This window comes from Lycorma delicatula, chromosome 2 (genome assembly GCF_047948215.1).
Source record: "Lycorma delicatula isolate Av1 chromosome 2, ASM4794821v1, whole genome shotgun sequence".
NCBI classification, from domain to species: Eukaryota; Metazoa; Arthropoda; class Insecta; order Hemiptera; family Fulgoridae; genus Lycorma; species Lycorma delicatula.
In genome coordinates this window covers 119,590,270-119,734,448 of record NC_134456.1, presented here as the reverse complement: position 1 = coordinate 119,734,448, position 144,179 = coordinate 119,590,270, and the positions used below count along the sequence as shown (strand labels likewise).

At 31.1% G+C, this 144,179-nt stretch overlaps 1 protein-coding gene across 2 annotated transcripts; it reads left to right on the top strand.

Annotated features, from left to right (window-relative positions):
* Nucleotides 1–23,633: 23,633 nt before the first annotated feature.
* On the top strand, nucleotides 23,634–114,834 carry PolD1 (DNA polymerase delta 1, catalytic subunit). Of its 2 annotated transcripts, XM_075356163.1 has the most exons (22): nucleotides 23,634–23,782; nucleotides 29,184–29,304; nucleotides 32,829–32,885; nucleotides 40,763–40,874; nucleotides 41,854–42,026; nucleotides 44,388–44,647; nucleotides 50,432–50,673; nucleotides 52,865–53,031; nucleotides 54,830–54,975; nucleotides 59,360–59,459; nucleotides 62,094–62,230; nucleotides 63,132–63,297; nucleotides 63,658–63,866; nucleotides 83,985–84,246; nucleotides 88,768–88,863; nucleotides 91,687–91,824; nucleotides 97,722–97,894; nucleotides 105,393–105,642; nucleotides 108,109–108,238; nucleotides 110,131–110,314; nucleotides 112,611–112,700; nucleotides 114,637–114,834. In XM_075356163.1, exons 1-22 carry the CDS (start codon nucleotides 23,721–23,723, stop codon nucleotides 114,731–114,733), a joined length of 3,372 nt encoding a protein of 1,123 aa, XP_075212278.1. In that variant the 5' UTR covers nucleotides 23,634–23,720; the 3' UTR covers nucleotides 114,734–114,834. The 2 variants fall into 2 exon arrangements, with proteins under 2 accessions (XP_075212278.1, XP_075212279.1); XM_075356164.1 differs by lacking the exon at nucleotides 32,829–32,885.
* Nucleotides 114,835–144,179: the final 29,345 nt, after the last annotated feature.

The following is a 144,179-nucleotide window of genomic DNA, read 5'->3' as shown; positions in this document are numbered from 1 at the left end:
AAAATTTTTTTTACAAGATTTATATATCTCTTATTGTGTATCTTAGTCACTTATAATTAATAAAAGCAGCTAGAAGCATAGTGTAAGAAATACACGGGTAAAATATTGATTTTTTTTCAGATAAAATAAAAATGTCAGTATTAAAATTATTTTTAATATTTAATTCATTATGAAGTTAATGATTTTATATTTTAATCGGTTTGTAAATAAGGCTTGTTAAAATGGGGTATTCAATTACTGATTCATATTTTTGTATTATATAGTATATACTTAGTTCTAAAAAATAAAAAAGCATTTTTATCATTGTGTTGCAATAAATCATTTCATTTACCATTATTGTATCAATATAACAGTTTCTAAATAATGTAAAAAATGTTTTAGCCTGCAAATTCGGGTAGGAATTATGGGAGGTGATTAAGCATTCATGAATCCATGGAGCATTTATGAAAACTTCTCTAAGTAGGATACCAAGCACAAAACCTGAATGGACATCTTGATTTTCTGAGAAAATGGGTAGAACTAAATAATTTTAAATTCTGGTGAAGTTTTATTTCCTTGAAACTGCTGAGAAATCTTTGTATTACTGGTTTACTTTAGTCAATGGAATTAATTAACAACTCTGTTTTGGAATTGGTTGGTTGGCATGAAACTGTAAAAAGGCTCTACTGCTGAAGAGTAATTTTATTAGAAGCAAAATATACCTATGAGAACAAAGGATTGAAATAGAAATAACTGACCTCAATGGCAGAGTGCTAGCATATCAGTCTTTTGTGTTAAAGATCCCAGTCAGGAATGTCATTTTAATTTGCTATACATTTTCTTGTATATAGTTTTTTATGGAAAATAACCAAACATAAAATTAGTTTCCCAAAGATTGATTTGAATAAACAAAAAAAAATTGATCTTAAAGGAAATGGTTCAATTAAACTTTTGTGCACACCAGTAAAATCATAACATTGGGATTTATAAATTTAAATATTGTTAGAAAAGGATATAATATGATTACATAATTATAATATGAAGTAGGGAAAAAGTAGTTTGCCAAAAACTAAGAATAAAAAAATGTACAAACTTTAAGGTGATAGATAATAAATCTATATATTTCAAAGGAGCAATAAATTGCTGGCTTTAAACTGAGGAACAAGAGAACTTGTTCCTCACTTTGGACAAAGTCATTCTCAAATACAATGTCAATAATTTGTTTCTTCGAAAACAGTTCACATAAATTCTCAGAAAAGTATTTTAATTGCCACAGCATACAATCAATTTTTCTCAGTTTGTTGATATATCTACCTGTAATTCTCAGAAAAAAAGTTACAAAGTGAAAATTGCCTTCAGCTATCTTTACTCTAAATCCACCAATTGATTATTTTACTTAAAAATATTTTTGGCCATAAACCTAAGAATAAAGAAGAGAACTGATAGTAGTTAGCAGCAATTTTGTGTTTTCACCCAAAATTATATGAATATAAAAATAATCTGAATCCTAGCACTCTGTGGTGAAGTGAATGTCTAGGCTTTTCATGAGGGGTTCTGGGTTCAAATAGCAGTTAATTATGGCATTTTTCATACTCTACAATATTCCATTTCTATATTACCATGTACAAGCTTCAAAGCTTATGTGATGAATTAAGTCATCAAGCAAAAAATGTCTCCCTACTTTAAACAGTAACTCTTCAGAATAGCCCCCTACAAAAGAATAATTAGCGAGTAAATAAATTAAGAATAGTTGTGACTTAATTTTTTTTTTTTTTGTGAAATGTTAATTTCTTTTAAAATATTTCTCTCAATACAGGAGGAATAGAAACAAGAAGAGAGGACTTAATTGAGAATGTTAAGGAAAAAATAATTCGAGTAAATTAAAAAAAAAAAAATTGTAACTTCATTTAAGTTAGAATATATGTTTTTTGTTGCTAGCATAAATAGTAATAAACTCTTCAAAGAAGAGAGCTTTAACATTTAAAAACAATCGTTAAAAAGTTATGAATTTAAATTTGATATATGTATCTTACTGTTATGTTATACGACAAATTAATGCAAGTATTAAAAGTATATTATCACAAATATCAAAAATCTTTTCAAATGTCATCTGATAAACAGCAACTGCTATAGTGACCCTTAAAAACAATTCCCTAAAAACAAGACAAGTATTCATTAACTCTATAGAACTCGACACATTTTTTACATTTAATAATTTTAAATGTAAGTCGACATTAAATGAATATTAAAATACTGAACAACAAAATGGGTAAGGATTGCATTTTCAACATTCATCCATTATTTCACTCAAAAATCAAATTAGCTCTCGATAATCACAGAGGACTGTAGAAACGCGTCGATGTCATAATCAGAAAAGGTCGTCGCCCAACGATTTCCAACCTGGCCCCTTTTTTACTGTTTACAAGAGCATGTTAATGGCCATTTACTTTTAGAAAGGTTTGTGCAGACTGGGTGACGTGCGTCTTGACCCTCCGCGTTGATCTAGTGGTGAACGCGTCTTCGCAAATCAGCTGATTTCGAAGTCGAGAGTTCCAGCGTTCTAGTCTGTAAAGGCAGTTATTTATACGGACTTGAATACTAATCGTGATATCTGTGTTCTTTGGTGGTTACGTTTCTATTAACCACACATCTCAGTAATGGTCGACCTAAGACTACAGTTCACTTACATTCATACATATCATCCTCTGAAGAATACCTGACTGTAAACGTGGAACGCCTATAGATGCAGAAGCCTACTACGAAACTACTTAAGTTAAGGCGCGCCATTCAAAATCGGAGACATCGACGGCGTCCAACGATAATGCGGGTCCAACACGTGGTTTTTTTCTAAAAACGGCCTTTACTTTAGAGATAACTAATCGTAGTAATTTTTTTTTGTTAACAGAGTAAAAGGAATTATAAATAATTAATATTACCAAGTGTTAAAAAGATAAGCCTAATAATTATTGTCAACCAAACCATTTAAGAAAAATGGTAAAATATGTGAAAAAAATAAATTGTTCTCAGTAGTAAGGCTTTAACATTAATTATGAGTTGGTATTGATTAAACAATTTAAAAGATAAGGAAAATGACAGATGGAGTATTGTCATATGGATTACAAAAATTATAAAATAAAAAACAAATGGCCATTAAAACTTTGAATTTACAAATAAGTTATTGTGTAATTTTTATATTCACATATTATCTATCTTTTTCTCTGTCTTTCAATGTGTTATGCACCTCTGGCTTGGATGAATAATTGTATGAATAGACTGAACAGTTGAGAAGATTCACTATCTATAAGATGTAGGGATGTGATTGCTTCCTAAGTAAAAAATATGAGTGATTGATTATTCAAACCTTGAGATGGGTTTTTTGGTAGTACAGATTCCAGTAATATGAAAGTAAGTGGTAAGAAGTTGAAGTATACTGAAATTAAGAAAGACAGTACTGTACAACTATGACCTATGGAAACTACCCTCTTAAATTATTACTGGCACAAGAAGTATAATCCAATTATTTGATATAAAGTACACGGTTTTTGCTCCGTGTGTTAAAATGAGTAAGTTTTTACTTCCTCAGATTAAGTGCACTTAGGAGAAGACTACATTTCTGAATAAACATGAATGAAGAGTATTTGCAGCAGTTCTCCTTGGAGAAGGAATACTACTTCTTGGGGGAAGTGAAGTGTGGTTCTTTAAGAATGGTCCAGTATAAAAAGTGATATATTAGAAAGTTTGAGGATCAGGCTGAAAACCGTGCTTGACAGGAGCAGAAAGAGGAAAAATATGCTGCAAAAATAAAAATAGAAATAAAGTTGGATTTGGACAAACCAAAACAACCTAAGAAGGATGAAGTAAAGAAATACTTGAATAGCTTATAAGTTTGAATAGAAGTCAAATTTAACTTAGACAATGTTTGTAACTGATATTGAACAATACACTTACAAAACCCCTTATTTATTATGCAGTATAACATAGATATTAGAAAATAATAAATTAATATGTTAAGGCTTGACCAGCAGTAACTTCAAAACTGTTAATGCAAGATTTAGACTATGACATGTTGGTCTAGTCTGGATCAGATCCTGCTTATTGTGTTACAGTTTCTGTAACAAACCCTGCTCTATAAACTGGGATAATGCAAAATGATGACCATTTTAACATAACCAGTGTTACGTAACACAGTCATACCTATTGGGTATGAATGCTTACTTAGCTCTCTACTAATGTTGCAGTGATGCACTGCACCATAGAATGAAATAATAGTGGTTGATTAACCAGAATTTTTATGTTAAAGAAATTGATTAACCTATAATTGTAGATCTGTTAGATTACAATAAGGGAGTGATATTAGAAAAAAAAAAACAATACAGATGTATTATTCAGGGATTTTAGTGCATCAGTGTAGATGAAATAAAATATCTAGATTGAGATGTTCCTTAAGTGCCAATAGGTTTTTGCATTCAGAATAGTGGCAGAAACAGGAATTGTTTTTTAGGTATTGAACTTAGGCCAAGGAAAGGGTGGGATGAACTTAACAGTTGTTATTTCCCATGTAGCTACAGTTAACATACTTGAGCAAACAAACATACAGATATGTGTGCATAAAGTGGTGTTACTCACTTAAATGTACACAATACAGGTAAAATTTTTAAAATATACTCACCCTCACCCCATCTCTTTTCTCTCACTTTTTATGAAATTATAAACAAAAACAGCATAGAAAAAAAATAAATCATCCCTGTGGTTAGAACATTACTTGAAATTGACAGTGTAGTGAAAAGAAACCAAAGTAATTCACAAACTGTTTAAGTATCATTTAGTTATTTTTTATTTTATTTTATTTTTTTTTAATTTTATTCATGTAGTGTTAAACTATCTTAAATATGAGAATATTTTTTTTTTTTATAAAAAGAATGTAGGTTGCTAAGTTTCTGAAATATATTTTGGTACACCAGAAGAGAAAAGAACTTCAGATGATGTAACTATGACTAGTAAAAATTTATTTTGTTTAATGAATAAAATGTAGTGGGATAAGTGTTTGATAAATAATTAAATAAAACAGTTGATGAGCTTATTAACCCTGACAAGATTGTGATCTTAAATTTAATATTAAGGTTCTAACAATCAATAAAGTATTTATTATAGTGTCATAATTGACATTTTTTCATAAAGTCTTTATATAATATTTTGATTGGCAAAAAGTAACATGTTACAGCACACACATTATTATTGAGAATTAAGAAGTATCTTTCTTTTGAGTTAAGCTTGCTCATTAGGAAAAAACTTTGCATAGGTTAGGCAACCTTTACTTTCTTTATCAAATCAACCGTTTTTTCTTTTTGTAAACAATTTTTTTTCTGGATAAATTAATTCAATACAGAAGCTTTTGAAGTTTGTACTTGGGAATATTCCATATGGAATATATTTGTACTTGAAATAGAAATTTATAGCATTTGAAATATGCCATTCCTGACCAGAGTTTTTATCTGGGACCTACTAGATTAAAGGTTGAAATGCTACTATTCCCCCATGGAAATCTCCATTTTGTAGAGCTTTTGTTAGCAAATAGAAAAATCACATTGATTAATATTATAAAACAGTAATAATATAAGTGTAGAAATATAAAGCTGAGGTTTCACTCATTTTCAAGATAAGTTTCTTACCTTTGGTTTTCTTTATCGTATTGAATAAAATTCTTCAGTCTTTATCACATTGAATCAAAATATGTGTTATACAGTAATTACGTAGAATTTATTATTAACTGTGCCAGTATATAAAAATTTTAAAATAGTTTTGGTAGTAGCTGTGAAATTTTGCTTTTTATTTATGAGTAAGACCTGTATGAGATGTGGATGTTGAGTATATAAGTTACAAGTTTGTTTACAATAAGAAGATTACCTTATGCCAAGATGTCATAAATTGAATTTTAATAACGCACAATCACCCAGAAAATAACTACTAGTATTACTGTTAGTTACCAAAGTATAAATGATACAGAACAACTAAGGCTCCATCCATTGTGTCATGCTGGCACTTTTCTAATTGACTGTTTCCTGTCTGGGTATTACATAAGAAGCTTATGTATTGGGCCTGGACCTCCTACTCTTGCTCAAATGAATGAATGTTTGAATTGGGGAGTAGTCAAATGATTAAATAGCTGAGTTTTTCATTTCTAAATTTTCAAATTTTGAATTAAGAGATTGAACATTTTAAAAATTCGGATTCAATTTTGAGACAAGAAGAGAATTTACTCACTATGATATTTAAAAAAAAAAAAAAAAAAAAAAAAAAAAATCGCATTTTATACTGTTATTTATTTGAATAATTTCTACCTCTGAAAATATACTACCATACAAGTAAGCAGAATATAACAATTTTATTAGTAGGATAGAAAAAAATGTATCAAGTTTTCTAATATTAATTTAATACTATGATAAAAATTAGGCATCTAAATGCAAAAGTGGACATTTTCATTCTAGTTGATTTTAATTTTTTTAACCTTTTTGTGTGTACTTTAAAGGCTTCATTCAACATTATGGTAATTTATATTTAATTTAAAAATGAAATTTGAGTTCATTTCAGGCCAAGTAGACTAATCCATCAGAGTTGCATGGAAATATGCACTATTTAAATTGGCCTGTTACAGGCTTTCTGAATACTATAGTATTTACAGAATCCTTAAGTAGTAATATTTACTACCCTTGACTGTCAAAAAACATACCTATTTCATAGGTGGTTCTGGACCAGGCATGCTACTATCCCAGACACCACTCATCTATAGTATACAGCACTCAGTAAATGTATAATTTTACAATAGTGCAAGGTGTTCCAAAGATAAACTTTTATCTTTGTTCCAAAGAAAAATGTTTTTATCTATATGTGGTCTAAGTTTAAAATGAAGGATTTGACAATATAATACTCAATTGTTTGATTTTATCAACTTAAGTTTTGTTCATGACAAACCAAGGCTGCTACAATATTTTGATGTGCCACAAGCCACTGCTGAATCCTCTCAGTAATGACAAATTTATTTTAACATTTATGACCTGTGATGAGACATAGCTGTATTCCAGGAAAAATGACTTATACCAGATTGTGTTTTTGGCAAATAAGAAAAACCGAAAGAAATTTGTCATCTTAAAACTTAAATATGAAATTTTCTCTGATCTCTCAACTATGGTTAAAGCATCAAATTTTGATGTAATTTTTAACTCTTCCACAGATTAAGAATGGTTATTTAAAATCATTTAATTTTTTTAAAATAACTGCTTGGTGAAACATTTTTTTAAAAACTGACATAAAAGATCTCCTCACACCTCAGTCTTCTTGAGTCAGAAAATGTATATCAGTTTAAAAAAAAAAGTTTTACCCAGCAGTTATTTAAAAAAATTAAATGATGTATATGTTATTGTTAAATGATGAAAATTGATGGTGATGATTATGTTTATTAGAAAAGGATTTTGAATTGTAGTGGCAAAAGAAGCAAAATTAAAAATTTTATGTTGATGTTTCAATCAAAGAAATGATAATTTATGGCTGATTTCTGAAGGATTGTTTGATGAACATAAAGAAATATTGATCTCTATATCTAAAGTTAATTATTTTTCTATTTTAAATCTAGTTTTATTAATATTCAATTATAAAAATGTATTAAAAAAAAATTAATTTTGTATTAGTAGAATATTATTTCAACAGGTATTTTTAAATGTATGCAATTGTTTTCATGCATATAATGGGATGTGTTGTGTAGATTATTCTTTCATTGTAATATTGATCATCAGTGAACTATTATTAATTTTAAAATAACATTTTCAGTAGAGGTTTCATTTTTGTGTAAATACAGGCTTTTTCAATTTTTGTAGCAAAATTGAACATTTTCAAAACATTTTGAAAATGGCTGATGTCCACTTTAGCATCTAGACCTCTCAAATATTATTCTTAAATTTTGTTTATACAGAAGAAATTTGGTTCATTTAAAATATGTTGTTAAAATAAAACAAAATAATAATTAAATGTAATATGCTATTTAATAATTCTAGAATTTTTTGACATGTATTTAGTGTTAAAATCTGATAATTTCTTCAAAGTATAATTTTATTCATATCTTAACAATTTTGATGCACTTACAGTAGTATTACATCGATGGAAATAAACTATGTTTTTTGATCACTTCTCCGTCTCAAACGTTTAAAACAATTAAATATAGACAAACAGCTTTCACCATCATTTGCACCTGAATCCATTGATTCATCTTCTGATTTATGTAATCCTTTATCGCTTAATATTTTGTTGCTTTCTTGATGTTTATCACCAACAAATTCTGGCAGAGGTACCGTAACTAAGGCGCTGGAAATCACTGATATCTTTGAATTCTGTGAACCATTAGTTGATGATTTTTCAGAATAAATAGTGCTCTCTGATGAAATTTTTCGAATTAAATCAGTTGAATCATTCAAATCAAAACAATTATTGCAACAACTGTCCTCTACTATTGGTTCCAGTTCATTTTCAGAGTTATTGTTTTGATTTTCTTTATTTTCATTTTTTATTGGTTCCATTGATTCATCAGTTTCACATTTTAATGGTAGTAGAGCATTTTCACTTGGTATTCTTTGCATCTCTCCATCCCCTTCAACTACAGTCACTAAATTAACTAATGATGAATTCTCAGATATGTGATTTCCATCTCCATACATAGCAAATTCACTCTTCAGTTGGTTCCCATCTTCAGGTAAAAGTATTTCATTTTTAATTTGCTGCAATTCTTCGATGTTCAGTGGATTAGAATTGCACCATTTCACATCTTTAGAATCTAAAAGAGGATCATTCATTCTTATTTTTTTTTATAACATTTTAAAAGATTTTTGCTGTACTCTTACTTCCCCACAATACATGTTTGTTGTTATTTTTAGTGTCAAGTTGTCATGGAAACCAGGATGTAAATGGTGTAATACAGGAATAAAAGATTAAGGTTAGTTTAAGCTTTACATCTGTAAATGTTGTGTCATATTAAGTAATATTACCTAAACTTTGGTTCACTACCATTATTTCAGAAATGTAATTAATTCATTATTTTTGAGGAAAGTGTGGTGGGACTGTGCAAAGAAAATTTTGTTTTGTTTACAGCAATGAAGTTGTTTATGAATATTTACCACCTATAATTTAATTCCTCTTATCTTCCTTGTTATAATGCATGTAAAATAAATAAATAAATAAAACCCATGTGTTAAGTCATAATAATAAATTCACATGAATATTTAATTACTTAAATTTAGTTACTTATATAATTTAAATTGTTAATTATTTTTTTTTTATTATCTCTTTTGTTTTATATCCACATTTAGTACTTTGGAGATGTCTGCTTGATCAGAACATTTTTTTTTTTATAAAATTTAATTGGAAACAGTTTTATTTACAAAGTATTAAAACTATAGAGATATTTATGTTTACCGTCTCAATCAATGATGTAAAAGTTAACTATTCTGACTTAAAATCTGTTTTGGATAATGAAACTATTGTTTTTGGTACCATAATTTGAATATGTATATATTTTTAAATATAAATTTGGATAGTTTAAATTAAATTTATTATTTCTCTAATTCAATCATGTTAAAATTACTTATTTAAATACTCATGTTAAATACTTATTTAGAAGGAATTAAATATTGTTTTGTAGCAGCTTAAAAAATGATTCACTGGATGGATTTTCATCTAACTTAAAATACTGCTGAAACCATTGCATTGTGCTTTTCAGGTAGACATAATCATTAATGATAACAATAATCTTAAAAATGTGAAATTTCAGGATTTTATAAGATAACAAGTTATTTTGGAGTGAGAACATCTTATTTTTGCTTCTTGAAGAACATCCATTCGTAATGTGAAAATAATCTTTTCATATTACAAGGTTCACCAAATGGATAATTAGGTTAATAAATAATGCCTGTAATATAAAAATTGAAAACTTCATAATTATTTTTGTTATTGTAATTTATGAAAGTAATGACAGTGAAAAAAAATATTTTTGTTGTTAATTTATGCCTGACATAAGCTTTAGCTTGTGCACAGGTGAAGTATTTGCTAAAAATATTGTATACTAGAAAATAACTAGAGAATGGGTATATTTAACATCAGTCACTAAGAATCATGTAACGAACTAAGAACAGCTGAAGGGAAATGTTAAACATTTCATATGATTTCATAAATCAAGAGTTTAAGCAAAAGACATATGCTGATAATTCATTTATAATTCTTAGTAGTATGAAAGTGTTTACTGAAATTATTTTTTTTTCATATGTATGAAATATGCATTCACAATTTCAAATTAAAAAGTAAAACAGTAAAATGGACATAATAAAGTGGTAATAACATGAGAAATCATTTGCTGTGTCAAAATCATTTGGCAGGAAAACTTTTTATGTTACTTATCTCAAACATTTAAAACTACCAAAAGTTTCAAAATAAAAATAAATTACCCATATAAACACAATGTACACATTTTTTAAGAAACTATAGTTCACACCCTTGGTGACATTAAAAAAATTATTTTAATTTGTATTCTACCCCACTCGACTGGTCTAGTGGTTAACTCGTTAACAAAAATCAGTTTAAAAGCTGATTTTCAAAGTTGAAGGTTAAAATCCTAATAAAAGCTAGTTGCTTTTATATGGATTTGAATACTAAACAGTGGAAATAGGTGTACTTTGGTGGTTAGGGTTAAATTAACCCACATGTGTACATATGCAATCTCATTGCCTGCACGGGAGGGTTTACTTATTGTTCATTATACTGCATTCAGTTAGCTTGTAGAGTAAAGAATAAACAAATATTGCATCTGTGTGAGGTAAGTTCATCATGATTCTGCTGAGTCACATCCCGTGTATCAGTTCTGATTCACAACATGGCCATATCTATATGCAACACTATAATCATTACTCATATATTTGTCCCTGTATAATTAATTTGTCATATAGTAGTCAGTGTAATCAAACGTTTATATAAATGTTATGTCTTTTCAGTTCTATTAAAACCCTTGATTTTTTCATTTGATAACTCTTTTGTTCTTGTGTTCAATTTTTGTGTTTCTGTTATTTATTTACTATGTTATATAAAGTTAATATAATGCAATTTTTAAGTTTACTGGAGTATCAGTGTAGTATATTCCTAGATTTGTGTATGTATGACTGAAGTTATACCATTATTTTGAAAAAGATAACTGATACCAATTCAGCTATAATAGTGCACGATTATTGATATCCCCTCTGAAAAAAAAAGGCGCAAAAAAAGCCCTAAGTTGTGCAGAATAACACATTTTATATGCCCACAAAAGTGAATTACACAGTAATCCAACAGCGTTGATTTCGGATGTCGTTAATAAACTGCTTACATAAGTAGAAGAAGTTGTGCTCCTTCAGTGCACAATGTAATTTGTGAGTATGAATCAACTAATAAATTATGGTTTCTAAAAAAACAAAATCCTACAGGTCAACTGAAGAAAAAGTTGGCGATTTCTGTTAAAATTCTATTCATAAAAAAGTACACGAATTTTATTTTATTTATTGAGAAATGGTTTAGCGATGTGTTACCTCCTCTGGAAGATAATTCAGTTATTGTTTTAGACAATGCTCTTTATTATTAATGTTAAAAAGAAAAAATTTCAGCTGTGCTTGAAAAAAGAATGAGATCAAAATGTGGCTAGGTTCAAATGAATGCTTTTGACGATTATGGAACTAAAGGTACAATTATTGCAAAGGGTTTCGCGTATTAATAGTAATTTTATTGTGTACAAAATTGATGAGTTAGCAAGATCCAGGAACAAAACCGTGTTTCGATTACCTACCTCCCCCTATCATGATGTACTCAACCCAGTTAAGTTGATTAGAGGATAAATCAAAAGAAAATAGAGGACAAATTGTGTGGCGTCAGAAAATACTGCTTTTAAAATATCTGTTTCTAACAATTTATGCTTAAAAGCCATTGATAAATCAGGCCATCTCAATTCCCCCTCCCCGAGGGAGAAGAACACCTGCCTCGCAATGTGTCTGGTCGCTACACCACCCCCTCCATTCCTAGCCATGAGTGGCTTAATCGGAGGATGTCTTCTTGCCCTCAAACAGATCACATTCCACAGTCATCAGTCTAGCCTTTTGAGATGCCACCAATGCAGATGCCTCAGGAGATATCCACATCGGTAAATTCTGCCCTAGTCAAGTTTGCCTTGAAAGAAGACATCAGACAAACTCTACCATATAGCCCTCAAGAACTAAGCTAACAGCCTACACACAGAAGATCAAAGATCCCTCGCCTAACCCCACAATTCTACCTCACCATCTAAACCGAATGTACCCACTTTACAAATGATTGCAATAAACTTTACACGATAGCATATCAGAATTCAACCATTTCATTTGCCAAGACGGCATATCGTTATTAAATTAGTGATTGGAGTGCTACTAGCGAGAATAAATGTCCCAGAGGATCTCAGGTCTGGTCCATTCGGGAACTGAGTATAACCTCTAGTCTCCCACTTCAGCTCAAACTTTGAGGACCGCTTGAATTTTACAGCTAGGTTGATCACAAACAACATTTACTTATTTGCCTCTTAATAGGTGTGCATTCCAATTCAACAAGACGCCATGCTAAGTCAGTAAATCACACCCTGGAGAATGAAAATCACACTTCCAGGCATGACCCCTCATTGAAACTTGAACTACTCTAACCAAGGCACAGTGCCAAGCATGCCTATCTCTGGCCAATCAAACTGCCCAAGCTGAACCTTAGCCACCCAGGATACTAACACTAACACAATGCCCTCAGACACCAGTGCAGGTTTTGAGGAGAAGTAAGCTAGTCAAAAATTTGTAGTGAAATCACAGCGGTAGAAACCGCAAGGAGATCAAAAATTCTACCAGGTCTCACAACTATTAAACTACAGCACTTAGTCAAAGACTAAGTGCTGACACAACTACAAGCAAAGATCTATTCGCGTCCGATGCAAAGGCGACCCTTCAGTCAGGGTCAACAGCCCATAATGCCCACAGTTATCACCTGACTGTTGCCAAAGAAGAGACTTGGCATCGCATAAAAACCTAATCAAAAGCCCTCCTCATCGAAAAACGAATGGATCACAATATAATACAGACAACTTAGAACCCGCATGACCTGGTAGATCACCCAGCTATGTGATGGGCGTTTTGAAAAGCAACCCTGAGACTCACAACACCAATTCACCTAACATTTTTTACAAATATTAAGCTTCAAAGAAGGATACTAACTATCCAAGGAATTGAAATACAATTCTACGGCACGTAAGTAACAGCCACAGTCCTTACTGTTGACCGAATGTTTGCACTCTTTGCGCAGCCTTTTACAGTTGATGCAAGATGGAGCATCAGCTTTCTGCGGACAATCGTCGCGCTTGTGACCTTCCTCGCCACAATGCGCACAGACCGATGCATACTTACAGAATTCTGCTCTGTAGCCAAAACGACAGCACTTGAAGCACCTTTGTACATCCACGCACTCCTTAACCCTAGAGGACGTTAAATAGACATACAACCTACCCTCAGACACTATCTTCTTAAAGAGAACAGCGCAAAGTTCAAAAACATTGTGATACCACTGGGCATCATGCTTACCAGTTTGAAGAGTAGCCTACAGTCTTTCCTGAATTCATCTCATACATTTCGGTGTTCTGCTCCCGAACGTGAGCCAGAAATTCCTCATCGGATAGCCGCCGGTCAATGTTGTAGACAATGACACGGAGCCTACGCTATCGCTTCGGGACGATCTTTACATCAGGAGACTCCGAGATAACTTGGACTGTCTGCTTATCGTTTGCAACCACTACCAGATCCTTGCTGGTGTCTTATATTTCCCTGATCTTTAAGTTTCTCCGGTTGCCGCGAAGAGCAACCTGAAAATCCTCATTGAGTTGCCTACTAGTCTTGTAGACCCGTCAGTCTAATTTATGAAAAGTACCTCAAGCTGCTTCGAGGTTTGACTAACCTCGCGCTAGTCAGCTTCTGAATCGGTTATAAGAATACAACCACGGATTATTGCCTTCGTTCTGAAAAGAACACAAGTAGGACTAGGGAGTATCCCCTTACTTGTAATGGGGGCTTACACCAGAAGTCGTTGCCACCTCTTCGCAGAAACCTGCGCCTTATACACTGCAAAAGTGGAGCAAATGTTGAGTGCTACATAGCAGCCGCAGAATGCAATCAGCTCGCCTTGAAATTATCGGAAAGTACACACATGATCGAAAGCCAAAACACCAAAAGCAATCAATTAAGCCACAGAAATCTCCGGACGCATCAGAGGGGCCAGAGATTTATATAAATCAGGCCGGCCATCCAAATCCGCGTAGGGGAAGACACCTACCTTGTAACGCTTCCGATCGCCACACCCTTCCGTTCCTAGCCATGATGGGCTTTAACTGAAATAAAAATAAGGCCATCCCAACACCTTAGGAGAAGACACCCGCCTAGTGATGTTCCGGTCGCCACACCACCACCACCCGTTCCTAGCCCTGTTAAACTTTAACGGGAGTCGTTTATCGCCCTCTGACTTTTTACATCTCATTGTAATAAGCCTGGCCTCGTTGGGATGCCACCGATATAAATGGCTCAGTAGACATTTGCATCGGTGATTTATTAACAGATTTTGCCTTCGCTGTAGGCCTCGTCCGAACATCTTTAATGTCCTACATCGTATCCCTCTGAACTAGTTAACCGAGCTCATGGAAGCGCGAACCCCGCGTCTAGTTCTACTTATTATGAGCCAATTTCGTAATTCGAGGCAAGATAAACACAACATACCACCAAACATGTTGATCGCAACAACGAAATTTAGTCCTAGTTCCCTTAGTGAACAAAACTTTAAATCAAACTCCTTTAAATCAAAAATTATGAACTACGGTCTGGTCCACTAGGGACAGGTGGACAGACTTCCTACTCCCACTCGGCTCCATCGCAGAGTGCAGCGTGACATCCACCTCATAAACCATCGTCGAGATGCCGCTACACCTCACGGCTGGATGATATCCCATGCCCTCGGCAGTACAGTCGCCATCCCGCCGACAGTGTCGTTTTCTGATTCTAATCTGCCCACGTCAAAACGCCACTACACCTCACGGCTGCATGGTATCCCATGCCAATCGACAGTGCAGTCGCCGTTCTGCCGACAGCTTTTACAATTATAATCACCTCTTATCTAACTAACCGTGGCTCACTGCCAAAGCGTCTACCTTCGACCAGCTAAACTGACCAGGCCGACACTAGCCACCCGGGTTCCTGCTCTACTACATCCTCTATGCCGTCCTGCACAGGGCGAGGAATCGAAGGAAACCAGCAACAATCGCCCAATCTTTGCGAGTCCTCCAGTTGACTCGCAGATCAAAGAAGGTGTTTACTCTTGCAAGCTCCCTAACAACTCTGGTACGCTCAGCTTCGTACCGGGGACAGACATACAGGACATGGTCCACCGTGTCGTCTACCCTACAGTCCGGACACAAGCCGGAGTCAACCAACCTAAACAGAGCCAAACTACCCCTAAAAGCACCATGTCCCGAAAGAAATTGAGTAATATGCCGATTGGGGGAAACTCAGGTTATCGCTCGCAACTCCCTAACATTTGGAAAAATACCATGCGTGTATCAACCAGTAGAAGAATCATTCCACCAAGAGTTAAAACCTTGGTCTTCAATTTCCCGCATACACCCTGACGTTAGAAGGCCTCTCTCTTAGAAATATACTGCTGGCTACGTTCCGTAGCTGAGATGTCAAGGTGTTTTATGCCGGCGATCACAGTGACTGCCTCTCGCGAGACAGTTCTGTAGCCACCGACAACAGCTAACAGTAGAAGAGGCTGGGCTCGCAAAAAAATATCCCTATAATATTGGAATTGTCAACGACGAACCCATACGGGCGCAGCGTACAACATTATGGCCTCACAAGCACCTTTGTAAGATATACGCATGGTAAGATAGTTCATTCCCCAGTCGGGATGAATGACTCTACGGATACCGAAGAAAGCATTGATGGCCTTCATCGCTACAAACTGGAGTTACTCCTTGATGAGAAGCCTTGATAACACCCAGATACTTCTGAACGGTAACATACCTAATCGGAAGGCCGTCCATCACAACCCGCGAATGAAGGGTTGCAGCTAGATGACCCTTCAAGAACATCATAGGGGTTTTCTCCGCACTGAAAACCATCTTATGCTGAAGACTCCACAACCTTAATACCTTACATGCCTGTGTCACTCTGAGCTCTATCTCGGCACACGAATTGCCCTCGACCAGCAGCAGCCATCGTCCGCATAAGTCACGATGCGACAGCCACTGGACATCTGCAATCGCATGAGAGAATCGAACTCAACGACCCAGACGAGTGGACCTAGAACACTGCCCTGAGGACAACCTTTAGACAGGGTCTTTCCTACCTCCGAACTGCCGTCACGAAGGACGACAGTTCTGTCGCGTGAAGTAACTGGAGAGAGTACTGATCTCATTTAGCGTGCAACCACGCTGCTGCTGTTGAAACAAGGCAGAGGGCCACTACAAGTTGTTGAACGCCCCGGAATATGTCCAAAAAGACACCGAGTACATACTTGCACTCGCTGGTTGAAGCCAAATCCATGACTTTAAGAAGCGCGTCCTCTGTGCCCTTGCCGGGGCGGAACCATACTGGTTGTCCATCAGCATATGGTTAGAAGTTAACCTATTGTTAATGCGGAGGTACAAGACCTTCTCAAAAACCTTGCCTACTACAGGCAAGAGCGTCAGTGGACGGTAAGAGGAACTTTCAGTGGAATCCTTGTCACCACCTTTGAAGAGCAATTTCAACGCACCACCCTATCCAGTACGCTGGGAAGTGTCCAGCAAAAAGCAACCTATTGAAAATCCTAAGTCAGAGGACCAACAATCACAGGCAATGTGCGAACAAGGAGCTCCATCGTGATACCACCATATCCGTTGGCTTTATTCCTAACTAGGTTGCAAATTACTTGACGGACTTCCGCCTCAGTAATTTCTGAAGACATAATCTCAGAGCGAAAACCTACAACTCTCCTTCGGACACGTCGATAATACGAGGTCTCACCAATCTCGGTATCATCCGGAAGTAGATCGTCCATCAGATGAAAGAGAACACTATCTTTATCTATAAAACACCATCCTGGGTCGAGAGAGCCGAAAGAAGAATGTCTTTTTGCCGCTTATGACCAAGTACTCGATAAACAACACCTCACGGGTCTTTATTCCCTGCCCTTGCACAAAAGAGCGCCAGGAACACGTTTAGAAAACCTTTCTTTCTTTTTTCCTGTTTAGCCTCCTGTAATTACCGTTCAGATAATACTTCAGAGGATGAATGAGGATGATATGTATGAGTTTAAATGAAGTATAAGTCTTGTACATTCTCAGTTCGATCATTCCTGAGATGTGTGGTTAATTGAAACCCAACCACCAAAGGACACCGGTATCCACGATCTAGTATTCAAATCCGTGTAAAAATATCTGGCTTTACTAGGACTTGAACGCTGGAACTCTCGACTTCCAAATCAGTTGATATGGGAAGACGCGTTCAACACTTGACCAATCGGGTGGTACGTTTAGAAGACCTCTTTTACTGGTTTTTTATATGAATGCAAATTAGCTTGACAGACGGGACTCTGCCCATTTGACACCTGGTAGTATTGGACTCCTACGTTTAGAAGACCTAACCTTATGAAAATACACGGTTCCTTTCCGATGATAATTCGCAATCAAAACTGCACGCCGATCAGGATCATCCGCACGCTGTGCGGCTCTCCTGAGCCGGCCCACAGTCCGCTTCATCGCAGTCAATTCCCGAGTCCACCATCCAGCTACTCTTTCTCGATCTGTACTTCTTGGAATAGAGTGTTCAGCGGCTTCAACTACGACAGAAGAAAAATTCTCTGCCAGGTCGTCTAATGGGACTTCTTCCAGACTTCGAGTAAAAACTCGAAGTTTGGAGAACTTCGAGTTTTTACTGAGCCTGATCGCAAGAATGTTAGAAAACTTAGGCCAATCCGCTCGCCTGTGCAGGAAGCGCTCCTGATGAACAGGAACGTCAGCCCTAAAGACATCGCGCAACCCACCTACCCAATTAAAAACTATTAGCTGGTGATTGCTTTCGCAATCATCGACTACCGATCAATTCAGAATCCTACCGGGAATATCCTTACCAATGGTTCACCAATGTTGGTACCATGGAAGGCCCTCCGCAAATTAACTGCCCGGGCGAAGGTAGTCAACTCACCGGCTACATTGAAAACATCAAACTGATGCTGCGCGATGAAACCTTCGATTAATTCGCCGCCATCGTCCGTGATCCCACTATGCCAAAGAAGCGATTTGGCATTCGCATCAACTCCTATAAGAATAGGACGACCCGCTACCAACCTAACAATCCTATCCCATCTTTCCAACTGCTGTTCAGTGGGATCCCTCTACTGAAAGTACGAACTAACAACAACCAGGTCCAAATCATTCACGGCAAGCTTAATAACGACGTGATGCGTGTCAGAGGCCTTCCGTATGAAGACACTACCTATCGACTTCCTGCACAGTACGGCGGATTTGCTATCACCAATGAAAAACTTATTCCAGCCTGAAAAACCTGACAGATCACCCTTGACCACATACGGGTGCTGTAGAAGAAGAACATCGAGGCTCCGTTTCTCAACAACCTCACCTAACTCAACTTGGACTGCATAGGCTCCCTGGGAATTTAGTTGACCAAACCTAACCATCGAGAGAGTTGAAGTACATCCCAACTGCTCTCAAGTAGCAACCACACTCCTTACTACTGACTGAGGATCTATGACTTTTGTGTAACCTTTTGCAATTAACGCAAGACGGAGCCTCTTTCTTTTGCGGACAGTCGTCACGCTTATGGCCCCCCTCGCCACAGTACGTGCTTACCGACGCATACTTACAGAATTTGGCTCTGTGGCCAAACCTACAACACTTAAAGCATCGCTGCACATTAAGATCTTCCTTGACGAACGAAGATTCGTGACGAACAAGATGCCTTGTCAACGAAGATTCGTTCCTCCGACACCGAACTTCTGATGGAGACCAGCCCCTAACTCGAACACACCGTGATATCCATGAGACAGGTAAGCGTGGGGCATCACGCTTACCAGTCTTAAAAATGAGCCTACACTGATCCTTAAACGTAGCCTCGTCCAAGTCACTGTTCTGTTCTGTGGATAAGACAGAATCTCGTCATCGGAGAGGCTCCATTCTATGTCATACACAATGACACGGAGCCTTCTTAACCGCTTGGGATCTACCTTGACCTCAAGCTTCTGGACTGCCGGAGACTCCTTGATGACTCGGACTGTCTCCTTGTTTTCAGCGATAACTACCAGCTCTTTGCTGGTCTCCTTTATGTCCCTGATCCTGAGCTGATTCCGGTCACCACGAAGGGCTGCCCGGAAATCACGCTTCAGTTCTTGAGTCATGATCTTTGAGCCCTCTACTTTGTTGATGAAACCTTGCTGGCCTCGCGCTTGGTCTTAAGCACGTCAGCGTAGTCCTGGGCTACACTGGGGCTTGGACTACCTTTGGAACTACTTTCACGTCCTTGGGCTTCGAGGCCAAAACTTTGAAACCCTCACAAACCGCCGTAAAGGCTTCTCTGACCTTGGCTAGACGGGGAATAATTGTCTTCCTCGTCCTCACACTATCGCCGCTGGGACGCGCCAAGAAATCTAACAAGTAGTCCAGCTCCTTCTGGACTACAAGCGCTCTTCTGTCACAAGCGCGACGACTGTCCGCAGAAAGCCGAGGCTCCGTCGTACGTCAACTGTAAAAGGTTGCGCAAAGAGTGCAAGCATTCGGTCAACAGTAAGGACTGTGGCTGTTACTTACGTGCGGTAGAATTGTATTTAAATTCCTTGGATAGTTAGTATCCTTCGTTGAAGCTCGGTGCGTGTACGCAGAGTTAGGAAATTTGTTCTTGTGAGTCTCGGGGTTGTTTTCAACAACGCCCATCGTAAGCTGGGTGATCTGCCTGGTCATTTTGTTCTGTGTAAACATGATACATCTCCTTTCTGATGTGGAAGGTAAGTGAAAGTAGTTGAAAGTAGTGAAAGTAGTTCCAAAGGTAGTCCAAGCCCCAGTGTAGCCCAGGGCTACGCTGACGTGCTTAAGACCAAGCGCGAGGCCAGCAAGGCGTTCATCAACAAAGTAGAGGGCTCAAAGATCAGAACTGAAGCGTGATTTCCGGGCAGCCCTTCGTGGTGACCGGAATCAGCTCAGGATCAGGGACATAAAGGAGACCAGCAAAGAGCTGGTAGTTATCGCTGAAAACAAGGAGACAGTCCGAGTCATCAAGGAGTCTCCGGCAGTCCAGAAGCTTGAGGTCAAGGTAGATCCCAAGGTATTATTTTTGCGACGCCAAATCGCTTCTTTGGCAATTTAAAGTTTTGACCGCGGGCTTCTAGTGGTAAGACTCTGCTGGCAGAGTCGCTTCCGCATCGGACACGAGTGGATCCGACCTTTATGTTCGTTAGTCCCAATCTTAAACTGGGTTGCAGCATTTTTTTGATGAATTTTTCTTGATGGTGTTGACCTGGTAGAAATTAGGTTTCCTTGTGGTTTCTGCCGCTGTACTTACACTTGACTAGTAAATGCTTCTCTAACTTGTGTTGGCGTTTGTGGGTACCTTGTCCTGTTCAGGATCTCGGGTGGCTAGAGCTCCGCCCAGGCAGTTCAACTGGCCAGAGATAGGCGTGCTTGGCACCGGCATCTGTTAGATTTTTAGTTTCAATGGAGGTTGTGTCTGGGGAGTTTACTTCCCGGGTAGATTTTACTAACTTTAACATGGCGATTGGTCGAATTGGAGTGTACACTTATTAAGAGGCTAAGAAGTTTAAATGGTTGCGATCAACCTAGAGCTATTCCAAGCGGTCCTCAAAAGTGGAGCTGTAGTGGGAGACTAAAGGTTATAATCAACTCCTGACGGAACTGAGGTCCTCTGGGACTTAGTTTATGCTGTATGCACTCCAATCGCTTAAATTAATGATATTTCGTTGCGGTTAGACTGAATTTTGCTGATTGATATGCTATCGTGGCATACTTGTTGCAAATATACGTACTGGGTATAGTTTAGGGCTTTAAAGTGGTGATAGGCGCGGGGTCTTCGATCTTCCGCGTGTAGGCTTCTAGCTTAGTTCCTGAGGGCTGTGTGGTAGTATAAGGTGTCAGTTGTCTTCTTCGGAAGGCAAAGTTTTACTGGGGCGAAATTACTGATGTAGCTGTCCCTCGGGGCATCTCATGATGCCGGTCTGAGCATTGTGGAATGTGATCAGTTTGAGAGTAAGAAGATGTCCTCCGTTAAAAGCCATAGCTAGCAAGGAACGGAGGGGGGTTGTAGCGACCTCACACACTACGAGGCGGGATCTTCTCCCCTCGGGGGGGAATTGAGATGGACTACTTTAGCTATCGGGGCAGGACTGTCAGGTCTGCCCTTCGCATGTCGAAATGCCTCTACAGCCCGTGCCGCCTTGACGCGGGTGGGTGCTCCCATGTCCATCACGCTGAGCTCGTCCTCAGAGGAGCTTGATGGCACAGGCTCCGGCTTCCGCTTCTGCCTGGACTTGCGGACTTCCTAGAATTCGGACATGGCCGAAGATTCCCTAACCCTACCAGACTAAACGAGATTCTCGCTGTCTTTCTCCTAGCCACTAAGTTGGGTAAGCCCACAAATGTGACAACAACCAGCGAGCACGGGCAGCTGGAGACCTTGAATATTCTCCTGTCACACTATGGACCACTTCTCCGCTACTGGATCGATTAAGTGCAATACGTACAATATGTATGGCAAGAAACCACGGATTACTGCCTTTGTTCTTAAAAGAACGCGAGTAGGACTAACGGCGCTACCCTTTTCTCGTTACGGGAACTTACGACCAGGAGTCGTTGCCACCTTATCGCCACGCTGAGGTGGGTGCCCGAACAAATATTCGCCTTGCATTGCGTGCACAAGTGATGATTGACAAGTCTCAAGATTAAATGATGCTACCGTTGCTAAAGCACTGAAAATCGGATTCGCAGAGAACTGTGGAAGGTGCACACACGACGAACTGCTCAAAACACAACAGAAAGAGAGACTCGACGCAACGTAACTTTGTCGACATGAAAGGGCCAAAGTATATAAATAAGGCCAGCATGAATGGAAAAAGTATATAAATAACACGTATCGGATACTATTGAACTCAATTTTGTTTCTAATATAGTAGAAAACAAAGTTGAGCCTCCCGTTGTATCTCTTCATATTCACAGCACTACGGATTCCTCACAATCAGACAACGAAAACAGAATTGAATTTATTGTTTGTTTATTGTCATAGAAATTTAATTTAAGTAAACTTTTTACTGTTAGGTAAACTTTTACTGTTCGTGACAATTGACTATTTCATAACGTTTAAAAAAACTCAAATGAATATCTTAATTTATTTAAATTTAAAATAAATGTAATTTAAAACAAAATATAATAGGGCGTGGTTGCTAAATATTAATGTCGTGTAGTTTCTTTTATATGCATCATTATTTATAGAAGATGCTTATGAGCCCACCGGGCTGGTCTAGTGATTAACTCGTCATCACAAAACAGCTGATTTCGAAGTCTAGATTTCTAAGGTTCAAATCCTAGAAAGGCAACTGCCTTTAATTCCATTTTTTTTTTGTAGGGACCCATTTTAACGTACATACTTTTATACGGATTTGATTGTGGATATCGGTGTACTTTGGTCGTTGGGTTTCAATTAACCACACATCTCAGGAATGGTCGACCCTAAGTCTGTACAAGACTACTCTTCATTTACATTCATGCACAACATCCTCTGGAACCACAGTTGCAGAGGCTAAAAAGAAAAAAGAGAGAGGAGATGCTTATTAATCGGCCGCCCAAACATTCGTACGCGCGATCAGCTTACCTGAACTCCATAAGCTAACTGAATAAGATATAGTTAAACAGATTGCAACGTACGTATACAGCAGGAAAAAAATTGTATCCTATTTTGATTAGTCAAAATCACCACAGAAATCATGTTAGTTCATTTTAGGATTGAAGATAATAATTCAAATTAATGAACGGCACTTATAAGTTATTATTTTCGTAAAATGAATTTATATTTTTAATTAATTTTTTTTTGTTTAACCTCCGGGACCACCGTTATGTATTGCTTCAGAGGAATTTGTAGCGTGTGTGAAAATGCAATGCCTGATCGGGATTCTAATCCGGGACCTCCGGATAAAAGGCCGAGACGCTACCACTCGCGACACGGAGGCCGGCTATTTATTATTATTATTTTTAATTAATTGGTAAAATATTGGCAATCATATCATGAAAATACGACATATGCCGGAGATTAATATTATACTTGATGGAACTAATCAGTTTTTTATTTACCAGAAAATATTATATTAAACGGTTAATGGCAAACAACAGATATTATTAAATAATATCTGTAGCGGTGAAAAAGTAGGATTCCTGTCAATCTGGCATTTTTTGTACGGTAAAACAATATGTAAAGTGTTATACATCATGTTTTACTTTATTTCGAATTTTTTTGAAAGTTGGTATAATTTGGCAGCACTGGTCGAAAATTAATAATTGCGCGCCGTTTTATGTGTTTATCTTGTGTGTACTGTGGTTAATTGTTTTGTGTTATTTTAAATTGTTTTATTAATATCTTACGATGGATAAAAAGAGAAAGCAGTTTGGAAAAATGAATACATCTGGAGGAAATAAGAAATTTCGGTTGGTTCTTCTAAAATTATCATTCTTAGTTGTTAACCTAAAATGTGTACTCGACCAATTACTTATTTAATAGTAATTTTTTTACCCTTTTCCACCACCCATAGTTTTAAAGTTATTTAACCCTTATAATTAACATATATTTTAGTAGTATAAAAAATTTAGCCCTACAGTTTGTGTTTCTCTAGTTTTTATACAACAACGTATTTATATTTTATTACTGATCTTTGAAAGCTGTTTTTGTTAAGAACTTGGTTTTATATTTGTACTTTCAGATATTTATTAGATTTTTGATCTGTCGATTGAAATGTAATTTTTTATGAATTAATAAAAAAAAACAGCTTACTGATTCTTGTTGCATAGTTTACAAATTAATTCATCTTTACACAATATATTACATCATCATATCCATTTGAATTGGTGGGTTCCTTTTTTCTGGTTTCCAGTTTTGATAATTCTTAGCAATTACATGATCAACTTAAATTTTTTTCTTACTTTAATATACTGTAATAGATATGCTTAGAATCTGGAAAACACAAGACCTAAATGTTGGAAAGAGGTTTGGACAGCGCCCATGCAAGGTCAAAATCTGAACAATGTTTCAGTGCTCTAGTCAATTAGCAATAAGTTTTGTGAGTTATGGTGACCTGTTCAGATGCTAATCTTTTCTGTAGAGAGAGATTAAGGTTAGAGTTTTGTGTAAAGAGCAATATCCCTTAATAATTGTCATCAGACTAGAAATCAGCTGTTGAGGATAACTGATGGCGCTCTTTGTAAGTTGAATATATTGTGTACATAATGAAAGGTGTATGTTAGTCACTCTCTCTCTCTCTCTCTCTCTCTCTCTCTAGTAACTATATTTCCATTTAAACATAAGTTTCGCCAAGTGTCCTACGAGGTTGTGTTAAGTGTTGCCATACCTGTGCAATATATCTTTAACTTCTCTCCACAAAAGTCTAACCTTAACCTCTCTTCGTAGAATGGATTAGCATCTGAACAGCTTTTGATAACACAAGAAATTGATGGCTAATTGACTAGAGTATTGATAATGCTGTGGCATGGACTTTGAACTCACACAGGTCACCTGCTGTCAAAACCTAAGTACCGACCCTTGTGGCAGGCTGTTCTTGAGTTTCCTTGATTGGTGAGCTTATATCGGATCCCATGATAACTTGGAACATTCTGTCGTTCAACATGTTATTAAGGAGGTGAACTGTTAGTTTGCATGGGATTACACGGAGGACCGTACAAATCATGCTTTCTCTCCAGACAGTGTTTTAAGCGGCCGATAAATCAACGAATGCAGCAGAGGTTTTAAAATTTCTTTGGAACCCCGCTTCGATGTACGTTGTGAGTGAGAGAAGTTGGTCGGTGCAACTTCGTTTTTGGCCTAAAGCCTGCTTGTTCAATTGGTATAACACCAAATATCCTCTGACAGATTCTGTTGTAGATAAGCCTTTCTAGTAATTTATATGTCACTGATAGCAATGCTATAGGTCTGTAGCTATGAGTTCGCTGGTTTCCTTGGTTTTAAAATGGCTACTACCTTCGATTGCTTGAACCCTCTGGGTACGCTACCGGTCTGCATTATGTCAGTGAAGAATCTGGCCAGCCAAAGTTTTGCGTATTTTCTGCAGTTTAATAAAAATTCCGGATTGATACCATTGAATCCTGGAGCGACATCTTTGAGCGCCGACTTAATCTCTTCAGGTGTAAAAGGAAAGGGTGAGCATACTCAGTCTCTCCTGCCTCCCTCCTCAAGTTTCTTAGTTCGCATTTTATCTCAATTGTGTGCTCCCTGTCTCTTGGTGCTCTGGATGTTGCCACTATGTGGGATGCTACGGTGTTTGGGGAGACACTTGCTTTTTGTCTCTGAATAGGAGATCCGCTTCCTAAATTTCTTAGCAGAGTCCATGCATGACGACTCGAAGTCTGAAAGTTTAGGCTTCCCACCGTTTCTGACCATTTTTGTTGTCTTGCAGCATCGAAGCTATGGAGAAGCTCATCTGCCACCTCTTGATCGCCCGTCTCAAAGAAGCTTCGGTAGAGAACTTCACTATTTTGGGACCACCCTGGGATATATTCTCTGTGAAACCCTCTAGGAATGCATTTCTTAGTGGTACTTGTTACTGCATCAATAAATCTGCTATAGTTTTTGTTGATTGGTGGTATCCAGCCTTGGAATTTATCCAGATCCCTAGAAAAATTTTCCTAATTAGCCTTTTTGAAGTTCCATCTAGAGCAGAGCACAGAGGTCATGAGTGAAATTTGGATACCTGCCTCTATAATAACTGGATGGTGCTGGCTGTGGGGAAAGTCGCAGAGAACTTTTCAGGTGACTAGCAGCGGCCGACTTTTGCTGTCAGTTGAGGTGAAACATAGATCCAGGTGATACTCCCGCCTCCAAGTAGCTGATTTAAAAGTAAATCGGTATATAGCATCAAAGACAAGACTAAGATTCTCATCCTCAGCCCATCTCACGAGAGCCTCATTGTTCGCATCCACGAACTGTAGCTATTTCTGAACAATGGAATTTTTCGAACAGTGGAATGAATATTTCCACGAGCAATGGAAATATAAGGATTGTGAAGCGTAAACACGTTCCTGCCTAAACATATTTATATATGAAAGAAATATTTATGAATGAAAGTTTAACTTGGTAGAATGTGTTTGATCTAATTTTTACTTCCTTGTACGAAGTAAAGGAAATATTGTGATTGTGATAAACTTCGGTTTTCAAATTTCAATGGAAATATCCATTTTGACCATCCTTGAATTCATTTTGACTAGTTTCGGTGTGACATTTGTGCGTATTTATTGTGATGTATGTCCATATCTCGCATAACTCAAAAATGATTAGCCATAGGATGTTGAAATTTTGGGTTTAGGACTGTTGTAACATCTAGTTGTGCACTTCTCCTTTTGATTGCAATCGACTGAACTAAAAGTGTCCAAAAAAGCCCAAAATCTTCAATAATGTGGATTTTGGACTTTTTCTTAATTGCAGTAAAAAGCTCTCATTGAGAGCTTTTCAATGATATATCATAAGTGGGTCTTATTTTCATTGGTTGTAGAGTTATATCCAAATAAAAGTTTATTTAATGAAATGTTTGGATCTTACAAAGGAAGGAACATCGGTTCGAACTTCATCTCCTTTTTTTAATTTAAATATATTGATTTATTAATAATTAATTATTAACTGGTGATTGTAAAAATTTACAATAAATAATTAAATAACAATAAAAAAAATGAAAAAATCAGAAGTTATTAGTGAAATCAAATTTTATGTACTTTTAAAAATGTGTATATGTTATTTAATAGGTATATTACACATGTGCATATGTAATAGATTTGGTGAAACATCTAATTATTTAATATTAATTGAAAATTATAATTTAGAATCATATTATTTTTAGATTTTCTAGTTTAATTTTATTTAATTCTGGAATTTCTGTTTAATTTTATCAACATTCAAGTTAACTACAGAATGACTGAAGAATAGACCCTCACAAGAACAACATATACACTGATGCATACAAGCCCGGTCTTTAATAAATTGCAAAGAATTCTTATCTTTTAGTTCATTACTCCTCTGATACTGTCAGACAATATTCTCCCTAAGTCGGAGTTGATCATTTTATTTATTTGTTTTTTGATGCCAGTCATTTAATTGCTCATTGGTTTCATATAATTCTGATCATAATTTGTATATACATTCTCTAGTTTTTCAAATTTTCTCTCTTTATATTCATCATTCTCTTTAATCTTTTTATTCTTTATGTTAAATGTTTTGTTTATGTTAAATGGTCTTAATGTTTTCTTCCTCTATATTTATTATCTTCTCTTAATCTTTTTATTCTTTGTTTGGCTTTATCATTTTCTTCCTCTATCTTTATCATCTTTTAATTTTTTTTGCTCTTCCCTTGTTCTTAATATTTTCTTCTTTTTTTTCATATTCATCTTCTTGTTTTTTTTTTTTGAGATACTTTTCTTCTTATTATCTTTCTTTTTTCTTGATGATTATTTCTTTTTCATTTTTGATTATTCACCAAATAATCCAATAATAAAAACTGAATATTTTACATCGTAAGGTTGAAATTAACATTGTAACCAGTGTACAGGAGTTCACCAAACTGAATAGTTTAATTATTATTAAATTTTATTTATATGACACACCAGAAATCTGAAACTTTTGTTAATCAGCAACTCACAAAGGTATGAATAGTACTGATCTAGTAATACTTGTAATAAAGGGATTTTTACTCCACTGTAATATTTCATGTAAGACTGTTGAATTAATAATTGTATAAAAATTTCATGTTAAAAATCTAATATTTCAGCAATTGTGTAACTGTCCACTTTTTAAAAGAATTGGAGGATTGTATCTCATTTTCAATTGAAATAATTTTAAATGAAGTGTAGCAAAAAATGTGTATATGTAAAATTAGGTGTGCAAGGAAGTCATGTGATGTCCACATAAGAGTTTTTGCATAGAGTTGATGATAGAAGCGCCCATAGAGTTTCATGTAGGATTAATAAAATGTCTTATATTGAAATGAAAAAGAAACTGTATGTAGCAGGCAAATTATTGAATGAAAGTTTAATCCACAAAGATTGTGGACCATAAAGTCATACATGCTCATAAATAATTTTTTTTGTAAGAAAAGAATCGCTTATTTTGAAAATAAATTTGGAGACAGATTTCTGTTTTGAAATAGCGTGGCTGTATGCATGAACAGTATTCAATATAAATATTAAATAATTATGAAAAATACTTGACGGGATATGTATAAAATTTTGAGGCACTACAAAAAATGTTTGTAGTTTCCAAAATACTACAATTTCATTGAAATTTAGATATGCATGTTAAAATCTGGTCAAGTTGTTTTAAGTTATTCTTGATCGATCAGGATCAGCTGATTTCGATTGGATCACTTTTTAAGTCTGAATATTTTTAGAGTAGTTATTGTGGACTTGATGCACTCCAATAAAAAAAAAGAATGCTAATCGAATAATTATATTGCGCATAAGATTACATTTTTATTCAAGATTCTTAAACCCAGTTTATGTATTCAAAATCATTCGTATTTATTTTGAAGGTAAGAAAGGTATCAAAAAACCCTGTTTTACAAATTATAGCAGTAGCATTGCTGCCTCTCTGTCATGTTGTTGTACTTGCCAGAGGGGCTGTTAGCGATGCACCTCAATTGCCTAGAATTATTTGTTGAAAAATATTCTAAACTTTTTTAAGCAGAAAAAAAATAAAATAAATTTATCTTTAAAACTAGTGCTCATCTGACAGCACTGGAACCATGGTTGAAGTAAATTTTGTACCTATTAAACAAGGAATAATATTATTTTGTTTTGTTTCAATTTATAAATAGATCTACTTGGTTGTGTGTAGATCAAATTTTGAAGATGATGATGAATTGCCAAGTTCTTTTGAGGCAGAACTGGCCATCATGGAGCAAATGGAAGTGGATAGTTCTGAAGTTGATTCTCCTGATTTTGAATTTAAAGGACAGGTAAGGAAAATTTATTTATTGAATAAGAAAAGATTTATCTTAATTATGTTGGCATTAGATTGCTTTCTATTGACTAAATTTTACATACCAAAGTATCTATATTTCATCACTGGCAGTTGTGTACTGTAGACGTTTATAAGAAGATAATATTAAATAATTCAGTACATATATATTGTATATTTAACATTGAGTATTGAGTACATAAAGATGTATATACTGGAAAGACAAGGCTAGACTTCAAATACCAAGTATTATAGAAAATGGAATAGATGGAGTATATCAATGTTAGAAAAGTATGTTAATGTAGAAAAAAGTAGCTTTTGTGTTATTTTAAACCAGTCGACTCATATTGTAATGACCTAATTGTCAGGTTTTTGAAAGTGGTTGTGAATCGCCTGAAAGGAAATTGAGTTATCGGTACAACTGTACAGATTTTATTACAAGAAGATCATTTTTTAGTGAATTTTTTGTATGAAATTAAATTACAGTATTTTTATTGAACAATTGGATTTTGTAGGTCTTCTTTACAAATTTAACTACATTCATTAATAAACGAAGCTAATCTCTAAAAAATTAATAATTGAAAACAATAACCATTTTATTATTGGTTTTTTATTTTTATTTTAACACTTTTAGTAGGAAATGCAGAAGCATAATTTTGGTTCTACCTTCCAAAATGTAATTTAACATTATTGTAAATGTAATTAAATATTATCATGCGTAACATTTTTCATATACTAAAATTTCTGAACTTATAAATTTAAGTCACATAAAATTTGGTAAATTATGATAAATAATTATATGGATGTTTAATTTTGTACTACATGGTTTACATTTTACTTACAACTCTTCTTTTTTAATTTTTTACTTTTGAAGGCTGAAGTTCATGGTCAACTTCTGCTTGAGGCATAATGCATTTTCGATTTTTAGGTAGTATGAAAAATATTTCAATTATTTTCAATTCTTTTTTTGAAGGAAACCTGTTAGAATTATGTTTAATTATGCCTTGCCCTGAATGTTTTATACAAAGTATCCTGATTTTTTTTTTTAGTACTATTTCCTTTATAGCTTAACACTAATAACAGGTAATGTGCTGAACAAAGGGGCTTTTGAAGAAAAGAACTACAATTAAAAATTGGCAGGAATCTGCCAATCTTCACTAATTGCCTTAGTGAAGATGGAGATGCTTCATGTAAGTGTGGAATTCAGTCCGCACATTGAACTTGTTTACACCCATTTTGTTGTGGAGGACTGTGAAGTAACTATTATTTTCTAATAGATAGCCAAATTTGCCATTATTTTAATGGTAATTCTTTCTCTCTCAATTTTTTTTCCATCCTATTAACTGAAATTATGACACCATTTGTACCATACTAATGTTAAAACATACGGTCGCTGACATTGTTAAATATGTTTTATGTTTGAAATTTGAAACCCTTTTCATCTGATACTGTACAAACTGGTAGTATCAAAAAAAATTCTTAGAGCTATGAATAGGAAATTATAATGTCAGATTTTTATTTCCAAATTTCAGTTGGTTCTATTGCTCTAAGTTCTATATATATTACCAGTTAATTGAATAGCTCAAGGTCGCAATTTTTATAATTCATGAAAATGAAAATAAGATTTTAAAAAAATTTCACTTTGTCATTTCAAATGTAAATTGTGATTTGAGAGATCCCATTGTTTTTATTTTAAATAAAATTAAGTTGTAATAGTCCTGACAACTGAAATTGAATGTATGTTTCAAAATCACCTGTTCCCATGTGCTACCCATTATACTAGATACATTAACATATATATTGTCACATTATATTGACATTCATTTACAAGTTCTCTAGGTAAAGTTGTATTATTGTTAAGTACTTAAAAGTGAATAATTTTAGCCTAAGTTTTTTTATTTTTTATTTATTAACAGTTTAGTGAAATCTGTTTTTGTCTATTTTATTAGTGATACATTTTTTATATAATTTATTTATTTAATACTATAAACACTATCAGTGTTTGAAAAGTAACAAAATGGAGAAACTTCTGTTATGTTTTGGAAGTATTGTTAGGAGTGCATATTTCTATTGTATGTATGCTGTTTGTTATGTGAGAGGATCTAAATTATTAAATGAAGTTTCTGAAAATTTATTGCATTTTCAAGTAACGAGTGAATTTTTCTGAAAAATAACAGTAATTGTGAAAAGTAAACTTTTTGAGCTGATTTAATTCAGTATTCATCTTTCAGGAAACAAGCTGCTGTTAATTCATAAAATTGTAAAACTTTGTTTTATGTTAGAAGTTATATCATAAGTTACATGATAAAATTTAATTCAGCTCTTGTATTTTTTTTTTTTATTTGAATATTTTAATAATGGTATTTTTAATTATTTTTTTTTAACATTAAATTTTTGTGAATTTTTAGAAATTAAAAATAGTTGTTTGTGGAAATAATTTAAATAAAAAGAATTCTGAGGTTAGGTTACATTAAAATAGAATATTCAAGCAATTCAAAATTTCATGATTTCTGAATTATGTATATTTTTTTAGACTTAAGGAATAGAAAATCATAGGTATTGACATACATCAGAAATGCATTAACATACATCATACTAAAAAACGCAGTTCTTTATCATTTAAATTGAAACAAATTTACATCCATATTTAATATATTATCTGCTTTAACACATTATTGTATTATTATACATTATTCAATTTTTTTTTATGGTGAGTTTAATTTTTTATAACAAGCGATTAATCTTTAATGAGAAACAGAACCAAATTAATTTCTAATTGAGTTTGTTTTGAGTTTTTCAAAATGTGTAGTATTTTATGTACATAAACTAAATGAAAATAATTTATATTACATTTTTGAAATAATAATTAATTACTGTTGATGAATACATAGGTGCAAATATTTTTATAAGTGAAGAAAACAGTTTAAATTTGGTTTGGCTTTTCATTACAAACTAATCATTTTATTTTAATTTCCACTGCTGACGTTGCTGATTACCTGTAAAAATGAAACAGAATTAAATGAAAGTGCAGTTACTATATGCTCATGGGATGTATAATAGTTTTGCTGTGGCTTATTTACTTTATCTTTATTTTAAAATGATATATCATATAATGTTTTGTTTTCCACGAATGAAACTACCATATTTACTTGTGACAGTTATAACTTAAGATTAAGTTTATAACTTAACTGATAATCTTTTAATGAGTATCACAAATTAATTATATATGTATGTTAAATATGAAATATATATATATATATATACATATATGTGTGTGTATATGTGTATATAATGTAAATCATAATATAACATTTGTATTACAATTTATGAAGTATGTAATTATCTAAATTACCTGTATGAATGCCACATCTAGGTTCATTTTAGATGTGTTTTGTATTAGATATGTTAGGAATTTTGTATTTTTGCACTTGAATGCAAATGTGCATTGTTATGAATGCAAATTAAGAATATGTTTATTTCATATATGTATTTTTTTTTTTTAATTTGCTGACGATTTTTAAGGACGATGAAAGTACCAGCCACATTTGTGCATCAAAACAGACTGGAAACAATCCAGTGGTCAGTTATAATAAAAAATAAAGATCTTTATTACTGTGGTCGAGGCCTATGTTTTTGCTTGTTAATATTGCCATCAGTCAGCTTCATGCATTAACTTGCTACATTAACTAGTAATATAATGTTAATTACTTATTAATTGTTACTACTTTTTAAAACATGTACAGTAAAGATTTTACTTTTATCTACCTAAAGTAATTTTTCAATGATATAAAGTTAACGTTTTCCTTTACATATATATATATATATATATATGTTTGTGTGTGTGTTTCATGTTACACAATTTCACCAATATTTATTTATGTTGATCATTTGCTTTTTTTAATTTTTTTTTTACAAATAAAATTCATATTTTTAACATTTTTATTATGGTAATAATGTTATGATAAATGAATGTATTTTTTTGTTGAGAATTTATGTTCCAACTGCCCCATTAGTAATAATTTTGTTAAGAGAAAAAGTAACCTGCATAGTTAATATGAAAAATAAATTTGAATTGATGAAGTTAATGATTTTTTATGTGTAATTAGATTTATTAAGAATAGTTGTTTACAGATAAACTGAAAACTTATTCAGATTACATTGTACCATCATCACTTGTCATCTTAAAGCTCTTATAAGTATTTAGTATGACAGTAATACTATTGTATTTCTTCACTGAGTTTCTAATCAAAGATATTTAACACCTGTAGCACTTGTAGCATGATCAAAAGTTTAGCACCCAATAAGCGCATCAGAGCATGACTAAAAATTTATTGAACTATTGACAGATTTTATCATTGACTATTAAGAAGATTATTATGTTGTTTTATCTGCGAGAAGATAGTATTAAGCTTTAAGACAAAAGAAAATTACTGGATATATTTTGTTTATTTATACAGATTCTCCATAAATAATTTTGTACTATTTATAGTTTAAATCCATTGATTCTCATATTGCTGATTGAAGTTATGCTTTACTAATCAGAATATTAGTATCAAAATTTTGTTTTTATTAGATTTTTTTCCTAAAGGCTTTTTGACAGTGTTCAAAATATATTCACAGAAGTATATCTGCACAAAAAGTAATGGTTATTGTAAGCATTGTGCTATGAATAATCTGTCTTTTCAAGGTTTTTGTTAGTTTAGATCTTTCAAGGAGTTTTTTACCCTCTCTACAGTCAAACGTGCACATTTTGTTCCAAATTCTTAAAAGTTTTATTCAGTAGGGATTTGTTGTCTGTAAATTTGTGAATTAATTTTAATCATAATTTTTATTATAATTTTTTCCTTTATGTTTTCCCAGACTGGATCTGATCTGTCATTATTTGCCCCTTGATTTTTTTCCTTTATGTTTCCCCGGACTGGATCTAGATCTGTCAGTCATTGTTTGCCCTTTTCTAATAAAATATAATGAGAAATGTTGAAATTAGAACTTTAGTTGTAGATGTGATGAAGAAGCTAAGAGCTTAAAGTAGAAATGGGGATGATCATGTTTGTAAAAGGGAAGCTGGTCGCTGAAATAATATTTGAAGAATGATTAGTGGAGGAAGTAGAGATAAAAAGAAAAGTTAGAAAAAACAGGTCATGTAGATTGATGGAATTCATTGGCAAGCATCAGTGAATTTTTGAAAGAAGTGAAGACATAATTGCTAGGCAAGCAATGGGTCATATGACTAAACTGCAACAACTGCAATTTTCTATTTTGAGAAATATATTGAAAACTGATTTAATGATTTATTCATTTCTTTCATTAACTCGTTCTGTTCTCAAATATAATTATTATATAATTATAGTTCGCTATGTATATAGTTCCCAGATTAATATATAAATTATAATGTAGCATGCCATCGTATTAATCCTAATATTGCTTCATTTCCCCCTTTTGCATTTTATTGTGTAAATGTTATTTAAGTAAGTAGGAGGATTTAGTAACTGCTTGACCTTTGATGAACGTATTTAAAAATACCCATTTACTTTTTAAATCTTTATATGACATACCGTAATTCATTCAGAAATCTGATGTGAGAAAATGTTATCAAAGATTATTGTAAAATTTGTGCTTACTGTGAAAGTCTGTTTGTATGAATGTATATCTAACTTCGTTGTTATTCAATCATGAACTTTTAATTCGCATGCGTCAGCGCTACACATCTTTTGTCTTTAATGGTATTTGGTTTTCATTTGTTTTTTTTCCACAAATAATTCAGTTTAAAATGTTGACCATTTACTGGGACAGTACAAAGTACATACGTTTACTAATCTGTGGGAAAATTGCTAGGACTGCTTTAAAAAGAAAAATATTTATTAAAGCTTGTTTTACTTGATGTAACGGGTAAATTTTGTACTCTGTTATGAATATTTTTAATTATTTTTGCCTGCTACAAAATTTTTTTTACTAATGTTCTGGTACTAGATCCAGAGAGTAATTTTTAGTATATGAATCTCCTATTATTTTAGGTAGATTAGACTGATTCAAAATCATTAATCAGCCAGAATTTTTTTAATGTTTTCACCGTAAAGTAGTAAGTTATGATATGATTTTGTGTGTTATTGTTATGGTAAAAAATAACAAAAATTATAAACATTAGTTTTTTAAGTAGTTTTTTTCCATTCGGTGGTAAAATTTAGTCAAATTTAAGTTACAACAAAGTGAAAAAAATCATGGTAATTTTGAAAAAATTTAATCATTTTTGAATTTCAGAGGATTACAATAAGTGGTTAAACAAACTACTTAATAAAATTATTATTATTTTACATCAAAGTAATTCGTTTTTATTTTGATGCCATTGTATTTTTTTTTTAAATCTGTTATAAAATAATCTGTAATAAAAATAATAATTTTAATAATAAAAAAAACAATAATAATATGAAGATGTATGATAAGTTTTATGCTAGGGAAGTAGATAATTTTGATGCTTATTTTCATATGTGTGAGACATCTCACGCGTATGTGCTGGAGTATATCATTAGTCTTATTATTGCATAAAAAATCTTGCTGATTTATTTTTACAGAAGCATAGATCTTGAGATATGCTGTTCCAAGAATGAAAAATAAAAATTCATCACCATACTCAAGAAGGAAAGTCAAAAAATGTCAAAATTAGTCAAAAAATGGGGTTTGGGTTTTTGCATTTATTGATATTACATGATCCAGGGAACCCAAAAAACAAAAAAAAGTGGGGTACTCATATGTATGTGTGTTGGCATGTTTGAAGCTTATTAACTTTTGAGTGGATAAACCGATTTTGATGAAATTTTGTACAAAAACTTGTGTATAAGGGGCAAACCTGTGTGGGTAAACTTTTGTGGTTAATATCTCCAGAGGGTGGAGCACAGTTTTTTGGGTTCAATTTTATCAAAATTTTGCCAACATAACTTCACTTTATATTATGGTTTATATTATATTAAGCAGTACATGCGTGTATGCTTATCTTACCATTTTTAAAAATAAAATTACCCCAAAATCCTCCCTTCCCCTAAAATCAAAAGAGCTATCTTTTTTTATTGCATATTTTTTATGTCTTCCTTAGGCATAGTTATAGTGCAAGCAACTCCAAAAAATTCTTAAGGATCTGTATTTGAAGGCGGGGAACTGATCAGAGTTCAAAAATATTGATTTTTTTAAAACTTTTAATAATAACATTACAATAAAATTTCATCATAATTCATCCCACACCCCCAATAAAGAAGTCTTCGGTAACTCTGTTCGTTACACTTATTTCAGTTGAATTTTTTTTTTTTAGTTTCTTTCATTTAAAATCGTATATGTAGAAAAATTAAAAAAAATTCTTTCAAGGTAATTTTGGAAGTAGGAGCAAAAAAAATTTAAAAATTCTAATTTTGGTGTTAGTTTTACCAAAAAATTTTTGGTTTATTTAAACATATAATCTTATATGTTTAAAGACCCCATACATTTAGGTAACTTTTTTCATGAATCATTATTTTTTCATTATATAAGAATAAACAACCAATGCCAATAAAATATTACAACTTTGTTGTCAGCTGTATAAGTTTCAACATAGCAGAATAATTATTATGAACTTGGTCTCATATTTTATATTATTTTGGACCACTAGCTCCTTAGAAGAGTAGGAAGAGAAGTTGTATTTTATTTACCCAAATTATACATCGTATTAATTCTCTTGATGAAACAAAAATATTTAATTGCTTGGGTAGTTCTAATCAGTAATAAACCTTTAAACAATAGCATTGATAAATGTATCTGTGGAGTTAATTACACTGTAATAACCTAAACTTATTAAATACATCAGTAGTTTCAAAATAAAAATAGCCAAATGTGAAGTGGATAACTTGAAAATTGTAAGATTTCTTTAAGCTATTACCTCCTTTTTAAATGTAAAATATATGTACTTTAAGATCAGAATTATCCTTTGTTGAAGATTTAAAAAATCTTTGATCATAACTGAATAAATCCATTTAACAACTGAACAAGTTAAGTTGTTGGGTTTCAGTTGGTTTTAAAACTGATAGATTTAGTAATTATAAAACGACTTGTTCAGATGACCATCATTTCTATCAACTATTAGAAAGCATTGCAATGCACTTAATTGCAATAATTTCTGTATTAATTGTAAGAAGTCCTATGTTTGTAATAGGATTCATGATGCTTACTCTCAACGGAACTAGTTCAATTGATCATGACAGCTCTCAGTATTTACATGTAACAGTGGTAATACCTTCCATGATATAGTAGTTTATATAACTGGTGAAAAATCCATGAATTCAAAAAGCATTTTAAATTAATTGGTAAGTTTATATAAATATTTTTGTGCATGTATGTGCACAGTACACAAAATGTGGTTACAAAACACCTTACATTATGTAAGGAGTGCACTTGCAGAATGCTTTGATTGCTTTTTAAAATTTTTTTATTGAAATACAACATCTTTATTGTTTATTGTTGATTTTTTTTTTAATCGGTGTATATAATTATTAGCATATAATTAGTAGCTAAAATATCTGTCAAAAGTGAAATTTTCTTTTATTACTACGCAAAGGTTGGAAATGATTGCTTTGAAACAGGTAAGCTAAAATTAAAACAGTTCTGCGATCATGATTAATAAATATATCATTCTCAGGCTCAACCTGTTTAAATTAATTAATATTATTTTTTAGAGTGTTTGTTATTACCAGTATAACTTGCAGCACAATATACACTATTGTGTCTGCATGTGTGTTAAGTGCCATAACAATAACAGTTGTAAACATTTGTGGTTGACATGAGCCAAAATTTGCCCAAGAAAATAACAGCCATTCACAAGAACAACAAAAACCATGCCAGACTTGCTAAGGAAAATTAAGGAGTGAAGTGGTTTCATGTTGTTTTTTCACAGAGCCAAATGTCTGATTACATATGAACATGACCATTGAAATGCGGATGATATTCACCTAAAAATTGTGAGATATGTTAAAATTTTAAGCATATATTATTCTCAAACTTTTTTGATTTTGGTGCCTTTGCTTAATCCAGATTTTTCCAAGGCACTCTGTCTAATTCTAACGGTACACTTTGCAAACCAGTAAATAAATAGTTAGGTAAAAATAAATAAAACATTTTAGATCATAAAACAGTGTAGTTGAACAAACTCAACTAATTATAAAAATTTATGTACAAGCATGTTATTCATCATACATTAACTAAAATCATGGAATTTGAAGTGGACACAGCACTCTCATTTCCTTCTCCTCATTGATTTTCACATGATACGTTGATTTTATCACAGCAACTGCTGAAAACCCAGCTTCACACAAATACGAAGTTACAAATAGAATTAAAATTGTCTGTGATTTACCACTTTGAAGTGGATATTCATTTTTCAATGACATCGAAAATTCAGTTACTTCTATGCTGCTAACTTTGTATTACCTACCACTAGACAATGTAACCAGTTATTCTTCCTATATTAGAAAATTCACATGGAACATTTACATTAAATGAATCTTGAATCCATGCAATTTTGTCAAATTTATTTTGAAAATGTTTCTCAAAGCAGGGGGTAAGTTTCTTCAAAAATGGAACTTATCTTCAGAGAAATTAACTCTAAAAAAATTTGCAACCTGGGGATAAACATTCCTTGCTTCTGTCTTAATTCATTTTTCTTTTCCATAGCTTTAGTGTTTTTTATAAAAGTTATAATTTTCTCAAACGAATTGAAAAGATGCATGTTGTTTCCCTACAGGCAGGCATTCAGAGCCCTGAGTTTTTCAAAAAATGTTACATAAATAGAGGCGAGTTTTACTTAAAAATCTTTATTCTAAAAATTAGTTTAATTGTGTTCCATCTCTTTAAAAAAAATACAAATGTCTTGTCACTGTTCAAATGTATGAGACAATACATTACTGTGAGAAAGCGATAACCAAGTTCTGTAGTAGTATAACAAAGATAGGTGTTGGATCCTATGATGAGAGTGCTTCCCTGCGAATAATGCTGTGAGCCCACATTGCTTCAGGGCTTTTCTTAGAATAAAAGGCTGCCAATTATCCATAACGTGGACAAGAATGAACACCATTAGACAAATTACCCACAACATCTAATCCATCATCATTTAATAATGAGGATTTACAAATTATCCATCACAGTAAATCCTCATGAAATGGGGAAGGCGATTTTCAACAATCATCAATATACGATGCGATCTGTTCATCTTACCTGACTATTTAAATGTTGAGGTCTACTTGCACTTTCTTCAAGAAGAATTTCCGCAGTTGCTTGAAGATGTTCCTGTAGCACTGTGATGCAAAGTATATTTCCAGCACAATAGTGCACTTCCCCACTTCTCTTGTGCCATTTCCATTCACCAAAATCATAATTTTCCTGAGAAATGCACCGGTCATGGAGGTCTACATTCCTGGCCACCAAGATTGTGATCTAACATCTTTAGATTTTTGCATCTGGGATGGATGGAAAATATTTTATACAAAACAAAAATATATTCTTGTGAAGAAATAATTGTCCGCATTACGGATGCGGCTGAACAGCTTAAGTACAGTCCTGTAGAATTAAAAAGAGCAAAAAAATCAGTACAGAGCATCAAGAAATGTGTTGAAAATGGCAGGCTCATTTTTTCACACTTATTAAAACTGTTATGTATACTGCACTTTGGTCTAGTGTTTTTATAAATAAAATCAAATTTTTATAACATTTCTTTGTTTTAATCAACTTATCTTAGATGTTTTTGTTCAGAATTAAATATCTTTAATTATATCTAAACAAGTTTTTTTTAAAAAGTTTTTGTGTTTTTAACCCATTTAACAAAGTTATTGTTCGTCAAACTTATAATAAAATAGAATTTTTTACTTCAATTTATTGGTTTTCACACTAGATTTCTCAATAACTGCTCTAGATATGGTTCTGGGACCTATTTTATTTGATTTTTCAGGTGAAAAACCATAAGAAATCACTAATTCTGTTTCTTAATAATGTCCTAAAAATTTCTGTATGACCTCATTTTACTGGGGTAGCTGAAATTCAAGTAAAATCGTTCACTAGTCGTAACTTGCAAATGAAGCATTTTAGGATATAATTTTATATGAACTTTTCCCATTATTTTCACGAGTAGAATAGGTTATGAAACTAGTGAGAGAACTCTATGATACATTCTGTATTTGTATTCATGTTTGGTATATTATTATTATATTTTTTGTATCCTTTTAATGCATACGTAATGTATTATGATGGTAAATCGGTGTTATTCATAAATATTTGTTTTAAGTGTGTGTAGAGTACAGAAATTTTAGTTGTCTAATATTGTTCACAATTTTATTAATATTAATTGTTAAATCTATTTGATATAATAATTATTAATATGTTTGTTTTAATTTTAATGTTAAATAGTTTTTTTTTGGTACAATTTTCAACATTTTCATTTTTTTAATCAGGGTCCAGATACAGTTCAGACGAGTGAGAAATGGAGTCGCCGTCCACCTCCTAAAATTAATCCAACTGTAGATAAACTGGAGTTTCAACAGATTGACATTGATCATTACTCAGGTAAAGTATTTGTTTTGTAAATTATTAAAATTTCATTTATTTTACATTTAATTCAGAATTAGGATAGATATTTGTATGAGATATATTATGACATCTTTTGGAATGTATCCATGTAAATTAACAGCAAATAAAAAAAAACAACAACATTATAATAAACTAAAGTTTAATTCTTTTGCCTATAGAGATTAGAAACTTGTTTTTCATGAATAAATTTGTATAAAATAAAGACTGTCCAAAATTTCTACTATACTTAGCATATAATCTTCTTATAAATATTGTTTATCAGTATCCAGGTAAGATAACTTACCTATACAGGTTTTTTGTAATATGATAAATGATGCAGAAAATATATTGTTAAAAATTCAGATGGATTTCATCTTTACTAAGGTAGTGGTTGATATAAGTATATATTTATAATTTTGTTTACAGGTGTCTTGCAAAGAAACTGAAATAATTTAATGATATGTTCTGGCAAAAATAACGGAAAGGGTTTATTAAATATGGCCCAGAAACGCTTTGTTTTTTAGTAGTGGGTATGACCTGTAAGTTTTTAATCATAAATATATTCAATGCATGAAACCGTTGGGCTATTATATTATAGCTAATAAGATTTAAACAGGCAAAGCCTAATTTAAATTGTTAGAAGTTTTATATTTATACAATAGTAAGTACTTGTCTTTATGAGTATTTATTTGTGTACTTTGATCTTCAGTTACATCTGTTCTCTTTTTTGTTGTGACAAGAAATGATTTTTAGTATATAAAAAATGCTAAGCCTGATTGATCTGAACCTGGAACCTTTTAAGAGAAGACCAGGATACTGCTGCCATGCCATAGAAGTCAGCACATATGGTTTGGAATAATCAGATCTGTTATATAAGTCACTGACTTCTCTCAAAGAGTTTTTTATTTGATACTTATTTAAAGTTTTATTTTATTAATCTGTTAATTCTTTGGTATATCTTCACAATTTGTTTCAGGTTCACCATTGGCCAATATGCCAGGATCTCAGATTGGACCTGTTCCTATAATGAGAATGTATGGTGTTACAATGGAAGGTCACTCTGTTTGTTGTCATGTTCATGGGTTTTCGCCATATTTCTTTGTTGTTGCTCCTAGAGGTTTTAACAATTCACAATGTAAACCATTTAAGGTAAGAGTATTAATTTACATTTTTTCTACTACTGTCCACATTAATTTAAAATTCACTATAAAATTGTATATTTTTCCAAAACTTAGACATAAAATACGTCAGCTTTCCCATTTTTATTTCTGAGATAATTAGATTTTTGCCAGTAAATACAGAATCCCCTAATTCCATTATAAGTGCAACAAGTTTAATTTTGGTAGAGGCACTGCTGTATTACAGTCAAGCTTGTTGAAAGATATTAATTTGAAGTGTTGTTAAGCGTTTCTATCGGATCAACCTCTCTGCTAACAGTTCAAGAAGGAGTGGGGGGGGGCAGTCTATGGCCAGTCGCGTTCCAGTTGCCGACTCGGACAGTCCAGCGCTGTTACTAAATGTAAATTTAAACGTATTTCTTAAATCTAAATGTAAACTTAAACGACATGCTGTTTCTTATACTGTATATATGTTATATAATTTCAATAAACACAAGTTATAATTTAATGCGTGAATAACTATTTCACCTTGCTTTATTCTCAAACAAGCGTCTTTCTTAGAATTATCCACTCCACAATGGGAACTATTCCTTCCTGTTTTTTGGACTGTTCGCCATTAAATGTTGACAATTCTCACATATTATAATTTTCAAATGATTTGTGATTGGGTGCTACCATCTAGAAATAGGTGTATCTGTTTCTAAATGAGGTTGAAAGTCCTTCTGTTTTAAATTTTTCCCCTTACTGTAAAATATTTTGAATATGTGTAATTTCCCTATATATTTTGAATTTATGATGATTTGTTATTTTGTACCCTTTATTTCAGGAATAAAGAAGTGTTCAAAAGCTGCTTAAAGTTATCAAGGCAATGGTTATGTGTATGCTTTAATAGTATGGCTGTATGGGATGGGCGGGAAGTCTTTTTACACTAATAAATTGGGCTCTATTGCTGCCAATTCTCACTGCTGATATTGCTCACTGCTGCTGGAAAAGGTAGGGAGGATAAGCAGTGCTGGGAATTGTCTGTGTGTTCCTTCATAGTGGGATGATCTTAGTTGTTGTCGAGTGTGGAATGATGGCGCATATAAGTGCATTTGCTGTCGAAGAGAAATTGTTAGTTTGTATGTGGGTCAATGAACATTCACACACTAGTAAAACATTGGAGAACATTATGAATTATTTATTGGTGTGTTTTGGGAAATTATCATCATCACAGCAAGCATGCATTACTGACATGAAAGAAGAAGGTTTTTGCGACAGGAAGTGTTTTTGATCGACTATGCAGTGGCAGGCCGAGCACTCAAGCAGAGGCGTGTGTTGCTGTGGTGGCATTGATTCACTGATGAAATCAATTTGCAAATGTTTTGCAGAGTTAGGCATTCCAAGATCAACAGTCTGAGACCATATGCAGGACTTAAAAGTTAGATGTTTTTGATCAGCCACAGTTAATAAGTTAAGTGACTTTGGCTTTGATTGACATGTTTCAGATGAGTATGTGATTTATTAAAGCTCTTGTAACCAAAATGTTTTTTTCTGGGCGAAAGACAATTATCACATTTTTGACGAAATTAAACACCATCTGCCTTATGTTATGATTTAGGCTGGGTTGACAACTAAACATCTCTTTGGTTTGTATTTTTTGATGTCGCAGTTAGTCAATACAGTTATCTGAAAATATGATCGATGGGTGGTTTCTTCCATAATTAATGGCAAAAGGGACTGCTGGACATCATGTTTTGCAAGATGATGCTCCAGGGCATTTTGCTTTGAATGTCCGCAGATGCCAGAATGACATTTTTCCATATCTCTGAATTGGACATGGATCAGAAAAGTTACCAGCTCCATTGCCTTGGCTTGCAAGAAGCCCTACCTCACCACACCTGACAATGCATTCTGGGGTTTTGTGAAAGAAGAGATCCAAAAATGCAGATACATCAACAATGAGCAGTTACAACTCATTGTGCAGTCAGAATGATCATCCCTAATATGCTGTTGCGGATGAACAACCGATCATGGAGGTGCATACAGCTGTGCTTTGTGGTGGAACCCATACAGACGTTTTAGATCGATAGAAGATAAACTACACCTATCCTAATAATTTTATAACTAGCGTAGCGGGACTTCCTGCTCACCCGTACTAGAATCTTTGTTCAAACTATTTGGAAGTATTATAGGAGCCAGTCATAATATTCTTATTTTCTTCTTATGCACTTTTGTAAAGAATGGTTATTAAAATTTTTATACAGTTCTCATAAAATTCTATAACTGAATCTGCCAGAAAGTTGTAGTTCATGCAGTTTATAGGCTAGTGTTTTAATTATATTTCATTTTCTTAAACCCAAATTTAATAATACCAAAACTGGATGTATAATTTATTTCTTGATTATAACAGGATGCGCTGAACAGGGCAGTCTTAGCAGATATGAGAAGTAATAAAGAAAGTGTACAGGTAGCTGTTTTGATGGTTGAGACTATGTATCGTCAAAATCTATTTGGTTATCATGCTGATAAAACACTCTTCATTAAAATTACAGTTGCATTACCTCGTCTTATAGCTGCATGTAAGAGACTACTTGATCGTGACAACATTTTCCCTGCATTTCAAGGTCATAGTTATCAGGCATTTGAATCAAATATTGATTTTGATATAAGGTAAATGTTTATTCTAATGTGTTTTATAGAAACTTCTTTTCTTTGAAACATTAAGTTTCTGAAATTAAACTTGCAGTTAAAGAAAAATATGTAATTAGCTTTTTGTTCGTAGTTTTTAGTAGACATAAAGTAAGTGCTTAAAAGAATTGGAATTGTGTCCATCTTGCTGTTTAGTTAATTCCTGAAGTGGGTCATTTAATGGTTGTAAACATTTTTTTTTTTCTCATTAACATTGTACATTTCTGAGATATGCTGAGTGACAAAAATTTACTGGTTTAGCAGAAAGTACCTGAGTACATAAATATCCTTGTGATTACATCTTTTCTCTTCCCTCTGCAGATGTCGTAATGACTGATTGGTTGTGTATTGCACTCTAGTTTTGGTTCAAGATCATTTTCTAGTCCATCTTTATTTTAATGCTAAAATATGATGTTTTTTTTTTTGTAAATAATATAAGAATTTTTAATTAGTAAACAAATTTTCTTTTACTTCAGAGCATTCAATTTTTAGTTCCTAAAGGAATGGTCTCCACTTTCATTTTTTTAAGTACACAATACTTAATTTAAATTTTCTTGTTCCCAGATTTGAGCAAATATTTATTACATATTTGAACAAGAGGTTAAACAATTAATAACTGATTAGTAGTGGAAGCAAAAGATTAGTATGGTGGTTTCTAAATCAATTGTTCTTATATCTCTTTATTTGTGAGGTTTGTTATTTTCCCCATTATATGTGTTGCTCTTTTATTGTTATTGTAATCTTTTTATAGCTAAAGTAAAGTATAGGATTATGTTAAGAGTGTGTGAGATTGTTTAAACAGTTCATTATTTTCAGATATTTTGGTATATTTACATTTATTTTCTCTTATGTAAGAGACTTATACTAGAAACTTGTTTACTTTTGTAGCTCAAATTCGTCATTCAAGTACTAATTTTAAATAAAAATATATTTTAATGTGCTTTTATATATTGTGTTTGTAATGTTACTAGTTGTTAAGTTTCTTTTTAAATATGATTTATTATTAAATTAATTGCTATATTAATATAAATTTATGCTATATATATATATATTTATATATATAAGAAAACTCTTACCTTAATTTTTATTTTCTTTATAATTTTTACGGTGGTACTTTCTCGAGATCCTGCATCATCAATCATATATAAAATTTGTATACAATTACATATTTAACACAAAATATTAAGAGTTTAAAAGACTAAAATTACATATACATATGCAAAGGCATATGAAGTCTTAAAATAAAACAAAAATATATACACAGCAGGTCTGAAAAGTTCTCAAACTAAATTTCTGTAGTCGATTTAGTCAAGTAACAACTCTTGGACAACCAACGAACTGTGTTCCTTGGAGTGTACGTTTCGTTACTTCGGTCTCGAAGTTATATTTGGTCGCATATATTGTGTTCATGTGACCTTGTGCAAGCTTGAGACATGGCACTTTGTTTGCAGCATGGAATAGAGAAGCGTGATAAAATTTTGTGTTCGACTTCAAAAATCTTTTGTTGAAACTTATTTTATGATACTGTAAGCATTCGATGATAAAGCTGCATCTTGTACTATAACATACATGTGGTGGAAGCATTTCAACGATGGTAGAGTTGTTGGATTATGGCAAACAAAACGGGAGGTCGTCAACAGCTGCTCACGATGAAAACATTGCAAAAGTGCATGCACTCCTGCACGAACAACCTCATCTTACCCTTCAAGCCGTAGCAGAAGAGCTAAACATCGGTAAAGATGTGGTAATAGAAAAAATGAACCGTTGAAAGGTGTGTTCTCATTTTGTTCCACACTTCCTGATCAAAGAACAAAAACAGGTGTGTCTCTTGCGCTCAAGACTCCGTTGAAACTGCCGATATAGCGACCTGAATTTTTTACAAACAATTGTAACGGGATGAAAGCTAGTGCTTCATGTATAATTCACAGATGGGTCGATCCGCTGCTTGGTTGAGTCCTGGAGCACAAAGACCGGCGAAAGTCAGGCAGCAAAAATCAAGAGTGAAAACGATGTTGATTGCATTCTTTGATTAAAAGGACCTAATCCATCATGAATTGGTCTCACCTGGTCAAACTGTGAATTCTAAATTCTATTTGGAAGTAATAAAACACCTGATGTGTTGCATTTGTCAGACCGGCCCTAGTATTGGGATCCGGGCAGTTGGATTCTTGTACAACAATGCCCTGGCATACATGGTAACAGGTTTAAAACATTACACTGCAAATTGAATCACCGTCTTATCCCACCCACCCTATTCACCCGACTTGGCATCAGCAGACTATTTTCTGTTCCTGAAACTCAAGTTGAAGATGAAAGGCTGCTTTTTCTGGTCATCCAAAGGGCTTGCACTGAGCAGTTGAAGATGATCCTGCAAAGTGATTTCTCCAGAGCATTTGAAGGGCTCTACCAGCACTGCAATGAATGTATAACTAGAGAAGGGTTCTATGTAGAGGGCTGATGTGAGTAAATTCATTTACCTTTAAATCTGTATTTTTATTTAATTTAGTCAGGCACTTTTCAGTCATACTGTGTAAGACATAAGGTAAGAGTTTTCTTATTTCTGTACATGGGTGGATTAAATTGATTTATATATTTATATACATACACACACATTTGTATGAGTTTCTTATTTACAAGATAAGTAAATTATTTGTCACAAATATTTATTTTGTTTTACTACAAAGTTCACAATAACTAATGAAAATTAATACAGAATTTAGAAATAATTACAGCAGTGAAATTACAATTACAAAATCAACTGTAAACTGTGGATTATTTACTTCTACTATTTACTTTAGGAATCTAGGTTATACTTTTAAAAATAATATTCTGGTCTCCTATTCACAATGAGCTCACAAAAAAGCTTCTTGTAACTAAGCACAGACCAAAACGCTAACAAACTTTTATTTTTAAATTAAGTATATACTTGTGAATAACTCTCCACTAATACACTCTGACCGTTATACTTCTCTTTTATTATTCTCTGACCCTTGCCAATATTTGTTTATTTGGGTCTAAGGGTTGTCCTGACATAACAGCAGTTAATCTATCCCATTGTTCATCCAAGTGTAATGTTTTTGAAACAATATCTATTGTCTAAACTATAATTTTATTTTGCCAAATTCTCTTGATTTCAAACTTTCTATTCTATTTTAAAAATTCTTTCCATTCTGTTTTTTTTTAGTTTTTCTCTTTTTAATTTATTTGTTTACATTCTTACATTCTCTCTCTCTCTTTCTCTCTCTCTCTCTCTCTCCCCAATCACTCTCCCCCTCACTCTCCCACCCCCATCTGGTTTTTGCATTTTCCATTTCTAGAAGCTTATGTACTCATTACAGTATCGGTAAGTTATGCATAATTATTATATAATGTAATAACAATCATTATTCACATTTTCTAAGGAATTACATTACAAATTAGCTATGTATTGCTGCTCTGTTAATATTTTTTCGTAAAAATAAGATAAAATTTGCTTAACTAAATCAAGCAAAAACGATTAGTTACCACATTAGAATTATTTGTAATTTGTAATAAGTAAAAGTATATATGTTTTATCAAATTAAATTTGAATTTTATTGTGTAGGCAGTAGGTATATTTAGGATGATGTGTTAGATGATAAATTCTCATTCTCAATAGGAACAATGCAGTAGAATATTAAAACTCGTTTCTAAACTGAAGCAATCCATGACAATAAATGCAATAGGAAAACTGCTTAACTTTCACATTCGCTGTTCTGTTTAACAGCATTATATATGCAGTAAACATTATGTATTCTTAATGGTTTGTATTTACTTAATAACATTCAGATCTGTGAAAACTTTTTTTTTTATTATAGTGTCACTTCTCATAATATTTAAACCAAACTTACAAGTTTCTAGACCAGTATTGGACTAATTTTAACTAAAAATTTCAAAATTATGCTTGTAGCGATTTGTTTTTTATTTAATCCTTTAATTTAAATATTCAAAATTATTTAAACCAATTATTACATTTTCAAATCAATAAATCTATAATTTATTTAAAATTATAAAGAATTTGTGTTACTCAAATTATGATTATTCAAAAGTGTTACTTTTATGAATCTTATTCAGAAATACATGATTATTTAAATTATTAACTCTTTTAATTTTGAAAGTTATCAAAATTTTGATATTGTTATACTTTAAAATCTTTTGTAGTTATTCTTAAATTTAAATAAACATTTTGTGGTATAATTTCATCAAAAAAAGCATTTTAACATTTTTGTAATTCCAGTTAAAAAATTTTGTGAATATTTTTTTTTTTAAGTGACCTTACTAGGTATATATTGTAGTTTTTTGCTTCATTATACACTTATTATTTTTAAGAATATTTTGTGAGTTTTCATCTATAAGAAAAATTAACATCACTAGCATCTACCTTTTTTAATACCTACCTTTTTTAATATTTTTTTTGTCTTCAGTCATTTGACTGGTTTGATGCAGCTCTCCAAGATTCCCTATCTAGTGCTAGTCGTTTCATTTCAGTATACCCTCTACATCCTACATCCCTAACAATTTGTTTTACATATTCCAAACGTGGCCTGCGTACACAATTTTTCCCTTCTACCTGTCCTTCCAATATTAAAATGACTATTCCAGGATGCCTTAGTATGTGGCCTATAAGTCTGTCTCTTCTTTTAACTATATTTTTCCAAATGCTTCTTTCTTTCTTCATCTATTTGCCGCAATACCTCTTCATTTGTCACTTTATCCATCCATCTGATTTTTAACATTCTCCTATAGCACCACATTTCAAAAGCTTCTAATCTTTTCTTCTCAGATACTCCGATTGTCCAAGTTTCACTTCCATATAAAGCGACACTCAAACATACACTTTCAAAAATCTTTTCCTGACGTTTAAATTAATTTTTGATGTAAACAAATTATATTTCTTACTGAAGGCTCATTTAGCTTGTGCTATTATATCGCTCCTGCTTCGTCCATCTTTAGTAATTCTACTTCCCAAATAACAAAATTCTTCTACCTCTATAATCTTTTCTCCTCCTATTTTCACATTCAGTGGTCCATCTTCATTATTAACTGCTAGTTCTATGTAAAGATTAAAAAAGTAACAGGGATAGGGAACATCCTTGTCAGATTCCCATTCTTATACGGCTTCTTTCTTATGTTCTTCAATTATTACTGTTGCTGTTTGGTTCCTTTTTTAACATATTTTTACTATAACCTTTATATCCAATATTATATTAAACTACAGGATTCACAGTTAAATAGATGATTATTTTTATTTGAACATTTCAGGGATAAACAGTAGGGTAGTTAATTTAAATTTTAAATAGAATTTATTTTGTAAAAATACAAAAATGTCAAGTTTTAGAAAGTCGCACTTACTATATATATTTATACAATGTATTGGTCGTTCATTGTTTGGCTACTTTCAATATGAATGACTACTTTCTTCTTTTCCCATACGTCCCTAAAAATTGAATTATGTTACACATGGACTCAAGCAGTTGAGTGTTATATTTTTAAATTTTTCATTTTTTTTTTGCAGATTCTTCTATTTTTATCGTATTTGGGTTCCATCACATTACACTAGTTTTAGAAATTTTATATTAAATTTGAAAGGAAGTAGAGAAACTTGTTTTTTTTTTTTTATGCAATACACTAATTATATTTTTTGTTTTTATTTCATGATAGAACAGCTGTTATTTTCTTTGTTTTTTTTTTTGTAATTCACTATCTATTTTCTTATTTTTTTGATTCATTAGTCTGTTATTGTTGCAGATTTATGGTGGATACTGGGCTCGTTGGTTGCAGTTGGGTAGAACTTCCTCCTGGTAGTTGGAAACTTAGAGGAAAGGATTTACATCCATATGCTAATAGTTTAATGCCATGTATGTCTCGTTGTCAGCTTGAGGTTGATGTCTCTTGGGAGTCATTGATATGCCATCCTCCTGAAGGTGAATGGAGCAAAGTTGCACCTTTCCGTATTTTGAGTTTTGATATTGAATGTGCTGGTAGGAAAGGTAAGAAAATATTTATGTATTTTTTTTGTTTAAATATTTAATTACAACTTGTAGTATATTACTAAAAGTGCAAGTAACATAATATTTATCTTTTGTATGTTAAAAATGTTTAATGGTTTGTATAAGAGCTTTATTTCCTGATGATAACATGTTTGTTTAATATAATCATTTTTTGATTTTTTATTCATAAATCTTTAATGATGTAGTGTGGTCTGAACAAATTTTTTATAGAACGATTTAGATATTTAAAAAAAAACAAGAAACACATTATTAATCAATTTATATATCCCTTTAAATTATGAATATTAATAAATATATATGTGAAATAAATACTGAGAAATTGAAAATTCCTTACTTGCTTTTCAGTTTCTCTGTAGATAAATATATTCAAAATGATAAATTAATTTTATGTTATTATTTTATAAGAATAAAACAACTACCTGGTCACAGTTATCAAACCTTTGAGATTTTTTTAAACATGTTGATTTTTGGTTTGTTAGTGTAATTTTAATAATTCATGTTTGCCATTATACTGATACAAAATGGAAAAATAAAAGAAAATATTTTAGAAAATAAAAATAAAATGGTGTAAATTAGTGTCAGAAAATAAAGTTGAAAAAAAAGGATGTCAAACAAAAATAATTTATAACATTTGCCAATTTCTGGCAGAGTGGTGTTATCTCAGCCTAGGTCTGTCGAATCCCAGTCAGGGATGGCATTTTTTGTATACTACAAAATTCAATTTCCATATTCCCGTGTACAAGCTATGTGGTGAATTAATTCATTAATAAAAAAGTTCTGATTCTCATGTTTGGAAATTTTTTATATATTGAAAATAAGGTTTTATACAAACTTGAACATGGCGTATAAGCTAATTCCAATTTTGTTCTGTGGGATTCCTATTCAGTAGTTCTTTAGCTAATGGGTAAGCAGTTCATTGTTTTAATATCTATTTTGTGGTATTATGTAACTTGTCTTGCAATATGAGAATGTAACTTAACATTTTTATTATGAATTTGTCTCCAATGAAAGACCTAAAGGTAGAAAGGTAGAAGATTCTTATGTGGATTCATTTATTTAGCTCTGAGAATTTTTTCCGTCTTGCACTAACTTTGTAGTGGGATAATTACTGGTACAACTGCATTGCATTTGCAAGAGGGACCACTCTTGCAAATATGACTAGAAAAAATATTACAGAATGGAAAATAATCTCAGGTTTTTTCTTTCTAATACACCTATATGTTTATTATATCTTATCAGTTGAATAAAACGTGCTTCAATTCTTAAATGATACTTTTTTTTATACAATTTGCTTGCTGTATATGGAGTTGTAGTTTTTTTGCAGTGATTATTCTTGACTTCCCATCTATAGTCTTGTTATTATTTATTTTAAATTGCTGCTGTGTGTTTTATTTTCTTTAGTTGTTTATTTGAACACAGCTTATGAGTGTTTTAGTCATTTAAATTTATAGTTTTGATAAAATGAGATCACATGCATATTAGATCTCTGTAAAAACAAATAACCAGTCTTCTAAATAATTTTAACATTCAACTTATAGTGGTGATTTGTTACTGATTGAATACTTTACTGTGTTCTATCTACCGCTGTTTTCATGTGAAGCATTGGATCTAAAATTTAATTTCTTTTAATGTTGTAGACCCAATCATAATCGTATATTTTATTTCTCTTCTAAATATCTTATGTGAAATATTTCAGTTTTTCAGTATATTGCAGAAGATGAAGTCATTTATCTGTACCAGTATTATTTATTATCACAATCAAATTGATCATCTTATATCTTCATTTGCATAGACTGTGTCTGTGTGAATCCCATCCAATCTTACATTTTTAAATTTTCTTCTGGGTGGATGATTAATCCTACTCTAGCTGCTAAGTTCTTAAACAATTTAGGATTTTCTAGCAGGAGGTTTTTATAAATTGTTCTGTTTGATAAATAAATAATAAATGCTATCATTGCCTTCTGAGATATTCGACATGATATCAGGGTCATTAGATTAAGATTGATTCCTTTATAAAGGTGAGTGTAAGTTTCAGAGATTTGATGTTTTTTATATGAATTAAAAAAAAAATGTTTAAAAATTTTCTAATTGTTTTAAATTGGTTTTGTTATCTTAGGTATGTGTAAGATTCCTTTATTTGCCATTATAAATTTTAAAACCATTTTTTCAGGAATTTTTCCAGAGCCTGAGCATGATCCTGTTATTCAAATTGCAAACATGGTAATGTGTCAAGGAGAATCTGAACCGTTTATTAGAAATGTTTTTACATTAGATACTTGTGCTCCTATTATCGGTTGTCAGGTTATTAGTTGCAGTAAAGAAGTTGAGATGTTAGAGGTAAAACATGAGTTTTCTAAAAAACGTTTTTAGTAGTTGTCTTATATAAATATGCATTTTTACTCTAACAGTGTTTTTTCCTCATAGCTACTTAGCCATTAGCAAATTGTATGTGGTAATTATTATTATCATCTTTATCATTAATATTATCATTATTTTAGACTATGTAATATCTAAAGGTGAGTCAGTAGTGCACTGTAACATCCCCCTCCACTACTCTTAATATCACTCAGCGCCTTTTCTTCACTCCAGCAGCCAAAGTAATGTATTCCAAAAATCATATCCATTAATTTGCAATACCTTGCACTGTATCCAATTATGATGTTACTATTATATTGAAAAAATACATTCTGGTAATTTGTTATTACAAATAAAATTATTTATGCCTAATATTTTGTTCAAGATGTATATGAAGTAATTTATTTATTTATTTTATTCAAGCATGGCTAAAATTTTATTCAAGCAAAACTAAAGTTTTGGTATAAATAAACAGAAATGATGGCATAATATAAAAGTATATGAAATGAGTTTATTTATTATAGGCTATAGTGTTATGGTTTTCTTTGACGTGGCATAATTATTTACAAAAATATTTTCTAAATACCATATAAGCACCAATAATTAATACTTTTTTGAGTTTTGTAGGCCTACAAAATTTCAAAATAAAAACATTAAATTGTATCAAAAAAAATTCATGAATAAATCAAGTGTTAAAGAAACATGAGTAAAAGTAATATAATTATAGTCATTATTAAATCTATTATAAAAAAAAAATTATGAGTACTACAGAGATATTACGTTTGTACTATAATAAATGTAAAATTAATTTAATTAATTAAAATGTTAATTTGTACTATATTTTATAAACATAAAATGATTTCATACAAAATTATTTATTAGCTCAAATAAATAGATTAATACACTTGAATAAAGGTGAAATAAATAATAATTAAATGACAAATTTAAATAAATAAATAATATCAAAAATAAATGAATATGCTAAAATAATAAAAAAATAAAAATAATAAATACAAGCATTGTTATTTGGAGGTTTTACTTTAGTAGCAATCAGTAGCAAGTGTTCTGCATGCCCAGGTTATATGAATGGTGTAGAGGAGGTAAGTAGAGGCAGCTTGTAGGAATGAGGACCCGCCTTTAGATTTTACGTACACTATAATAGATCCACCATTATCACAATTATTTCTTTACTTTCTTTTTGTTTAAGATAATGCCACATAAGCTTAAGGTTTGTGCGTAGGATGTGGAAGTAGAATCTTGTAGCATATGAAAAATGGTTTGCCTGATCGGAATTTGAACCCAGGATCTCTGATTGAAAGGTTGAGATGCTACCACTCTGCCAAGGAGATCAGCATTCTTATCATGTTTCATCATCACTCAGTTTTTCATATTTATCATCACTAATATCATCAATAAATGCTGCTTTTGGTTTTATTATCAGCATTATTATAATTATTGTCAACAGTGAAAGGGTTTTTTTTGTTTTGTATTTGTATAAAGTTTATCATTATCAAAACTGCCATTACTTCTTCTGTACTTGTCATTAATGATATTATTATTATTAATATTATCATCATCATTTTTTTCTTTGTTATTATCACTGTAAGCATTTATATAACGTATTATTAGCATAAATAACATCAGTTTAATCGTTTTTACTCATTATTATTTTATGGTCATTTTCGTTCTGATTATTATTATTACTATTATTTTAATCATCAACGTTCATCTTTTAGTATTGATTTTCTTAAGAATTCTAAAATTGTATTTTTTGTTTCAGAAATGGTCATCGTTTGTGCGTGAAGTCGATCCTGATATTTTTACAGGCTACAATATAAATAATTTTGACTTTCCATACCTTATTAATAGATCTAAAAAGTTAAATGCAAAAAATTTCACCTTTCTTGGAAGAATCAAAGATATAAGGTAGGTTTATTATTTTTCTAACTTCAGTCAGATTCAGTTAGTTTTAATACTAATCTTTTGTTTGTTAATACTTTTAATTAGAGGTAAGCATTTCTGTTGTCTCTGCCAAATAAAAACAAAAAAAAAAACAACTGTTTGTACAGACTGTTGGGAAAAACAGGTTGAATTATTAATCTGTTAATGTTCAAGACTCATTTTTCCATTACATTGCTAAACTGCTTCTTTTGTGTTTAAAAACAGCAGTTTAATTTTAATATTTTTCTCAACACATTGGGTACAGGCTGCCAAGGATATTTCAATTAATGCAAACGAATACCACATCATTTTATCACCAGATTTGACAGTTTTATGACCCTTTTTAGCACTTTAATATTATGGAATTTTCATGAACAAGATTTTCTTGAAACTGTTCGATGTTAGCAGTTAGGTTACAGCATATTTAATATTGATGACTTGTTCTCAGCAAACAGTTGATTCACTTCATTTGGTTTTGTTAACTTAATGCTCATTAGAATGAATTGATAGCTTTGTTTTGCAATTCAGTTTGATTGGTATTACTAATATCAATCATGCAGTATTACTAATGGACAAAAAAAAACAGTTTGTACTGAAGTGAAACAACAGTTAATTTTTTTGTTGTATATTAATTATATATTTTAAATAGTTAGATTAATAGATATCAACCAGGAAATGTTAATATAATACCAACAAACTAGGGGTAACTGAATTTTGTATTTTGAGTAGTTAGATTAATAGATTTCAACCAAGAAATGTTAATAGAACACTTAACTATTGATGTAGTGCACTAACTAATTATACTGTTGAAAGCTGGCCAATTGAAATTTTGTCATCATTGATGATACGATGCTACATTTTTAATATCTTTGGTTGTTAGTGGTATTGGAAAATTGCATTTTGTTATTCATTTACATTACATTTTCATTGTCTTATGAAGTTGTAGAAGTCTAATATCAGTCAGTATTTTTTAAAAACACCTTAAAAATATGTTGATTCATTTCTGTTTCTGGAATTTGAAACAATATCTGAATTAGATTAATCAAAAGGAAGCAAACTAGGGTAAATTTAAAAAAAATTATTTTCTATTGAAAATTATCTGGAGTTTAGTAATGTTAATAAAATTTGTTCATAACTTTCTTAATTGGCATCACAAAAATTGATTGGGTTTCAAATTCACCTGAAAAGAAATTGATTGGATTTCAGATTCACCTGAAAAGACCCTGTATTACCGCAGTTGATGGTAATGTTGTAGTTGCAAAATTTCAGATTTCTGGCAACTAAAAAATAACCTCTATTTGTAAAAAGAACCTTAAAAAAAGAACTGTATTACGAGAAAAATGTTTGTAGGCTCAAGCAATAGTTATTTTTAATGAATGAACAGTTTGTTATTGAATTCAAAATGTATGTATGTGTGCAAACATTTTTTGTCTCAGATTTTGATTTTGATTCGGATTTGGATTCAGTATTATTGAGGATTTTAAAAATATACCAATGGCCATGATTGGCTGTTGGGTTCACCTCAAAATTGCCACCAATATTAAAATTTTGTAATCATTACGTAATAATGGTTTAAACTTTCAAGCTGGTTCAAACACACTAATGTAAGGTTTACTAAAATGTGTAAAATATATAAATATCAATTTTGTAGATCAAGTGTAAGAGCCCAAAATTGGCAGAAAAATTAAATTAAAAAAAAAAAAAAACAGCTATAAAACCGCCAAAATAAGAGATAAACAAATATAATCTATCAGGACCCTGTAACAAAGTCAGAAAGCTCAAGGTCCCAATTTATCAGGTCTCTCATTAGAGGTCAACCAACATAGCCCAGTTTTAACTGGGCTATGTTGGGATGGGATGATTATACATCATTGCAAAATTAGTACTCCATGAATATGATGGTAGTAGTATTTGTATATATCTATCAATATTTTGTCTGAAAAAATTGATACTTTTACAGTTTCATATCGAATCTTGATGCTTGCTTGCCGAGTGCTAGTTGTTGATGTTTCTATGAAGGTTATGTGTTTTATTTCTTTGTTTTAACATTATTTTGTGGTAAATTCGTTTTTTTAAATGTTTTTAAACGTTACTTCAATTATGTTATTTTAATATTTTGTTTCTTTTTTATATTCGTAATTGTTTTTATTGTAAAACTATGGCCTCTAGTCTTAGTATGGGATCTAGTCTTAGTGTTCGTGATATAGAAGACATTTTTGAAGTAAGTGAAAGTGAATATGAATTATCAAGTGATAGCGAATCAGATGAAGAAAGTAGTGACAATATTTCCACAAGTGATAGTGATAACGAATTCGATGATGAAAGTTATAGAAATATAATTTAACTCGAAGATGACATAGCCTTGCCATATTAATTTTTGGAGCTTCTTGGCCCAAAACTTGGCCTGTAATTGGTTCTGATCCAGTTAATTATTTTTATTTGTTATTTACAACAGGTTTATTACAACTTATTGTAAAAGAAACAAATAAGTCTGCTGAACAATATTTGAGTAAAAATGAAGATAGGTTATCTGGTCCGTTCAAAAAGTGGATAAATCTGACTGAATCTGAAATAAAAGTATTCATTTCTTGCAATTGAATGTGGGTGTAAACAGAAAGCCAATCCTAAAATGTGACTAGAATACAGTCTTATCTCAGGTTAGACCTTGGTTTGGGAAAATGTTTTCCGCACGTAGATTTAGACTCATTTTAAAATTTTATATACCACTATTACATACCACGCAAATAAATAAATATTGATGGAAGTTTAGTCGGTACATAGAGTCTCACATCATTACTACAATATTTGCCCAACAAAAAACACCATTGTTAAGGGATTCAATTTTGGATGTTGTGTTATTAATTATCGTTTAGGATTTTTCACTTATAAAGGTTCAAAAAGGGGATGAAGATAAAACTGAAATTAATAAACTTGGTCTTGGTTATTCTGTAGTAAAAAAATTGCAAGCAATGTGCAGCTATATAAATTAAGACTATCATATTTTTGTTGACAATTTTTTCATGTCAGTACTTTTATTGCAATATCCACACATGTCAACCAGACATGAGTCTGGTTCCTGTATCACAGGCACTATTAGAAGAAATAGAAAGTTTTTATCACAAGAGTTAAAAAGAAAATTTGCTGTTGGCGAAAAACAATATTTTTGTTCTGGGCCGCGGCTTGCTTGTACTTACAGAGAGAAAAGATCTCAAATAGCCCCTATTCTACTTTTCTCCAGCAATTGTGTAGCAAGAGATGTAGTTGTAACTGTTCAACGATGGCATGAATTTGTTTTTAAACCAGAAATTATATAACAATATAATAAATACATGGGTGGAATTTATACATCTGATATGATGTATACACATTTGGATGAAAGAAAGTCTATGCGTTACTGGAAAAAGGTTACATTTAATGTTATGGGTCACTCAACTCGTACATTTTGTTTACACAACATAATACCTGATTCAAAGATTAAATCACAGTTTGCTTTCACTATAAATGTTATTGAAACATTGGGAAATGATTGATTGCAAATGAAAGGTGTTAGAAGATCATTCATTATTGTTCCCCTGGATTGAGAAAACTGTCAGAAAGAAAGGAATGAAGTTATTGTGTTTGTACCAAGGAAGGGAGAAAAAGAAAATCAAGAACTTTCTGCAACCACTCAATAAAGGACCAAATGCTTTCTGAAGCATAAGTGTTGAAAGTGCCAAGAATTAGTAAAAATCGTATATCTTTGTAAATATTGTACATAATTCAATAATTTTTTTTATTCATAAAATATCATGTTTTTAAGAAAGAATAAGTACAAAATCATAAATTTATCAGTTATATTTTAATTTTAAGAGCAAATTTATAAATTTGAGATTTTGTGGACTAATTTTAGTGAATAAACATTTTTAGTATTTTACTTGACCAATATAATGTATCAATGGCATGTTTGCCATTATTATCATGATTTTTTGAGTGAGGATTTTTCATTATTTTTGCATGCTTACTATTTTTTTATGTTCATTTTAGTAAAGGTTTACATTTTTCTGAAAAATGGGTTGAGGTTTTTAACTGATATTAGCTGAAAATGCCTGAGGGTTTAATGGTTAATTTAAAGTATGTAACATAAATAGAAGTAAGAATAATAACTTTATTAAAAGCGAGTTAATAATTGAGGGAACAGTAGTAATAAAATTTAAAGTCTTACTAAATTTATCATTGATAACTGGCTTATTTAAAAATTAATAAAATAAAAAAATATATCAACTTCAATTTTTACAAACATTTGTAGATGGTTAATCTACAAATATAATAATATTATATTATTAGTGTAACATTGTAAGGCATATGAGTTAATAATGATAATTTTTTTCAGATCTATAGTGAGAGATCATGTTCTACAAAGTAAACAGATGGGCAGGCGAGAGAATAAAAGTGTTAATTTTGAAGGGAGGGTTCCTTTTGATCTTTTTCTGGTAATTCTTCTTGAAAGTTTCTTGTAATTATATTTCAGGAATATTATTTATTTTGTTTTGGTCTTATTTGTAAGTTAAGTAAACAATAAATTATTAGTAATTAAATTTTGATTCATTCTTATTTAAATAGGTTTTATTTTTCCACAAAATTACTGTTTTTTATTATTTTAGTGTTTTTTTAACAAAACTGAGTAAAAAAAAGTATTAAGCCTATTAGTGATAAAAATGTAAGTAACCTGAAAACGTTTTTTTTTGTAATTTGTTAATTACTTGTAATTAATTATTAATGGTATTGTTTTTGGTAATTGAAATACTACTGACTAGCTATTCATTATTGTGATAACACATCCAAAGAAATCTTACACTACCATTGTTTTATGCTTACACGATCTACTTACATGAACTGTTTAAACATATTCTCAAAGAAAGTTTAAAATTATTTTTAGTAGGAATTTTTAACTTACTTGAATAAAATGTTAAAAGTTTTAAAATTGCACCCTAATAGTTTAATAGTTTACAAATTCTAGCATTCTAGCAGTAAAGTGAAAAAATTTCTGTCTAATTGATTTTTAGAAATAATATTTACATTAGTACAAAATTTTCTTTACTAATAATTTTCTTTTTTTTATAAATAATTTTTTTTGCTGTTTAGAAATAAATTATTTTTATATATGAATTTCACAAGAAATTGAACAAAATAAATGATTACAAAATGAGATTATGTCCAAGTAAAAATTAAAAACTATGATTAAGTTTACTTTGTTAATATTTTATTTTAAATACGTGTGTTTTTGACTTAATTTGGAAAATATAACTATGGTTCTAAAAAAGAAAATATTTAGTATATATTTTGGCTGACAAAGTGCTAATTTTTTGTGGGTTACCCAACAATTAGCATGACCTCCTGAAGTAGAAGTCACTTTAGTTTAAGATCTATAGAATGTGTATTGCAAAAAAACATATGTAATACACTGGTTGCTTATGAGGTTTGTTCAGAAAATAACCGCACTTTATTTATTTTTTAAAATTTATTATTAATTCTACAGATTATTGGTTTTTGTCCCCTTCAAAGTACTCCCCTCCCCTGTTCACATACTTTTCCCAGTGGTGTTTCCACTTGGCAAAGCAGCCCTGGATAGCTTCATTTGAAATGGCCTTTTTAGTCTCAAAACAGAGTCCTTCATCACGGATTTTAATTTTGGAAAAAAGAAAATGCAAGGAGCCAGGTCTGGTGTTAGGGAGTCTGAGGGAGGACATTCATCTGATTTGTAGGACAAAACTGATGAATTGTCCAATCATGTTTGCCATTATTATCATGATTTTTGTGGGCACATTGTCGTCGTGAAGAAACCATGAGTTGTCTTGCCATAACTTTGGATTCTTTTTGCAAATTTTTTCACATAACCGTAGTAAAACACCTTGATAGTATGCATGGTTCCCTGTTTAACATTGAGACAAGAATTCAGAATGCACAGTTCCATTAAAAAATGAAAAAACAGAGAGCATCACTTTAACATTGGATCGAGACTGACATGCTTTCTTGGGGTGTGGAGATCCTTTGTCAATCCATTGTGATGATTAAACTTTTGTCTTAGTGTTGTAACCGTAAACCCAGCTTTCATTTCCCATTATGATCCTTTGCATGATTGTTTCATTGTCGTTGGCTTATTCAAGAAGTTGCCAACAAACGTTCACGCGATGTTCTTTCTGCTATTCGGTCATCAAAAGAGGAACAAACTTTACTGCAACTCAATGTATGTTCAATTTTTCAGTCAAAATTTCATGGCGTGATTTGATTGAGGAGCTTTTCTGCAAGTTCTCTGACAGTCAATCAGTGATTTACACGCATCAGATCGTTGATTTTCTGAATGTTGGTATCATTAGTTTAAGTCAAAGGTCTTCCTGGTTAAGGGTAATCTTCAATTGACTGAAGACCACTTTTAAATTGCGAGAACCATTTGTAACATTGCATACGACCTAGAACATCATCTCTATAATCTTGTTTCTAAAGTTTAAACATTTCTATTAAGTTTTCCCCAGTTTCATGCAAAATTTTACATTGTATTGTTGTTTCTGAAAATTGCACATCACAAAAGTTTTTACTAACACTTTGCAGTCAAATAATAATAACATGAAAACTAAACAAGATATCAACAATCCAAGAATATGGGGTTACAGAAGAGGTTATATGTAACACAATGCTGCCAACCGCACATCACTAATTATCTCTGTTGGCGTGTAATTAAAAATGTTCAGTTATTTTCTGAACAGACCTTGTACAAGGTTTGCAATTTGATAAATATGTTACGAAGGACATTTTTGATTAAAACTCCCTTTAAGTATAAAAATTATTAAGGTGACAAAAAGTTTATTAATATCAGATTAGCAATTCCCTAGATATGTATAAATTATAGGTACATTATTGATACAGTGGTATGTTTTCTATTGTATGAACTGATGAACAGTTCAAAACACAGTATTGGTAAGAACACTGTTTATTATTTTTGATTGGATTGTGAACTCTATTTGAGGAAAATATCTATATTGCTGTTGCTATTTCTCTTACTATAACAGAAATATTAATGTGAATGACCTTTGCTTGTATTCTTTTTTTAAAAGTGATTATTTTTTTAGGTTTTAATTCGAGATTATAAATTAAGATCATATACTTTAAATGCTGTGAGTTTTCATTTCTTGCAAGAACAAAAAGAGGATGTTCATCACAATATTATAACTGATCTTCAGAATGGAACACCACAAACTAGAAGAAGGTTTGTTATATAGTTAGTAGCCTATTCTTTTTTCTTATTAAGAGCATTTATGTATGTTGTAAACCATATGAGAGTCTATTTAACCGTTAATCTGTAGGGACTGGTAGAGTTGAAATTTGGAATGTAATGTCAATTGTTTTAATGGAAAATATTATTTTATTTGTTTATTATTTCAACTCAATTTTTGTGAGAACTCAACATTTTTCATTCATCAGTTTATGTTCACACATGTAAAATAGAAGTAGAAGGAGTGAAATAGAAGAACAGATAAAATTATGAAATATACAGTTTGGTGTGTTATTTTTGATACTTGAAGTTGTTGTGAATGATTGGTAATCTGTTCCTCTTATTAAAAAACTTAGTTTTTGAACTGCATTTTTTAAATACATTTTGGATAACTATAGATAAACCAATTTTAATTAACTATTTGACAAAAAATTGATATGTTTTAACTTAAGACTATCTGTTATACTTTGTTAAATCTGTATTCCAGGTAACTCCTTATCCATATTGATCAATTGATATAATGCATATCTATTTAATAAACAACCTGTATGTTTTCCATATTTAGCTTTATAACATGTTAACCTTTTTTATACTTGGATTAGTCAGTACATTAATTATTTATTTATTTTAATATTACTTGCAAGAAATAAAAACATTTATAAAACACTATTTTAAAGTTTTAATCATCTTAGAACTGATTTTCATTTAGTAGTTTTCCTTGCTGCCATTGATTATACAGCTTGTAATATACTATTAGTCTGTAGAACATTTTGCCTGAATTTTTACCAAATATTTTGGAAAAAATAGGTGAAGTAGTTTATCAAATTGATTATTTCTGGAATAGTTGAGGAATTTAACATACTCATTAATTAATGCACTGTATTAATTTCATCAGGTTAGCTGTCTACTGTTTAAAGGATGCTTATTTACCTCTTCGCTTGTTAGAGAAGCTTATGTGTATTATCAATTACATGGAAATGGCAAGAGTAACTGGTGTCTCTCTTGGAAGTCTTCTGACCAGGGGCCAGCAGATTAAAGTTGTTTCTCAACTTTTAAGGAAGGTATGTTTAAAATTTAAAATACAGTTAATACAGTTTTTTATTTATGGCTTTTATGAATTTTATCATAGCAAGATATATATGTCACTGATAAATGTAAGTTAAGGTTATAAAATTTTTAGTTTGTAAATTTATTATTTGATGGTTAGGATATTATGACTTCTCAACATATCATTAATTTACATTGAGCAATTATTAATTAATTTGGTTTTGTACTAAATAGTGGTGATTACATTTTTTTTACCGTCAAACTCTTGTGTTGTTGATAAACATTTAAAGATTATAATATTAACAAACAAAAATTGTAAATTAATTTTAATTAATACTGTTAGTTTTTTTATGTTTACTGTTTATTTTACCTAGGCAAAAGAACAAGGATACTTAATGCCGGCACATCAAGGAGGAGTTCAGGATGATCAATTTGAAGGTGCAACTGTTATTGAACCTAAAAAGGGATACTATGCAGATCCTATAGCAACGCTTGACTTTAGCTCCCTATATCCTAGTATAATGATGGCTCATAATTTATGTTATACGACACTGCTTCAAGGAAATTCTAAGGATAAGCTTGGGTATGGTTTTATTTTTGTGGTTTTTATATCAAGCTTATTTTGTTAATGATTTAACTATTTTATATGTAGTACTATATGTTGGTTTTCAAATAGATATGTGAACATAAATAAATTATTTATGGTTTTAAGTTATTTATTATTTTATTATTATAATTATTTATTATTTTATTTATGGTTTTTATTAATTTTATCATAGCAAGATATATGTCACTGATAAACGTAAGTTAAGGTTATAAAATATTTAGTTTGTAAATTTATTATTTGATGGTTAGGATATTATGACTTCTCAACACATCATTAAGACTGTATGTTGGAATGATCTTTTTTGGTTTATTGTACGAGTTCAGTAATTTAAAACAAATTCCTAATTAGATAAATGAAAGATCTCAAAGTACTACAAAGAGAAACATTTTTAAGTGATGTGGCATCTGATAATAGAAGTCTTATTGTATGACCCATACTTAAACTCATTTATTGGTTTCAAAAGTGCACTGTTTTTATAAAGATGTTAGGACTGAAAAATCTTACTTATAGAGTTAGCTTTAAAAAATGGAATGTGTAAATCAAATTTTACTTTTATTATAACTAATAGAAATTAACAATTTTCATTATGTCCATGCATTATTCAAAAGTGATTTATTTATTTTTGGCTGAAAGTAATACATAAATTCCTGTAAACAAAACTATTGAATCACTAGTAAGTATTTCATTACGTTGAAATTGTTATTATGAATTTATTATTATATCTGAAGTAAAGGATTGTTATTTATTCAGAGCCATTTCACAAGTTTAAAAGTGTTGTTGTGAATGTCAGTTTACCATTACGAGTTGCCTACCTGTGACTTGCCAACAATAATGTAATGCTCAGTTGCAAATTTTTTTATTCATATTAACATTATATCCTTCAGTGTGTGTGTGTGTGTGTGTGTGTGTGTGTGTGTGTGTGTGTGTGTGTGTGTGTGTGTGTGTGTGTGTGTGTGTGTGTGTGGGTGTGTGTGTGTGTGTGTGTGTGTGTGTGTGTGTGTGTGCATGCATGCATGCATGCATGAGTGTGTATAAAAAATGACCATATATATGCAGGGTGTGCACACATGCATATATTTTTTAATATAATTATATATTTTAATATCTAATTTATGATAGGAATATTTTGTAAATGTAAATGTCAACAGTAAAAGACTATATTTTGTTTAGAACTTCAGTATTATATTTAAATTTAAATAAATTATTAATTAACATATAAATTAACTTCATAGGGATGTTTTTAAAAAAAGGGGTAATACTAAATAATTTAAAAGATAATTTTTTGTAAACATACATGTATTATGTGAAAAAAGTATTGAAGTTTAATGAATTACTATTATAATCTGGCAAATGAAAAGAATGCACTTGAACTTAGATGTAGTAATTTCTCAACAAATTATTGTAAAAAAGTACAATATGTACCAAATCGAAATTGGTTCCTTTCTACATTACTTCATAAAGAACTTAATTAAATAACAATGAATGTGACCTTTACATTCTTGAGGAAAACGTTGGCAAAATGATTTTTTGATTTTTCTTTGTGTATGCTATTTCATGCTTTTAGTGCTTCTACAAAATGTTTATAGAATGTGTATTTTACTTCTGTTAAAATGTGGACTATTGATCCTAACTAAGTTTTCAGCTTGTCTCATCCAGTTTATTGGAGGTAATCTTATTGCTTGGTGGGCTTTCAAAAAGAATTGTTATTTTCATTTCCTGTTGTAATAACAAAATGATTTTTCATATTAAAACAGTTTTACAAAAGATATTGATTAAAAGGTTGTTCTTAAAGAAAGAATCATATTTCTGTAGAAAATGGAAAAGGTAAAATGAAAATGTTAAATATGTTCCGAGACTTCATCATGCATGATATAGAGTCAGATATACTCTGTCTGTGTAAATCGCAACTTACCATTGCAAACCTATCAAAACATCATCTTGCAGTAATTAAAAATAATAATGTTACTTTAAGAAATAATTTTTTGTTTTTTTAAACACATAGCACTGTATAACTCTGATTACAATAGAGTATGTTTTATAATTTTTATGGGATTATATTGTTTTTAATTTGTAAAATTACAGTTGCCTTAACTGAGTATGTATAAACGTGCTTAATTAAGGTGCATAGACATTTCATAGATTCACTGGCACATAAAAATGTATTAGGTTGTTCATTGCCTTTGGTATCATCTGACTCTTCACTTACAACAAATCATTCGACATTTTCTTTGCAAATTCCTTCTATCATCCAGGCTTCATCAATCATTTTTTTAATATGATCTAATGATTTTTCCCAAACCTGTTTAAATTTTTGGAACGCTTCTTTGAACAATTTTTCTACTATGGTTAAGTTAAAATTTTTGTTATTGGTGGCTATATATTGCTTAATATAGATCCAGATTAGTTATATTGCACTATATTGATAAGATATCATGGTAATCTTATTATGTGGTAATCATTTTCAGAAGAAATAGTGTTAATTACATATTTAATGTGTTCGGGTTTACAATATTTTACTATTTCAAGCAGTTCTCCTTTAATTCTAGATTCAAAAGGTATTCTACACCTCTAACCAGTCTTACATATCTTGCTCTCTTCAATTAATGGTTGGTGCGCTTGGTGCTTTATTTATCTAACTACTGTAATAATATGTGTTATCTAATGTTACAGAATTAGTTGGGATATTTGACAGTAATTGTTCTTCAACCATTTTTCAAATCTGTCGGACATTCATTTCCTCACGTTAATCTATCATCTTTTTTAGATTTAAAAAAGAATGAATTAGGCATGAATTCTTGACAAGATCCCACTTGACAAACAATCATTCTCCCTTTTTTACTGATTTTTAGATTTGAAGTTCTGCCTTTGGTCGCTGTGTACCTCTCTTACTATCCCAAAATTGCAGAATTCATTCATCAGAGCTTCTGCTACCGATGATACTTCTTGGTTGGGTAAAGTGTATACTTCTGGCCATTTGGTGAAGTAATCCATGGCTACTAGTAAGTACTTATTTATACATAATTTTAAGAACAGCTTACCAAAATTCATTTGACTTCAAGTGCTTTCGGCTATTCTGCCATCTTCAGGAGGAATTAATAATTAAAATATATAAAAATGTAAAATTCACATAATAAAATTAAATGCATAACAACAATTGATTGTCATTTTGTAATGTTGAGGTCATAAGTTAAAGTAAATACGTCCGTTTTATGAGTATCACAATTGTCATGACAGTTGTGATACTCATGACAAGACTGTAAAGTAACGGACATAATTACTTTAACGTTACAAAATGTCAATCCTTTGTTATTTAATTTTATTATTTGAATTTTAAATTTTTATATATTTTAATTATAAATAATAAATCCTTCTGAAGTTGGCAAAATAGTCGAAAGTGCTTGAGGAAGTCAAATTAAATTTTGGTAAGCTCTTCTTAAAATAATGTATAATAGTTATTTTACCAACGGTACCATGTTCGAATAACTTCAAGTACTTATTTTCCCCATCAGTGACCGGGAAAGGCCAGCAATATTAATAGTGATGCACTTAATTGGTGCTCCCACGTTGGACTGCTGGATGTGGCCCTGGCTCTGCAGTATGGGTCCTTGACTAGTTGCACATGTATCATACCGCTTGCACCAATTCTCCATGTCACCTCATACATGGAGCCAGTAATATTATTGTTGCTCCTTGACCAATGTTTTATCGACTCATAAGTGGCCTCCATTATAAAGTGGTCCGTCATAAGTAGCCTCCTCAAATAGTCCCCCCGTTCGGATCTCCGGGTGGGGACTACTAAGGAAGGGGTCACCAGAAAAGTAAAAAAAAAACATTCTACGAGTCGGAGCGTGGAATGTTAGAAGCTTAAAAAAGGTTGGTAAGGTAGAAAACTTAAAAAGGGAAATGGATAGGGTAAATGTGGATATAGTAGGAATTAGTGAGGTTCGGTGAGAAGAGGAAGGCGATTTTTGGTCAGGTGATTTTAGAGTAATTAACTCAGCGTCAAATAATGGGCAGGCAGGAGTAGGTTTCGTGATGAACAAGAAGATAGGGAGGAGAGTGGAGTATTTCAAGACGCATAGCGATAGAGTCATTGTAATAAAGATAAAATCAAAACCTAAACCGACAACGATTAACGTCTATATGCCTACAAGCGCCCATGATGATGATGAGGTACAATGTGTATACGAAGAGATTGATGAAGCAATTAAACACGTAAAAGGGGATGAAAATTTAATAATAGTTGGAGATTGGAATGCAAGCATTGGAAAAGGCAAGGAAGGAAATATAGTGGGTGAATACGGGCTGGGCAAAAGGAATGAAAGAGGGGATCGACTTTTGCACGAAGTATAATTTAGTAATTGCCTAACCCAATTTAAAAATCATAATAGAAGAATATACACTTGGAAAAAGCCAGGCGATTCTGCAAGGTATCAGATAGATTATATCATGGTTAAGCAAAGATTTAGAAATCAACTCGTTGACCGCAAAACTTACCCTGGAGCAGACATTGACAGTGACCATAATTTGGTGATAATGAAATGTAAATTGGGGTTTAAAAACCTGAAGAAAAGGTGTCAGATGAATCGGTGGAATTTAGAGAAGCTTGAGGAATAGGTGGTAAAGAAAATTTTTGAGGAGGACATCGCAAGAGGTCTGAGTAAAAAAGATAAGGTAGAAAATTTAGAAGAAGAATGGGAGAATGTTAAAAAGGAAATTCTTAAATCAGTAGAAGCAAACTTAGGCGGAATAAAGAGAACTGGTAGAAAACCTTGGGTTTCAGACGATATGTTGCAGCTGATGGATGGACGTAGAAAATATAAGAATGCTAATGATGAAGAAAGTAAAAGGAACTATCGGCAATTAAGAAATGCTATAAACAGGAAGTGCAAACTGGCGAAAGAAGAGTGGATTAAAGAAAAGTGTTCAAAAGTGGAAAGAGAAATGAACATTGGTAAAATAGGCGGAGCATACAGGAAAGTTAAGGAAAATTTTGGGGTACATAAATTAAAATCTAATGATGTGTTAAACAAAGATGGTACACCAATATATAATACGAAAGGTAAAGTCGATAGATGGATGGAATATATTGAAGAGTTATACGGAGGAAATGAATTAGAAAATGGTGTTATAGAGGAAGAAGAGGAAGTTGAGGAGGATGAAATGGGAGAAACAATACTGAGAACTGAATTTAAGAGAGCATTAAAAGATTTAAATGGCATAAAGGCTCCTGGAATAGACGGAATACAGAAGAATTGAGAGGAGAGTGGAGGAAGTGTTAGGAGAAGACCAATTTGATTTCAGGAAAAGTATAGGGACAAGGGAAGCAATTTTAGGCCTCAGATTAATAGTAGAAGGAAGATTAAAGAAAAACAAACCAACATACTTGGCGTTTATAGACCTAGAAAAGGCATTCGATAACGTAGACTGGAATAAAATGTTCAGCATTTAAAAAAATTAGGGTTCAAATACAGAGATAGAAGAATTGCTAACATGTACAGGAACCAAACAGCAACAGTAACAATTGAAGGACATAAGAAAGAAGCCGTAATAAGAAAGGGAGTCTGACAAGGATGTTCCCTGTCTCCGTTACTTTTTAATCTTTACATGGAACTAGCAGTGAATAAGAACAATTTAGATTCGGAGTAACAGTACAAGGTGAAAAGATAAAGATGCTACGATTTGCTGATGATGTAGTAATTCTAGCCAGGTTTAAAAAGAATTTAGAAGAAACAATGAACGGCATAGATGAAGTCCTACTAGAACTATCGCATGAAAATAAACAAGAACAAAACAAAAGTAATGAAATGTAGTAGAAATAACAAAGATGGACCACTGAATGTGAAAATAGGAGGAGAAAAGATTATAGAGGTAGAAGAATTTTGTTATTTGGGAAGTAGAATTACTAAAGATGGACGAAGCAGGGCCGATATAAAATGCTGAATAGCACAAGTTAATGAGCCTTCAGTAAGAAATATAATTTGTTTACATCAAAAATTAATTTAAATGTCAGGAAAAGATTTTTGAGAGTGTATGTTTGGAGTGTCGCTTTATATGGAAGTGAAACTTGGACAATCGGAGTATCTGAGAAGAAAAGATTAGAAGCTTTTGAAATGTGGTGCTATAGGAGAATGTTAAAAATCAGATGGATGGATAAAGTGACAAATGAAGAGGTATTGCGGCAAATAGATGAAGAAATAAAGAAGCATTTGGAAAAATATAGTTAAAAGAAGAGACAGACTTATAGGCCACATACTAAGGCATCCTGGAATAGTCGTTTTAATATTGAAAGGACAGGTAGAAGGGAAAAATTGTGTAGGCAGGCCACGTTTGGAATATGTAAAACTAATTGTTAGGGATGTAGGTTGTAGAGGGTATACTGAAATGAAACGACTAGCACTAGATAGGGAATCTTGGAGAGCTGCATCAAACCAGTCAAATGACTGAAGACAAAAAAAAAGTGGCCTCCTGATGTTCCGCCATGAATTTCTTCCAGGACCTCCTTCACTTTAATGTTCTAGTGACTTTACTGCAGCCTGTAATTCTTGATGAGTCATGAAGTAGTTTCTCTCCGGTTTCGACAGAGTTTTGCTGAAATAACCGATCAATCATTCTTCTCCATCCTGAATTTGCGAGAGTACCTAGCTGATTCCAACGTTGCTCGCTTCTCTATCAATGATGAATTATTATCCGACAGAGGATAATCGAGGATTAGAGCCGAACAAAAATTCTTCAAGAATTCAAACGATTCAGCTTCTTCTTGAACCATCTGAATTTATTGTTTTCAGTTAGTTTTATCAGTGGCTTAGCAGTATCGGAGAAACCCTTTATAAAATGACGATAATATGAGCATAGTTCAAGAAAATTTCTCACTTTGTTCTTCAGCAGCGACCAATTGCATACAGCTTTTAATTATTCTGGGTCTGTAGACACTCCTTTCACTGAAATAACATTACCCAAATATTGAACTTCTACACGAAAGAGATTACATTTCTTCAGATTCAGCTTCAGATTTACATCTCACAACCTGTTGGAAGACTTTTCGTAAGTGTGCTCTTCTATAGAATGACTGATGAAGTCGTTGTATAGAACACATCATTTCATGAATTCTAGCATAGAATTCCATTTCACACATTGAAGTGTGTCTAGAGTGTTGTTGATTCGTGGTAGAGGGAAGCAGTCCTTTGTAATGTTCAGTCTTCTGTAATCCACACAGAAATGTAGCTCGTCATTCTTTTTCTTGACGAGGACATCAGGTGAGGTCAAAGGACTGTCCAAATCTTCGGTTTCCTTTATCCTTCATATCCTTCACCATTTTGTCGAGTTTATCTTATTCAGCTAGAGGAAGGTGCCATGGTGGTTACCATATCGGTTGGGCTCTCCCGTGTTGATGTGAGGATACAGTCTATTTATACAGCCATAAGAATCTTCTTCCATTGCAAAGAGGTTTTGATATTTAATGATGAACTGCTGTAGTTGCTTCCAATCTTCAACATCTAATGCAGAGCTTGCAGCTGATATTAACTTCGGTAATCCGTATTCCTCTTCAGAATTTTTTGGGGCCGCCCAGAGTACAGGTTTGCATTTTCCCAGAGTTGTACTTCTAGACATAGTTTGTTGAGTTGTTCTGAAGTTTACCATCCGGACAGGAACTGTACTTGTATATGAAACTAACAAATGGCAGAATTGAACTTTCTTGCTGAATACTCTGCTGTCAGGCTGTATCACTTCTGCCACTGTCCTGAGAGGATTGAACAATTTGGCCATTACCACCTCACTTCTTGTCAGAATCGTCTTGTCTTCTAGCAGTATTACCTTGCTGATCGAAGTTTGCTTCTTGGACTCTGCATTGCTACCTCTTCATACACTCAATATCCCACTTCTGACACCAGTGTTGCATGTTCACGGCTTTATCAGGATATTGAGAGATTAACAATTGAAATGTTTATATAGTTACAATTTATTAGTCTAATAACAGAATATAAATAAAATAAGACAAATCAGTAATAACAATTATGACATAATAATAATAATCGATAATAACAACAATAATAGTAATAAATGTCAATAACAATAATAAACAATGATTACATATAAAATAGAATTTAAAGTAAACTCAGGATTTATTTGCAAGTAGTTACATGTTAAAATCAGAATACAGTTCCATTAACAAAACACATTATCACGACTGCTAATATTTACACCTCAGGTATTTTTTACTATGAAGATAAGATTAGTGTACTTTGACCTTTCATTTTTACAAATAAACTACCCTACCAATGTATGAATGAGTTAATGAGTTTAATACTTTACTCCTTCCACCAATTGTCTATTATAACACACCAAACAACTTACTGCATTCTCCCACTGTCCACACTGGAATGCTTGTGACGTCACATCAAACACTACCCTACACTATGTAGTACTACATGTTGAGAGATAACACCATCTTACAATCACATTGGACATAACCAGCAATACACCTGTACTTGCATGTTCAAAACTGATCTTAACTCATCTTTCCTGCGGTATTTATACTCCTATCCCCTTGACCTGCAGAATCAGACTGAAGTTAAAGTGTGAGAAAGGTCGTCTGAGCCCTTACATTTTCCTATGAATTCCTACTCTGGTCTGGTAATTCTTCATATTGAATGTCTGTTTTAGGTGTGTTAGCAGATAATATTACAAAAAATGATTGTTAAACGGACCTGTTAGCCTTAGAAATATGATTCCTTTTTGTCTCCTCTGGATTTCTTCTGTCTATATTTTCTACTACTGAATTTGATTTTTAATTAGATTTACTCTTCTTTTTAACACCCTTCCAAGTTTATGATAAAAAGTTAAGAATTTTGTGTAATTATTAATGTTTTTGTAAAACCTTTTTTTTTTTTTGTAATTTGGTAACATGTATGAGGTGGTATCTCTTTAAGCTAAAACATTCTATTTTAATTATTTGTTATTCATTATAGTATTTCAGTATTAGAAGGCGTGTGCTATACTAAAAGAAAAGTAGTATTTGTTTGTATGATCATTTTAAGTTTATTTGTACTCTGTTCATTAACTTTTCGTAAAAGAAAATTCTTTTTCTTAGCAGATTATTTGACAAGTAGTTCTGTATAGTTATTCACACCTGTTCGTTTGATTTACATTACCTTGGAAGTCAAAATTGAATGACTAAAACGAACACTGGAAGGCCAGTTGTAATGGGACCTTGGCCTCTTTATGAAATCATATACTAGAGTAATTTGACTTAACATTAACAGATCAGGAATATGCAACTTTTGATGTTCTTATTCAAAGCAATTAAAATATTTTTATATTGTGATGCAGTGCCAGTCTTCTATAAGTAATGGTTCTTTATTTTTTTAAGTTCTTATAAAATTGCCTAAAGAATTAAAGCGATTTCAAATAGTTTAAAGTTTTATTAAAATAATATGCCACACTGGCTTCTGTCTGCCAGTTTATTCAAAACATTTTCAATTCTTTTTCTATGAAGTTTGAGGTATTATATTTTTTCAGTTTAAAATATAATGGAAAATTAATAGTATTACGTAGTAAATTTATCGTACATCATAGTACTGTATTATACTGAACAGTAATAATAGTACTGAATAGTGACAGTTGTAGCATAGTGCTTAAAAATTTATATAGAAGTGATTCATAACTGCTCGATATTATACTTTAGAAGTTGAGTTGCTTAGGCATTAATTTAAGCATATCCTCAGAAAATATCTCATATACAAGATATATATATATATAAAATAAACAGCAAAATACAAAATAACAAACATAGAGTAACAGTAGATAATACCTATATACATGTATATTAATATAAAAAACCGTAAAAATTATTTACCTATTAAAAAGAAAAATGAATTATGTGAAAAATTTAGAATAAAACAAGAAATTAAACAGGCTTTTAAGGACAAGGTTTTTGTTTATAATACATTGTATTCATTATATTTACAAATACTTAGAGTTTGGATATTTAGTTTATTGTTCATAAAAAGATTTAATTGATTTTAAAAGAGAGAAATTAAATAAAACTTTTGACAAAAAAATAAATCAATTAAGGAATTATTACGACAATAAGTGTCAGAATGCAATACAAAGTATATATCATGGAAATTATAATAAATCTAATTTTCAAAATGGTAATTTTAATAGATTACAAAAACAATATTCAGGATTACGTAATAATTTTACGAACTTTACTAATATATTTTTTGATAATAAAGAAAAATTAAAAATTTCAAGTACTTTCAGATTTAATTTAAATGATTGTAACATGTGTGATATAATTAAAAATATCACAATTGACACAGAATATAATATTGAAAGATTAGATATTTTTGAATAAGAATCAAATAAGAAATGTAATTATCCGTAATATAAAAAAATAATATAAAAAACATAACATAGTTAATAAACAAATGATAAACAAATTTGAGGTTTTTAAATGAAAAAATAAGCATAATGATAATGATATACTATTAAAAACTGGTTAAAACTAATAAACCAACAGTTATGTATAAAAAATATGTACAAAGAACATAACTCCCACAAACAATTATATAAAAATTGTAAAGGATTTATTTTCTAAATATAAACTAATTTTTAATTATGATAATAAATTATCACTTGAAGATTATATCCATATGTACCATCACTCTCAAAACTTAATTGATTACTTAAGTTATATAAAATAAATATTCCTATAACACTGTTAATAAATTTCAACACAGCATCTACATATTTTATAGCTAAAGTAGTACCTAAAATTGTCAGAATAAAAATGAATCTTGAATAGTATGGTGTTAAGAATGGTTATGAAATCATAATAAGTTAAATTGTATTAAAACTAATTCTAACACGTGGTAAGTTATGATATCACCAACATGTACCCTAGTATACCGGTTGATAAAACAATAGAGATATTAAAAAGCAATTTGAAGGTAACCCGAGAGTATACAAATAAATAGTTTTTTTTTTCAAGGTCCTATCGGTCGCAAAATAAAAACCCGTGCAAAAATCGGATGACCTTTGCGCATATGTGTTGTGCAGCGTCACTTCGTTTAGTTCTGAACACAGCTAGCACGTAAACATGTCTACAACAGTAGCATCTCCCGCCAAGTGTGAAATGCGTGCGGTAATTCGATTTCTTCAGGCTGAGCGGTGTAATGCAGCTGAAATTCATCGACGAATAAGTAATGTGTACGGTGAAACTTCAATGAGTGACAGCAAAGTGCAACAATGGTGGAGGAACTTTAAAGCAGGACGTACAGATGTTCTTGATACAGGTGGTCAACCAAGTGGATGAGGAAATTCGAGAAAAACGTTGGTTCACAATTTCTGTATTGAGTGATTCGTTTCCTGAAATTTCAAGGTCAGCTCTCTATACCATTGTGAGTGAGAGACTTCAGTACCGCAAACTGTGTGCGAGATGGGTTCCCAAGATGCTGTCCGACCATCACAAAACAATGAGAATGGACGCCTCCCTAAGGTTTCTCCAGTGCTACAACAATGAAGGAGAAGATTTTTGAACAAAATTGTCACAGGGGACGAGACACGGGTCTATTTCGAAAGTGAAGAAACAAAAGAACAATCCAAACAGTGGATGCATTCTCATTCTCCCAGTAAACCAAAGAAGTTCAAGCGAACCTTCTCCAACAGAAAGTGAATGGCTACTGTGTTCTGGGACCGGAATGGAGTTCTCTTGGTGGAATTCATGGAATGTGGCATGTCCATCACTGCAGCCTCATACTGCGTGACTCTTCAACGTCTACGAAGGGCAATTCAGAATAAGCAGAGAGGAATGTTGTCATCAGGCATTGTCTTTCTCCAAAACCATGCTCGGCCGCACACTGCAGCTGTAACAAAGAAGCTCCTGCAGTGATTTCGTTGGGAAGTGTTTGATCACCCACCATACAGCCCGGTCTTGGCTCCATCCAATTTTCACCTCTATGCTCACATGAAACGCTGGCTAGGAGGACAACATTTTGGCACAGACATCGAGCTGCAGACCATCGTAAAAACATAGCTGAAAACACAGGCGGCTCCGTTCTATGATGAGGGTACTGGAAAGTTGGTACCATGCTATGACAAATGTATAAATTGGAGTGGCGACTATGTAGAGAAATAGCGTAACTTTTTATTTGTAACAAGTACTTACATAACTTTTTATTTTCACTGTGGTTTTAATTTTGTGACGATCGGACCTTGAAAAAAAAATAACTCTCATAGATAAATTCTTCTTTCTGTTTCTGTAAGCATTCTAATGTTCCATAAATATATTTTTAAAAGAACTAACTGTTAGTTTTCCAATATAAATTTTATTACATTAATTACATCTAATTTTATATATAGTGTTAAATCCTCTCCATTACTTTTGTTATTATTACTTCTTAAATATTTTATAATATGGTTATTTGGTTTGTAGGCTCTTTTACACTTATTTTTATCATAAATGTTAGTAATTTTTTCTATTATTTTATTTGTATAATTATGTTCTAAGAAAAAACTATTAATAATCTCTGTGCTCTTTTCTTGTTGCAATTGTGTAAAACTATCATGATACTTAATTTTCTGCCTTTTGTATATCTTTTCTATAACTCTGAGCATCAAAACCATTAAATACTGCTATTTGTTTTATTACATCGATTTCCTTCTTAAGTTTGTTATCGCTATTCCTTTTATACTGTAAAGCTCTAGAAATTTGGTTTTTATATGTACCAATTTTTTTTCTTTGGTGCGAAAAACGTTTTTATGTTATCATTGTCCGGAAAACAGGCAGATTGGAACAGTTACTATAAAGCCTTCCCATCACAATATGACAGTGACGCAGGCATTCTTGATCTACTTTCCTATTTTAGGTCCATGATACTTGAGAATGCTAATAGATACATCCCATAGATATCGGAAACCCTTGACGTGCTTCTGTTCCTTGGTGGAATGATTGCCAAAATGCTAATTGCAAACGATGGCAGGCACTGTAAATTTAACCACAGGCCTAGAAATGAACATTTAGATTTGTACTGTAAGGCTAGAGTGGCATGTCATTGAGTATTGTTGGATGCTAGGAGGAGGTCGTGGAGGAAATATGTGGACACCATCTCACACACTACTGCCATACCTACTGTGTGGAAAAATCTCTTCATCATATAGTGACAAATTTCAGAGGTACAAGTTACAGGTGGAAGTATTGTCGTTGAACATTGGTGATTTAAAGGTCAGTGAATTAAATGCTCCATTTGCATTCAGTGAGTTAGAAGATTTAGTTTGTCTAGCATTTCTCCCACCACCACCACGTCATTCAGTCACCTTAAAGAATAAGACTGAATGTCCGTATCACAAATGGCTACTGTTCCTCAAAACGGTTTAGCAACCAATACCCTAATTAGCTCCTATTTCACCTAACTGCGTGAGCGAAATAAGTGTGGTTCCCTACACCACTTGCTTGCATGACCCACCGCTCACTTGTCATATATTACTAAAATGGGTAGGCGCACCTGTTTACGCCATTGTGTAAAGTTGCATTTATTCTCTTGTTGTCAACACACACACACACACTCTTCTGTCCATTGCTTTGTTTGTTTCCCCTACCTCTCACCACGCCAGCTTTGGTCATTCTAGTCCTGACTTTCACGTTGTGCGGATCCACAAGGCTGGTGGTCCTCCAGCCTTGGAGGAACAGGCTGCGATGTTCTCTCTCTCGTATAATGTTGAAATACTTTTGTCGTCTTCATACTCTCATGAACGTTGTGGTATTTCTCCGTCGAAATATTCTCTAGTTCTACTCGTCAGTGTTTCGTGATTTCACCGATCTCTATGTTTTTGTTTTGCCTCATTTCTTTGGTAAGTTAATCTTCAAATTCTGTATATTACGTCTCTCCTAAAAGTGTTTCAATCGCTACAAACTGCCAATTCTATTGACGCCGAATCTTCTCCAGCTGTTGATTACATTTTCATCGATGCAGAATCTCTCCAAACTCATTACTACAAATCTGAGACACCACGTCTTGTTTCAACTTCTAATCACAAATTGTTACCTCTGTTACAGACTACACCAAGGATAAACTGTATGTATATGTGCACTTTAATTTCACAAGTTCATTTTTTACCAATATTCGTGTGTTATTAAGGGATGTTCAAATCCGTCATTATTATTTGTAGTAAACATTTACGCTATTAGTAAAATTTGTGAAACATTCAGTTAATTGTACATTATGCTTTTCAATTTCAAGTTTGGTTTGATAAACTATTTCTTCACTTAAGTGCAGTCACGATAGGTGGCTTATATAAGGTTATGTTATTGTTCATGTGCAACATATTTTACGTGCTTACTTATTACAATTTGTTTTTATTGTAATTAACTCTATCATTTAATCTTGTAACTTGTTAATCACCGAGATTAATTCTTATCTATTCATGAACCGAATTCATATTACTTCTTCTTAAATTAATCTAAAGAAAATTACTCCTGATGTGAATTTATGTTTTTGAACTTGTAATTTCATGTTTTCAAGAAAACTTATTTTCTAAAGTGAACTCTATTTATGTTCACTTATTTCAATTTGATTATTGTAATTAACCTTTTTATACTGGAATATTATCGTGGCCATTTTTCTACACTAAACTAGAATTACATGTTTTAATTATTTAATGTTAAGTTTGATGATGTTCATAATTCAGAAAAGGCCAGTGCCAATAATAAGATTTACTGTAGTTTATTTGTCTTAAGTTAATGACATTTGTTCATTGCTAATTTTTCAATATTACAGCATATGTCAGTAATGCAATAGTTTTCCAGTCATACTATATTTATTGATGTTATGTTTTTCTAAGTATATAATTGTAAATAAGGTGTTTTATGTTCCTTTGTTTTTCAAGCTTTGTTTAATTGTAGATTCTCAAAACTATTATTTGAAAAATGTTTATTTTCTGTATTTGTTATGTATTATTATAAGTCATGTTTATAAAGTATTATTAAGTTATGTTTATTTCATAATTTCTTTTAATTTTTTTTAAGGTTATGATTTAACATAAGTTCAGTTGTTTTCTTTCTAATTAAAGTCCAATTTATTTTGGCAAATACGAGCTGTGTGTTCTTTTAATTTTGTTAACTTTACCCAACAGCACCCCATCTACATACTAAATTATATGACTTGTCAATAAATTAAATTTATTTTGTCAAGGACAGCAATTTTCTGCCATGCCTAGATCGCTGAATGCCAGCAAGTACCTGTCCACCTTATTATAGCGCTTGGAGCAGTATTTGACTGATGACCATCCATTTCTCGAGGGTAACTTCCTTTAGCAAGTGGTATTAGTCTTATATCGCTTAAACTACTGATGCCGGTTGAAGCAACGGCATCAAGAAACTCCCACACGGTCTGACAATGCAGCTCACACCATATTGACTCGCTGTTTATGATTGGCCAATTTTCTTCTTGACCTCTAAGTTCCAGGGTGACCTGAGTTCTGGCCTCCCCGAGAGCTGGGCAGTCGAACATCATGTGTACGTTCAACTGGACCTCCCCGCAGATGCACAGCTCATCAGCTGCCAGGTTGAACCGAAACAAATATTGGTTCAAATTCACGTGGTTGGAGAGCACTTGGACTCCTGTTGCCCTTAAAAACAAACTAGAAGTGTACATACAAGGACCTATCCTTAGTTACAGCATCCCATTCTTGCTGTAATGCTTCCATCGCAAGGCTGTAAAGCCTCCTTTGCAGGCGGGAGCATTCAGTGAGTTGTCACATGCACTTAGGAACTCACGTGACACCTTCCTTGGACCTGACAACATTCGTCTCTGTATACTGTCAAATCTTCCTCATTCGGCATTACAACATATTAAATGTTTGTAGTGATTTATTCTCTGCACAAGCCTTCCCACCCGTCTGGTCAGAAGTTGTTGTCATACCAGTACTTATACCTGGTAAAGACAAAGCAAGCCCCTCAAGCTACCACCCTATCTCCTTGACAAACGTCTTATGCAAAGTATTGGAGAGAATGGTGACCCACAGACTTATGTGGTGCTTGAGAGACATGGCCTTTTATCTTCAAAACAGTGTGGTTTCCGACAAGGATGATCCTCCATTGACCATTTAATGCCATTAGAAACAGTTATTCAACATGCTTTCCTACTACGCCAGTGCCTAATTGCTATCTTCTTTGATATCAGCAAGGCGTTGGACATGGCCTGACGACATGGTATTCTAAACATCCTCAAAGACTGAGGAATCAAGGGCAATATGCTTGCTTTTATTAGGGGTTTCTTAAATGACTGAAATTTCCATATCGTATTGGATTCTCTCTTGGGTAGTGTCGTCTTGGAGAATGGAGTACCTCAAGGGGTGTATTAAGAAGTGCCACCTTATTTTCTATAGCCATCAACAGTATTACTAAATGTGTGTGCAGGCAACTGTTTCAAGTTCTTAATTGTTGATGATGATTTTGATATATGTATTGCATCCCATTCAACAGCCACAGCAGAGAGACTACTACAGAACACTATTTCTTGCCGAAGCTTGGTCCAAGGTTACAAGCTTTACATTTTCACCTGAGAAAACAAAATGTGTAGTCTTCCCTCGCCTGCGGGACTCCTTTATTCCACAAGTCTTTTTCAGTGGAGAGCTAACTGCTACCTCTCCTGATGTCAGAGTTTAGAGTTATTTTTTTATAGCCGCCTTATGTGGGTCAGACACATTGAAGAATTAAAAATAAAATATTTCAAAGTTTTAGACATGTTGCGAGTCCTTAGCAATACCAATTGGAGTGCCAGTTGGTCATGTATGTTGCGTTTTTATTATTCCTTAGTTCGTTCCCATTTAGATTATGGTTGTGGCGCCTGTTCTTAAAATTTTCTTAAAATGTAGCGCAAAATACTGTGCTTAAAATGCTAGATGCTGTACATCATGCTCTCCTTTGGCTTGCTATAGGTGCCTTTAGATCAAGCCCATTTGTAAGCATCCTTGTTTTCTGCAATGAGGTATCACTTTGGGATAGATGAGACCAGGTTTTAGCATCAACTCACCGGGTTGGTCTAATGGCTAACGCGTCTTCCCAAATCAGCTGATTTGGAAGTCGAGAGTTACAGCGTTCAAGTAAAGCCAGTTATTTTTACACGGATTTGAATACTAGATCATGGATACCGGTATTCTTTGGTGGTTGGGTTTCAATTAACCACACATCTCAGGAATGGTTGAACTGAGAATGTACAAGACTACACTTCATTTACACTCATACATATCATCCTCATTCATCCTCTGAAGAATTATTTAAACTGTAGTTACCGGAGGCTAAACAGGAAAAAGAAAGAAGGTTTTAGCATCATATTTTACCTGTCTTAAAGGACACCCAAGTCATCCAGTTTTTGACGCAGTCCTTGGAAATCCTTATTTTCTAAGGTATGAGGATTGTCCACGTTATACTGCACCTGTAGGTATTTGTACCTGAGGTTGACTGTGCCTTAAATGATGATGCACTTTCTATTTTTCCAATCTCACTGTGTTTGTATCCTCTGTGGAGAATCAACAATATAAATTTTATGTTTGACTTCATAATATACAATAAAGAATCAACCATCTATTTTCTTCCAGCAAATGTTTTGCCATATTCTCTCCAAGATAAACCCAGACGCAGTTATATACACAGATGAATCGAAACAGCACGATACCATTGGATGCATGCATTTATTGTTGCACTGGATGCGCATTTATTGTTAATGACCGAACCTACATGTCTGGTCTACCAGGTATTACAAGTGTCTTTACTGCTGAACTATACACTATAAATAAGGCTTTAAATATCATTAACCCTAACTACCGTCATAACCTTATTTGCAGCGACTCGTGCAGTGTTCTCCAAGCCTTAGAAAATTTTTATTCCAGACATCCTACTCTCACCGAAATCTACAATGCAATTACAGAGTTGAACCATCACAACACACAAGTGAGTTTCTACTGGATCCCTAGTCACATGGGGATTCCTGGCAATGAACATGCAGATTCCGCTGCTAAAGACTCGTGTAATCAATCATCCTTCACTACTCGTGTTACTACATCTGACTTTATTAACTATGTAAAACACACTTCGAGTGAGGTGGTAAGATGATTGGATTGCCACAGCAGATAACAAGTCAAAGATACTGTGTTGCCATTGGATTCTTCCCACAGGAAAATTCACTGAGAGGAAGAGTCTTCTGCCGATTGTGGATAGAACACATGAGAGCTACTCACGGGTACCCGATGTCAGTAGAAAATGTATCAATATGCATATGATGCAAGTTCCACTTGACTGGGTGCCACATCCTCGTGGATAGCATATGTTATGCAGTCTTGCGTCGTAAATTTAATTTGCCCAGGAATTTTCATCAAATCCAGGGCAGTATTAAAGAAGTTTTGGATCAGGTGTTTTCATTTCTCCGGAATGTTAGTGTTTTGCGTACTTTTTAATAGTGTAGTTAATTTTTTTTTATTTTGTATTTCATATTTTTATGTAAGTTTTAATTTTGATTTTAAATTTCTAGTGGATGTTTTTATTTTGTTTTAATTTTTATTGTTATTTTATATTATGTTTTTATGTTTTATATTTTTGTTTTGCGGGCAATGATAACACAAAAACGTTTTTCACACCAAAGAAAAAAAAATTGGTACATATAAAAACCTAATTTCTAGAGCTTTACATTATACAAGGAATAGCGATAACAAACTTAAGAAGGAAATATATGTAATAAAACAAATAGCAGTATTTAATGGTTTTGATGCTGGGAATTATAGAAAAGATATACAAAAAGCAGAAAATTAAGTATCATGATAGTTTTACACAATTGCAACAAGAAAGTAGCACAGAGATTATAAATAGTTTTTTCTTAGAACATAATTATACAAATAAAATAATAGAAAAACTTTCTAACGTTTATGATAAAAATAAGTGTAAAAGTGCATACAAACCAAATAACCGTATTATAAAATATTTAAGAAATTTCAGCCATGTTTCTATGCTGGTCTGCAGCTCGATGTCTGTGCCAAAATGTTGTCCTCCTAGCCAGCATTTCATATGAGCAAAGAGGTGAAAATCGGATGGAGCCAAGTCTGGGCTGTATGGTGGGTGATCAAACAATTTGCAATGAAATCGCTAGAGGAGTCTCTTTGTTAAAGCTGCAGTGTACGGCCTGACCGCCTGCATCATGAAAACCTGTAGGTCCTGCACCATTGTCGCACTTTGCTGTCACTCATTGAAGTTTTACCATACACATTACTTATTTGTTGATGAATTTCAGCTGCATTACACCCCTTAGCCTGAAGAAATCGAATTACCGCACGCACTTCACACTTGGCGGGAGATGCTATTGTTGCAAACATGTTTACGTGCTAGCTGCGTGTTCAGAACTAAACAAAGTGACGCGATTTTTGACCTTGAAAAAATTAACCCTCGTAATATGGTCGACCATGTGTTGTGTAGACATAGTATTACTGATTATAAAAATAATTTAGAAATTTTTAAAATTTGTAACAACACTAAAAAATGAGTATACTTGAAAAATATTTATAAATTTAAACAAAAGTACAAAATGACAAATCGTTTTTGAAGATGATGATTTAATAAAAAACATAGTTGGTTTGTAGCAGTTGGAACAGTGTTTATAAACTTAGCTGTGTGACACTTTAAATTTATTTCAATTCTGATTGGCATTCAGTTGTTCAACTCTTGTGGTTATTAGGGTTTATGTTTTCTAAATTTTCAGTTTTTATTTATTTATTCTTTGGTTTTGTTTGATGTAGTTTTGGAAATTTATACCGACTGATGATGCAGGATCCCGTGAAAGTCAACTTTTGGTATTAGTTTTTTTAGGTTCTGTTACTGGGTTTGTTGGTTATTTTGTTATTATTTGGCACAGCGGTTAGTATGTTGATGAATTATTTGAATTTTCACGAAGTTATATATAATTTTATATATATATATATATATATATATATACACACACACACACATACGTATATAAAATATTAGTATTTATTTATGATTAGAATTCTATGTATAAATATTATTTCTCTTAGATATTATTGTTTTTTATTTTTTCCTTTTTGCAGTTTGACTCCTGATCAGTATTCAAAGACCCCAACAAATAATTATTTTGTTAAGAGCTCCTTGAGAAAGGGTCTGCTTCCAGAAATATTGGAAAGTCTTCTTAGTGCTAGAAAAAAGGCAAAAGCTGATTTGAAGAGTGAAACTGATCCATTTAAGCAGAAAGTCTTAGATGGCAGGCAATTAGCACTTAAAATTAGTGCTAATTCAGTTTATGGTTTTACTGGTGCTCAAGTTGGGAAGCTACCTTGTCTGGAGATCTCTGCAGTAAGTTTAAGAAATAGCTTTTTTTATGTATTATATTATTTTCATGTTTGGAATTAAGTTTGGAATTAAAACACTTAACATGCTTGAAACTAATCCTTATAATACGAGGCATATTCATAAAGTAAGAGCTGTTTGGTCATTAAAAAAATTAACTTGTGAGAAAAGGTTTTACTTACAGTTTTAGTTTTCTACATATCTACTTCACTTTTTCACATAATCACCATTCAGTTCTAAGCACCTTTTGTAATGCTGCACCAGTTTCTGTAACCCCTCTGCATAGAAGTTTGCTGCCTGGGAATTGAATCAGTTGACAGCACAGTCTTATGTTCCTCATCGTTTTCAAACTGTTGTCCACCAAACCACTTTTTCAAATGCAAGAACAGGAAGTAGTTGTTAGCTGCAAGGATGGAGGGTCGTCAAAAAGTTCCCAATGAAAATTTTGAATCTTGGTTAAGGCAGCGGTGTGAGGACGTGTGTTGTTGTAAAGGAGGATTACACTGGTTGGCAGTTTCCTGTGTCGTTGATTTTGAATTGCACTTTTCAGTTTTATGAGCATTTTACAGTACATGTCAGTTGTAACTGTTGATCCACTTTCCATGAAATCAACCAAACTGACGTCCTTTTCTTCCCAAAAAACAGTAGCCAACATTTTTCAACTCAAGTACTAAGATTGCTTAAACTTTTTTGGTTTCGGGAACTTGGATGGCATCACTGCATTGACTGTTGTTTTGATTCTCTGTTGGTATAGGATATCCATGTCTTGTCACCTGTAACAATTGGGAAAACAAATCATCTCCATCTTGTTGATAGCGGTCCGAAAACGCTTGTCCACTGCACATTCTTTGTTCTTTGTGTTGGTCGGTGAGCATTTTCGGTACCCAACTTGCACACAATTTGTGATATCTGAGCTTTTCTGTGACAATCGTGTAGATAGAAGTGTGTCCAACATGCAGAAATTCATCAGCCAGAGCACTAATCGTCAATTGCCGATCACATCATAGTAGTTTTCGGTTCACATGTTCAACGATTTTGTTGGCCTGCCACTTCACTCTCATCGTGCACATTTATGCGGCTATTTTTATAGTCAAGACACCATTGTCTAATTTTTCCTTAACTCATTATTGTAGGTCCATACACTAGGCATAACTCCTGATAATTTTAGCAGCCGAAGATCATTTTGCACACAAAAATTGAGTCACAGTATCTACTTCACAACTGGCAGAAGAAATGGCTGTCGCAGACATTGCGAACTGTATTCACCAGCAGGTAAATGGCTACTAAATCAAAACAACAACTGCAGTGGCTTTGTAAATAGCTGATAGATAGCCCTACATGCGTGAAACTATGTTCAGACTCACTAATATTTAAATATAAGCTGACGTTCCTTTCTTTATGAATATGCCTTGTAGTTTTTGATGGTTTTTTACCGTTTAAAACTTATTTGCTTATAAACATAGGAGTTGTGTATAGTTTGGTTTTTTTGGTGAAATTCATCATGGCAGTATGATCTAGCTACTCTTTCATTAATTTTTTAATATATCATATTGTAACAGAGGTAATATTTGACTTTTTATTGTAACTTATTCTTGTGTTTTGAATTCTTTCAAAAATTTGAATTAGTGATAATGCACATGGTTTAACTACTTAGGTGTATTCTGCTATGAAAAATGTTTGCAATCTTTATTTGAATGTTTTTCAAAGTTTATTGTGATTCAAGATGTCCATTACTTTATAATAAAATTAAATATACGAGGTGTGTGAGAAAAGTAATGAGATTGGTAACACTGCAAGCGATCTGGCAACGCTGTGTCTACCGGTCTGTGCTAGACCGGCTTGTTCATCCCTTCCACATGCTCAGTACGAGTTTCAACTCCATTCAGCCAATACATTATTTTTGACAGCGCCATCAGTGAAGTTGTGTGTTACGAAAATGGAGCATCGAAATTTAGAGCAACGTTGTGCAATCAAGTTTTGTGTTAAACTTGGGGAATCTGCGAGTGTGTCCTTTGAAAAGTTAAACAGGCCTATGGGAAACATTGCTTATCAGTTTTCCATTGGCACAAATCATTTTTGGAAGACTGAGAACACGTTGAAGATCAACCTCACTCAGGGAGACCTTCAACTTCAAAATCTGAGGAAAACGTTGAGCGTGCGAGGGTTCTTGTGAGATCAGACCATCATTTAACAATAAGGATGATAAGTAAACAGTTAAATTTAAACACTTTCACCATACATCAAATTTTGACAGACGATTTGGACATGTGAAAGGTTTGTGTGAAATTGGTGCCGAAAAACCTCACAACGGAACAGAAGGACAATCGAAAAACGTGTGCGTTGATCTTCTTGAGAGGATTGACAATGACCAAGAATTCTTCAATTGTGTGATCACAGGTGATGTCCTGAATATTTGAGTACGATCCTGAAACAAAGTGGCAAAGCGAAGAGTGGCACACTCCGTCATCTCCTCGACCGAAAAAATGTCGAATGAGCAAATCAAAGATCAAAACCATGCTGATTTGCTTTTTTGACAGTATGGGTATCGTGCATAAAAAATTTGTTCCTCCAGGACAGACTGTTAACCAAGTGTTTTACAAAGGTGCCCTCCTTGAAACGCTCAGGAAAAGAGTGATTCGCGTGAGACCAGACATTGCAGACAAGTGGATGCTTCATCATGACAATGCTCTGCGTCACACGGCCATTTCCATCAGGTAATTTTTGACCTCAAAATGCATTTCTACGGTTCCTCAACCTCCCTATTCACCTGATTTGAGTCCTTGGGATTTTTCCTTTTCCCGAAATTGAAACATGTCTTAAAAGGACGTCGTTTTGAAACTCTCAAGAACATTCAAAAGACTGTGACCGACCAGTTAAAAGCCCTACCAGTTGAAGCCTTCCAGCGCTGCTACTAGGAGTAGGAACAACGACTCCGCCGGTATGTAGCTGCTCAAGGGAACTACTTTGAAGGGGATAATATTGTTGTTTGAAAAAAATAAAAACTTTGGTAAGTAAAAAGTCAGTCTCATTACTTTTCTCACATACCTCGTAGGCTGGTATTACAGCTACTATTGAGTTAATTTCATTAACTATTATTTATATTTGCCTTCATTTTACTTAATAAAAAGTCTCCTTATTGGTTCTTCAGAAAGTAAACTTTAATTGTAGATAAAACAAAGTGATTTAAAATAATTTATTTAAAGATTTAGTGATTAATCAAAACTAAACTTTCCTAACTTCGTAACATAATGTATTATTAATGTTAAAAATAAAAAGTTAATTAATATCACTAACATTTTTTAATGTCATTAAATTCTGTTACGATAAATCTCATAATGTCAAATCTCATACTAACATGATTTTTTTTTTAAAGTCCAAGTAAGACATAGTTATAAATATTTTGTCAGTGAAATTAATAATTTGGCAAAGACAACAACGCTCGTCCTATTACTCATAGAAAAACTGTTAAAAGAGTAATAACAATAAGTAAAATTGCACATAGCATTATTAATGTCTGTTTACCCATCCAAAACAAATTAAGGGTCCATTAGTTTATTTTGTCATGATATTATGGAAAAGGAATCTTTGAAAATTATAATTGGAGGTGTTCTTAATGGTTTTTTTTTGCATATAATGCTCAAGTTATTCAAAAATTGTACAAAACAATTTTAAGGATTTTGTCAATTAGGGAAAATATGGTATGCTCTCTGTTTTCATGAAATTTATAAAAAAATGAAAATTTGAGGGAAAATGTGTCTGAAAACAACACGTGAATTAAACAGTTAACCAAGCAAGCTTTGTGTTAGGATTATTACGTTAGTAAAAAGTAAAAGGGAGTAAGATATCTAATTCAGGATTCCAGTTTCCTTTGCTAGAATTTTAAAAAACCATTGAAAAGAATTTGAAATGACCTGTATTACATGATTAACTTATTCATTCTATTAGCTCTTACATCAGCATTGCATTCCAAATATTGCAGATCTGACTACAATTGCAGCAAATAGATGAAGAAAGAAGCATTTGGAAAAATATAGCTAAATGAAGAGACAGACTTATAGGCCATATATTAAGGCATCCTGGAATAGTCGCTTTAATATTGGAAGGACAGCTAGAACGAAAAAATTGTGAAGGCAGGCCACGTTTGGAATATGTAAAACAAATTGTTAGGGATGTAGGATGTAGGGAGTATACCGAAATGAAACAACTAGCACTAGATAGGGAATCTTGGAGAGCTGCATCAAATCAGTCAAATGACTGAAGGCAAAAAAAAAATACTACAATTGATAGAAGTGACATCATGACGTGGTATGGTCTTATAAGTCTTAAAAATTAAAGTCTGTTTAACATATTCTTATACAAGTTGAATTTTAGGAAATGTTGTAACAGCATGAGTTAGTATAAAGTATTTTACAATAAAAAATCAAATTACAGCAATTATTCTTTAAAAGAGCATAAGTGATTTTTTATTATTGTAATGTCTTTTATGTTTATTCTGATGTTTATCTAATTAAATTGTTTGTCTTTCAGAGTGTCACATCTTATGGACGTACCATGATTGAACAGACAAAGACAGAGGTTGAACAACGTTACTGCATTGCAAATGGTTATAAGCATGATGCTGTTGTAAGTGGAAAAAAGTAGTAATAAAATTTTAGTTATTTCTTGTAGTTTGTGATGTAAATTATATTTACTGCTTTCAATATGTCTTGTGTGTTAACTTATTCATGTTTGATATATTTACAAAAAATAAAAAAAATAAAATTAATATTTCTGATATTGTTAATATGTTGTATTCAATAAAGAGAGAAACAGGTACATAAGTTACACTCTATTAAATTAATGTAAAGTTAGTATTTTCAAAATAATAAAAAAATGATATTATTGTGGAGGTAAATTTTTTGGGCAGCTGCAAAAAGAAGTTTTTATCTTAAAGTTTTGGAATTTTTTCTTTGTTGTTTTCAAACATATTCCTTAATGACATATCTGAGGCAACCAGACAGAACGTAATCTAAGAGCAATATTTGAACTGTAAGGTAGAAGGTGCTGGTTTAATTTTTTCAGCAGTTACACCAATGATTTGTGCTGTTGGTAATAATTATCATACGGGACAGTCACTTCTTTATGAATTATGTTTTTTTTTTTATACAATTTTGAGATAACTAATTATCAACTTAGATAGATGATTGAGAATTATTTAATAATGTCAAATAAAGTTTTATTAGAACCAAGATCTAGTCTTGACTTTATTCATAAGCAAAGAACCGAAATGCTTTCATTTTAAGATTTACAGTATGAACTTTAGTTTTTTATGATGGGTTTACATCTCATTTTAAACCATTACTTTTTCTAGAAACTAATTTCCTTCAGTCAGATAATGTTGGTTTTGTTTGCTGGTATCAGAATCAATAATTTTTTGTGAATTAGTTAATGAGAGGTACAGTGAAAACTATATACTCTGCCCATTGTAGCAATTCATTTTGGTAGGGATTCTGCACTACTATTTTGATTTTGTTTCCACAATATTTAACTTTCCGTCAATGAGTTTAAAGTTCAGTGTTTTATCTTGAGTAGAAATTAGAGATCAACTAATTCTTTGTTTCTGTTAAAATTGTTAGATGGTCATAACTCTTGAACACACTAGTTTTTAAAACTGAAGTTTGCTTTTCCTTATAAAGTATACTTGCTTATTATGCTGTTAAATTTTTAAACTTTCCTTTTTTAAAAGTTTTTAAATTCTTATACTGGAGAATGAAAGAATTTCATATCCTTGTGATGTTTCTGTATGTGATTTTTGACTTGATTTTGTGATTTTCTGATATGATTTCATTGATTATAATTAAGATTTTATTTAATTTTTGTTATAAATTTCCAATTTGCAAACTTAGGTATTTCATGAACTAGGACCAATTTTTGTCATTCTAATTTTATTGTCTTAAGAATTTTCTGTAAATTAATTTGATAATTTTCATTTTTTCCACATTCACTTTTTAACTTTAAAAATAGCATAGAATAAAAATGACAAATTTAATTAGATAAATTTATTATTAAAGCATATTTTTATTTCCATATCAGTGTTTTAAAGTCATCAGTAACATAAACAGTAGTTTTAACTTTCTGAAGCATTGATAAGCATTATAGTTTATACTTTAGTATTATTGTAATTTGTCTTTGCCCACCATCAGCATAATACATAATTTAAAATAGGATTTTTTCTGATAGTTTAGCAATCTCATTTCTCTTTTCTTACTGTTTAATTAATGTAGTTTTTTCTTTCAAATAAGATGAACTCCAGCCATGATGTTCCAAACTAGTCTGTATTTATAAATTTTAAGTATATATTTTTTAGTATAATTATTTTTAAAAAATATATCTAAAAGGATTGTATCAGGAAATATCAAGATATATCTATTTTACTATTTTATATTGTATTTCAAATTAAAATTAATAATGGTAAGGTATATTTTTTACTAGTATGCAATATGCAAAGAAAAAGTGACCAAAAAAAAAATTAAATTATATAACTAATAAAAAACATTTACTATCAAGCCTTCTCACAGATCAGAACAGTGATTTCCAAATTGTGCACTGCGGCGCCCAGGGGAGCCACGACCTCTTCATAGGGGTGCTGTAAAATATTGTAAAAGCTTCATAATTAATTGAACCAAGACATTATTAATTTAATGTTAATAAAGTAAAAAACTAGTGAAGATACATGAGTTTTATTTATTTTTTCTCTTACGAGTAGTCATACTTTTACTTAGGGTGGGGCGCCATGGAAAAACTTTAATTGAAAAAGGATGTCACGACTTAGAAAAGTTTGGGAACCACTGGATGAACCCTCATCATTCAAAATTAATTGTTTTTTTTAAATTAATCATTTTTTTATATTTTCAAAAATTATGTTTGAATTTTTGTAATGAAGAATTTCTCTCTATTGCTTATCACTGGGGGTTAGTTAAATGATTAACTAAGTTATACAATTTTTATGATATTAGCCTCATGGAGTAAATTGGTGTTAAAATTTCTCAAAACACTGAATCCTGTTCTGCAGACCAAGTGTTAGAAATTATACTTCCAGAAATATTAGTGAAATGTTATTTTGATTGATTTCCAGGATGCTAATTTATATTTGTATAGTATATAAATAAACCTTTTAGTTTGACAGTTTTTATGTTGTAAATTTTTGTCACTTTGCATTCTGAATTATCTTTGTATTGTAATTTAATTATGAAACTTCTTTTTTAACACATGGGTGTTATTTACTGGGAGACATCAAAAAGTAGTTCTATCCAGACTCGTGCTGAAAATGGTACATTTTAATATAAATAACATACTGTGTTTTGTTATTGTGAATTTGAAGATAGATGTCTTCTATTGTTACAGCCATAATTTATCAGTTAGTTGTCTTGCAATGATTAATTTGTATAATCATATGATTTTATGCAGGTTATATATGGTGACACAGATTCTGTGATGGTAAAATTTGGAATCAAGACTTTAGAAGAGGCTATGGAATTAGGAAGAGAGGCTGCTGAATATGTTACTTCAAAATTTATTCAACCTATAAAATTAGAATTTGAAAAAGTATAAATTTTACATTGAAATACTTATTTTAACTTAAACTTTTTTTAGTGTAATTTATTATTAGTATTATTTTTTTTGTAGAAACTTATTAAATTTTTTAACCATTTAGTAACTCTAGTATTGATGTAAGAAATTTAATTTTGTTAACCAGTCTATTTTTTTAGTGCTTTGATAGAGCCCATATAGTAGTGATACTTAATGTCCATGGTAGCCAAAAACTACTTAGAAATTAGTTGTAAAGTTTTTAAGTTTTTGTTTATTTAGTTTTTATTCCATTATTAGATTATAGATTTGGTTCTCAATTTGATACTGAGAAAAATTTGTCATTTTATAAAAATGTGTTTTAAAAATATTGTGTGCAATAATTTGCAATGGATTTTTAGAAAAATTTCACATAGTTACAAATTAAAAAAAAAAAATGGAAAATTCATTAAAAACAAAGTGCACATGTTTACTTTCATGACTTACAAATTCAGACTCAGTTTGAACTGAGAATTATGTGTAATAATAGCAGATTTTTTAAAGAATGCTGAGAGATATATATTTGAAAACTGACTGTTAAAGTTCTAATTCTCACATTCACAAGAATCTATAAACTTTCAACGGAAATCGTCCTTTTGTGTAGCATTATTTAATCAAATGAAAATTTAACTCTTATGGATCTTTTACTATGTGAGATATATGTTCAAAGTAAATTTGTAAGTTTAAGAGATCAAACATTGAACATAAAAAAAACCATTTCTTCGTTCTGAATGTGAATATAAACTTTGCCATTATATTAATAATTACTCTCGATTACTTAAATTTTTTAGATGAATACACTATTTGAAAAGCTTAGTAAAAAGAACTGGTATTGTGACAAAATTGTTAGAAGTTCAGTAAGTAAGTTTGAAGTAACAAATGAGATGGTGGTGGAAAAATCATTTGTTAGTAGTGTATTTTAAAGTATTTGTTACTTTACTTGCTAGACATGTGCATGTGCATTGTTGTATCCAAAGACAGCAGCTGACATTTTTAGACATTTTCATTAGTTACTGAAAGTACATATTGTTTATGCATGTCTTTAACTAGTAAATAATTCTTATGAATATATTATAATAAATCTAGTTACAGTACAGAAAGTGGCAGTTCAAGAAATGGAAATATGGAAAATAGTGCGTTTTAGGTATTCAGCTCTGTTTTTCTTAGATAGGAATATTATTTATGTATCATTTGTAAAAAACATGTTTTACTGCTCTTTAAATAATAAATCTAGGAAACCAATGGTTAGGTTCCTTTAGGTCACTTAATAGCACCTTGCAGGTATGCACCTAGTGTTTTTTTAGTTTTATTCTTAACACATTAATACAGGATGTCCCACGAAGAAATGGAGAAACTTTAAGGACATGTTCTACTGGTGAAGATAATGGAAAAAGTTCATATAAACATAAGTCTGGAAATGCTTTATTTTCGAGTTACGGCTAGTGAAAGATTTTGGCCAGATTTCAACTCTTCTAATAAAAAGAACCCCTACTGTAATTTTTTAGACCCAAATTAAGGAATAAAGTTGGTGATTTCTTATGTAATTTGAGCTGGTAAGTAATTTGAGCTGGTAAATAGGATAAAATACGTCCCAGAACTACAACTGCAGTAGTTTTTAAGATATCCAACGTAAAACATAAAATTTGATATCGAAAAACAAGTTTTTTTTGAGGTTTATAGCACAATAGCTTTGTTAAATGACTAATAAGTGCGAAAGATTTAGTAACAAAACTTGTAGAGAATTTAATTTTGAGAAAATAATGTAAATACGATCAGTAAAAAGTAAATTAAAAAAAAGTTTAAAAATCTGTTTTTTATTAAAGCAAAACAGATGAAAAATAGACAGAAAATCGTATTATTCTTTCTGTACCTAATAAACATTATTTTTAATATAACAAAACAAATAAATACATTGTGCTGGAAAATCATTTGAAATCTAGTTTGTAAAGGTACATTCTCCAAAAGAATTGGCAAATTATTTCTCAAGAAATGAATGTATGCGTCTCTTGTAAGGTTTTATTGAAAACAAACGGCCCCAGAATTTTGTCATAAATAATGCGATACAAAACATTAATGTGAAATTTATATACCATGTGGAGAATGTTTTTGCTCCATAAATGACTATTCTTAGAATTGAAGACTCCATTTCTCATAAAAGTGGCCTCATCAGTAAATAAAATTGAATTTTCCTTATCAGCGTTGTCTAGAAGCCAGTGACAGAAGTTTAACCACTGGGTTAATATGTTGGCTGCAAATTTTGAACCTTTTGCAAGTGGAAAGGATAAAGGTCTTCTTTCCGTTGAATGTGCACACTTTGTTTTTACAAACCAGTGGACATGAAATTCCCCTTGTACTAGATGCCTGGGCTGGGCTGAACGAGTATTTGACTGGTGCTTGGTTTACGCTAAATATGCTGAATCGTACAATGTTCATCATTAACATGATTTACGTGGTGTTCAACAGAAAATGAATATGTTGGAAATAAGTTTTCATTCGTAAATGCTGATACACTGAAGCAAAAGTTTTTGTATTTTGAATTCGCCTCCAGGAAATCTCTTCTGATATTCATGTTGAGCCGCTTCTGAATTTCCGTTACAAAATCCTTAAACAAAAATTATATCGGCATATTTCTTGTTAGAAAATTGAAATAGCATTTTTACATTACGATATGATAGCAATACACTTCCTTTATCTGTATGTCTGTATGATAATTTATGACAACAGATTCAGAGTTCACAATTTTCATTGTTGATCAGCTGTTAGTGTTAGTATTGCCATCCTATGCAATAAAATTAAAAAAAAATATTTTTTAAATAATATACATTTCAGTTTAGTTTTTTATGTAATTATTTTGTTTTACTTTAATGTACACAGCTTAAATTATAAATAAAAAAAATAAATAAATTTTAATAAGTTTTATAAATTTTGTATTTCTTTTAAAATTATTTTCAGTAATTAGCATTTCTGTTTTTAAAAAGAATGTTTATTAGATACAGAAGGAATAATATGATTTTCTGTCTATTTTTCATTTGCTTTGTTTCAATAAAAAACCAGTTTTTAAAAGTTTTTATATCCTTTTTATTGGCTGTATTTACATTAATTTTCTGAGAATTAAATTCTCTACAAGTTTTGTTACTAAATCTTCCGTATTTATGTGTCATTTAACAAAGCTATTATATTACAAACCTAAAAAAATTTAATTTTTAATACCATTTTTTATGTTTTACATTGGATGGATATTTCAAAAACTACTGGAGTTTCAGTTGTGGGACCTGAATTATCCTATTTCCCAGCTCATATTAATCAGGAACCCTCCAACTTCATTCCTTAATTTGAGTCCCAAAAATTACAAAGGATTTCTTTTGTTAGAAGAGCTGAGATCTGGGCAAATCTATCACTAGCCGTAACTCGAAAACATACTGTTTCCAGACCTGCGTTTATATGAACTTTTTTCATTATCTTCACCAGTAGAATATGTCCTGAAAGTTTCTTCGTGGCACACCCTACATACACTGTTTCATTCACGCAGGTTTTATTGGAGTATTAGATATTCTTACTTAAGATTTTAATTTTCCTCAGTTAATCGTACCACCACAAGTCCTTGGTTGGGTCTTGTTGTAAAATTAATGTTGTAAATTAAATTACATAAAACATTTTTTTACAATCAGAGGTTAACAATTATTAATAAATCAATATATGAGTATTAAAAAAAAGAAGAAGGAAATTAAGTCTGATTTGAACCGATGTGCCTTCCCCTTCTGCGATCCAAATATTTCATTAATTAAAATTTTATTTGACTATAACTCTGGAACCAATCAAAATAAATACCACTTATGATATATAATTGGAAAGCTCTCAATGAGGGCTGATTACTGCAGTTAAGAAAAAGTCCTTTTTTTTTGGCTTTTTTTGGACACTTTTGGTCCAGTGATTGCAATCAAAAGGGGAAGTGCACAAATAGATGTTATAACAGTCCTAAATTCAAAATTTCAACATTTTATGGCTAATTGTTTTTGAGTTATGCAAGATAAATACTAATATATGTACGTACAGATGTCATGCCAGAATGGATTCAGGGAAAAATGGATATTTTTGTTGAAATCTGAAAACTGAAATTTTTCAAAATCACAATACTTCCTTTACTTCATACAAGGAAGTAATAATCACTTCATCTAAATATATCTCATCATATATTGGTTCTTGAAAATAATTAATGCTACATATACGAGGTCTGTAAATAAAGCAATGAGTAGTTTTTTTTGACAGCCAACACTGTAGTTTTTTTTGACAAGTGTCAACACTGTAAAGTTACGAGTAAACATATGGTTATATGAACGGCTGATTTATATTAGGTATTAATATTTTTAGTCTATTGTTGCCATGTGAGATGTAAATAAATTTATCGTGAAACAAGTTTTTGTTATGCATTACAAAAATGAATGATACTAATTATGAGCAATGTTTTGCAATAAAGTTTTGTGTTAAATTTGGTGAGAATGCGACTGAAACTTTTTCAAAATTGAAAAGATCGTACGGAGATGATGCTCTGTCACAAGCCCAACTTTTTAGGTGGTTTAAAGCGTTTTCATATGGCCGGGAATGAGTTGTGGATAATCCATGCTTTGGAAGACCGTTAACGTCAAAAAGTGATGGATGACAATGTTGAGCGAATCAGAGAATTGATACGGTACAACCGATGATTAACTGTCAGAATGATTGCAGAACAATTGAATTTGAACCATACCCCAGTCCATCAAATTTTGACAAATGAATTGGACATGAAGAGGCTTGGTGAAAAATTGGTCCCAAAAAAAATCTCACTGTTGGACAAAAAAACAACAGGGTGGAAGTGTGTCACAATCTTCTAGGGAGAATTGAAACTGATTTTTAAAAAAATGTTATTACTGGTGATGAATCTTGGATATTTGAGTACAACCAAGAAACAAAATGCCAGAGCCAGGAGTGGCACACTTCAAACTAGCTACGTCCCAAAAATTAGCAAATCAAAACCATGCTAATTTGTTTCTTTGAAGTAATGGCATTGTCCATAAGGAGTTTTTGTCTGCAGGACAGACTGAAATCAATATGTTTACCAAGAAATTCTTGAAAGACTGTGGAAAAAGAGTTGCCTGCATGAGACCAACCATCAAAGACAACTGGATGCCACATCATGACAATACACCTTGTCACACTGCACTCTCACTTAATGAGTTTTTCGCAAAGAAAAACATTCCTGTAGTTCCTCAACCACCTTATTCACCTGACTTAAGTCCCTGCAACTTTTTCCTGTTACCGACTTTAAAAAAACACCTCAAAGGACACCATTTTGGAACAATAGAAAACATTTTTAAAAAAATGTAACCGACCATCTGAAGGATATTCCAGTTTCTGAGTTCCAACTCAGCTATGAAGAGTGAGAAAACTCTATGAAGTGTTGCATAGCTTCCCAAGGGAACTATTTTGAAGGTGATACAGTCCGCATGCATAATTTGATTGTAAAAACGTTTTTCTAACCAGTCCCATTACTTTATTTATAGACCTTGTAACATTACAACCTGTAAATAACAAATGATTAATTATAATTCATTAAAACTGAAATTTATACTGTATGGTGATGCCGTGGGTAGTGATTATTAAATACATTAATATTATTACAGTGGTCATGAAATGGTAGGATAATTTAAACTTAAGTAATTTGTCAGTAAAACAAAATAATTTACATTTTATAAGATCATAAAAAGAGGTAAACTATTTTTAAAAGGGATAGATTTTTTGGAGATAGGTGTTTTTTTTACTTTTATAGTCTGGGTATTTTAATAATTAATTTTATTGTTATATTTTATAAAGTGTGATTGAAACTTATAATTTTGTTACAGGTTTATTTTCCATATTTGTTGATAAATAAGAAAAGGTATGCTGGTTTGTACTTCACTCGTCCTGATAAATATGATAAAATGGATTGTAAGGGTTTGGAAACAGTTCGACGTGATAATTCACCCCTTGTTGCTAACATGATAAATACTTGTTTACAGAAATTGCTTATTGACAGGTAGCATAATTATAAAAATAGAATTATTATGATTATAATTAATTGTTATAAACAGATAAATTATTATTAGAATTTTTGTGAATATTACTAAATTTTTTTTTGTAAAATGTTTGTAATTACTTTGTAATCAGTATGCTAGTAAGTAATACTAATATATACAGCACAACCCTGCTATAATATGGCAGTTCTATAATACCATGTTTTACCTGTGTTATTGGCTAACCGTATTATTTCAAAGATAAAGTGATAAATGAAAAAAAAAAAAAAACATACCGATTAGTTAATACATAGTTAAAATGTTACTGAATTTTACAGTTAAAAATGAGGATATTATGGGATAAAATAAAATCTAGAAAAATAAAAATTAATTACCAAGTATTATGCAGTACTTACAATTTTCTAGCTGGATTTCATCTTCACATTTTTTTCCCGGAGTGGTAAACTACAGTAATTGTAGTTTTTTAAGCACTTTCCCGTATAGCCTAATTGAAAATACAGTGCTATTTTATCAGATTGCATTACTTCATTAACACAGCACATCTGAATATAGGGAATAGATTATCAATATCAATTTTCGATTTTTGAAATTTATTATTAAATACAATTACATAGTTAAAATGCATTTCTGTATACATAGTAAAAAGTAAAAACGTTTTTTATATCTAATAACAGTTATTTTTTGGGGACATCCTTCTATCTATATTATAACTATATCCGTGTTATTTTGAAGCACATTAAAGGAGGGTCATACTGATTTTGGCAAAGAGCAGCAGGAATTCCTAATTAAAAACATTATCCTTGCAATCGCATATAACAGTAAGGTGGTACCAATACCCTACATAAATTTTCTGTTTTTTCATCTCTGGTTTATATTCTTATATTTTTACTGTATTATTGGGTTATAATTTTATTTATTCTTATATTATATTTTATTCTTCTATTTTAAGTCAAATATCATGTTTATTTCTTTTAAATTCATTAGTCTTGCCTCATTTTTACTAACAGCTTATACAATTTAGTAACAATATCCTCAGGATAATAATTCATTCTCAGATTACTAAAAGATTCTGAGATAGATAATCTATGTCAAATAAACATTTTGCTGTATTACATTGGTTAATAGCACAATTACTAATCTTGATTTCAAAATTAACTTTAAAGAATGAACAAAATTTTATGACTCCATCTTTGAGAGCAGTAAAACTTATCTGAGAATGTGTTGTTTTTATGGTATCAATTTTCATGAAGTAAAATTTTAAGTGACTGACTAAGGTATTTTATATAACAGTTAACATAGCTAACTGTGTGATTTTCTGAAGTAAAATTTAGAAAAAGTACTAAATTTATAAAAAATTAAATAAACTGTTCTAGAGATACTATAGAGTATAGTAAAGTTCTATAGAGAATTTTATTGTACTTTGATTTTCATAGGTAGGTGATTGATATAATTTTTAGTAGTGAGTACGGTCTCTGTATTCTGCAATTGTATCTATATAATTACTTCTGCGACTTGTAATTGAAGCAAAAGTGCTTTTGCTTAATTGGGAAAAATTTATTCTTCAAAACATACATGGTTGAAATTTTAGTGATGTCAACTATTTCTTAATTTGAATTAATTACTAATGGATCACTCGAGCTTGACAAAACTATTTAGGCATTATTTACTTAGTCTATGCAACAGTAAGCCTGGTATAGTTTTGGTAAAATCTCTTTGATTTATATGCTCAGTCTGCATTTTAGGAAAACATTTTAAGTGTTGAGAATTAAAGAAAATAAGATTTGTAGAGAATTTTTAGTAAAACTTTTTTAAAATTTTCTAAGTGTGTTCTTCACTCTTCATCTAGGGACAGCTTTTTGTTATTTTAACCTGTAGGTAAATTTTGTAAAATGTTTCTTGGGGTTTTTTTAACAATTGAAATGTTTTTCTAGTTGTAGATTTTTATCTATATTACAGTTCTAATTACAATTTAGCAGAGTTCATTCTTTTGAGATTCAATATAATTTTATTAATATTCATAACAATAATTTAAGAACATTAACGTTGAAAAAGAAAGTATCCAAGAGTGTAAAGATTTTGAGGGATGGGTGAAATATTAGGACTTAAATCTAGTAAACGAAAAGACATAGTCAAATAAAAATAATTATTGGCATATACATACATTTTATTTGCAAAAACTTATGTTTATTTTTTCATGAAGTCACCATTTACAGCCACACACCTTCCAATGGAATCCAGTTTTTCATTTAGTAAAGAGTAAATCAATCAGTAAAGAATACTGGTAGCATTTCCTTCATCCATACAAATTTAAACTTCATAAGAGCCTCAGCAGTTGCATCCAATGTGTGTGGTTGAGTATTGTTGTGTTGCACATTGAACATTAGATTGAGCATTATTGTGGATTATTGAACTTGACACTTGCATCTCCTAAGGTGTTTTAACGTCTCTATGTATCGCACAGAATTTAGTTGACCCAGCTTTAAGGTCAACTAAATGTTCAGTTGCATACATGTGTTTGGAATCAGAACAATTTCAAGAGAATTATTTTTGCAGAGGGTAGTGTTTTGAATTTTTTTTGGTTTTGGTAAACCACACTATTGGTTCATGTGTTTAAAGTTGTCTCCCATCATAATATTGAAAAGGAAATCAGTTATTTTCCTTGGCATGATAATGTTTCAGAAGCAATAATGTGCCCTACTCATTCTTTTGATATGACTGTTTAAATGGCAGCGCGTGTGATACAATGATCATTTTGAATCAGTTTGAAACACATCCTTTTGGTGTTATCCGTCTCAGAAACTGGTTGAACACTGCAAGGTCCGTCAATATTCACTTTACCAGCTTCTGATGCATGAAATTTTGTTTCCCATCTATTTACTCATAGTACAATCAACAGTTTCATCACCTTAAACAGCTTTTAGATGACAATAAATGACATTAGTGTTCACTTTTCTCCTTTTAAAAATGCAGTCACTGAATGTTGGTTTAGACATGTTGACAGCATAACAATGAAGATTGACAAAAATGAAAGGGTGGTGAGTCATGGAGTTGTGGAATACTAGTAGTAGGAAAATGAAACTACAAGTTGGCAGCATCTGTCACTTTGAATCACATTTTGTTCTCCTATTATGTTTCAGTGTGCATTAAATTTCAGCCGCTTCTTGTACATGTAAACTGAAAGCTTTACACGCTCTAGAATTGATTGTGTTGGAGGACTCAACCATTTCTGATATACTTATATAATACTTGTACAGCTTTCCCTAAAGATACACTTGGTTCCAAGACAAATTATTATGTATTTGTCAAAAGATCCTTTTACATTTTGCCAAACTTTCCCATAGAATAATTCCTTAGAGGAGAATGACCATATCCATAGGATAAAAAAAATTAACTCCATTCAAATTTAACCATTCTGAAAAATGAATGACAGAATTGGCAAAAATACTGATTTACTTGTCTGATAATCAATGTAGATTCTGTGGGTGGTTCAAGTTCAACTAATCTATACTTTGAGAAAATTATGGTATTCAGTGAGATCAAACCGCTTTATGTTTAACACTGTCTAACATTTGTTAATATAAAATAAATTTAGTTGGGACACTAATAAATGATAATGATTGAAGATTCACTAACTATTTCTGGTAAACCTGATTAATTTATGCTAGAACTTGCTTTAAAGAAGCACTTAGTTCCAAAGTCAGCCCTCGCCTTAATTAGCATAGTGTGATCATTTGTTGAATGTGTTAAATTTGGATTGATTACTTGGAGTAATCTATTTATATAAATTAGGAAAAGTAATGGTGTGTGATCAGACCACAGAGGACCTTTTTTTTTTGTCTTCAGTCATTTGACTGGTTTGATGCAGTTCTCCAATTTTCCCTATCTAGTTCTAGTCGTTTCATTTCGGTGTACCTCCCACATCCTACATCCCTAACAATTTGTTTTACGTATTCCAAACGTTGCCTGCCTGCACAATTTTTTCCTTTTATCTGTCCCTCCAATATTAAAGTGACTATTCCCAAATGTCTTGATATGTGGCCTATAAGTCTGTCTCTTCTTTTAACTATATTTTTTCAAATGTTTCTTTCTTCATCGATTTGCCGCAACACCTCTTCATTTGTCACTTTATCCACCCACCCGATTTTTAACATTCTCCCACTCCACCACATTTTAAAAGCTTCTAATCTTTTCTTCTCAGGTACTCCGATCGTCTCAAATTTCAGTTCCATATAAAGCGATGCTCCAAACATACTTTCAAAAATCTTTTCCTGACATTTAAATTAATTTTTGATGTAAACAAATTATATTTCTAACTGAAGGCTCGTTTCGCCTGTGCTAGTCGGCATTTTATATCGCTTCTGCTTCGTCCATCTTCAGTAATTCTACTTCCCAAATAACAAAATTCTTCTACCTCCATAATCTTTTCTCCTCCTATTTTCACATTCAGTGGTCCATCTTCATTATTACTACTCATTTCATTACTTTGGTTTTGTTCTTGTTTATTTTCATGTGATATTTCTTCACGGCGTAGGACTTCATCTATGCTGTTCATTGTTCCTTCTAAATCCTTTTTACTCAGCTAGAATTACTATATCATCAGCAAATCGTAGCATCTTTATCTTTTCCCCTTGTACTGTTACTCTGGATCTAAACTGTTCTTTAAAATCATTAACTGCTAGTTCTATGTAAAGATCAAACAGTAACAGGGATAGGGAACATCTTTGTTGGACTCCCTTTCTTATTACAGCTTCTTTCTTATGTTCTTCAATTATTACTGTTGCTGTTTGGTTCCTGTAAATGTTAGCAATCATTCTTCTATCTCTGTATTTGAAACCTAATTTTTTTTAAATTCTGAACATTTTATTCCAGTCTACGTTATCGAATGCCTTTTCTAGGTCTATAAATGCTAAGTATGTGGATTTGTTTTTCTTTAATCTTCCTTCTATTAATCTGAGGCCTAAAATTGCTTCCCTTGTCCCTGTACTTTTTCTGAAACCAAATTGGTCTTGTAACACTTCTTTCACTGCTCTCAATTCTTCTGCACAGAATCCAAGTTAAAATTTTTGTTGCATGGCTAGTTAAGCTAATTGTTCTGTATTCTTCACATTTATCTGCTCCTGCTTTCTTTGGTATCATGACTATAACACTGTTTTTGAAGTCTGACGGAACTTCCCCTTTTTCATAAATATTACACACCAGTTTGTATAATCTATCAATCACTTCATCACCTGTAATGCGCAGTAATTTTACAGGTATTCTGTCTATTCCAGGAGCCTTTCTGCCATTCAAATCTTTTAATGCTCTCTTAAATTCAAATCTCAGTATTGTTTCTCCACTTTCATCCTCTTCAACTTCTTCTTCTTCCTCTATAACATCATTTTCTAATTCAAAACTCTTCAATATATTCCACTCACCTATCAACTTTGCCTTCCGTATTGTAAATTGATGTACCATTTTTGTTTAACACATTATTAGATTTTAATTTATGTACTCCAAAATTTTCCTTAACTTTCCTGTATGCTCCGTCTATTTTACCAATGTTCATTTCTCTTTCCACTTCTGAACACTATTCTTTAATCCGCTCTAATTTCACTAGTTTGCACTTCCTGTTTGTAGTATTTCTTAATTGTCGATAGTTCCTTTTATTTTCTTCATCACTAGCATTCTTATATTTTCTGCATTCATCCATCAGCTGTAATATATCATCTGAAATCCAAGGTGTTCTACCAGTTCTCTTTGTTTTGCCTAGGTTTGCTTCTGCTGATTTAAGAATTTTGTTTTTAACATTCTTCCATTCTTCTTCTACATTTTCTACCTTATCTTTTTTACTCAGATCTCTTGTGATGTCCTCCTCAGAAGTCTTCTTTACCTCCTCTTCCTCAAGCTTCTCTAAATTCCACCGATTCACCTGACATCTTTTCTTCGGGTTTTTAAATCTCATTAGAAAACCCCCCCAGAGGACCATTATAGCATCAATTTAGTATTATGTGACTTGCTTATTACATACTTAGTAGCCTTCATGCTGGAATTATAATTTAAACCATTCTTTATGATGATACAGTTTCTCTACTTATGATCAGCCACTTAGATGATGCATTATACTTTGTATTTTGTAAATCCATACAAAGACAACTTGCTAATTAACAAGGAATTATCAACAAAGGTCAGTAACCTTAAGTAAGATATATAGAATCATTTCCATCCCATCCTTTACAAATGACAACTTATTGTGAATCACATTAGGGCAGATATTAACTAGAGTTCTTTCTTAATCCATTCTGAGAAGCATTAAAAAATTTATTTTTTTGTGTATAATCTTGGCTGATTGTAAGTAACCTTTTCAAAAAATGTTTTTAAAAATGCAGGTTGTAGTGAAGTTGGTAGATAATTATCAAGATTACTGCTAATTACTTTTGTATAAAAAGATAGGGTTTTTTGATGTGCTGAAATTATCTTTTTAGGAGCCTTTAGGACTTATTTATTCTCCATCAAAAATAGCTGTAACCTGACACTAGTATTTGTTTTTACTGTATTGTTTGAAACATTGTGTCAGTCTGAAAATAATTTTTTTTTTAAGTGATTACTTGATCATATTTTATTGATGTTGGGAAGAAACCTTGCTTACATAAAATAAACGATTTTTACAATTTTTTTCAATGTGTTGTAATTTCAATTGGTGAGATGCTTGATATGGAGACTTCATTTATAAAATGATCATTGCCATTTTGAACAACAGCTGTGAGGTTCTCAGTTTTTATATAATTAAGACTTGACTCAAGATAGTAGTACAATGTGTATTTTTTAATAACAAATGTGTAAACTGTTTTTGATTTACTTTAAACTTAATAAATTAACCATTCATTGTATGTTTAACTTCTTTCACAGTTTTATATCTGTTATTACTATTTTTTTATATAATTACATAGATTCCAAACATAAGCTTCTTATGTTTTTGATCTTTAGTCACCCAACTTTTGCTTTCCGTTTGTAAGGTGCATTATAATGGAAAATTCAGAATAAAAAATATCCGTAAGTCATTGAAAAAATTACTAACCATTGAATTAATGACTAACCAAAATTACTAACCATTGAGTCCATCGTTGTGGTTGATCTCAAAAGTGATCAGAAAAATGTCTTTGACAATTTATTGTAAACTAGTTTTTGAATTAAAATTTTGGTAATTATTATATTAGGTGTTGGCAGTTGCCAGAAAAATAGTCAGAATTAATATCAGAAAACCATAAATTTAGAGTATGTACAAATCGCTTATCAGAATATTATGATTATATTTTGTTACTAGTTGTAATTGTAGTTGGATTTGTAATGTCTATTTTAAAGTTTTCAGTATGTTAATACTAAATCAGTAAATTTAATAACTTGTCTGTTTTGTCCTGAATATTTCATTTAAATTTAAGATTAAATTTAAAAATTATGTATAAATTATACAAATTAGTTAAATAACAATATATGTTTAAAAATTTTATAATTATTTTTAATCAGGGATCCTGATGGTGCTGTGAATTATGCTAAGCAAGTTATTAGTGATTTACTCTGCAACAATATTGATATCTCCCAATTAGTAATTACTAAAGAGTTAACAAAGTCTGACTATGCTGCTAAACAAGCACATGTTGAGTTAGCAAACAAAATGAGGAAACGAGATCCAGGTACTGCTCCTAAGCTTGGTGATAGAGTTCCATACATTATTGTTGCTGCAAGTAAGGGAACTCCAGCCTATCAAAAAGCTGAGGTATAACTTCAATTGTTATAATATTAGCTTTTTTTTTAAAATTAAATGGTCATTCCATTTTACGTTGAAGGTTGCTGAAAAGTGTATGTAGCTTTCACCTAATTACTTCCTTGTACGAAGTAAAGGAAGTATTGTGATCTCGAAACATTCCGGTTTTCACATTTCAACGGAAATATCCATTTTGACCATCCCCGAATCCATTTTGACTAGTTTTGGCGTGATGTCTGTACATATGTGTGTATGTGCGTATGTATCTTGCATAACTCAAACATGATTAGCTGTAGGATGTCAAAATTTTGGATTTAACACTGTTGTCACATCTAGTTCTGCACCTCCCTTTTTGATTGCAATCAAAATTAAAATTAAAATTTTAATTAATGATATATTTGGATCTTAAAGGGAAGGTACATCAGTTCAAATCAGATTTCATCTCGTTTTGTTTTTTTTTTAACTTTTCTTTTTTCTTTAATTTAAATCTTATTTAATAATTATTAACCCGTATTTGTAAAAAAAATTACAATAAATAATAATTCAATGATAAAAAAAAATTAGTGAAATAAAATTTATGTACTTTTAAAAATGTGTAAATGTAATTTAATAGGCATTACACATTTGTAAATGTTTTATATTTGGTGATTATTTAATATTAATTGAAAATTATAATTTAGAGTCGTATTATTTTTGGATTTTCTTAGCAAATTCTTATAAAAATTATATATTTATTTAAAAAAAAATCATTTTATGTAATTATTTGACAGAAAAATAAAATAAATTTTAAATTGTATTCAATTTATAGTGATTGTTGAAAATTCTTTTTCACTTGTGTGTAATAGGCACAAGATTTCTGGTGTGTATTTCAGAATTCTGGTATGTCATATAAATAAAAGTTAATATTAATTAAAGTATCCGTTTTGTGAACTGCTGTATACGGGTTACAAATATTAATTTTGACCTTATGGTGTAGAATAATCAGTTTTTATTAAATTATTTGGTAAACAATTTATTTCAAGAGTAATCAAGGAACTTTTATCCTAACTTAATAATTAATAACTTTTAATAATTATTAAAAAATTAATAATTGTATAAATATTTGTTATTAATAGAAACTAATATTTTAGCAATTGTGTAACTGTTCACTTTTACTAAAGAATTGGAGGATTGAATCTCACTTTCAAATGAAATAAGTTCAAATGAAGTGCTGCAAAAGTATATATATGTAATTTAATAGATGTACAAGGAAGTCATGTGGTGCCCACATCAGATATTTTTGAAGGGTTAAATAAAAAAAAAAAATGTTTAATTTCATTTAATATTTTTCCGTATATATATATATATATATATATATATATTTATTTATTTATATATATATATATTTTTTTTTTAATGAAATGGCTATATTTTTAGTTGTATTTACTGTAATGCACTTTCATTTGTAGATTTTTGTTTGTTTGTTTGTTACGATTTATTTTCATTTTAAAAATTGTTTACAAAACACTTTACTGTAGGAAATCTTTCATTTAAAGATCAGTGTTTCCAATCATTATTTTGTGTACTGGTAGACTTATGAAGTTTCATTTAGTTTGGAGAATAAATGGGGGAAAAAATTGTTCACTTCTTAATAATAAATTTATCTTCTAGATAAAAGAAGCTTTTAGCTCTATGTAAAAAAATGAAATATCACAAAAAAGTAAAATAAGGAGTTTGAAACAGATTTTGTTATTAAATTAATTTTTTTTTTCTTACTTTAACACTTCTACTTATGTCTTAGTATAATTTTATAAAAAATGGTTATTAAAAAAAAAATTAATGTTTTGAAAAAAAAAATTATTGTTCTGAAAATGCAAAGTTGATTAATGCAACTTATAGACTAAAAAAATAGACTTAATTAACAGTGCTTCATTGGCTGTCTGTTAACCATTATATAATTTAACTTCTTGAACATTATTTACATACATCATCTAACATTAATGTGAATGTATTGTTTTATAAAATTACTTTTTATGTAAGAAAACTGTATAATATATTAAAAACACTGGATTTTTAAAAGAAACTTTTGTACTGATAAATCATCATTTAGCATTAATTTCAGTAACAAAGTACTGTCAAGCATTTTTTTTTAACACTGTTAACAATTGATGATTTGTTAGTAAGTTTTCCTCAAAGGAGTGCTTAATTTTCTATTATTGTATCATTAGAATTATTGTACATAGACTTTTGAAATGTGGAACCATTTAGGATTATTGAATTTATTCTCTGTATTTTCACTTTTTGCATATTGTGATGTTAATAACAGTAGGAACGTGTGAGATCAATGATAAAGTTGGATCACATAGTTATGCCTTTTGCATAAGAAATAGTAATTTCCTAGTAGTGTCAAAATTGAAACAGCTTTTTTCATATTAATGAGTTTTATTTGTGACCAGATAATTAATTCTGTTGGTTTAAATTTTTTTTATTTTGTTGCAGGATCCAATTTATGTGTTGGAAAATAGTATCCCAATTGACTTCAGCTACTATTTAGAAAATCAATTATCCAAACCTTTATTAAGAATATTTTCTCCCATCCTTGGTGACAAGGCTGAATCAATTCTTTTACGTAAGTTTTGTAAACTTAATCTAAGTAATAAGTATGCAAGAATTTATGGTAGTTCAGTAAATATATAATTTTTTCAGTTCTAAAGCTCACTTATGATTACTCGTTGATGTTGAGATAGCTTAATTAATCAGATTATTTCTAAGTTAATATTACAAAACCAGCCTTTAACAATTCAGATTGTAGAAAATTGATAAAATGTAGCTGTATGTATCAAAGTGAAAAACTGTTTATAAAAGAAAAGAAAGAATTTCATGTATGGGCACAAATTCTGGCCTATATTACCACAACTAGCAGAATTTATTTTTGGAGCTAATTTAGAATAATCTCATTCTGCATTAAACTTATAGGAACTTCTATTGCATTTTTTCTGCTAAAGTTTTTTATTATAAATCTAACCATTATATAATTATTTTGAAATTTATGAAAACTCAATTTAAATAGAAATATAATTACTACTACACCCACTATCAAAGAGTGATGAACTTTGGTATGTAAAAAAAAAGAAAAAAGAAATAACAATAAAAAAAATACTAAAAAAACTAATACTCTTAAAACGAAAATATTTTAAAAAGAAATAACAAGATTTATATAAATTGTAATTTATGGATTGAAGTAATAGATATTTTCTTTCCCAGTATTCTGATAAATATTTATTGCAATTCAAAACGTTGTTATAGGAGAAACTTTCTGTTTTTAAGGAATATCTGTATGTATGATGTGTATATAATGTGGTAAAAGGATTAAACAATTTTTTTTAAAATTTGGTTGTCTTTTCACAGACATGATATGCTACAAACATTTGAACAGTAGTCATGAAAATCATGAATGAAAGAAAAAAAAACTTTCTAAACTGTTTTGAAACTGTAAGAAATTATAAAATAACAAGTCCAAATGATAGAAGGGAAACAATTGAGTAATAATTCTGTTCTCTATTTACCATTATTGCTACTTTAATTACCTTCTAGAACGACTTTGTCAGAAGTAATTTGATGCTAAGTACTAGTGAACTGCAGCTTACAGATTTAGTTAAACAAAGCTGAACCATTTTGAGTATAAGTTAAATTGTACACCGCATTTTATGTTAGATGGTAGGGGGTTATTATTACTGGTACACTTTTAATGTTCTTTCCAGTAATGTTCTCAGATAGTCAAGATGCATAAAAATAAATTATTGAATAGTATTATTCCTGCTAAAACAGATTTTATTGGGAAATGTTGACAAGATTTTGTTATATTTCTCAAAAGTAAAAAGAAATACAAAAAAAGAAGTCATTTAAAAAGAAAAAAAGGTATATGTGTTTTTATTTAATTACAGTTAGGTTTTGTATAAAAAAATTAGCTAACTGGCAAAGCCTGAATTTTGCTTGTCTTTTTCATTTTGGATTAGGTGATTGATGTTAAAATTTTGCTCGTAAAGTAACTAACTTGTTTCTTTTGTGGCGATATAAGTCTGAAATTCATGTAGAAGGAATTTTCGCCATTACTGCATTGTTGATTTTCAGATTTCTGAAATATGTTTTTCACTTCAGTGTGTTATTGAAATTCACCAAAACAATTTTCACAGTTTGTAGAACTTATGCTAGTAATAGAGATTGTAGAGACAAGTAAAGTTACTTAGGCTGAAGTTAAGTGTAGGTCCATTTACTTTTTCTAACTGCATTGCATGGTTTGCATTGCTTATTTCAGTCGAGTAAAAGAATATTGTATTTCTAGTTATAGATTTGTTTAATTATTAAACATTGATCATTAATTAATTACTAAGCATTAATCATACAAATTTTGATCATACAAAAACGTAAAGGCTTACAAACTAATATTAATTAATATTATACTGGCTTATAACTAATATTATATATTAATGTTATTCAATATTACTGTGATCTGTTTTTTAGGTGGTGATCACACAAGAACTAAAGCAGTAGTAACTTCAAGAGTTGGAGCTTTATCAGCTTTTACTAAGAAAAAAGAGACTTGTCTTGGGTGTAAAAGCATTCTTCCAGCTTCAGAAGAGCACAGCCCAGTTTGTAAATTTTGTTTATCTAGTGAAGCCAACCTGTATCAAAGGGAACTTTCTAAGTATGTTGTTAACATTATCTCCTTTTAAATTGAATTGTTTCTTTGTTGAGTTGTATGTGTACCATATCAAAGAAAAGTATAATTTTATTCTTTAGAATATATCTTTGTTTTCTTATATTTTTGTTTTTACTAAATACTTTTAAATTAATAAATATGCTAGTAACTAGTTTTATCTCTGTTCATTGTGCACAATTACTCTGAGATAATAAAAATAGTTGCTTACATCAAAATAAAATATTTTAATATTAAATCATACAATTAATTTAGCTGTACTGGATGTTGAGATGTTCCATTCATGTATAATTTAGTCTGCATTTTAATCTTTTTAGTACCAAGTTTCTGTCATGTTGATGATCCTTAGTTGCAGAAGAGCTGTTTGGTAGATAATTTTTTTTAATTGTGATGTTGAATGTAATGTTACTGGTTTCCAGGCTGAACTGTCAATCCACCGGGTTGGTCTAGTGGTGAACGCGTCTTACCAAATCAGCTGATTTGGAAGGCGAGAGTTCCAGCGTTCAAGTCCTAGTAAAGCCAGTTATTTTTACACGGATCTGAATACTGGATCGTGGATACCGGTGTTCTTTGGTCGTTGGGTTTCAATTAACCACACATCTCAGGAATGGTCGAACTGAGAATGTACAAGATACACTTCATTTACACTCATACATATCATCCTCATTCATCCTCTGAAGTATTATCTAAACGGTAGTTACCGGAGGCTAAACAGGAAAAAAAAAGGCTCAACTGTCAGAAATTCCAAAAGCCACAATTTATTTGATCAATTCTTTCATATTTATAATATGAAATATTTATATTTTTTTAAATATTTATATTTATATGAACAAATAATAGAATTGTTTTTCTTCATTGTTTGGAGATTACATGATTTGTCTGTGCCTTGTAAAACATGAAGTTGTAATAAATCAGTGTTTAGTTAAAAAAATTAGTTTTAATAATATATTTTGTGCTTAGAAACTCTTTAATACTAATGTATGTATTAAAATTTATTGTTATTAATAAATTAATTAATAAATTATTTATATTAAATTACAAGGGCTGTTCAGAAAGTAACTTACGTTTTGAAATAAAAAACCAACCAAATAAAAAAAAGGAATTTTATTATATACGTTTGAAAGGGACAATCTTAAACTATTTCTTTACATAGTCGCCATTTGAATTGAGACACTTATCATGCATCATAATGATGCATTATCGTGCATCATAACGATGCACAAGCTTTTCAATTCCTTTTCTGTAGAAATCTGCCACCTTGGATTTTTGGCACCCATCTTGCACAAAACTTGTGATAACCAAGCTTCCGTGATACAATTTCATGCGGTAAGCTTTGTGAAATTTAGGGGAAATGAAGTGAGGGTTCTGTAATTGTAATGCGGCGATTTTCATGAATTTTATTGATTTTAATTATCAGTTCTTCAGTCACAAGGCTAGGGGAACCACTGCAGTTCTCATCATGAACATTGGTGTGGCCATTTTTAAACTGAATGCACCATCTCTTCACTTCACCTTCACTCTTTATTCTATCTCTGTACACCTTAAAGTTTCCGATGAATTTCATTTGGTTTGAGGTTTTATGCCAGTAAAAACCTAATCACTGAATTGCACCTCACAACTCGCAGGATTTTCTATTGAAGTGCACATTTCAATAATTCACAACAAACAAAGAAAAATCACAGTCCGCACTACAACAGCTTGATGTGTACTGAGTGTAGAAACGATTTGATACCAAGGTGGCGGCTCTATCCCCACCTATCTCCACGCTAGGCATAATTAAATTACTTTCGGACCGCCCTTGTAGTAGTAGTGTGACTAATACAGCTAATTTTTCCAGATTTAATAGTATTGCATAAATAAGAAAAAAATATTGGGTGAGAACTATTTTTATTGTTGTGAATTTTTGATGATAATTTTGGTTATCTTGTATAAGTATATATATTTTTTTTTTTTTTGTAAATTGATTGTTACTTTCTTAAAAAAAATATGATAAAATTAATTTACATTGGTAAATTAGTTATTGAAGAAAATTTATGTAAGTTGGTTATTGCAAGAAAGCATTTAAATGAATAAGGAATTTGAATAAAAATAATTATATCAATATAATAAAATTTAGATCTTCTTTTTAATCAGTCTTACTTTCATACTACAGTTTTTGTATTTTTAACTTAAATAAAAGCAATCATGTGTAGAATCTAGTACAAAAATTCCATTAGTATCACTTTTCTTTTATATATTATTATAAAACATATAATTTATAAGTAGTGCTTTCTTTTCTTGCTAGATATCAGTCCCTTGAAGATAGATTCTCACGGCTATGGACTCAGTGCCAAAGATGTCAAGGAAGTCTTCATGAAGAAGTTCTTTGTACAAGGTGAGTTGTTATTATTGTCATTTTCAAATTAATCATACTCTGATGTTCTATAACAGTAGAGTAGTTAAGGCATAAACAACATTAAACTATAACTGTTATATCTTTGTATTTATCAACTTTTATGTATATGTATAATTTGAAAATACATACTACAATATTTTCTGTTATTAAAAATATTAATATATATCATCATACATATCTTGTTTGGGATTTACATTAATTCTGTGATGCTCATCCATTTATTATATAAAAAAAAATTATGTAGCAGAAAAAATCTAAAGCTTTTTTGCTAAAAGCTAAAAATGCACTACATGAGTAATGTTTATGGACTATTAGAATTTCAGTTATTTCCTTGTTGGGAAGTACCAACTTATTAATATTTAAATGTTAGGTGTGATTAGCCTATTTTATAGTAGTAGTTCATACAAGGATAATGAACAGAAAGTAAAATAACTACAGAATGAACCACTATAATGTGGTTTAAAATAACAGAGATATACAGTTATAATGTCAATAGAAGGACGACTTCCCCTCAAAAAAAAACTGTTGGATATAAAAAAAGTTTTTAATAAAAAATTGAAAATGTATATTAACTATGTGAATGAATTTAAATAAACATGAAGTATCATGCAAACACAAAATTATAACTGGTGATTTATAAAAGAGCAAAAATTCAATTCTTGGTTGACATTTTTTTAACACGATTTAATGAGGAATTTGTGTCATCTGTAAAAAATATTTGTGCTTTCAGAATCGAGAAGAAAAAACTTTAATTTTTTGATAACTGTCCGGTCCATCCACCACCTAACCTATTAAAATCAAAAGGTGGTAAAATTCCAGCTGTTGGATCAGTGAATTAGACCTTTAAAGGATATTATTGACAAAAATTAATAACAGCTATTGTAAACTCAGAATTACAAGTTCTAGATTTTTTTTAAAACACATTAAAAACTGTTACATACAGTTCTGGAAATACATGTCATAATGAAAGCAATGTGACTGTAGCAAATTGTGCTGGTCAAAATGTATGAAGAAAAATAACTCTGAAATAGACAATATTCTTATTTTTACCTACAAAAATGCTCAAGAATATTCTGCATTTATTGTCCGAGTATTATTTACGAATCTAGAAGAATGGATTAAGGAAGACAAAGAAATATCTGTACTGTATTATATGACCTATGGATGAAATAGAACAATCTGTTACTGTACCTGGAAATTTGTTAAAATAAGTGAAGTTCTGAACGATGTAAATTGCTTAATGATGTGGTTGGAACAACAAAGCACGTGAGATCCTCTTTATTTGTTACAGTTGCAGACTATTAAATCATATATAAAGAAAAAATTAACTCCAAGGAAACAAAAATAACTTCTTACTTCTTCAAATAACTTAAATATAAGTCTGAAATTATATACATTCAAATATGTTGTGTTAATAATGTATTCTAATAAAGCAGTACTGTTTATTACTTTATGATATTTTCAATTACTACAGTACTGTATTTTCAATTAGGGTATAAGGGAAAGTGGCTAAGACAGTGATTGCCATCTTACTGTAGTTACCATAGTTAACTGTTTAAAAAAAAAAATTTGAAAATGAAATCCAGCTACAAAAATGCCACATATTTATTTTTCTACATTTTATTTTATCACTTAATATTCTCATTGTTAACTGTCCACTTGGTAATATTTTAGTTGTTTTAAAATATTAAGTCATAATATTTTAAAACAACTAGTATATTAGGTGTTCTTTTTTTTTCTTTATCACTTTATCTGCGGATGGCCGTGTTGGGACCATCTGGAAACAACTTAGAAGTAGAGACGAACACATTTTTATAAAATGAATCAAATCTCTTTTTATATTATTGCTGCTTGTAAACATTGCATTATTCTTTAATTGTCTAATATATATGTTTTTGAACAATGTCTATTTCAGCCGAGATTGCCCAATATTTTATATGAGGAAAAAAGTACAAATGGATTTGGTCACTCAAGATAAAGTTATGGAAAGATTTGGAGATCCAACATGGTGATATTTCAATTGATGAAAAGCTTTTTCATTGTATTATTTTTAAAAAAAAGTAATTTGTAAATAATTGTTAAAGATGTGATTAAATTTATTCATTAATTTAGATTATTTGTGTTTTACTTCAAATAATGACTTTCTTAGATTTTGTGTTATATTCAATGTTCTAATTTCCTAATAATCTATTCTAATAATTCTCAGTTTTGATTCTTTTTTTTAATTTTATTCTTTTATTGTTTATTTTTTTAGGTTACATGAAATATCATATATTCTAATGATAAAATGTTTTTTCATTAATTAGTAAGGTATTATAATTAAGAAAAGTTAATGTGTGACCTTAACAATGAAAATACTGGTCTTTACATTTAGATGTTCTATTTAAGAAAACTAATATTCCATAAAATTTTTTGAGGATGAGTTTATTGCTATAGAAGTGTTTAAGGTCAAAAAATTGATAACTGATGTATGGACGTGAGGGAGCTGCAGATAATTCTTAAGAGAATTTCCTGTGTTATGATGCACATCATTAAAAGTTGTAAAGAATTCTTTGCCTAACCTTTAATTCTAATAGAAATTAATTCTTCAGAGTAGGAATGAACTTTATGACTTCAAGTCATGGGAACACTTATTTTAATAGTGAAATATATTCTAATAGCGGCAGGATATTATTTTAATAGTAGATTAGCGCATGAACAACACTCCTTTACTGATCTGTCACACCTGAATAATTTAGGTATAATTAGACCTAAATACATGGGAATGTTGAATTATTATATTGGGAAATGTATATTATTGTTATGTTAAGTTCATTCTGGAAATCAGTTCTCATTTATGGAGATGGTGATAGGTGGGTGGCATAGTAAAAATTAAACAAAATGAGTTGGTATTATCTGGAGTTATTTGGTATGATAATGGTGTTCTATGAATTTAAAAATTATTTTTGTCATCTGTTACAGTATAAGTCCAACAAGTTTGGTATTCAATTCAATGTAATTTGAAGAAAAAGGTAATAAGAAAATTTGATTGAATAATTGTTTCGAGCTTTGTTAAATTAGGATCTTCTATTGAAGTGATGGATTTTTAACTATAATTGTCACAGTATTCTCTTGATGATGCAATATTTGCATTAGATTTAAAAATTTTGGAACAAATTTTGTTGATAAAAAATGAGACCGTAATACAAAAATTACTGACTGATAGGAATTTAAAAAAATTAGAATTCTAAAAATCACTCATTTTTTGTTTGTGTTCTGATGATGTAAGTTCATTTCTTGATGTAAGCCTGGGTCAATTATCATGTCAGACTGTTGGAAAGGCTACAGAAGTGATGAAGCAGCTGATTTCACACACAACTGAAAAATAATCATTACAGTTTTTTAGATCCTACCTAAACTGATGGAGTTTTTCTAAAATGTTGGTTTTACAAAAAATATCAGAAAACAGCATGATATCACTGAAAAGTTATCCTGCAGGATTCATGTTATTACAAATGTGTAGGCTAAACCACAGGATTTAGATTTGACACTGTTCTGCATAATATGGCTGAATGCTGATTTTCACAAATGAAGTAAAATTTAATAATAATTAAGTAAAATTTCAGGGTTTCTATGTTTTCTTCTTTGGAATTTTGCCATTTATGCAAAATGTTATAATAAAACAGTAAAATGTCAAAAGACTTCTTGTATGTGGTATACTTTTATTCACCTTCACAAACGAGTTTTACTTTTTATGTTTATTAGTATGTTCTGAACAACCTGACTGCCTAATTAAAAATGATAAAGGATTCTGACTCTTCCTGTAAATTTTTGCGGGTCAGTGTCATCCCAGAGAGCGGTAAATGAATATAATTTCCCACTGATTATTGCAAATGCTGAGGAAATATATACTAGATGAAACTCAGACTTTATATACCTAAATAAATATACTAACAAGGTATTTTGTTACTTTCCCATCTAGAACTATAGGAGAGCCATAGCTTTAGAAGGGAAAGTATAGTAATGGGTCCAATTTGGAAATATGCGGTTTTCACCAGATCTTGATGTTTTGACACCTAAGGAATCTAAAAAACCAGATGCAAATTTTCTGGATATTCATATGTATGTGTGTCTGTTCGATGTCACACTCCTCACATCTCCAAAACTACTGGACCGATTTTGACCAAACTTGGTCAGATTACTTCTACATATGGGGCATTGTTGCCATTAAATTTTCAACTTAAAAAGTCATGGGGATGAGGCTGTACAGCAAGGTCATCATCTCCAGATTTCGCTTAATTAAGATCTTATTTTTCTTAGGCACATTTGTTAACAATTAAAAAATAATATTTGCAAAAAGATTTTTCTGCAAAATCACACCGCCACCCCAAAGAAGTGCTCTCAATAGTACTCTCTCACCACAAGGAGCACTAGTGTAACACTGACTTACAGTTGTTGTAGTTGTCTGCTATATTGTGATGTCACAGGTGAGCGATAAAGTTAAATAAATTAATAATATTTAAAGTGTAAAAAAGTATTTGATGTGGCTGCTAGTACTGCCACGCCCGTGCGAATGAAGTATGGTATGCGCATACGCTTTAGTTAGAATCATTGGATTAAATAAACAAAAACTATTATATTTGAATAAAATGATAAATATTTTTAATTAAGTTGTGTGTGTAAGCTGTAAGCCATGCATCAGAAAAAAGCTGCGTGACAGGAAATTCCTACAACTGTGTTATCAGTTTTTTTTTTAAGACTATTCAACAGGTAACAGTACATAAGAAATACTATGATATGTTAAGTAGAATATATCAATCCCAGTAAAATAATTTTTTCTAAGTTTATAGAAAAGAAATAAACTTTTCTAAGTTTATAGAACAAAACAAAAGTAATGAAATGTAGTAGAAATAACAAAGATGGACCACTGAATGTGAAAATAGGAGGAGAAAAGATTATGGAGGTAGAAGAATTTTGTTATTTGGGAAGTAGAATTACTAAAGATGGACGAAGCAGGAGCGATATAAAATGCCGAATAGCACAAGCTAAACGAGCCTTCAGTAAGAAATATAATTTGTTTACATCAAAAATTAATTTAAATGTCAGGAAAAGATTTTTGAAAGTGTATGTTTGGAGTGTTGCTTTATATGGAAGTGAAACTTGGACAATCGGAGTATCTGAGAAAAAAAGATTAGAAGCTTTTGAAATGTGGTGCTATAGGAGAATGTTAAAAATCAGATGGATGGATAAAGTGACAAATGAAGAGGTATTGCGGCAAATAGATGAAGAAAGAAAGAAGCATTTGGAAAAATATAGTTAAAAGAAGAGACAGACTTATAGGCCACATACTAAGGCATCCTGGAATAATCGCTTTGATATTGGAAGGACAGGCAGAAGGAAAAATTGTGTGGACAGGCCACGTTTGGAATATGTAATACAAATTGTTAGGGATGTAGGATGTAGAGGGTATATTGAAATGAAACGACTAGCACTAGATAGGGAATCTTGGAGAGCTGCATCAAACCAGTCAAATGACTGAAGACAAAAAAAAAAAAGTTTATAGACAGAATTTAAAATAATCTTTTAAATTTTAGCCTCAGAGTTTCTAATTAGCTGCTGATTTTATTCAAAAGGTATAAAAGAATTGTAATGGTAATTGTTAGACATTACCTATAGTGAATTTCATTGTACAGAATTTAAAAGTAGAATAAATATTACAGTAGATTAATTAACAAAATTATAAAAATATTATGTTTAATTTGGGATGTGAAATGTGTACAATATGATATAATATGTAGGATATTATTTTCACTGGATTATCTCATTAAAAATTCTCTTGTTAAAAATATTCTTTGACAAGGAGTCAGAATTTAGTGTTAGTTGTTTAGGACTTCTACATAAGGAATTATTTGATTGAAAATTATAGCCCTCTTATGGAGTATTGCTATATTACTGATACTGCATAGGGGGGGATATACCCATGTGGTCATTCCTGTATTTTATTTACCAAAGAATGGAGAAGAATAGAATCATAAATAATTTACCTAGAGATAGATCTATCATAGATGACAGAATGGTAGTGACTATATCTTTCATCCAATAAGTTCTGAGTTTGAAGTTGTGGTCAGGTGACATTTTTCATGTGTTACATATATTTCACATTACATTCACAAGCTTATGTAATGAATTAATTGAAAAAAATCCTTTATTTCTTTTTAGGTGTGTTTTGTGATATCTTCCAAAAGCTAATTAATTAATTTAGTTCTCCATATAAATTTTATTTTTAATGAGACAATACAGTGAAAACTACAACCTGTTATATAGTTTACTGAAAGAGTATGGAATGAAAATAAATATAAAGTAATGGTAGTAAAAAAAAAAATGAATTTAGTGGTTAAGACAATTGAAGGAAGAATAGAGAAAGTAAAAAATAACCAAACAAACAAAAACAGTTATTTGGGAACTTTGTTGATAGGAGTAGAAGAGCATAATGAAAATGGAAGAATATTGATGATAAAGGATGCCTTAAGTAAGAAAAGAAAATTACTACATACTAAATCAGCACCTAGAATTCGGAAGAGGTTAGCTAAATGCTATGTATGGCCCGGCCTCTGTGGCTTGAGTGGTAGCGTCTTGGCCTTTCCTTATTATGGTTTTCCTTATAAATTTCCTCATTTTCTTCTGTTTTATTTTGTAATATCAACAGACATTTGTCTCTTTCATTGGATTATTCTATCTAAATCTTCATTCAACACATGCAAACCCTTATGCTTCTTAGTAATCCCAATGACTTCATAAGCAATACTTTTAATACAATTCTTCTACTTTTAATTATTAAATTCTTATGGAAAATTTGTAGAATGAAATTCTTTAGTCTTAGTGCCTAACAATTACCATACAATTCTCCTTTTTGTCATTTGAGTAAAATCACTAGCCAAGTAAATTATCTTAAATGTAATTTTTACTTTGAGTATAAAAAGGTTAGCTAATTTTTGTTCTTTAACTGAAGTGATTTTATTTTCCATTACTTCTTACTATGTTATAAATAATAATCATAAACTTAATAATACTATTTCATTGGGCTTTATTATGTTATTCTAAATTCTAAACATAAACTTGGGCTTTATTATGTATGTGATATTTAACATATAATACTTGTTATGTGCTGCTATCAATTGAGTATTCTTCAAACTAAGAAAACCTGTTAGAAATCATTCAGTTGAGAATAGTATACTATGCTTTTACTATGGTGTCATCCATGTAACTGCTTTACGCTTTAATAATTTTAATTATTATTATTTTTTATTTTTTTGTTAAATGTACATTGTTAACATTTTGTATTCACATTTCTTTATACTCTTAATATAAACCTTTTTTTTGTGTTCATCAAAGTTTGATTGTAGGTTATATAATCTGTAACTAGCTCAAAATTCTTACAAAAATAACATCATAAAGTTTTTTTTTCTTATTGACAACAGTTTTAAGATATTTATTACATAATAAATTCTATTTAATATTTTATTTTTGCCTTTACTTTAAATGATTGGGTGCTATCAGGAAGGAAATATATGATAAGTTACAGAATGATTTTATTTAGCACATTTAAAAAAACAAAAAAACATATAAACATAATTTCTTTTTAAGCCAAAAAATAATGTTTATGTTGTGTGACAAAAAATAACAGTGTGGGGTACTATGATGATGGTGACCATTGTCATCATCATCATCTCATCATTACTAATATTAATTATGTTACACAATAAAATTATTTTCTAGATTTAGTTTTATTGCATAAAATCATGCTTTTTTGTGTAAAATAACGTGTAAGCACTTGATCATAAATCATGTGTTTATATTAAATACACTATTTAAACTTTCGTGCAGTAAATATAAATTTTTTTTACAGTACTTTATATTAAAATTTATTTTATTTTAACTGTCACTAATTGATTGATATCAGTAATGACCAATTATCATATTGTTATGTGATATAGGAATGAGTCTATATGCCAAATTTCAAGTCGATTGAATAATGGGAAGTGGATGGAGAATTGTTTGCCAGATTTGATCTGGAAAGACAGATTCAATGGGAACTAGATAAAAGTTTAAAATAATATTGAATTTCCTTAACTTGTAAAGTTTGATGGCTTTCATGGTAAATATTTATTTATTTCACACTTCAGAAACTACAGGTCTGCTCTCAGTTACTACTACATATCTGCACCTTCTTTTATTGTGAGAAAATCATTTTGTAGTGTGTGTAAATACCAAACCTGACTGGGATTCAAACCCGAAATTATCCCTAAGAAAGGCAGAAGTGTCTGTACCGCTTTATTATAGAGGTTATGTATATTAGCCAGTTTATTAGAATGTATGATTCATTTTAGAAAGTATATTACTAATTTATGAAAATTGAATTTTAAAATTATTTCTTAAAATGTATGGAGCTGTACTAATTTAAAAGGTAAAAATAAATTCATATTAACCGGAATGCACACAGTAATGTACAAGATAAAATTGGGTTTATGAGAGATATTATGTTTAAAAAAGGTTATAATTATTCAGGAGAGAATAACAAATTACACAGTGTGTTTAATGGTAAATTTAAATTTAGTGTGTTTAAATTTATGTGTTTAATGGTAAATATTATTGAGAACAAATTTTATTTCAAGATGTGATTTTTGAAAGCAGATAATAAAGTATTACTTTTTAATTTTCCTTTTTATATTATATTATTTGAGAAAGATGTCAAAAACTTTTTTAATAAAATTTAATTCATGCAAAAGGAGTTCACTTTTGTTTGAGATAAAATATTTCTACTTAAGTGTATTAAATGAAAAATTGTCATTTTCAGAAGGTTAAGAAAAACCTGTTGAAATTCAATATTAGTTTATATTTTTATGATTATTTCATGACAATAAATGATTTTAAAAATAAAAAAAATTAATTATTCATTTATTTTAAGTTTTCTGAACATTGAGAATTATTTCTTGTCTGCTTAACCGAGTACAAAATTATTACTAATGTTTAATGTTCTAATGTTACTATCTTCTTGGTACCTGCAGTTTTGGTAAAAAAAAAACTCTATAGAAATTATGTTGCGCAAGACTGTATAAAACTCTGCAGTGTAACCATTGCAGAGAACACCTTCATTTTTAAATAAAGGCGTTAAATTTTTTTAAGATTGTCACTTGTATAATCTCATACTGATTATCATACTATATTGTAGTTGATCTCAACTTCACTACCAGACTGTCGAGAACGAAAAAATTTGGTATAATAATTAGCTGGCCAGTTGGTTTTCATGTTCCCTTTTAACTACAATTTCTAATTCAGTATACATGTTTTACTCAATCACATAAAACACATTAAATGAAATACTTTTAAAAATAAAATCTTTATTTTTTTTGGCACCACAAAAAAAAAAATGTTTTATTGACCTGTTACAAAAATATTAAATAGTGAATACGCCATTATTATTGGTAGTTTTTACAAAATCTATTACTATAATTTAAATAAAGGGTCATATTTCACACTGCATTCAAAATATACAAAGAATTTACTACTATAAAAAAAATATTATAATAAATCAATAAATAAAATTACATTATCAAGAATACTATTAATATAAGAAAACACATGTAGAAAAAATGACTATGCTCTTAGTAGTAGCATTAAGATTTTTGTTTGCTTTAGTCGACTGAGTTTGCTGGCTCTATATCACTCTCATCCCTGAGGTATGAAAATAAGTATGCACTTAAACATTGAATTGTCTTGATAATTTGAACTCAATTTATACTGAAAATCTTTCATTCATCCAAAACTCTCATGAAAATGAAATTCGTTGCTGGAATTTATGGAATTTCAAACAATTGTTTGTAAATTTGTAATTTTTAGCTGGTTTGCTTTTACCTAATGTTTGCTGATAGTTATTACTGGAGTTATGAAAATCACAAGCGCCATGAAACGATCTATCAGATATATATATGTATATCTATCAATTTATATTTAGTAGATCAACCTTAAGTACAGAACAATTGAACAGTATTTGTACTTTCAATTGTTCTATACTTAGGGTTGATCTGTACTGGTAAAGAGGAGTATGGGTATTAAAAGAATTTCTTAAAAAAATATATATGTGTGTGTGTGTGTGAGTATACACACACACATATTATTTTTTGATATATATATACACACACACACAGACAGGTGATCCAACTCAAGATGGCCACCATTGGGATCTCAGAAACTAAGTTTTATGGGAAACTTCAGACGGTCCCCCGTTTTATGGTAAACTCTAGGAAAGGTACCCCTTTCCTAGAGTTTACCTTATATTAAAAATACAGTTCCATTTCTAAAATCTTCGCCCTATTTACAATATAGTGGCCAACTTTATCATTCTAAAAGAAAACCATACATTTTTATTACATTTGGGTTAGAAAATAGTACTTTGACATTTTATTCTTGGTTATTTGTCTCTAAATGCAGCTGTTATAGAGCTTTGGGCTGACAATTATCATACAAAAACTAATAAATACAATTTTAATGCTAAATAATTATCAACCCAGAGATCCCGGTCAGGCATGGCATTTTCACACGCTACAAAAACTGTCATTCATTTCATGCTCTGAAGCAATACCTAATCTAATGGTGGTTACGGAGGTTAAGAAAAAAGAAAAAAAAAATTACAGCTGTTTTTTGTATAGTTGAAAAATTTCCTCTTGAATTTAATAGTGCACTCATTGATGATTAATGTGTCGGCTTTATTCATTATTTGTTTGAATTGTTATCAAGAAGTTAAGAATGCTTCAGTTTTTAATACTTTTTATTCATATTAATTTCTTTTTTGAAGTGTTTATTTATCGGTTATTTGTATAATTTTTTATTTCAGTAATGCTGGTTGACAATATCGAAAAAGTGGATTTGTTGGAAATTTTTTTTTAAGTAATAGGAATTCAAAATTGCGATAAATATATATGTACAATGATACCCTGATAGCCATCCTCTACCTGACCATAATCTATTTGTAAGATCAGTTGGAAATCTATGTTGTAATCGGTCATTTCAGAAAAACCTACATTGCCAGAACAGAGGTGTTACTGGAATTATTGAGATCGATATTCTGCCCTATTTGAAAAATATCCTATAGCTTCAATAAGGGAAGTATCACAATTGCTACCTGTATCTTTTGGCGTAAAAAGATACAAAGTAAATGCGTTTCAGAAATATAGTTATCATCCATATAAACCTGCAGTACCCCACACTTTGATGCCAAGTAATTAAGGAAGAAACCTTGAATTCAGCAGCTGATTTGCAGAACAGCTTTTAAATTAAACTGATCTTTTGACTAATATTATGTAGGGTGATTAAACCAGTTTCTCAAATAATAGAATGCACAATTGAAAGAACAGCCATTGTTGGTTAAAAGAAAATCCATTAATTGTCAGAGATGGACACAATCTCAAGTTAAATTTTCTATAAACTTCTGGTTGCGCCTTCATGAACAATCAAAATTTGGCCATGCATTTCTACAAGGGAAATTTTACGGTACCGCAATACCATCAATTGCTGGAAGACGTACTACAGCAATTTATTGATGACTTGCCTTTAGATTTGCGAATGCAAATCTATTTCCAACAAGATGAAGATCTAGCATACTACTATAGTGAGGTAAAGGAATTTCTAAATTTTCATTTCCATAACAGGTGAGTTGCTAACAAGGAGCTATTGCTTGGCTAGCGAGAAGTCCAGACCTTTCTCCGTTGGATTACTTTGTGTGGGGTTATGTGAAAGACCCCCATATAAATGTGTATTATTTTATACACATCTCGGTACGCTTCAAAGGAAAAAATAACAGCTAAGATAGTCAAAATTTTGTACAGCATATTGTTGTAAGCTGTTAATGATCTTTACAGGAGATTGCCTGAATTTTTACTAATTGTGACCATTTTGAAAATCTTTTATAATTACTGACAATGCAATTCTATTGTAATTCTCTTCCTTCCTAATAAATAAAATTAAAACCACACTGTTTAAGGCAAAAATCTTTTAATCTTTTCTTAACTTTATTTTCCACTTTACTTAATTTTCATTTTATATTTGAAAATATTCTTTAACAATCGGGTTAATAGATTATGTTTCCATTTAAAATAATATAGATGGCCACCACATTTGATTTTACGATTGTCAGTCCTTAGCTCCGTAATGGCTGCGTTAAAAAAAAAATACCCAAGAATAGAAATGTTTTAAAATGCTATTTTGTACCCAAAAATGCAATAAAAACATGAGGTTTCCGTTTGAAATGAGTTTGTCGCCATATTGGAAAAAGGGCGAAAATTTAAAAAATGGTAATACTGTATTAGGGCAAAACCTAGGGAAAGTTCATCATTTAAAGTTTCTCATAAAACTTATAGTTTCTAAGATCACAATGATGCCCATCTTGAGTTGGTGACTCTCTCTCTCGCTATATATATATATGAAATTAATACTGGAAAATAATTTAAAAGATTAATACTGAAAATTAAATAAAAATAGAAATGTGGAGAATGATTCCTAGTTTATTATAAAAAAAAAATCATAATAAATTCTACTCTTATTAAAAGAGGAAGAAATTTACGTTAAGGAATTCCAAACTCCGTTAAGAGATCGGTTGGTCTGTTTTGTTGAAATAGATAGAGAATCCACCCCAAAACATTCAACTTGCTTTATATTTTTTATCTGTATCTTACACGGTATTATAATAATTCATTTCAAAAATTCACTTACGTAAACAATTTTGACCGTTTAGTTGAGGTTAAGAGGCCTACTGTCAATTATTAACGGTTTTTAAATATTCTGAAAACGATGAGCAAAGAATGGATCGTTTGGAATTTTTTGTTTAGAATTTGTTTTGTGTGTTGCGTTACACCCTAAGGTCAATTCTCACCGCCCGCTCTGATCGCGTGTGCACTGTTTAGCGTGCTACGTTGTAAATAATAACATCGGTTATTATAATATTATCAATTACATTATTATTATCATCGTTAAACATTTAAAATTAGTCTGCTGCGTACAAATAATTACGCACGGTTAGAAGAAGCTGAAAAAGGAAAAAAAATAATTGTGATCAATATACTAGGAACGGATAACTACGTATTCAGGGAAATAAAAACAAAATCTAATAGATTAGTACTTTTTTGAAGAAACGATTTTTTGAGCTTTATACGATTTTGTTTTGAAGAAAGTAGAATCTCTTAAGTAACAGGTTAAACGAATTAAAAGAATTATTCATTTTAAGTAGGGAGTTATTTATTTAAAGAATTGCCTTAGTTACAATACAGTTAGAAAACCGAAGTCCAGGTTAAAACAAAGCTACCCATCGGGTTGGTCTAGTGGTTAACGCGTCTTCTCAAATCAGCTGATTTGAAAAGTCGAGAGTTACAGCGTTCAAGTCCTAGTAAAGCCAGATTTTTTACATGGATTTGAATACTAGATCGTGGATACCGGTGTTCTTTGGTGGTTGGGTTTCAATTAACCACACATCTCAGGAATGGTCGAACTGAGAATGTACAAGATTACACTCTCATACATATCATCCTCATTCATCCTCTGAAGTATTATCTAAAACGGTAGTTACCGGAGGCTAAACAGGAAAAAGAAAGAAGGTTAAAACAAAGCTGGTTTATCTATCAATCCATTATATTAGGGTCGTGATTACGTAAATAATTTATTGAAAAATTGTAATTCGATTAGAAAACTACAACTGTAATTAATTCAATTGGAATTACTACTAAACTAAGCGTAATTTATTGAAAATAATTACATTTGAAAAAGATATTAGTATTGTAAATTTTGTTTAGTGTATCAAGAAATCTATAAATGATATCTGTAAAATGCTGATGAAAAAAAACTGATGTGGACACCTCAAGACTTCCTTGTACGCCTATTAAATTACATATACATTTTTTCTAAAATAAAAAGTACATAAAATTTTTTGTTTCATTAATAACTTCTGATATTTTTTCATACATTTTTTTTATTGTTATTGAATTATTATTTATTGTAATTTTTTTTACAATCAGGTTAATAATTATTAATAATTCAGTATATTTAAATTAAAAAAAAAAGGAGATGAAGTCGGATTTGAACCGATGTGCCTTCCTCTTGTAAGATCCAAATATTTAATTAATTAAAATTTTATTTGGGTATAACTCTGGGACCAATGAAAACAAGTACCAGTTACGATACGTCGTTGAAAAGCTCTCAATGAGGGCTTATGACTGCAGTTAAGAAAAAGTCCAAAATCAAATTTTTTTGGATTTTGGGCTTTTTGGAACTTTTGGTCCAGTCGATTGCAATCAAAAGGGAAGGTGCACAATTAAATGTTACAACAGTCCTAAATCCAAAATTTCAACATCCTACGGCTAATCTTTTTTAAATTATGCGAGATCCGTACGAATAGACGTCACGCCGAAACTAATCAAAATGGAACCGAAAATTTTTCTGCTTTGTAGGAATGACAGTTAAATTTGAAAAGATATTTTAATTAGAGTAATTTTTGAGACAGAATAGTGTATGGTAGCACTAGAAGATCACGCCTCCGGGCAGCAGTGGAGATTTTTAAATGCTTTTCCAGATGTTAATTTGCCAAAAAAACCCACTATACGTCGTTTATTTACTCGTTTTCGGGGTACAGGTAGTACGCATGACTGTAAGCGTACCGGCCATCCATGTGTTTTTACTCACGACAGTCGATGAATCAAACACTTCTTCGTTGTCCAAAAAAGTCTCTTCGAAAATTTTCTAACCATACTGAGCTATCTTACGGAAGCGTTCATAAGGCTTCTAAAGTTCTAAAATTACATCCGTATCGGATTAACGTAAGTCATCAGGTGCAAGAACAGATCAGGAGAAACGAATGCAGTACTGTTTGTGGTTTAGAAGTTTCATACGAAATGACATATCTGTTCTAGACTAGGTTTTTTTCAGCCATGAAGCTTGGTTTCATCTTTGCGGATATGTTAATAGTCAAAATGAAAGAATATGGTGTTCAGAGAACCCAGATATGTTCCATGAACAGCCATTATATTCGCAAAAAAGTGGGGTGTGGTGTGGTGTACCTCGTCGAAGAATTGTCGGGCCTATCTATTTTTGGAGACCATCATATCAAGATAAATCATGCAGTTTATAGATTTGCTACATGATGATGAACGTGGTTGCTGGCTACAACATGACGGAGCAGCTGCACACATGGTGAACAGTAGTATGCAATTTTTTCGATGACCAGATAATTTCTCGTGGTCTATGGCCTCCTCGTTCACCGGATCTGAGTCCTTCCGATTTTTATTTGTGGGGCTTTTTTAAAGATAATGTGTGCTCAAACAACCCGCATACGCTTGATGAACTTAAACAAAATATTGAGGACTGTATATCAAATATCATTGCCGCTACACTGAAAAAGATCGTATACAATGAAAGAAAACGCGTTGATGCATGCACTGAAAATCATGGTCGATATTTCTAGCACTTGTTATAAACTTGTAAGTAATACTTTTGTAAATGTTAATATTATTTTGTAAATTAATAAAAAGGCTTTCTAAAGAACAATTTGTTGTCATTTAGGTTGCGCGACTTTACGATCATCCGATATTATCCAGGTCCCAATAATTTGGTTAATAATTGGACCTTACGTTCAACCTCTTCAAAAATCAATCCTTTTGAACTAAGCCACATTTTGATATCACTCTTTTTCCAAGATACGGCTAAAATCTTTTTCATTTTTACATGAATGATAAAAGGGTGTTGTTTAAGATAATAACCGAATTATCTTCCAATAAGGTAACGCATCGCTAAACCATTTCTTAATAAATAAAATTCGTCTGCTTTTTTAATCACGTTTATCGAAATCGTCAACTTTTTCTTTAATTGATCCGAAGGGTTTTATTTTTTTAGAAACCGTAACTCATTAGTAGGTTCATACTCGCAAATCACGCTCGTACACTGAAGCCGCACAACTTTCTCTTGTGTTAGCAGTTTATGAATGACATCCGAAATCAATACCGTTGGATTACTCTGTAATTAGCTTTTGTAAACATTTAAAATAATATGTTTTTTCGCAGACTTAGGGCTTTTTTCGCGGCTTTTTTTCGGAAGGATATCGATAATCGTGCACTGTTATCAGCTAAATCGTTGTCAGATATAGGTCAAAATAATGGTATAACTCAAGTCGTATAAATACAAATCTAGGAATGTACTATACTGACGTTTCAGTAAACTTAAAAAAATTGCATTATACTCGTATTATATTTAATTAACATTAGAGTAAATAAATAAGTTACAGAAACACAAAAATTGAACACGAGAACAAAACTGTTATCACATGAAAAGATCGAGTAGTACAGTCAATTTGTATTTTTATTTGAAAATCCTTACCTACCGATTGTTTTTTTGATTGATGTTTTTTCCATATGTTAGGGGTGATGAGGGAAGCTTAACTCCAGATTTTTAACATCCCTCTCCCATAGATTTTTGAAAAACTCAAAAAGTTTTTGAAATGCGTTTTTCTCTGAGTCTATGCATTTTAAAGAAAAAGTTTACAAACAAAAAATGTAGAGGACATTCTCCTCTACAATTAATGTCTTTGAAGTTATGCCGTATAATTTGAAATTGAAATACTAGGTGGTACTGAAGTTGTAAAAAACGTGTTTTTTCGGGTTTTTCACAGAAAAAAATTGTTTTTCGTCTGTATTGCATTTGAAAAAGTTGTTAATCTCAAAAAAACAGACAACTTTTATTTAAACAATTTTCTTGTACGTCTTACCGTTTTGGAGCTGTAGCTTGCGAAAGTGTGAAAAATGTTGTGAATTGGGCACGTGTTCGAAACCGGTCTAATCGCTGAACAATGCCGATCTCCCCGGCTACAGTAACAATAGGACCGCTGCGTTGCCATTGTACCGCTATAACTCTGGAATGCTAAGTCGTACAAGAAAATTGTTTGAATAAAAGTTGTCTGTTTTTTTTTTTAGATTAACAACTTTTCCAACTGCAATACAGACGAAAAACAATTTTTCCAGTGAAAAACCCGAAAAAAGTAGGTAGGTAAGGATTTCAAATAAAAATACAAATTGACTGTACTATGACCGCTTTTAAATCGGCACTGATACAAGGGACGTGACTCAGGAGTATCATGAACTCACTCACACAAATGCAAAATTTGTTTATTTTTCACTCTGCGAGCTAACGGAATACAATATAGTGATGATTTCAAAAAGTTGAAATTTACAAACGAACTGAATAAGTATTATTTTAAAGTACAGTTTTTTGAAGTTAGTTTTATATTTAAAGTTACTTTTATACGGATTCAAATTCTAGGTCGTGGATACCGGTGTTCTTTGGTATTTGGGTTTCAATTAAAAATTACATATCTCAGGAATGGTCAAATTGAGACTGTACAAGACTACAGGAATGGTCAAATTGAGACTGTACAAGACTACAGTCATACATATCATCCTCATTCGTCCTCTGAACGATAATTCATGGAGGCTAAACAGGAAAAAGGAAAAAGAAAGTTTTATATTTAAAAAAATGTTATTTTATTACATTTTGTAGATCTATTTCTTCCTTGTACGAAGCAAAGGAAGTACTGTGATCGTGAAAAATTTCGGTTTTTAGATTTCAACGGAAATATCCATTTTGACCATCCCTGAATCCATTTTGATTAGTTTCGGCATTACGTCTGTACGTACTTATGTGTGTGTGTATATATATATATATATATATATATATATATATACGTACGTATGTATGTATGTATTTTGCATAACTCAAAAACGATTAGCCGTAGTATGTTGCAATTTTGGATTTAGGACTGTTGTAATGTCTAGTTATCCACCTCCTCTTTTTATTGTAATCAATTGAAACAAGTATCCAAAAAAGCCAAAAATCCAAACAAAAATTGGATTTTTGATTTTTTCTTAACTGCAGTAATAAGCCCTCATTGAGAGTTTTTCAATGATATATCATCAGTGGGACTTACTATCATTGGTTTCAGAGTTATAGCCAAATAAAAGTTTGGATCTTAGGGGAAGGTATATCGGTTCGAATCAGACTTCATCTTTTTTTTTTAATTTAAACATATTGATTTATTAATAATTATTAACCTCTCATTGTAAAAAAAATTACAATAAATAACAATTCAATAATAACAAAAAAAAATCAGAAGTTTTTAATGAAATAAAATTTTATGTACTTTTCATTTTAAAAATTGTATAAATGCAATTTAATAGGTGTACAAGGATTTCATGTGTTGTTCACATAAGATTTTTCTTATGTATTATAATTACGTCTGCATTTTAAATAATTCATTAAAAAATTATTTGTATAACACGTCTCTGCTATTTGAAGTTATTTTCAGTTGAGAATTGTCGTTTCATATTCCAATAACCATTACCATAATGTAATCTTTGAGCTTAACTACGTTTTCTTGCATTATATGAATAAATTTCTATAAATTATATTTCAGTGATTGGTATGATTCGTTCATAATTTTAATATAATTGATCATTGACATATACTCTTTAATTTAGTTTTTATTGCAAATAAAATAATTTGTTTGGGTTAATTTCTTATTGGTTCCTAATACCAGACTTAATGGAAATAATTTGATTCAATCGGAACATAAAGTTCAATAACATTTTTTTTCTGATATAGATCTTAATATAATTTTGTTAAGCTATGATGAATAAAAAGAATTTGATCATGGAAGGAATACATAAAAAAAAATTCAATTAATTAATGGGATGGAATTTGCGATATTCTTACATAAAATAAAGTACGCTTTGTAAAAATAATATGAGCTACTACTGTAAGCAGATAACCTGCGTATTAAAAAAAAAGTAGAAAATAATTAGGTTATTTTATATACTAAAGTTTATAGGACGAGTGAAGTACTCGTATATTATTAATCAATAAGGAAAGTTAACTTCGACTGGAAAATAACTTGAATCCTCACACTTAATTTTTGGTTGAATATTGAAAACAAAAAGTTATATTAATATCTTTTTAGTTATTAAATCTACTCTAGAATGCAAATAAGTAATAAATTATTTTAAAGCTGAAGGCTGTATAACATACATATTATTATATTCGCGTTGATATGTGAATGACTTAGGATAACTTATTAAAACATTTTCATGATTTATAATTAATTGTTTAAAAATTAGAATAATAATATATTATTTTATTAATAAATTTTTATAAAAAAAATTAAATTATGTTATAAACGTATGTTCACGAGTTAAGAACTAAAAAGATATATTTAAAAGTTATTTACAACCGACGTTAAATTCTTATTTCCCCGCCCTCGGGCCCGATACCGAGTTAAAAGTGTAGTGCGCCTGCAAGCTTCATAATCCATTGAGGCCAATTTACATAGGCGGTCAGGCCGATAGCCATCTGTTAGCGGTCCGCTCGGATAACACTCGATAGAGTTTGATTTATATCGTGCCATATCGTATCGATACATTGGATAATAATCGAGATCGGATAATGGCGGGGACGCAACACCTAGCCGCGGCAAATTATAGTGTTGGCCGTGCTCTAATGTTAGTTTACGAGGTGTAATCCGCCCATCAACACTTCCTCCCTCTAATAACACACGTCCAAATAAACTTGTTGCCGACTAGGAAGTATCGCTGTGGCGCATTAAAAGACGACTCCACATTTTTCACCGGTAAATTATACATGTAACATCGGAAACCGAGCAATTTTCTTCTCGTTCTACAGCATACAACTCAGACATTCTCGCAATATAAATGTCGTCTTCGGCGTAGTCTGCTACCAATTTCAGTCTGTTGTAACAATCCATGTAGACTAAGCATCCTATGCATATTAGCGGCCGTTAAACTTAAAATAGTGACTATTGTTGCTTTATCTTTAATTCGATGCTGGTTTGCAGTATAAAATACGGCTATTATTTTAAAATATTCTACGAGCATATTTTAAACCGAATATTGTATTTCACGACTAAAAAATACCACTTAATATTTATTTATCGTTTTATTTTTCGTTAAACAAGCTGAGTAACGTTACAATAATTATTATTTAAAAAAATCACAGGTTTGATTCCAGACATCTATTACTTTAAAATTGTTGTCTTTATAAAGATAGATTTTTAAAATAGGTACGCCTACATCATAACTCCGATTATCCGGACTGTATTGATTAAAAGAAATTTGATTATACGACAATATGGATAATCCGGCAAAATAGTTTATAATACGCTATAAATTCAGTAATGATAGACAACGAACAATAGTTTAAGGATTAAATAAAAACGACCACAGAATTTATTCAGAAAAATAAAAACGCTATCAGTAATAACTGTTTTATAGTTAATACTTAATAATAACTTAGAATGGTATTTATTATTTACCTTATTATGTTAATAATATATGAAGCTCAAACTTAAAAATTAAATCGTTATTAAAAATAAAACTGGGAGTATTAATAACCTGAACCACAAACTAATGGTTTAAATAAATATAATAAACATATCGTGTGTATTTTTTATTACTTTGTAAGAAATAAAGAATTTTCTGTGGTTTTAGTTTGTAGCGTTTTTTAAAATATTTTCTCTAGCTTTGGTTAATATCTATAAAAAATTAATTCCAACTTTATCCTTATGTGAATATATAAACGAGAAAGTTACGTATCATTTCATTAATAAAGTATAAATTGAATTCTCTGCATTTTAGAGAATTCAATTTATCTTAAGATGTTATAGAGAATTATTTTTTAATAATTTATTTTGGTTCCTGTAAGGTAAGATCGATTCTTCTGATTTTCATGTCAGTGAAAACACTGATAAACACTGTTATTTAAAAGTGTAAACACTTTTAACACCCCGTTTTGATAATTTTTAAGAAATTATTTAAATTACAACTAATATTTTAATAATATTATTTTAATATCCAGTATATTATTGAATACAAGCTATATTCATGTTTACCTAGAGTTCAGCAAAATGCATCCTAATAGAGAATAGTACAATTAATATTTAATAGTAAATGTTTTTATCAGATAACCCCTTTAAGTTCTTTCGTAGCTAATCTACACTTCATCAGAATGAATTTTCATAAAACAAAATTAGAACGTATATATATATGTTAATTGTTTTACAACATTTGGTTTTCGCCTATTTATAAATAAAAAATTGATATGTACTTTACTAATGCGAATTGATTTGTTTGTTGTCGAATAGTCATCCTATATCTTAGAACTACTAAAAAAATACTTAAGTTAAGTGTATAAGCCTCAACTTTCGTAGGATTCTACAGCAATATTAACGATGAAAATAGCTGTAAAATTAAAAAAAAAAACTTGTGTAGAACTACGCAAGAAGACCGACTTTTCGTTACTTTATTTTGTATTATATTTTTTATATAATTATTTTCTATAATTTTTTGCGCAAGAAATATACAAAACATAACTTAAACGAGAAAAGAGGTATAACTTTCTTTTTTATTTAATATTAAAATATATTTTCTATTTAGAAGAAAATTAAGTTATAACCATAATTTGATGAAAAAATCAAAACTGGAGTAGACGCTATAATTAAGCGTCAAGTTTATAAACTTATCACTGTGACTCACTGCATAAGCGCGAATGAAAACTACACCAAACCAAGTCAACATAACCTCAATTGTGGTTATGTTGTCTGATTTCGACCTAAATTTGAGCCAGCCTCCGTGGCGCGAGTGGTAGCGTCTCAGCCTTTCATCCGGAGGTCCCAGGTTTGAATCCCAGTCAGGCATGGCATTTTCACACACGGTAAAAATCATTCATCTCATCCTCTGAAGCAATAATACCTGACTGTGGTCTTGGAGGTTAAACAAAAAAAGAAAAAACCTTAATTTGAGAGTAACCAAGAATGACCCAACCAATCTTCATCGCCGGCCTCCGTTGCGCGAGTGGTAGCGTCTTGGCCTTTCATCTGGTGGTCCTGGGTTCGAATCCTGGTCAGGCATAGCAGTTTTCACAAGTTAAAAAACATTCATCTCAACTTTTGAAGCAACACCTAACGGTGGTCCGGAGGTTAAATAAAAAATAAAAAACTATCTTCATAAAATTTTCACATGCACAAATACTGACACATTGCTACAGTATATCTAAATTTCAGTAAAATCGATATAACAGTTTTGGAGATTTTCTAGCCACAAATTTTATAGGTAGGCATATATATATATATAAAGAAATTACATTTTAAGTGAATAGTATTTTCGTATTCACCTCAAAACTTAAAGAAAATTCAATTTCACTCCCTCAATCCAACCGTGGAAACGAAAGTAATACCGTATTTTCTTTGAAAAATCTGTAAAAATAATCTATCATGAAAATATTAACTTAAATAATACAAATAAATTTGAATTTGTATTTTATATAAAATTTAATAAAGCATACAAATTAATTAATTTAAGCAAAAAAATTCTTATAAGTATCTAATATAGGTGGAAATTCTGTAATATAAAAAATGTATATTCATACTGAATCAAATAAAATTTTCTGTTTAATAAAGTAAAATGGGAAAAAGCCCAGTTATTAAGAAAAGTTTAAAATAAATTCCCATTAAAAAAAGGTGACAACTGTGGGTTGATTTTGATGCACAGCTTGCACGTACAACTTAATTTATTATATTTATCATTTTATTTAAATATAATATTTTTTCGTTTATTTAATTCAATGATTGCAACTAAAGCATACCGTATTAAATTCGCGCGGGTATGGCGGTACTAACGGCGACCGTCGTCACTAAACTAAAATAATGCTATTTCACAACTTCCATAGAAGAAATTTCTCTTGTACGATCGGCAGACTGGTGTTGCTGCGAGGCTTAACGCACCTGGTACCTAGTCAACTGTGCGATCGAGTTCGAGACCCAGACAGACCGAGTTACTTTTTTACACTTTAAATATTATTAATTTATTAAATTCTACCGCTCACCTGTGACGTCACAACATAGCAGAGAGAATTTTTTGGGGTGAGAGTGCGATTTTGCAAATATTATTTTTTTTTAATAGTTAAAAAATGTGCCTAAGAAAAAGATGACCTTATTAGGCGAAATATCGAGATGCTGAGAGTGATCATATTCTACAGCCTTTTAAGGTGAAAATTAAATGGCATCAATGCCCCATATGTAGAAGTAATCTGACCAAGTTTGGTCAAAATCTGTCTGTAGTTCTGGAGATGTAAGGTGATTTAGAGGCCAACAGCGAACACAGGTATATACGAACATTAACATCCGGAAAATTTCCATCCGGTTTTTTGTATTTCTTAGGTGTTAAAACGTCAAGATTAAGTGAAAACCGCATATGACCAAATTGTTCCGATTACAATACTTTCCCTTATAGAGCTACAGCTCTGCTGTAGCGCTAGACGGAAAGTAAAACTTATTCATTATTTTTCGTTAAATTTTAACTTTTCTGAATTTGGCCCGAAATTAAAATCGTGCAGTTGTAAATTTTACAAACGTTAATTTGTTACCGGTTCCGAAAATTATAAATTAAAAGAGATTAATCTATTTTTTTGAAGTCAGCTTTATTTTGGTTCATTTTATTAAAAATATGTTTACAGTAAATGAATCCCTATGAAAGTTGGCTTGAAAACCACAAAAAAGTAAAAAAAAAGATTTTTATAAAATACGAATGAATACAAAAATAAAACGTAAAGAGACTATTATTCTTATTGAGATAAGGCTATTCTTTTGAGATCGTGTTCATAAATTAGCATATTGATTTTTAGTTTTTTGTCTCAGGATTATTGATTTTGTTTTTAAAGCTTAAGTTTTTCCAAAGAGCTTTAAAAAGCAGATACTTTGAGAGTAGAAAAATATCAGAACATGTATAATTACGATATAACAATAAAAAATGTTAATCGCGATAAACAAAAAAAACTTTAAAATCGTCTAGGTAAATTTTAGGAAACCTTAATCCATGTAATAATCCATTTAATTTATCTGGAAGAAACTTAATACGGGATAACCAGAAGAACTTTCGCAAAATAAAAAAGAATAATCCAATCAAGACGTTTGAATATACATTTGATAATATTTAAACAAACTTGAATTTTCATTAAAAAAGGAATACATTTTTTTTGTATTGTATCTATGAGCGATACATGAGCTGGTACATGTGAATTATAAATACTGTATTTTTAAAAAAAAATACTTTCTTTTCTTTAAATTATTTAATTTATTCTTTTGGCTCATGCGTTAATTTAATTACAATTGACTGCAATGTTGATTCTTTTTTTGTTAGTTTTTCTTTTATTTTTTTTAATTTTTAATAAGGTAGAAGCTAGTATATGGGAATATGGAATACAAATTTGTAGATTATAAAAATGTCATGGCTGTCTTGATTCAAACCCGGGACCTTCCGGATGATAGATGAGATATTACCATATCGGTATTGTTTTTTGTATATCTTTTAAAATTTTATTAATTCCATTTTAAATGTATTTGTTTTGATCATTAACGATAACAAGTTTTATGCCCAAATTGTTAGTCTGTGATAAAAGAATGGTACAGATCATTAATAAAAGCTTTTTTGTAGTGGTTATTTCTTTATACCGAGTTTTTTTTTGATTTCTCAAATAATTACGTTATTTAATATATATTTTAAATTTAATTTATTAGTTCAAATATACTGAGTAATTTATAAATAAATAATTAAACCGATTAAAATTAATTAGTATAAACTAGATTTTTTTTTGTGATGAACATTTAAAAGAAAAGATTAACTTTTTGTGAGCGGTAAGATGGGACAATACGATGCCTCCGCTCTCCGCTCTCTCTTCCAGCCTCTGGACCGGCGGCATCTTAATCTGAGTGTAATTGAACATGAAAGCGTACAGAAGCTCTATCTGAAACTTTTTGTCGAGAGAAAAGCACACAAAAAATGAAAGAATATGAATATATTACTTAATGTCCAAGGGGAGATGTCTAACAGTTCGTGTTGGAAGAATTCCAACACGAAATGTGCGGCTGGGAGGCCGGGTCCTCTGTCCAAAGAGTTTGACCTCAGATTTCCTGCCTCGCTATTGAGGTGTACCACCTGCAAGATGCCACTGGTTAACAGAAGTGAATCTGGATCTTGAATTCTGTTTGCGATAAAACAGACTTCTTATAATAGCAACAATCTTTATTTTTACATTAATAACGTGCCATCAAATTTTATACGCTTATAAATGCAAGGCTTGTTTAAAAGAGGTATGTGGATACATACAAGTTTTGTTATCGGATGAAAATATGTCTGAAATTACAATTCCGTCCTGTTTAAACAAATCGTAATTATATCTCAATAAATTTTTAACAAGAAGGTTAAAAGAAAAAAAATATTAGGTTTAATTGAGGTCTTGTAAGATATTCCAATGTCCTTAAAATCTTATTAATATTAAGTAATTGCGATCCTGTTTTTTAAATTCTTGTGTGTAACAATTTGATTGCAGCGTAATACTAAATTAATATGAATATATAATATGTTTAATTTTAGCACGAGTTACATGTTATTTACAATGAATAATTTATAAGTACGACTATACTTAGTCATATAGAGTTTTTGTTAAAATATTGTAAGCTTCGTTTAATATAAAATTGTTAACCGCTAACACGATATCGATTTAATTTAAGTGGCTGCATTGTAGATTAAATTGTCTGGCTCGCCGAGTAGATTAGTTATGTCATCGGCATTTAAGAATCAGAAGATAGAAATTATTTTCGTGTTTGAGTAAAAGCGAGATGAAAGAGGAGTAAAAGCGAGATGAAAGAAGAGAATAAAAAAATAAAGATAAATAGAGGAAGGAAAGTAGATGAATACCGATGGTTGTGGTGATCGTAGTATGATAATTAAGATGAAAAGAAGTGGTCGATCATGAAAGAAAGAACGATCGAAGAATAAACAAGAATAAGTAAAAGAAGCGAAGAGTAGTTCAGAAAGGAGCGGTTCTTCTTAAAGCATGTAGAAGTGTACGCCTCTGTGTCGGTGCTGTCATCTGTCACAAGAATGAGAGGCATCAGTCAACTTCTACCGGTGGCCCTGCAGGATTCCTAAACAGTTTTAAGTGTCTATATATCATTGACAAAACAAATTGCTTAACTTTAAGGTAACTAACCGTTTATACTAACCGTTTTGAGAGTGAAGGTACCTATTTAAGTGTCTTACAGCATCCGTCGGATAACGATTTAAAATATTACTGTTTAAAATTGTAATTTAATTCTTTACTTTATCAATTCTATTTTTTTTCCTGTTCGAGAAGTTACTAATATGCCCGACACTTCTATTTTGTAGACACCTATAATTTATATTTTTGTTAAAAACTTTTTTTGAAAATAAATAATTCTCGTCCACCTATGCATTAGCAACATATTTTAACGTAAGTTAAACCAGTAAACAAACTTCACATTTAAGGTAAACTGTAACACTATATGTTTATAAATTTGAAATGGATCAGTTTATATTTTTTACAGTATCAAGAGAGTTTACAACTAAACTTGTGTACAAATAAATTTTTGCATAATTTAAAGTAATATTTACAATAGGCGTTGCTTTGTTTGATTTTAATGAAGTTTTCAGTTCAGTAGAAATTATAAAAAGTTATATGAAATTCGTTTCATCTTCTTTTTCTCAAAAATCTTTCGTTTTTTGACTTATTAAGTACGAGATTAACATTTTTGTTTGAAGACTATTACCGAAACAAATATTTCTAGAACTGAATAAAGTTTTCAAGTGTTGTTAATTTCCGGCCTCCGTGTGAGTGGTAGCGTCTCGGCCTTTCATCTGAAGGTCCCGAGTTCAAATATCGGTCAGGCATGGCATTTTCACACGCTAAAACATTGCTATTTCATTTCATTTTCTGAAGCAATACCTAGCGGTGGTCCGGAGGAAAAACTGTTGTGAATTATCAGAGGGAAAGAACTTGATGTTATAGATAATTTCATGTATAACGCTAAATATCAACTGCTTCTGGTCATCTTTTTAAAAGGTAAAATTACCGGTCAACGCAGTAAGGTTAGTAGGATGTTTAGGCTTACGAATTTTTTATTTAGCGTGAGGGGTTTGAGATTGATTCCTGGAAAACTATTATTCATTCTTATTTATAAATAATAGTTTTAATAAATAAAATATTATTTTTAACTATTAGAAATAATATTTTTGCAATTTATAAAATGAGAACACGATGAACCTTCCATAAAAGATAGCAAAAATATAAATCATTATTTAACGGAGATAAAATTTGCCTGCATTACGTATAGGTAGATAAATTTCAGTTAAAATAAATAGGTAAGATGTATAGGTAGGTAAAGTCTGTACAACGTTTTTTGTGTGTGTTTTCTGAATTATAAAAAAAGATGGAAAAATTAGTTTTGTAAAAATCTTTTTGAGATACTTTTATTTCCTTAGCATTTTGAAATAAATTACTCCTTTTTAAATAACAATTTTGGGGAAAAACAATAAATCAAAAAGTGTACACACACACGCACGCACCCCCCCACACACACATTATCTTCAGGATAGTTCCCAGGCAAATAAATTTTTTTTTATTATTTTTTTTGAGGGAGGGCGAAAATCGCTTTTGCGTTATCATCATTCGGAACAAACATAATACAATATTATAAAAACATATACGGTCATAAGAAATAACAAGATATTCGACAGTAACATCATATTGTTTCATAGAATATATTGGATATTAGCTCCTAATTTAAATTTAATACGCAATGCCATATAACAGATACAGTCCACAAGGATGTGGTGTATCGTTAATTCGCAGTCGTAACAGGTGAATCGGTCTGATTCATTAGGTGTCCATGTGTAAGATGGACGCCGTATTCGTAAACGTCAAGTAATAACCTCATCTCAACGGTTATTCCGGATTGAAGAGCTCCATGGCAGCAAAAAATCGTTGATGTATCGGAGTTTATTACTGTAGCAGTCCAGTCACTTTGCCTTCTTCCTCGAAGAATGTGTTTAATAGAATTAATCAAATCGTTAGTAGTAACACGAGTGGTAAAAGATGGTTGGCTACATGCGACTTTAGAAGCGGAATCCGCACGTTCATTATCCCGGGATTCCCACATGGATAGGGATCCAGTAGAAACTCACTTGCGTGTTGCCACGGTTCAACTCGGAGATTGCATTACGAATTTCGGTGACGATAGGATATCTAGAAAAAAATCTTCTAAAGCTTGGAGTGCACTACACGAATCGCAAGAAATAAGAATATGATGGTACTTTGGTTAATGATATTCAAAGCCTTATTGAAGGCGTACATTTCAGCATTGTAGACACCTGTAATACCAAATAAACTGAACGTAAATATCTATCATTTACAACAAAAGCGAGCCAACGGTATCACCCATCTGTGTATACTACTGCGTCTGGATTTGTCTTGGATTGAAATTAAAAAAAAAATCGTGAAAAACGATAGGAAATGATTTTTTATTATATATGGTAAGGTCATAATTAAAATTTACTTGGTCGAGTCGCCACGGAAGATATGAATAGGAATAGGATGGGAAAATAGAAGGTGTGTCAAAATTTAAAAGGTACAATAAACGCCGAGTGCGAATACCCATTGGTGCTGTAAAACGTGGATAGTTTTTGTTCCGTTGTAAATGAGGATTTCAGTTGTAAATGAGAACTGCTTTAAAAACCGGGTGAGTTGGTTGTCCTAGACGGATATAGATAGATATAATAGATAAATAAAGACGGGCAGAGTATGATGCTAACAGCTGGTTCCGTCTATCCCAAATACTTGATGGCTCACCGTAATCAACAAGTATGGTTGTGACATTGCTTGATCTAAATGCACCTGTGTAAAGACGAAGAAAAACGTGGTGTACAGCATCCTGCGTCTTAAGCACGGTATGACGCGCTAAAGAGAAGGCGATACAGCCATAATCTAAACGGGACCGCACAGGCAAATAGAACAAGTGAACGACAACTTATTAGTTGATGACCAGTTCGCTTTCAGAAAGAACACGTATTTAAAGGGGGATCTATCTAGCTGTCAGATAAAATAAAGTCACTTACACAGCATTAATAGATCCGGAGAATGTAATAATTTACAATAAAAAACAATATTTAAAATTTGAAGGTAAATTGTTCTGAAATATCGGAAGAGTTATTTACAATAATCAGTAAGTAGTAACAAGAGTAGAAAATGAAGAAAGGCAAAGTCTGATTCGGAAAGAGTGTATAGTTTGTTTCTTTAACTTGTGGGTAAAAACAACTAATTTAAACTTAATAACAATTATTAAGTTTAAAACCTAATTATTAGAAATAAGAAAAATGAATGACGTAATTTATATTTAGGGGAAAATTTCAGTTTTAAAATGATAAAATAAGAAAAAAATTTAGTAAACAATAATAGAAAGGAGAATAATGGAAATTAAGCATTGTGTACCAAAGATTGCAGAATTTTGTTATTTAGGATGTCTGCAAGTATAGAATTTAGATATACCGATTAGAAAGAAATCATAAAATTATTTATATGTAATGTAACGCTTAACAGTAGCGGAAATTTGAACAAAAAAAAGGAGTGTTAAAATCTATTGGGTTGATAGAATGAGAACTTCAGGCGAATAGGAGAGGAGAAATTTCTAGAAAAATTTTTGTTTAGAGACGTACAAGTTGGTAGGTATGTATTAGACATCCAGATCTTATCATTTTAGTAATAGTAATGATAATTTCTATGGCAGAATTGCAATTTTTTGTTGCATTTTTAAGGATAGAACAGTACCACATTCCCTTTACGGCACTAGCATTTCAGATCACTTTTACTGGTTCTTCCCCTTTTAATTCACAGTAGGCGTTTAAATAATTCAGAAAAATAAAGAAAATGCCATCAAATGCTGAATAAGACAGTACGCGAGAGTGTTTTTGCTAAGTGAATTTGAAAGGCGGGTTCAAAATTAGCGTAAGTGACCTTAGTCGTGGTGCCTATTTTGCATTTTAACGTTAATAAAGACAGAAACCTCACTGCACATAATTGTACGGAGTTAAAAAAAAATCATTTATTTTTTATGAAAGACTTAAAACCTTACAAGCATTGCTTTCATTGGAATCTGTTCAGAAATATGATGTAAAATATTTAATGAAATGCTAAATTCAAGGAAAGTTGTTGAAAGAAAAAATGAGACGTGCTATTAACATAATTTTGGTTATTATATTTACTCAGTTAAAACTAATTAATAGCGTTCCATTAATTCAGTTATTACACACACACACACACACACACACACACACACACACACACACACACACACACACACACATATATATATATATATATATATATATATACACATACGCACAGGATAAGGAAAAATCTAGATTTAAAAATTATAAAAGACGCTATTTTTTTCATACGACATAATATTATTTTGTAACATAATGAACTACGTTTTTTTTAATTTATGAAGTTAATAAAAGGTCTATTTTGTTATATAATTAATTCTTACTCTGCTGTTTATTCTATCGAATAAGTTTCACCCCTTTCGTAGAGTGCGTTATTAAAAAGCATTAATTAAAAAGAGGATAAATTATTCTGAAAATCATTAATCGAATTTCATAACAGTTATCTAATTTTTTCTGTTATTAATCAGTATCGGAAAGTTGCAGTAAACGATAACTATGTACAAAAGAAAATTTTAGATATTTTTTTTTTTAATGTGTATGTTGCTCTCTTCAACTAGTGAAAAATAAGCGACCATCTCCTTCACGGCCCAATGAGATGAGGATGATATGTATGACGGCCGACCATTCTTGAGAAATATGGTTAATTGAACCCCAACCTCCGAAGTACACCGGTATCCACTGTCCACTGTCGGTATCCACTAAAAAAAATTCAAAAAGAAAACAAACTGTAATTTTATTGTAATTAGTGCAAAACTTCATTATGTTACATGTCAATTTTTTAAACATTTTTATTTCAAAAACCGTGTCTTTTGGAAAATAGAGTGCTAAAATCTTTGCTTAATTATTTATAATTGTAATAATTAATGACGCGTTTTCTTAAACTAAAGCCGTATTTTGCTGGCGGGTCACATTATGTTTACAGCTGTTCAATAGTACCTTTATATAGTTTTGTGACTAAATAGTGAATGAATGAATAAATAAATAATAGTATAGCTAAAATTGAACATACTGTAAGAAGTGTTTGTATTCAAAACAATTTTCGTATTCACAAGCTTAGAATCGTGTTGCTTGTGATCAGGAGGGAACAGACTTTGGATTTTTACTTTCTTGGAATCATAGCTATGTTTCAAAAAAATATGGTAATCAGAAAATTGGGGTGTAGATTTTATTGCATTTTTCGGCGTTTCATGATTCAGAAACAACAAAAAAAAGTGGGGTTAAATTTTGTACGTATTTTTGTATATGTGGTGAATTTAGAGTTTAGTAACTTTTGACTGGAGGAACCGATTTTAACGAAATTTTGTACACA

Excerpts from the sequence above, each read along its gene's own strand:
- PolD1 (XM_075356163.1), top strand. The coding sequence starts at position 23,721 with ATGGATAAAAAGAGAAAGCAGTTTGGAAAAATGAATACATCTGGAGGA. Across the intron at positions 32,886-40,762 it reads AGACTGGAAACAATCCAGTG|GGTCCAGATACAGTTCAGAC; the intron begins GTCAGTTATAAT and ends TTTTTTAATCAG. Across the intron at positions 91,825-97,721 it reads TAAAATTAGAATTTGAAAAA|GTTTATTTTCCATATTTGTT; the intron begins GTATAAATTTTA and ends ATTTTGTTACAG.